The following is a 144,179-nucleotide window of genomic DNA, read 5'->3' on the forward strand; positions in this document are numbered from 1 at the left end:
CTATTAGCCTTGTCTTCCTTTGCAAAATGGAAACAATATTAGAATCTATCTGAGAATTATTTAGGTATTAAATGAGATAATTCATGTAAAATATGTAGTACAACACCTAGAACATGGTCTCTATGGGTCTATCTTTGCTAGACTATGAGCTACTTCATTTTTGTATCCCCAGTACCTAGCACAAAGCCTGAACACAGGAGGTATTTAATATATGTTTGTTGGAAGAAAAGAAGGAAGCAAACAAGCTACCTTTCATCTATATTAACAAAGAAAACAGAAAATGTTAAACTGTATTTATGAAGAAGGCTCATTAACTGTCCTTTCACACTTTAGTTAACACTCTTGGATCTTCAGCTATAAAAATGTCTGCTCCGCTCCTCCCCCAGAAAAGCTTACAAGAAATAACATGTAAAAATTACACAGCCTTAAGTCCTCTAGGCACTTCTTAGCTATAGAAACTGAACCAACACTGCCCCCCAAAAAGTGAAGAAAATTATCTCCTATATTAAGAATGCATAAAAACTATGAAATGAAAGAAATTTGGTAAAATGGAGGTCAGATAGCACATTCAATAGCATTTCTAGAGTCCTCCATTTTCTGCATATAGTGTCAATATTTTTGTTTTCAGGAAAATTCACTTGCCCAATTATCAATTCGTTTCTCTTCTCATTAATTGTTAATAAAAATGATACTGTTGTCGTCTTATACTTAAAATTCAAAACCAAAATTTTAAAGACAAACACTGTGTTTCACTGTAATGAACTATAGCAGCCCGTTTCTTTCTGTCTAAAAATGAGCATTGGCAGTAGGTAGCAAAATTTATGGGTTCTAGTTCAGGAGCAGATATTGGCAAGTCAATCCACCCAACTTTATAATTTTACCACTTCAATGGTACTGCTGATTAGTTCTTATATGCTTTGAAAATTTTAAGAATTCTTTAATTTTTCTGCAATTCAAGTTTCTCATTTGCAAAAAGAGGGTAAAAATACCTATGTGAAGGCATGAAGATTAAATGTGAATGTTAAATGAGTAATGTATATAAAACATCTAACATAGTGCTTTTCATGTAATAGGTACCCAATAAATGTTATTTTCTTTCTCATCAGGATTTTGTTTATGACACCATGTTTTAGTCAGATTAACATGTTTACATATGGGTCTACCTCACTATACTGAAAACTCATCCAAGGCAGGAATTCTGTCATACTCATCTGGATTCCTAACAACCAGCAAACTGCTTGACCCAAAACACGTGTTTATACATAGTTATGGAAGGCAGGAAGAAAGAATGGCAGAGAAAAAAGAAAAAAGAAAGGAAGGAGAAAGGGAAAGACAAAGGGAACTAAATAATAGGTACAGTTGAGTATCATAGAACAAAAATCTTATAATTATTCAATATACTGCATTTTAAATATTTGTTTTACACATTAATTCTAATAATTCTAGGATGTTACTAACATTATAAAATATAGTTGAGTACTCCTTCATACTTTTGAAATGTAAACAAAAGCAACCCTGATACACTGTATGTCTCCTTTTGTTTTATGTCAATATTCATAAACAAGCATTACTGAATGAAAATTGCTTGTCAAAAGTGTAACTGATGTGAGATGGGGCTATGATTTTGATGGCATGTGTTATTTATGCCAGCAAAATGAGAGGAGTATCACCATGTTTTAGGGCTCTTATGTGGCACTTGGAAAACTCTGTAGTCTGCAATCTACTCATTCTGTGACCTAGTCAAGGTGACTTATCACAGGGAAAAAGCATGTTTCATGCTTTTGTAATGACATGCTTGACACATAATACAAAATGACATATCTATAGAGTATAAAGTTGGAGTGCATACCAATCAGACATGTTATACTCGTTGGTTACATAATTCACTGTTTGAAAATTCCTTATCTGATATCAAGAAAAGAACAAGAAGCTGCTACAAATATAGGATTCTTTTTTCCAGTCTTCTCAAATAGACTTCCAGTACCCCTCTAGCACATGCTATGGCCCTAACTTCCTTTTATCTTAGGCTTTTTGTTGCTGTTACTATTCTTTTCTCTTAGTTGACAGTTGATGAATACTGTTTTTTTAACTTTTTAAAACATTTAATCATAAAAATGTAAACAACATAAAATCATAACAAGTAAGAAATTAATCTTTGACATATCCTTATCTACTTTTCTTGATCTCCATCCGCTTTCTTCCATGAGTATGTATCCTTCCAAACCTTTCTTATATATTAAATGTATAGATATATGTATAGATACATATATTTTCTAGATAAATGGGATCCAGCTATGTATATTTTATTAAGCAACATGCTTTTATTTTTTTTTACTTAATATGTCTTGGAGATATTTTTATGTTTGTACATATAAATTGATCTTATTCTTTCTAATGGTTGCCTAGTATTCCATACTATGGTTCTAACATAATTGATTTATCCATTCCTCTTTTAATCAGAATAAGTTTGTTTTCCTTTTCATACAGCAATGGACATTCATGTCTATTCACCTTTCCACAGGATAGAATCCTAGAAGTGGGATTCCTGTGTTAACGGGCACACAATTTTTTGAGGGCCACAGTCTATTGCAATATTTAGTAATCATTGCTATTTGGTTATCCTTCCCCATTTTACACAAGATTGGCTTCTACTCTGGCTTAACTGATTCTTTGAATACATTGAGATGTCAGCATAAAGAAGCTTTAACTTCTTTTTTAATATTTTATTTATGAGTTTTAGAGAAAGAAACTTGATTTGTTGTTCCCCTTATTTGTGCATTCATTTGTTGATTCTCATATATGCCCTGACTGGGAATCAAACCCAGAATCCTGGCGTATCCTGGTGATGCTCTAACCAACTGAGCTACCTGGCCAGGGCTATAGAAGCTTTAGGTTCTTAAACAGAAAGGGGAAATGGAAGATTGTGCTACTTATGTTAATGTAATCAGAAAATTTTAATGATGTTGTAACATTTTATTTTCACCGTAAGATTCATTTTAAAGTTGAGTTCAGTTTAAGTTTTATATTTCTTTTATCTTGTACCACGTCCAAGGGACGTTTAACTACTGGTATTTAAATGGGTAATCACTTAAAAATTATTCTACAGCCCTGCCCAGTGTGGCTCAGTAGATAGATCGTCGGCCGCACACTGAAGGGCCTCAGGTTCCATTCCTGGTCAAGGGCACGTACCTGGGTTGCAGGTTCCATCCTAGGCCCTCATCAAGGCGTGTACAGGAGGCAACCACTCAATGTGTCTTTCTCTCAAATATGTTTCTCTCTTTGTGTATCTCCCTCCTTCCTTTCCACTCTCTAAAAATCAATGAAAAAAAAATATCCTCGGGTGAAGATTAACAAAAATAAACATAAAATAAAAATAAATTATCCTACAGAATGAATTTTAAGGGGGCTAGCAAATATGGAATGAAGTGCTTCTCAGTATATTAGACAATTGCAATCCAGTTCTATTGAAGCCCTACAAAATGATTACTGATAAATTGAATGTATGTTCTTTGGGTTTTGGGGGTGGGGAGCTGGGGGAGACAAATGCTTTCATTATTTCCTTTGTATCACAGAAAGGGAAACATCTAAGAATCCTGAATTTTTAAGTGTTAAAAATGAGAGATGTAAGGTACAACTATATGGGTCATGCTTTGAGCTATCTTTTCTAAAAAGATCATAAAGATTTCTAAGAATGAGATATATCACAGCCTCTCAAATGGGAAGTTATAAATACTGTTCAAGGTGGATTGAGGAACTAGGGCCATACAGTTTTGGGAGACTATCAGATGATGGTTTTTATGGGTTGTTTGGCCATGCCTCCTGGACTCCCTCCTGTATTCTCTCCAGTACTCTCCCCTCCTATCCAGACTGCTATGGTCACAAAGAAAGTTAATCTTCTTATCACTTTATTGCTAAACTTGTGCCATAGCTTCACACAAAAATAAAAAAAAAAAAATTTTAAAGTAGAAAAGAGTCCTTGGAGATCATCGACTCCTTTCTCTTGCCCTGAAGCAATGAAACTGTGAGCTGCATTCTAGTGTAATCACAGGTCATCTATCTTTCCAAATGGCTTCTACCAAGTTTCTGTCATCTCTTTATTTTTTTAATTAAAAAAAAAAGGTTATGACTAAGGAAAACACAATAATCAAAGCAAACTCCTCCCTCTCCCTGCACATGTGCCCATTCCTTGGCCCTTCCCTACTCTCTTCACTATTGGAGCTCCTTCTCCTTTTCCAGACTCTGGTTGGTCATCAACTCCTCGGTGATGGAAACCTTTCTTGGTACACCCTCACTTCCCATGGAGAGCGTTCCAGCATGCTTACCTATAACTTGATATTGTTCTCCTGTCTCTCCCATTAAACTGTGAAGATAGGGAATCTGCCTTTATCTTCATATCTCCAGCACCAAGTGCAACATCTAGTACTCAGTCTTTGTATAGGAGAGATAACTGCTTACTTTAAAAGGTGACTACTGTATGATTTGGTGGTTGTTAAGATGCCAGAAGGCATCATGACACCAAAAGACATTATGTCCACCCATCATTTCGTAATTCACTTGATTCTTAGCACATGGAAGTGATTAAAGAAGTGTGTTGTAGAGACCTTGGGTCAATTGGATTGGACCAAACTGATTTATAAAAATGTGGATTTCTCAAGGGCATTTGTACCAAGAAACATTCCCAAATTTGTGTGGGGTTGTGTTTAGGTTTAATTGTCTTCTTCTTCTTTTTTAGATGAGGGCAAGAATGATAAGACCTTTACTGAAACAAAATATGCTATGAAAACTACTTAATAGTCGCATTTGGGAAACGTTTAAATGTGCGTGCTTTTGTAAAAGTGATTAAACTAAAACAGAATTAGCAAAATTTAGGATTCAAGATTAGCATAGAAATTAATTTCTAAACAAGCAGGTTGTCTTGTTTCATTTAATTGCTCCCTGTGTGATTATGTAAAGCTGAAATTAATTTCTGAACTTTTTTAAAAGCATTAAAACTATGGTAGTGTTTCTCAAGTTTTGGTTTTTTTTTTAAATGTTTTCTTTTTTATCCTCACCTGAGGTTATTTTTTCCATTGATTTCTAGAGAGAGTAGAAGGAGGGAGGAGGAGGGTAGAGAGAGAAACATCGACGAGAGAGAGACACATCAATTGGTTGCCCCACGTGCCCCAACTGGGAATCAAACCCGTGACCCTTTGGTCTATAGGCCAATGCTCTAACTACTAAGCAAACCAACCAAGGCTCAAGTTTTTATTTTTGTCTGTGTCTAGATTCCCATGCAGTGCCCAGTCAAGAGCCTATTTATGCCCTTGTACATTTCTGACTAGTTGCTTCTGACCCTACTTATGTCCTGCAGCACTTTCCAGATTGTATCTGAACCACTCCTTAATCAGAATTTTTAAAAAAGATCTTTACCCCACTGAGAAATCCTGGGAAAGCTTCATGAGGAGACTGCTCAGCAGCTCTGCATTTGCTAGTGCTTAATCAGGGTGCAAAGCTTGCTCCAGCTTGCAGTCAGTTTCCATGAATGCAACTATATGCACACAGAAGAGTGACTATGAAGGAGGGCAACTCCTTCTAGGGGCCTGCAATGTGGCTCATCATCCTAATTCATTCAGGACTAAGAAGTATAAAAAGAAGGAAAAGTTGAATTGAGAAAAGTCTCAATGCCATAATCCCTGGCTCTATAAAAGTTTTTGGGTTTAATATCTTTGTGATTTGGGCTCTAATTTTTCCTTTTCATTGCCAGCTAAATCCATGCACTTTTATCATGCTTACCTTGACATGACTCCTTAGATTTTTACTCAATATAATTTTTATACCTAGGTGAAATGTAAACATAGTAAGCCCTTGTTAAACTAGTACGGTTTATTCTGGATGACAATTCTATTGCTCCAAATTAACAGCTACTCTTCTTCTAAGTACCTTAAATGCTTAATAGCTCTTAAAACATTGGCTATCCCAAGTTTCTTGGAATACAACTCTATTTCTAGACTCCTAGTATTTTAAAACAAAAAAAATGTTTTCCTGTGATTAGGCTTTAAAATAATGGTACTGTTAATGAAAGTTATTCCTATGGCTACTTAAAATACCCACTGAGAGTTCAAAATGATCAAAAAAAAAAGAAGAGCTGTGTGCATGGTGTTTAAGTATTATATAAATGTATTTGTGTAAAAAGTCATATTAGCTTTGTATATAAACTCACTTTTTAAAAATGGTCAAAATATGCCTGGCCAGCATGGCTCAGTGGTTGAGGCTTACCCTAGGAACCAGGAAGTCATGGTTCAATTCCTGGTTGGGCACATGCCCAGGTTGCAGGTTCGATCCCCAGTGTGGGGGGTGCAGGAGATAGCTGATTAATTATTCTCTCTCATCACTGATGTTTCTATCTCTCTATCCCTCTTCCTTCCTCTCTGAAATCAATAAAAAAATATTTTAAAAAAATTAAAATGTAGCCCTGGCTGGTGTGGCTCAGTTGATTGGGCAGAGTCCTGTGCACCAAAAAGGTTGTTGGTTCAATTCCTGGTCAGGGTACATGCCTGGGTTGGGCTTGATCTCTGGTAGGAGGCATGCAGGATGCAGCCAATCTCATTCTCACATTGATGTTTCTCTCTATATATTAATTAATTAATTAGTTAATTAATTAAATGCAACTTGATATTTTTAATTAAAAAGTTTTGGGGGTTAATAATAATTTATTGAAACTTACTAAGAACAGCACTTCTTAGAATTCCACTAACTCAATCACTCTCAAAATTTTCCTGCATGTGCTATTTACATAAGCAATAATAATATTAATATTAAATATTTTAAGGTATAGTTCAACTTCAGCATTTAAAAATACACACAAACTCTGATACAGCAGCATTATAATCTTTTAATCAATTGCAATCAAAATACTGAGTTAATAGTCACCAGTAATTAGGACAGTGATAATTTTATGGAAGAAAATCACCTACAGTGATTATTTCAATAACTTACTCATTACTATGAAGAGAGCATAAACAAATTCTTTTAGCATTCTTTGCAGAAATTATCTCATAATGACAGCTTCATTTTAAACTATTTAACTGACTTACTTTATGATTCCTTGAACAGACTTCACTGTTTCAATCTATAATATAAGGACAAGTAGGTTAAAACCTAATTTTTAAGATCTAAATGAAATATTAAATATAAAATAGTATTTAAAATAAGCATGCTGGATATTTATATTGGATTAACTAAACATAAATGTATAGAAATATTGATAAATTTTTATAAGAACAACTTCCCTACCATGAAAAACATATTAATATTGCCACATATTGACATTTACAACCACATGTGACATTTAAATCCAATTTTGTATGGTTGCTAAATAAAGGACCTGTTACAATCAAAGAAGTTTCAGAGCTCAAAGGATTCTTAAAGAGCACCTAGTCCAACTACCTTATTTCATAGATGAGAAAATTAAGATTCATAAAAGAGAAGACATTTGTTCATGTGTTCAAACAGCTACTGCAGACCCAGATCTCCTCAACTCAGTTTGGTCATTACTTCCCTTAGAGGGCTGACTTTTGTTGGGACCTTTAAATATGCATGCCAAATGTTGTCTGGAAATTTAACATATAGTGTCTCACAGGTACAATTTTCAAATGTACAGAAATGCTACAGGAATTAACAAAATGCACACATTTTAAAATGATAAGAACATTTATGTAGTTTTTGTTGTTGTCATTTTGTATTTTTCTCATCAATAGACTCACAAAATACTATCACATGGAAACGACTGAAATTTTTTGAAGTGAATATGAAAACTTTGGGAACCATGACACAATATTCCTTCTTCTAACTATTAATTAAAATTTGAAATGACTTAAAATGCCAAAAATATTAAAGGGATAATGATTTCTTTACTAGTTACTTTATTATTATTATTAATTGTAGTAGTAGTAGTAGTAGTAGTAGTAGTAGTAGTAATAGTAGTAGTAGTAGCAGCTGTTGGAATAGAGGACCAGGACTCCTGATGCAAAGATGAGTGGGCTCCGACAAGTATTCCAATGAGAAAACAAGACGATAATAACTCTGGTATTGGTATGTACCCCGTGCCACTGGAGCATTATTTACTCTGTGCTCTCAGTCCAAGTGAAAGGTAATCTTCTTGTTTTATAGGAGTATTGAGACACACAGAACATCTTATTTTAATGGCATTTTTTACTTGACAAGAGTAGTATCATAGGAATATGATACTAGTCCGTTATCTCGACTTTCCTAGTGGCACTCCTGACTCTGGTTTTTAAATCTCTCTAGAGAAGCTGCAAAACCTTATAGTATCTAATTTTTTAAAATCAGCACTGTCAGGTATTCCTTCTTTTTTAACCTTATGGTAGTATCAGCTCATTTCCTTTTGTTCATTTGTCACTGTATCCTTTATATGCATAAAAATAGTTTTTCTTTTCTTAAGTAAAAGAATCCAAGTTACCTCTGCTCTCATGGAGCATATTCCCCACAAGTTAGTGCACTCAGAAGTATCTGTATTAAATTGTGGTCCATGAGTAGACCATGCGCAGCACATCACTGGAACAAAACACTCTGCCATGAGTCTGCACAAAGGAAGGGTTCAAGAAAACATTCCACGGCTTTCCCTGATGAAATGAGGACCTGGAACACAACCCTTATTACAATTCAACAAACCAACTGCTCATTCACAGAATGTTCTCAAAGACTTCTCCGCTATTATATTCTGTGGATCCCGTGCTCGCCTTGATGTACACGCCTCATCCCCATTAACTTTAATGAGTTTTACCCACACATCCAAAGAGGCTGACCCACGAATGTGGGGAGCTTCCATATGCTGTCTTTCTCAGGAAACAAGATGCCACAGGCGTAATCTCACATCGGGAATATAGCCAAGGTCTTCCTTAACACCTTCTTTCCATAGCAGAATCTGTTCGTTTCTCTTTGCACTTGCAGTGCTTCAAATCCAAATAAACTTTTCATTTGAAAGAAAAACTAAGGTCTTTAGGCTAAAAGTTCAGCAACCCAGAAAAACTTAGTTTTTGTTTAAGCAATTGAGAAATATTGCAGTGCTTCAAATCCAAATAAACTTTTCATTTGAAAGAAAAACTAAGGTCTTTAGGCTAAAAGTTCAGCAACCCAGAAAAACTTAGTTTTTGTTTAAGCAATTGAGAAATAACACACATGGCTAAAGAATTGTAACTATTACTTATATTGTACTAATACATGCACCAAATATTTATATATATGTATTTTAATTCTCACCCAAGGATATGTTTTTATTCATTTGAGAGAGAGAGAGAGAGAGAGAAAGAGAGAGAGAGGAAGAGAGAGAGAGAGAGAAGCATCGATTGGTTGCTCCTAAATGCGCCTCCTGTATGCACCCCGAACTGGGATCAAACCTGCAACCTAGGTATGCGCTCTGACTGGGAATGAACCCACAACCTTTTTGGTATAAGGGAGGACGCTCCAATCAACCCAGCTGGGGCCCAAATATTGATATTTTTAATTATTAGATTTTTCTAAATTTGTTCATAAGTGTTTGTTTTGCATTATCTATATTATGATTATTACCTTTCCATACTATTATTACTGTTCCTGCTGCTACTAATAATCCACCAATAGGACTTACTGAGTAAGAATTCTGTGTTTGCTTGTCTAAAGCACTTCCCTTTATCACTTTTCTTGGAATGTCCTGCTAAAAGTTTAGTTACATTGGAGGAAATAGAAACAGTATATGAAAAAGGGATGGCTTTTATGAAATGGAATTTGTGGAATGCCCTTATTTTGGATGAGTTGCAGACTTCCAAATTCCTCAGAAACCCAAATGAAAACAGTTATGTGCCAGTTAAAACAAGACTTCACTCAGTCTTGGAATGGCCTCTATGTCATTTGGTGGTATGGCACTAACCTAAAGATTGCAAAAAAACAAAGCCACAATACTACAAATTTGACAAGACAGGAGAAAAATGAGTTGATTCAAAGTGCCTTCAATATTCAGAATATGAATCTGAAAATACCCTAATCACAAAATTAATTTGAACAAGTTAGTTGGTTAGTTTGATTAAGAAAAAATTATTGTCCATTTAAGTTTGTCATTTCAGAAGATTTTATCTATCTATCTATTTGGTTTAACATGTTTAAAATGAGAAATTGTAAATGATGAAGCTCTTATAGAATAATAGAAATTGAAAGACTTACTTTTTCTTTATTAAAAGATGTAATCTATGGGCCTACTTCTCAATTAAGATTCAATCCTAGGACATGAAAATGAGATAACTTCAGGCATGATCCATGTCTTTCATATTTATATTTCTGATTTGAGCACAGCCTTTGGCAAATAGAGGGTACAAATGGATAATTGTTTAATGAGAGAGTATATCAAAATGGTATGTATTCCAAAGAGATGATCTACCTAAGTTTCAAAGCTCTTATTCATTGTATTCTGTCAGTCAGTGTAATTTTAAGGAATGCTGTGAATGAGAAGGTATGACTACTATGAGCAGCATTGAGAAATATCCTTTTTTAAATTGTAAGAAAGTATATATGAGAAAGTTGAATATGTAAGAAAGTATGTATGATAAATATTTTTCAGAAATTTTTTTAAAAAGAAAGAAAATTACCCAGGATAGTCACTGTTAATATTTTTACATATTTCCTTCCAGGCTATTTAAATATTCATATTTTTTTATATTTGAATAAATTTGGGGTCACATATATCAAACTCCAAATATTTTTCATATATAAAATAATCCATAGTAAACTAAAAATATTATTCTATACCCAGCTTACACTTACTATATATCACTTTAAAACAGTAAGTGCTCTCAACAAAATTAATCTAGAACCTAAAACTGAATAAGATTTGCATCAAGGTAATAGGACTCAAGAGACTTCCTAGGTCTCCAGGTTGTCAACATTTCTAAAGTGTTTCCACTTTGTATGAAGACTTTACCATTTTCAAATGAGGACATTCATCAAAACAATGTCACAGAGTGTTTGTTCTTTATGTCTTAGGGAGTTTGATAGGGAAGCATTCCCTCTAAGCGTCCAGTATACATAGTGGCATCTGATCTGGAAAATACCTTTGCAAATACCTATTGTGATGATTTAGCTAAAAATACTTATCTGAATGGTGGGTTGTGGCAGCTGATTACAGCAAGTTAATTGATGAGATGATTGGGGAAGGGGAAGAGTTTTACCCTCAGGTAAATTTAAAAAATTGTTAGCAGCCAGTCCTAATACAAAGCAAACATACAGAACACTGTCAAAGCCAGATCTCTTTTATTAGAATTAGGATGACACTTGGAATGCATACCACAGTAACATGAACCCACAGGCTACACTGCGGATGTACATAGAGAAAATCAGAACTGAGTATCCAAACTGCAATAGCCTCTTTTCTTTCTAATCCCTAAATCAGTGTGGCACATGATTTCTTTGGGGCCAAGTAATTGGCTAGCACTGCAAAATATTAAAAGGCATGGCAGTGTTTCCGGGTAGAAAATGAAAAGATCACTTTGAAGTGCTCTAAAATTATACTTTCTTCACTTAAAAGAGTTAACTCACTCTCAAAAATATGAATTAAATGAAAACTAATCAGGCACCAAGAAGGTTAGTTGTAGCCTGGTCGGTGTGGCTCAGTGGTTGAGCATCGACCTATGAACCAGGAGGTCACAGGAACATGCCCGGGTTGGGGGCTTGATCCCCAGGCAATCAATGATTCTCTCTCACGATTGATCTTTTTATTTCGCACTCCTTCTCCCTTCCTCTTTTAAATCAATAAAAATATATTTAAAAAAAACAAACAAACACCCCAAAGATTAGTTGTAGTTACTTTTGATTGAAATGCCTCAAAAGTCCTGCTCAAGGCTCATGGTATTGAGATAGAGATCCCAATTGCCCTGGATCAGGGAGCACATCGCTCACTATTTAATAATCCTTCACCCAGATGTTCTGATAGAATGAGTGTACTATTTCTAACAACAAAAAATCAAATAGAAAACTGGCATGAAGCTATTCTGTTTGAAAAAGAAGGAATTGGGAAAGAAAAGTCTACATAATGAGTTTGTGTTGCCAATTAAGTAAACTGCCTCTAAGAATGCCCTAGAAGAGAACGTGTTTCACTTCAGACCCACTAGAATGGCTATAAGAAAAAAAGGCAGACAATAACAAGTATTGGCTAGGTTGTGGAGAAACTAGAATCCTCGTACATTGCTGATGGGAATGTAACATGGCACAACCACCTTGGAAAATGTTTGTCATTTCTTATAACGTTAAACATAAATTTACTATATGATCCATCAATTTTACCTAAAGGCGTCTATCCAAAAGAAATGGAGACATATTCATGCAAACTTTTATATGTTTACAGCACCATTATCCATAATAGCCCAAAAGTGGAAAAAAAATCTAAATGTCAACTAACTGGTGAATAGATAAAATGTGGTTTATCCATACAATAAAATACTACTCAGTAATGAAAAGGAAAAAAATTATTAATGCATGCTAAAATGTGGGTGAACCTCAAAAATTTTATGATGAGAAAAAGAAGCCAGATGCACAGACCACCTATTGTATGATTCTATTTATATTAATGTTCAGAATAGGCAAATCCTTAGAGATAGAAAGATAGTCTGAGGCTGAAGATGGAAACAGGACTGACTAAATGGGTACAAGGCAGATAAAGACATGGGTGAGAGACCATGAGCAGCCTGAATGGACCACTAAATAGGATTGTGGGAACCCAGGATTGGTTACTTGGATGCTCTGGATTGTATCGTTGGGGATGGGGGTGGGGAAGGAGGAGTGATGAGTAAATTGTGGAAGTATAAAGAACTGGGATGGGGCAGGCTTATTCTAAAAAATCTGGAAGTCCAAACCTAATGAAATAGATTTTAGGGATGGGTTGTGGAGAAATACAAATTAACTTGGTTTCATCCGGATAAAGTGTTTTTTCTCCACCCTTGCTTGGGGAGTGGGGGGAGGATGAAGTAAGGGCCCCAAACAAAATCAACAGGGCAGAGAGTAACAGCTTTGTCCTGGGTGTGATGGTATGTATGCGTGGGTGTTAAATTGTGAACCAGGAAAAAGTGAAGCCTGGTCTATGGGCTAACTGTGCAAAATAATTTCAAACCAAATCATGTCAGAGTAGCAAAGGATTCATTTTTGTGCATGTGGAAATGTCAGCTCAGAGAGATCCAAAGGTTTCTGAAGCTCATACAATCAGCAGAACCTGAGACACAAATTCAGGTCTCTGGAGTCCCAGTTTGGTGGTCTTTCTACCTCAGACTAATTTGTGCCCCAGCATTCCTTTGCACTGTAGTAAGAACATTTTTATCTTTTCTTTAAACTGGTAATTGATTGTACTGTGCCGAGGAGGATATAGTGGAGGAGGAGCACTACAAGACAAATGCCCCAACATAGAAAAGCAACCTTTAGTTCCCTGGGGTGATGGAAGACATTTAATCATAAACCTTATGGTACAAGAGGAAATACCAGACCATGTGGAAACATCAGCTCAGGTTTATCAGTATTAAAGAAACTATTGTCTATACTGGAACACTTTTTAAAAGAATCTTTGTGTAGAAAAGGTTTAAAAATTGAATCTGTGCCATGAGACCATCAGGAATATAGGCAATACTATAGGTAAAATTTTATCATTTAAAATAGTCATTAAATATAATAAAATGTTCTTTGCTTGCTTTGTTTTGGTCTGTAAGAACTTAAAAAAAAAATCAAAGACAATACAAGGTAGCAGTAATATGTTTGCCTAGACCACTTCATTCCATTACATCAGAGGTTGCTGCAGACAGAACCAAGGTGGCCTGTAAAAGGCCCAAGATATAATTAAGAGAAAAAGAAAAGAACAAGAAAAATTAAAAAGTAAAAAGAAAGGAAGAAGGAAGAAACATTTAAAGTAGGAGTAAGAGGGCAAAAAAGAGAGAAGAAAAGGAAAAAAGAAAAGATAAAATAAAGGGATATATGTAGCAGACAGTTCAATTGCTTCAAGACAGTTTGCCTCATCCTGCTTTATACAACTCCCTCAATTTTCAACACCCTTATAATCCAAATTTTATTGCACAATAAGTATATTCACTGCAAAAAATTAGAAAATAAAAAAAGCAAAAAGAAGAAAATAAACATTAGCTATAATCCCACCATCTAGATTAAATCTTTGTAAACATGTAGGCCATTAATATTATCATCTTGATTTTAAAATATTTTATTTTTAAAAAATATATCTTTATTGATTTCTGAGGAGAAGAGGGAGAGAGAGAAACATCAGTGATGAGAAAGAATCATTGATTGACTGCCTCTTGCACACCCGACACCGGGGATTGAGCCTGCAACCCGGATATATGCCCTGACTAGGAATCGAACTGTGACCTCCTGGTTCATAGGTTGATGCTCAACCACGGAGCCAGCCGGGCTAAAATATTTTATTTTCACAAAAATAAAATCATATACCTTTTATTGCTTTGTAGCCTGATTTTTTTTTTAAATATATTTTATTGATTTTTTACAGAGAGGAAGGGAGAAGGATAGAGAGCTAGAAACATCGATGAGAGAGAAACATCGACCAGCTGCCTCCTGCACACCCCCCACTGGGGACGTGCCCGCAACCAATGTACATGCCCTCGACTGGAATCGAACCTGGGACCTTTCAGTCCGCAGACCGATGCTCTATCCACTGAGCCAAACCGGTTTCGGCTGATTTTTTTTTTTTCACATAAAATATTATGAGCATTTTTCTACCTCAATAAATGTATACTTTTAAAATATTTTAAATATTGTTTTCATCCAATTTTATAAGAATTTTATTTATAGGACACATGTAGCTCTTTATGATTTTCTGCTATTTTACTTATACTCTGTTATCATACTTGTAAAATCTCAGAATTCTTAATGTAAATATTTTTTGGGGGGGGAGGAAACAATAAAAAACAGTTATTCAATGTATATTCCTATGGGAACCAAAGCTAGAAATAAAAAAGTATATGTTATAGCTTGAAGAGAGATGAGAAGCCTATTTGGGAAAAGATGAGTATTATTATTTCTCACTATGTAGTAGATGTGTTGAAAGAAGCTATGCATCCATCAGAAAAATGACATTGTTATTTGAAAGCTTTTTGAAGACAATGCAGAAGCATGATGTGGCAATTCAAACATTTACCACCTACTGCAGCTTATAGTAATAGTGAAAAATGACAAAGCATTCATTGTGAAGTGATTAGACACCTTACTATTGATTTCAGAAATTCTTATGCTGCACCCGTTCTTTAAAATGTTCCCTGATGTTTTGGATCCACAGCTATTTGTTGCTAGTGATTCACATTTACCTACTAAAGAGATGTTATGTAGAAAAGTGTGGGTTGTACTTGGGGAAGAACATCTAACTCAACTTTCACAGGCTAATTCAGCATTTTTTTAAAAAAATATGTTTTTATTGATTTTTAGAAAGAGAGGAAGGGAGAGGGAGAGAGAGAAACATCTATGCAAGAGAGAAACATTGATTGACTGCCTCCTGCACGGACTCGGACTGAGGATCAAACCCACAACTGGGTATGTGCCCTGACTAGGAATCGAATTGGCGACCTTTTGGTGACTGGGATGATGCTCAACCAACTGAGCCACACCAACCAAGGCTCAGCAATTTCTTTAAATGATTTGTATTTGCCAAAGTGAGTATCTCAGCGGGTACTTCAAAATATAATCTAAAACCTTCTGTTATCAATAAGTCCACCGAAATCCATAAAACTTAGTGTTTCATATTAGTTTATTATCAAACATTTATTGAGCTTTCTACTAATAATATTCTAGTTATTGTATAGGGCCAAACATTAATTTGTGATCCCTATCTAGAGGGGCTCACAATCCAAATTTGACCTGAAGAGAGGAGGACTACGAGATATTCACAAAAATTATGTTCTGTGGTCAAGTAGTCAAACAATACACGTAACTGCTTTCCATTGTAATGATTTACAAACGACAATGGTAACAATCTCAGAGAATTCAGTTAGCAACCTTTGCCATTATTTTTTAGCTTTATGGGGTTAACCTTATTGGGGTTGATTAAATTCAAGCTGCGATCTTTCATAAAAACTCAATGGAGGGTCCAGATGGCCCAACAATACCTCCTTTTGTGAAAGGAAATAACTTGAAGATTTTTGTCTAATTAAACTATTTGAGCTGGTGGGACCTGAGTGAATTGTTATTCCTTTAAAAGGACCGTGCATTACAAATAATCTTTATAAAATACTAATCATTCAAAAATAGAGTTCTGCTTTCACTGTTTCAGTTAAGCCCTAGAACCAGAGGGGCATGAGCATGACATTTTGAGGTTAGACTCTGATACCATCTTTGGGATTTAAGTCTGGAAATACAGCTCTGGAAAATCAACAGAACAAGGCCCTGTGGAACAAAATGCCAGGAAGGCCAATGCATTACTTTCCTACTGTTCCAGTCCCGTGCTCACAATTACCTAACGCTTGTCAAAATATTTTCTACACTAACAGCCAACACACAATTATGCTGAAAATATCATTGGTCGCCATAAAATAAATTTGGAGAAAATCTTTCAGCACCTTAACCCAGCAAATGGCTACTATGGTTATTAGTGTATCATTATTTGCATACTAGTGAGAATGACATATCTTACCCTGCCTGCTCTCATCCTGATAGTCCTAACTGTAAGAGATAAGGAGAAAGACAGAAGTCTAGGCAGGTGAAGTGGGGTGGGGTGGGGTGGGGTAGAAATTAGTTGTGAAAGTCAATGAGAAATTAGACAATCTTTCAGTGCTTTGGTTATTGTCTTCATTATTTTCTAACTTTGTGTATTTTGTCTGTAATCAAGGTGATATTCTGAAGTAGTTTGTTCCCACAAAGTATGTTTTGTATCAGACAGACAAAACGTAGTGGTCAATTTTGTCATGAATGGAAAGTCTCTTTCTTTGGCTTTTTATATGTTCTTGGTTGAGGCTATAAAACTCAAAGTAGTTAGGATCAGAAATTTCCAGCAGGGGGTGTAGTTGCTTCTGTAGGGTAAATTCTTTTGAGGCTAAATCATGTCAAACATCTGCATCTTGTGTTAACACTGATGGTTCAAAGCTGGAATTTTGATAACATTGTTTTATGGCTTTCATCTCTTTGATCCTAAAAAGGCCATGCATATTAATACTTTATTAGAATGTGTTAAAGAACTAGAAATGTGTGAATATTTAAATTAAAAGTTTAAAATTTCTGACTAAAATCTTATTCTACTATTTTTTTCAAAGTAAATGGAGAACAAAGTCTCAAGTGATTTTACTCATCCACTATAGTAGAACAAAAGGACTGTGCATTACAAGTAATCTTTATAAAATACTAATTATTCAAAAATAGAGTTCTGCTTAATTTTTTTTTTAGATAAGATGAATAGTTTATCTAAGAGGGCTGGTAATATTTACTCTCTCTCTCTCTCTCTCTCTCTCTCTCTCTCGTGTGTGTGTGTGTGTGTGTGTGTGTGTGTATAGACTAAATTATTTATTGTCTCAAAATTTCTCCTTTTGGATGGGAGGGTGTTTACAGCTATTTCTTTGAAGGCATGGATTCTGTCAATTTTAAAAGATGCCACCTTATCCTTTCATTTTTGTCTTATTTTCTGCTCTTTATTTTCGTTTATTTGTAGACTAGAGGCCCGATGCACGAAATTCATGCAAGAGTGGGCCTTCACAGCCCCGGCTTTGTCCGGAAGGTCGGAAGGTCGTCCGGACAGTCATTCCTCTGTTCGGCTGTTTGGTCGATTTGCATATTGTGCTTTTATTATTATATATATCTGACCATTTTCAACCACAGAACTTTGGCCCCCAATTTCCATTCTCAGATTTTTATTTGTATTGAAAACTGTATGCTTCATTGTTTTGAGAAGACCAAGTCTCATAAAAACAATAAAAATGTGTTAGCTTATTTGTACTGGTAAGCAGGTAGGTTTAGACTAACAGTATTAATAAGGAACAAAGTCCTAAAGTTTCAGGTTCCTTGAATCAAAATGAATGATGTAGGCTGACTAAAAATAATGAGTTATGGAAATTATTGCTCAAAAACTATGGCCTTTTTTTTTTTTTTTACAGTTTCTAGTGTCTTAATGAAGAGAAAATGATTTCAAGTCTTTTTTACCTTTACTTATACTGATTCTTAGTATCATGTTTGTTTTAGAGGAAATATTAACATATAAAGAAGGTGTAATTTTCACCTTCTTTATATGTTAATGTTTCCTTTAAAAAGCCCTGACTTATTTGACTTTGCTTTAGGTTGATACATGTCCATGGTTATAAAATTTCTGATTTAGGAAATAATTTTTAAAATATTGTAGGGTAGATAGGCTCGAGTACGTAACATATCAAAATCAAAGTTATGACTTTGAATTGGCTTCTTGTATTTTCAAGGACTTTTAGTACAAAGGTCAAGAAATGCACTTAAATGCATGAACTTTCCAATCTATACAAGCAGTATGAGAATTAGTACCGCTCTTTGAAGTTTCCACTCTCTCTCCCCAATTTCCTCCTCTCTTCTTTTTCTCCTTTCCTCCCCTCTACCTTTACTTTCATTGCAAGTTTTCTTTAGCATCCTCTTCCCCGCCTATGGCTTGTAACTGAAAGTAGTACCTGCAGACCTTACTTCACCTATTAGGTACCATTCAGATGCAAGGCAGTGGCTGGAGTAAGGAATTTTAGGCACGCCTTTCTAAGATTAGAGAGTAAGAGATGTAGAGAAATTAAACACCTCTCCCCTGCTTTTGTCTATTACGTTTACCTTTCGAGAAATATGGAGAGAAGAGCAGGGTGGGGAACAAACGAACAGAACTTCTGGAATTTTGTGACAGATTTACTAGCAAATACTTTCTAACAGATTTTAACCAAAGGCAGTTTTGTTTTCCTTTACTCCGAGACGGTAAATGTACGTGGTTGGCAGCAGCTGCATCTTTATTAACACTAAAAAGAAATGTTGGCTAACTTCAGTACCTTATGTAACAGAAGAAATAAAGAATAACCTGCATTTAAAGGACTTTTAAAATGTTTACTGATGAACTGTTTCCAAGTGTAGGAAAGAAATCTTTCCTCACAGAGAAATTCTAGTCCAAATTACTTTTAGACGTACTAACGAATTGGGGTAGATTTGTGTTTTTGCTTATTCTTTTGTCTGCTGGCAAATCAAATATTTTTTAAGACCTCTAAATAAAACAGATTCTGATGACCTTGGGAAAAACCACAAGACCTCCGTTTCAATGGTAAAAGGAAAGGCATTTTTCTGCTGTCCTTCCTTTCTCCACCACTCAATGCCAATACACCAGATGAGAAATACACCGAAAGCCCAGGGTACCCCCAAACTTGTGAAGTCTGAAAAAAAAACAAAAACTGAATATATTTCAGGCAGTATAACAAAACCCAGGCTGGGCTGGTGGTGGTGTGAACACGGGTCTTTCGGGTTACCCCAACACCCACCCCAGCTTGGCACTGCGCTCCATTTCCAGACTAAGCCGAGGGCCCGACGCCTCCCGGCGCCCGGCCGACGGAAACGGGATCCTTCGGGCTCCCGGGCAGTTTGCCTCCCGGGTGAGGACGCCGCCGGGTGCCAGGCGGGCGAGGTCTGCGGCGGGCGGACGATCCCGGGCAGAAAGCCGGCTGCCGGTCCCGGAGCGCGCTTGCGAGCCCGCCCCTGGGAATGAGCTCGGGCGCCGATTTTCCTCCCCCGAGTTCTGCATCGCTCAGGGGGCCGTAGGGGGGTTCATCCAGCATCGCTCAGCGCCCGGGCGAGGTTTCGCCACGGCTCCCACCCCGTCGGGCTCCTTTGCAGGGTCGCGGCTCGCTCGGTTTCGGCCAGAAACCGGAACGGAGGGAAAGGGGAGAAAGCAGGGAAGGTTCGGAGACACCCGCGCTCCGGGGCTGCGCCGTCCGCAGCGTTCAAAGCGGCGGGAGGATGGGACCAGAGGAGGAGCCGAGGACGGAGAGAGGGGAAAGCGAAGGAAAAAGGCTCACGCCAGTGGGGAAAAGGGAAAAGGTGAGAAGGAATGGAGTAGGAGAGGGAACCAATGGATGGGAGAGACGGAGGAAGGAGGGGGAGGGGCGGAAGCCAATGAGGGAGCCGGGACGCGAGCGAGGACGCGGCCCCGCGCCCGCTCCCCCCCGCCCCCCTCCACCTCCGGCTCCAGAGCTCGCGCCTTTCCCGGCTCCCGGGAGACGAGGGGAGGGGCGGGGCCCGGCCCAGCGTGAGGCCGGGGAGGCGTTGCGAGGTGAGGGCGGCGGGGGTGGGGGGTTTGGGGGGGGTGGGCGGGGGGGGAGGGCAGCGCGGGTGCGCGCGCGCGCGCCCCCCCGTCGAGGCCGCGCCGCCGCTCCGCCCCCGCCGGGTGTGTGGCTGCGCGCGCGCGCGCGTGCGTTCCGGCGGTGCGCGCCGGGGAGATGCTGAGGTAAAGTTCGGGAGAGAGGGAGAGAGATCCGTCAGCGTGAGGGAGCCCGAGTGGCCGCCATTACTGAACCCCGCGCGGCGGCCGGCGCCGGGGAAGGGGGGAGGGACGGGGCTGCCGCTGGTGGCGGGGAGGGAGGGCGGGTGGGTTAGGCGGCCGCGGGAGCCGTAAGGGCTCCAGGTTTCGGGGCGTGTGTGCTGGGGAGCGCCGGGGAGGTGGCCGGAGGGACGCGGCGCTCGGTGAGCGCGCCGGGGAAGAGAGGCGAGCCGAGAGTGGAGGAGGAGGAGGAGGCGGCGGCGGCGGAGCGCTGCTCCCCAGGAATGTCGCTGCCGCCGCCACCGCCGGGGCCGCTGCGGTTGAGGAGACGGAGGAGACCGACGGTGTTAGGTAGGACCTTGCGACCCCCCACCCCGCCCCCGCTCCTCTGGGCCTGCCCGCTCGCCCCCTCCCCGCCCGGGACCCTGCCGCCGCCGGCTGCCCCGCTCCGCCGCCGCCGCCGCCGGTTGTAACCAGTTCAAGGGGCTGGGGCCCCGCCGCCGCGGAGGGAACCTGGCGCCGCGCTCCGTCCTCGCAGGCGGGGCGGGAGGGGTACGGTCGGCGTGAAGGGCAGCGAGGCCGGGGGAAGCAGGGGCGCCTTCCCCACAGGTGACGGGCCGGGGTCGGCGGAGGCCTGGTGGCGGCCCGGACCGCGCCGTCCCCGCCGGCCGGCCGGCCGGCCGCTCTCTCTTCGCGGTCGTCTTCACTTGCCCTGGCCCCGGAGGGAACGTGGGGGAAAGGAAGGTTGCGGTGGCTGCGGGCTGGGTTGCCGCTAACGAGTTGCACCTGGAAGGAGGAGAGGGCGGTGGACGCCTATTCGCGGAAACACGATCTTGGTTGCAAACTTAAAAGCGCCTTTCGGGAGACTCGGCCCTTTCACTTTTCCCCCGTCCTCCCCACTCCGGTCCTGGGGGGTTCTCCTCTCCCATTGCCCCGCTGCTGTTAAAACTCGGGGTGCGGTCTGAGAAGTTGCCCCGCGCAACCAAAACACCGGATCCCGTCGGTAGACTCGGCCGGCTTGAGGCTCCGATAGTGAGTTTCCGCTGGAAGAAGAATCTTTAGAAATCTCCCCGTTCCCACTAAAGAAAAGTCTCGGGGTGGGGGCGGGGAACCGCGCGGGAGCGCGCGCGCACTTCTCCACCGAGAAACACCCCCCCTCCCTCCCTCCCTCCCGCACACCCCCCCTCGGCGATCACAGAAATGCGAGTGAGGTGGAGGCTCTGGGAAGCTTGAGCTGTAAGGTGCTCGGGAGTAAAGGCACACTGTCAGGACGGTTAGTAAAAATTCGAGAGAAAGTTGTGGGGGAGACGGTCGTAGTTGTAACCCTGCGACCGATCCAGTGTTGGGCCCGTGCTTAATATATGGGGGTTTAAATGTTTTAAAACCAGACCAAAGCAGGCAGGCAGCTGGTGTATACGCGCGTTTTAAGTTTAAATTCCCGTCGATGATTTGCTTTGCCCTTTGTGATCGGTAGGGATCGTGTCACTTAAAGAATGCCCAGCTGTAAAACAGTGAAATACTTGGCTGTGTTGACTGATCTTTGCTTATGCTGCTTTCTACAGGTGTTGGGGGCGGGGGGGGGGGGGGGTGCCTGCTCCACTTAAATCCAAAGCCAACATTCATTTGGACAGAATGAATGTTAGAGGGTGTTTATTGGCGTTGAGGATCTCATTCACTACAGGGAACATTTCTCTAAATATCCATTTAAAAAATGGTTCTTGTAACAAAAATTTCATCTAGATGCAACTATTCGGAAAAACATTTGGTTAAGTAAGGTATTGGTAAAATGTGTTTGGAAATGTTTTACTGTCAATTCCAGTGTATTTGACTTTAATATGATAAAACTGCTCTACTTTTAATGTACATACTGGCCATATAGGTAATCTACTAGACAGTTTCCAGATTAAGGTTTTTGCTTCCATTTTAAATCGCTTTCTCATTTACAGGTTTTTTTTTCCCTCTACCTATTCTTTGTAATTGACCCACGTTTCTTGTATCTATAGTAGATCAAATGAAGAGAGGAGTAAGTGTAGATGGCCAAAAACTTACATAGGCCTTGGAGTATGCATAACTAAACATACACGATTGGAAAGCTGGTTATGCCTATGAATGTAACTCAAGAAATAGCACTATTGATCTGATTGACTTAAGGCAGAAATTAGAATGACACAGATGACACTAGGTAATCAATTTGTCATGTGTAAGCTACATTTTTTAACCCACATCAGCAGGTCTTATTTTGTCATCCTTTGTACATTATAAGAGCTTTGTCACAGAATTATCATTCTTTTATCAGATTTTTAGCACCCCTTCTCCCATTTAAATTATTCTAGAAATTTAAAAAATGTATTGCAAAACTACTATCTTAATTCTGTACTTATCCTAAATGTTTTGCCCAGCCCCCCACCTTACCCCATTTCTGTTTGAAAGGCAGATTTAGTACCCTTACTCTTTTGGAGAAAATAAATTATTTTGACTTGCAAGTTAAGAGTTTTTAAGGAATAAAATATTGTTTTTTGCATTCCTTTTTTGGAATTGAAGTTGTGGTACAGGTGACAATAATAGTTTTGTAAATCACTTTTTTTAATTGAAGAAAAAATTATGTCTCATGAAGACTATACTATATTTACTCTTTCAACATTAGCAGGACTTAAGGTAAAGTGTTCCCTTAATATTCACTTCTTAAATATGAAATGGCATGATAGAGGTTTTCTTGGTAGCTACAGAATTAAGTTTTAATTGTCACGATTTCAGTTTTCATAGATATTATTTTAAGTCATCTATTTGGGCTGTAATATCCATGATTTTTTTCTTTATACATCAAGAAGTTATGCAGATACTGTAATTGACTGAAGAAGCATTTTATAGTGTTCTATTTCATTAATGTCTTATGTTCCTAAAAGATGCTTGTGAAATACATTTAAAGTACACCAGGGGGATTTAGTTTTAAAAGAACTGGGCAGCAACTTTGATAAAGTGATCCATCATTTGGCGATCTGGGTAATCAAACTATTTAAGTGAAGGTTGTTGTATGTAATTTTATCAAGCCAGGAAAAGCCATATTCGAAATTAAGGAAAATAGTTATAATGGTAATAATTTTAAAATTTTGTTTGTTGATGTTAATACTCACCCGAGAATATTTTTCCCTTGATTTTTAGATAGTGGAAGGAGAGAGGAGAGGAGAGAGAAACATTGATGTGAGAGAGACATCTTCACATTGCTTGGTTGCCTCCTGCATGTACCCCGACTTACCCTTGACGGGGAATCTAACCTAAGACTTTTAGGTCGAGGGTCGACACTCTTAACCACTGAGTCAAACCACCTAGGGCTATAATGGTAAGAATTTTAAATTCAACTTTAATTGGTGTTCTGACTGTTCATTGGACCTCTTAGGGATTTTTCCTGAGTGTCTTGAGACTTTCTCTAACAACCCACCCTCCCAGACAAAGGCAGCTTCTATTTTTGTCTGTTAAATATATGTAATTAAATGTAAGATCGCCTTTGAAAAATGAAATCAACTTCATTAAAAAAGTTGAAAGCCTCTGATTGGTTATTCATTAATTCAGACTACCTTTATTTAGCACTTACTGTGTGCCTGGCCTTTATAAATTAGAGATGGCTAGCTCAGACTTTAGTTGAAGAGGTAGTTAACTATAATTATAGGAGTAAATAGTTACAAGTACTAAGAGATGCAGAAGAAGAGGATGGAATTTGGATGTTTTAACTACAGAAGTTGAATGTAAGAGAGATAATCAACAAGGTTGGCCTTCTTTCGTTGTATTTTGGAAGTTGACTGTCCACAATACCTACAGTCAAAATAGGTTGTTAATGTTTTGCTCCTTAAATATCACTGATATTTGTCACTTGGTTAGATACTTAAGCTTTTCATTATGAAGAATTAGCGGTAGAAAGTGAATTTTCATATTTCTAGCTTCATATTAGATTTAGCCTCGTTTATGATAATCGCTGACTAATATTTTAGTAAGAAGCTGGGCACTGTAAGTGACACAAGGAAATATTAACTATCGCTACCTTAAAAGAGCTTATAGCTTTGTTGGGGAGTTAGACAATTTAGGAATAGTTAGATGCCAGTTCAAGGCAGAGTAAAAAACCATATATAAGGCAGTACATACTGATTTAAAAATCGGCGTTAAGGAATTTAGATAAAGGAGATAGATAACATTTGGAAGTTCCGTAGGATTGGGATAAGTGAGAGAAAAAAGACATGTAAGTAGATTAGAGACACTGGACCAAAACACAGGAAAGTACAGGGTAGATTGGCAGGTGAGGAGAAAATATAAGGTTAAAATGTAAGAGCATCAATTTGTGCCTTTATGAGTCAAATTGAGAGATTTGGGGGAAAGTATTAACACAAGGTTAATAGAAGGCATGATTGAGAAGTAAATAATGCTTGCATTACTATATTCACTTTGCTATATTTGGCATTGTTAAATAGCCTAGGAAAAACTACCTTGGCTTATATAGTGTAGTTTTATTGTTTTCCTGTTGATCCAAAATTTTATGTTTCTTTTTATACTTACCTTTTCAGAGCCAAGATAATACCTTTTGTTTACTTATTTATTTTTTATTTTGGTTGACTAGAGACTAGTGGAAAATTAACATTCCAATGATCTGGGGAATTCAAAGGTCCAAATGTCTGTTCTTTATTAACTAAGAATATAACCCTTTGGATGTTTCTTTTGAGAATTAAATCAAATGGTCTCTTAAATAATTTTCTAGAGTTAAGAGCTTCATTTCATTTCTGTATTTTCATTTGTCTTCAGACATACTGTTACCTGAAAGTCAAGTGATACCATCATTTATTGCTAAAACCAATGAGTTTTTCATAAAGAAACACTGACTTATTTGTCTTTATTTCTTAACATCTAGCAGCTAATCACCAAACTCTCTTTGTCTCGGTTTGCTCGTTTCAGTTCTGTGATAGTTCAGGAGCTTTAAAGTCTCCAGTATTGGTCCATCTCTTGTGTTTTGTGCCCCACCAAATCTAATTTTGCGTTCCACTTCCAGACTATAAAATGTCTTCTTATTGCTTATTACAAGGTCTAATTCCTTTTTGCTTTAAAGACCCTTTATAGTTAGATCTTCAGAAATAAAAAAAAAAAGCCTCTTATTTTTCAAAATGGCAACTGTGCTCTACCACTCTACCCTAATCACACACCTGGAATTACTTCTGTTTTAAATCCAAATTTTAAAGTATTGTGAATGGCTTTTTTTGCACTATGACTCCAGAGTAAAATAGTTGTAACACACTGTATGGAACACAAAACCTAAAATATTTGCTGTCTGGTCTTATATAAAAAAAGTTTTCAAAGCCCTGAGCTATTCCAATTTGTGCTAATCTTTCATTTATTTGAATTCCCATTGCATTTATCATTTCCATGGTATAGCACATTGCCTTTGTTTCCACAGCTATGGTACCATAAAGCTGCTTAAAATTAGTGTGGAAAGTGCTTTTGAGCCTTAAAAAAAAAAAAATCCACATTTCCTTGTTAGTCTATACCCCTTCCTGAGATTCTTACTTGACCTCTTAATGTTTCCATCATTAAGAAAATTGTTAAACCTTACCTAATGTAGTTTGTATAATGAAAATAATGGTTTCCCTCCTCTACAGCATTGCAGTACTGAATATCAGATTACATCCTTTCCCCTGTGTCTCAGTCCTCCAAAGTGAGGAGAAAGGACTGAGACCCTGGAAGGGAGGTGAGCATGTTCATAGCACTGGTTTAGTGGGCTTCTCTATACATACCTTTGTACTCTCAAAACCTCTGACACGAAGCTAAGCAGATAGTAGCTAAGCCCAGTAAATACCTAATGAGTTGTTTACATAGGTTGATAAAAATGAAATGACCTTTGGTTCTCCTGTTTTCACCACAGAATACGGAAATGGTCTAGGAAGAGTTTAGAATTAACATTTACATCTCGGTGACGTGACATGTTAGAAGAAAGTATTGATTAAATAATAGGGAAGGCAGTTAATGTGTTTGGGAATGGTTTAGGTCATTGGTTTTCACATAATTTTGTTAAGGGAAACTTTGCATGTAATAAATACTTGAAATGTTAAAAGATAAAAATGGGTAAAAGCAGAATTACCTTTGGTGAGTAGGGCTTGGGGAGCTTCCAGGGGACTGCCTATTTGGACCCTCATATTTGGAAATACTTCTATTGAGCTTCAGGGCTTACTGTTTATAAACCCATAATTTGTGTTAATGAGCAGCCTATAGTTCTTGGAAAAAAAACCTATACTTTTTATAAGAATATTCTGCTGTGGTAGATTTTATAGGCCCATAGCAGTATGTGATTTTTTTTTTTTTAAATTGTGACTATAAATGTGCCTGGTGGTTTAGGATCTAAGGCTGAAGATTGATTCATTTAATCATCAAGTATTTGAGCACCTGCTGTGTGTCAGGCACTGTTCTGGGTGTTAGGAATAAGGTTAGAAAACACAACAGAGAATCTTCCTCTTACAGTTTAATCCTAAATCCTACCAAGATATGCTTCCAGGTTATTTAGTTACTACATAAATTGGTGAAATTTTTAATAGATTTTCTTTTCAATTCATCTGATTGTAATCTTGTCTAAAGACTAATTCATAGGAATGGTGATTTTTTAAAGGGTTCCTTTCAACCTTAAGATTGTGTGCTTATATATAGGATTATATTATAGAATAGGATTGACTCTCCTACAGGTATTACATTGTTTAATTACTTAGCTATCCTATATAATAAAAGCCTAATATGCAAATTGACCAAACATTGGAACAGCCAGTCGCTGTGATGTGCACTGATCACCAGGGGCAGATGCTCAATGCAGGAGCTGCTCCCTGGTGGTCAGTGTGCTCCCACAGGGGGAGCGCCACTGAGCCAGAAGCCAGGCTCACGGCTGGCAAGCGCAGCAGCGGTGGTGGGAGCCTCTCCTGCCTCCGCTGCAGGCAGGCGGTAAGGAGTGAGGGGTCCCAGACTGTGAGAGCCCCGGACTGCTAACTGCCGGCTTAGGCCCAATCTCTGGGGGGATCAGGCCTAAGCCAGCAGGCGGACATCCCCCAAGGGGTCCTGGATTATGAGAGGATGCAGGCCAGGCTGAGGGACCCCATAGTGTATGAATTTCATGCACCGGGCCTCTAGTCTTATATATGTTAAAATGTTTTTTTTTTCATTTTGTTTTCTAATTTTTCACAACACTAATTTGTCAATGAACATTAAGAAAAATAACAGTATAATGGTATAATACCGTGTTCATCTTTCAGTACCAGTTGACGTTTTTATTCTTAAACTATTCTAGATAAGTTTACCTGAGATTGTGGGATATATGGGTTTGGGTCTTTCTTCTCTTTTGAATATCTGTTTATATAAGGGATATTTTATATATTTGACTTAAAGAAGATGGAGTGTGTAATTAAAATTTTCTTTCTGTGTAATTAGGTCGTGAAAATGTAATTTCCTATAATAAATATTTGTGATTTTAAAAATGTTTGTGTCAAAAATAAAAATTAGATGGTTGTTCTGGCTGAATATATTGTTATAGATCATAGTCTTCATTCTAGTGGTCTAATTTTTTACTACATTTTTGGGACCTTAAAATATGTGTATATCCCTTCCACAAATACCTTTAGAAAACCTTTTAGATTGATAAATTACAGCACTTCTTTTTATTTTAACCCTTTGCACTCGCTTGCATTTTTCTCGATTTCTTTATTCTACTCGGGATTTAATTTTTTAAATACCCCAGATTTTACAAAGCACGGCAGTAGAATAAAAAACTGGAGTTTCTTTTCATACAAACTTACTTCTTTGGATTTTTTTATATTTCAAATTATTGACACATTCAATACAATTCGACATACGAGCTGCTACCGATGCTAACGGTGTCGAGTCATACTCGACATCCGAGTGCAAAAGGTTAATATTTATTAGGACTCATACATTTATTGAGTAGTTGCTATGTGAGAGACACTGTTCTAGGCTCTTGGGATATATTGATGAAATAAAGTGGGATGGGGAAAGAGATAAAGTTAATGAGAAGTAATAAAGAGATAAGTTGTATAGTATGTTAGGAGATAAGGAGTTAAGCAAGGGGGATTTTGGTGGAGGGTTTTGGGAAAAGTAAGTGCAACAACACGAACATGCTTAACATGTCAAAGAACAGTTCAGTATTCCTTATTGTGACTGGAGCAGAATGAGAGTGGGGCAAATAGAATGAGAGTAGGTCAGTGAGAAAGAGGGTTGGAGAAGGCAGATATAGTTGAAAGGACTTGTTTTTCACTTTTAGGAGCCACTGGAGAGTTTGAGCAGAAGAATGGGAAGCTCTGACTTATGGCTGCTCTGATAATGAATAAACTAGGGAAGGGGGTGGGCAGAAACCAGGTAAATTAGTTTAGAAGCCTTGGAATAATCTAGGACCAGAGATGATGGTCATTGTATAGCAGTAAAGGTAATGAGAAGTGATAGATTCTGGCTATATTTTGGAGAGCCAGTAGGAATTTCTTGGTACTATGTTAACTTCAACATTTAAAATATTTTTGAAATTACACTTTTTATTAATGAATGCAACAGTTTTGTGGAAAGGTACAAACAAAATTTTAGTTTAAACCAAAATTACTAAGAATATTTTTTCAGTTTCTTCAATTCCTGTAGAACCTTTTTTTTTTTTTTGTAGAAAGCCACTTCATGTTATTAAAACTCCATTAAAAGGGGCATGTTATGTTTGAATGGCTTAGTAAAAATATCTTAGAAAACTAAGTTGTAGAGATAGCTTCATTTCAGCAGACAATTGTAGGACAGTTTTACTTAAATTTTTTATTGTCTTAATTTCTGTAAGGATAGTTAAACTTTTCCTTGAAATAAGTTTATCTAAAGGCAAAATGAGAAACTGCATTGCAAAATATTAAAAGCTAGTAACAGTGTTTTACTAATGCTTAAAGATTGGTCATCAAGAGACTGCTACTTTTGTCTCAGTTTCTTCATGAGTAAAAATAAGCAATGATGCTAGAAGTTATAAGACAATGAGAACAAGTTATATTAAAGTTACATTAAATGTAGAAAGAAATGAATATATTGACATAAATATTACCATTAGATATATTTAAAAGGAATTTTCAAAATAAACATCCAGCATGTAGACATTGGCCATTAGTTTATTAGTGGAGAGCACAAAAAAACAATGGATTCTTTCTTTCTTAAGCACAGAAGAAAAACTACCTTGGCTAGGCAGTGGAGAGCAATTTTGACTTGGATGTTGAAAGCCAGGGGATAATTCATGTATTTATAATTCAGGTGTTTGAAATTAAATGCCTTCATAACCTATTAGAGCCAACCTCATGAAAGCTTGCTTTCTCTCATGAGGTGGTAATAACATACTCACCTAAACAAATGGCAAAATATTCTTGAGGGCAGGGTGATGGCAATTTTTTTTCTGGTTGAGGGTTTTTCAAACATTTTTAAAATCTGAAAACACTTTTAAACTAAAGCTTCTGAGTTAAGTAAACCTGTAAATCAGATTTTAAAAAAGCACTACTCTGTTGAGAGATTTGAAAAGATAGCAACTTTATTTGCCCAATATTATTCTTTCCTACCTCTAGGTGAAAGAATTTTTCTACCACAGTTCGAAAATCACTATATGGTGATTCATGACATAAGCTTTGAAGCTGACTTAACAGCAGGTAGCCTGCCCAATAGCATTGTTAGAAAGAAGGACATAGATGTTACTTACCGTATGTAATTGGTAGTTTGTTGTAAATTTGCTGTGAAAACCATAAATGTCACACAAACCTAACATTTCTAATTTAAACTTCAATATTCATGATTCAAAAACTACTGCTGTCAAATTAATTGGAGTATGTTAAAGCTTCAGTATTAAAATTTATCCTCAATATATAGAGTTTTATTTCTCTATTATATAAAAAACCTTCCAGTTTTCAGTAACCAATGACAGGGTGATGACTTCATGACTCCACTTACCTTCATTTAATTTTAAGGCCCTTTTGTTTCTGAGTTTTTTAAAATACATTTTGTGATAGTGTTTTGTTTCTGCTCTCATACTCTATAACTTAAGATACTAAAGTATCTCAGTATTTTGAGGATTATTTTATAGGAGAGCAGAAATGAAGTTTAATGTGTTTGGATAAGCATGAGAAATATTAATAAAGGTATGACTGGCAAGGATTTGATTTATAGTTGAAAAACTACAATACTCGGGTCCATATGACATTGCATTGTTAACTTCTCTGTTAATAACTATCTCTTAAACTGTGGAAGGCAGGGGACTGTCTTTGAATTGCTCTTCGTTTTCAGAATAGATACTTGTTTAATAAAGGACTTATGTATTCTAGTGTTTGTACTGTTTAACATAAAAATTCAAAGTAATCACTAGATGTTTTCTTTTGATGTACATTTTTAAAGTATGTTGTCTGCATTTTTTTGTTATTCTAACAAGGAAAAACACACCTCATATTCTACGTTTTTATTTCCCCCCCCTTGATTGTTAGCTATAGAATCATTGTGTTGTTATCACAAACTAATTTTCCTTTTTATCATAGATTAAGATTTTTAAACAATTTTAACTAAAACCAAAAAACAAGTTAATGGGATTGGATAGCTCTGTCCTAATCTCTTTTACTTTCAATTATTGTGTAATCTGCTGCCAGATAAATATTTCTAAGTCACAAGTCTGATCACATCATTTTTATAAACCTTTAACAGCCTCCCAGGTTCTAAGAATCAAATAAGGAAACCAAACTAATATTTATTAAGCACCATTTGTTTGCTAAGCACTTAATATTTGAGAAAATTTTTTTTCTTAAATTTATATAGATAATGTGGCCCCATTTTATAGATGGGGGAACTATGTCTCAAGAGGGTTAGGGCTTTACTGTTATAAACTAGGAGATAATAGTCCTACTAGAAATCAGTTCTACTTGATGTTTTCTACTTCTTGCTCCTTCAACATAGTCATATTTTATTTATTACAAAAGTGAACCTAATAAACATTTTGTTTGAATATCACATGGCTGATGCTTTTAAAATTAATATTTAGTTGAAGCTAATAGGATAAACTTTTAAACACAAGAATAAGACTGAAATTTTATTTTTAAATATTTTGCCTGAAATGTTAGTAAAAAATTTAAGTTATAAGGACAGTTTCTCTTTACCATTAGTTGATAGTATAGCAAATATTCAGTATAATCTGAATAGATATTTACTTGAAATTGAGGTCAGTGGAGAAGCCAGCTGTTGGGAACCAGGTGGTAGCTTTTTCCTTAATTTTTTTCTTCATCTTCTTTATATTTGGTTTAGCAGGGTTATTCTGTATGTTGGTGGGCATAACTGAATATTTTCCCTATCTTGTAAAATTTTGATGTGGTAGAAATGATATATTGCTTTTATTTTTAAATATATTTCTACCGATTTCAGAGAGGAAAAGAGAGGGAGAGAGAGAAGAGAGGGAGGGAGGGGGAGAGAGAGAGACACACATCAATGATGAGAGAGTTTCATTGATTGGCTGCCTCCTGCATGCCCCACTCTGGGGATCGAGCCCACAACCTGGGCATGTTCCCTGACTGGGAATCAGACTGTGACCTCCTGGTTCATAGGTCGATGCTCAACCACTGAGCCACGCCTGGCCTGTATTGCTTTTGATTCAACCTCAAAAGAATTTGAAGAATCTCCAAATAAAATTTTATAAGAGACTGATTCATTGCTTCCACATAAGTAACCTAAGTTAAATTACATGGAATTTTTTAAAGTTATTTAATGTTGCTGGTATATAAGATACTTTTTATATTTTTATTGATTTCAGAGAGGAAGGGAGAGGAAGAAAGAGATAGAAACATCAATGATGAGAATCATTGATCAGCTGCCTCCTGCACACCTCCTACTGGGGATCCAGCTGGCAACCTGGGCATATGCCCTTGACTGGAATCTAACCCGGGACCCTTCAGTCCACTGGCCAACGCTCTATCCACTGAGCCAAACTGGCTAGGGCTATAAGATATTTCTAAAAGATTGTCCTGAATATATAATAAAATTCTTTAGCTTGGTGCTGCTCAAAATGTGGTGCACTTTGTAACTACTCTGCGAGGAAATATATGCAGAAACCAAGAACATTTAGAAACAATTTGACAATTTTATGTCTCTTGAATCTAATAAGAAATTGGGGCTTAGATTTTTAAATTTTTTTATTTATTTTACAGAAGTGGGCTTGTAGATAAATAAAAATTAGTTCTTCACCTTAATTTGAGAAACGTATCTAGTTAAATAATGTCATTATTTGCACTAACGGTCCATTTATTTCTATTTCACCTTGTAAGTATTTGAATATCTTAACCCTTTGCACTTGCTTGCTTTTTTCTCAATTCCTTTATTCTACTCGGGATTTAATTTTTTAAATACCCCAGATTTTACAAAGCGCAGCAGTAGAATAAAAAACTGGTTTCTTTTCATACAAACTTATTTATTTGGATTTTTTTATATTTCAAATTATTGATACATTCAAAGAGTATAAAAAGAGCTGCTTACCGATGCTAACGGTGTCGAGTCACACTCGACATCCGAGTGCAAAAGCTTAATTGTCTTTGGGCATAATATTTTATAGATTTCACAGTGTGCTAAAACTTCTTAAATTTTTTTCATTCTAAAATCTTACTAATAAATTCATATGAAATTTCATTTTAAGGAACAAGATTAGAAAGCAGGTTGTTTTTAAAGGTTGTGAGGGAGTTTTTAAAGCAGCTAGTATAATTTAGTTATCACCAAATATAGCCTCCAGTCATAGAAGGTAGGAAAATTGAGGGGAAGGGAAAGGACTAGTTGTTTCCTTAAACTCATAGAAAAGAGTAGAGACAGAATGCTCATTTGGTTAATAAGGGCTTATTTTAAAACTTGTGAGATATTAAATCTTGTATTAGTTTAAATTTTAGTTGTTAAAATTGCCTTAAATTTTGAAGTCATTTCACATTTATAACAATAAATCATAGACATTTTTATGGTGATATTTTAAAATACATGTAACATTGTTAACATGCGTGGTGCTTTGTTATGAATATCTTTAATATGTATATAATTTAATGTATGTGATTCACGATTAAGATTTGTTCTTTTTCTCCTCTCTCTAGGCAGATGATCTATTTGAAGATCTTGAAGACCTTTGCACAAAAATGAGGGAAATACAAAGAACCAAATATAGTTCTGAAATTCAGGATCTATATTTTGAGATGATTTTTTATTTTCAGAATGAGAAGTATATCTGGTTATCTTCATGAATGTAGAGACATGAGAAGAAAGTTATGATGGCAAAAAACAAAGAGCCGCGCCCCCCATCCTATACTATCAGTGTAGTTGGACTCTCTGGGACTGAAAAAGACAAAGGTAACTGTGGAGTTGGAAAGTCTTGTTTGTGCAATAGATTTGTACGCTCAAAAGCAGATGAATATTATCCAGAGCATACTTCTGTGCTCAGCACCATTGACTTTGGAGGACGAGTAGTAAACAATGATCACTTTTTGTACTGGGGTGACATAACACTAAATGGTGAAGATGGAGTAGAATGCAAAATTCATGTCATTGAACAAACAGAATTCATTGATGACCAGACTTTCTTGCCTCATCGGAGTACAAATTTACAACCGTATATAAAACGTGCAGCTGCTTCTAAATTGCAGTCAGCCGAAAAACTAATGTACATTTGCACTGATCAACTAGGCTTGGAGCAAGACTTTGAACAGAAGCAAATGCCTGAAGGGAAGCTCAATGTAGATGGATTTTTATTGTGCATTGACGTAAGTCAAGGATGCAATAGGAAGTTTGATGATCAACTTAAATTTGTGAATAACCTTTTTGTCCAACTATCAAAATCAAAAAAGCCTGTAATAATAGCAGCAACTAAATGTGATGAATGCGTGGATCACTATCTTAGAGAAGTTCAGGCATTTGCTTCAAACAAAAAGAACCTTCTTGTAGTGGAAACATCAGCACGATTGAATGTCAACATTGAAACATGTTTCACTGCACTGGTACAAATGTTGGATAAAACTCGTGGCAAACCTAAAATTATTCCTTATCTGGATGCTTTTAAAACACAGAGACAACTTGTTGTCACAGCAACAGATAAGTTTGAAAAACTTGTGCAGACTGTGAGAGATTATCATGCAACTTGGAAAACTGTTAGTAATAAATTAAAAAATCATCCTGATTATGAAGAATATATCAATTTAGAGGGAACAAAAAAGGCCCGAAATACTTTCTCAAAACATATAGAACAACTTAAACAAGAACATATAAGAAAAAGGAGAGAAGAATATATAAATACCTTACCAAGAGCTTTTAACACTCTTTTGCCAAATCTAGAAGAGATTGAACATTTGAATTGGTCAGAAGCTTTGAAATTAATGGAGAAGAGAGCAGATTTTCAGTTATGTTTTGTGGTGCTAGAAAAAACACCTTGGGATGAAACTGACCATATAGACAAAATTAATGATAGGCGAATCCCATTTGACCTCCTGAGCACTTTAGAAGCTGAAAAAGTCTATCAGAACCATGTACAACATCTAATATCAGAGAAAAGGAGGGTAGAAATGAAGGAAAAATTCAAAAAGACTTTGGAAAAAATTCAGTTCATTTCACCTGGACAGCCATGGGAGGAAGTCATGTGCTTTGTTATGGAGGATGAAGCCTTCAAGTATATTACAGAGGCTGACAGCAAAGAGGTGTATAGTAGGCATCAGCGAGAAATAGTTGAAAAAGCCAAAGAAGAGTTTCAGGAAATGCTTTTTGAGCATTCAGAACTTTTTTATGATTTAGATCTTAATGCAACACCTAGTTCAGATAAAATGAGTGAAATTCATACAGTTTTGAGTGAAGAACCTAGATATAAAGCTTTACAGAAACTTGCACCTGATAGGGAGTCTCTTCTACTTAAGCATATAGGGTTTGTTTATCATCCCACTAAAGAAACATGTCTTAGTGGCCAAAATTGTATGGACATTAAAGTAGAGCAGTTACTTGCCAGTAGTCTTTTGCAGTTAGATCATGGTCGCTTAAGATTGTATCATGATAGTACCAATATAGATAAAGTTAACCTTTTTATTTTAGGGAAGGATGGCCTTGCCCAAGAACTAGCAAATGAGATAAGGACACAATCCACTGATGATGAGTATGCCTTAGATGGAAAAATTTATGAACTTGATCTTCGACCAGTTGATGCCAATTCGCCTTACTTTTTAAGTCAGTTATGGACTGCCGCCTTTAAACCACATGGGTGCTTCTGTGTATTTAATTCCATCGAGTCATTGAATTTTATTGGGGAATTTATTGGAAAAATAAGAACTGAAGCTTCTCAGATCAGAAAAGATAAATATATGGCTAATCTTCCATTTACGTTAATTCTGGCTAATCAGAGAGATTCTATTAGTAAGAATCTACCAATTCTCAGGCATCAAGGGCAACAGTTGGCAAACAAGTTACAATGTCCTTTTGTAGATGTACCTGCTGGTACATATCCTCGGAAGTTTAATGAAACCCAAATAAAGCAAGCTCTAAGAGGAGTATTAGAATCAGTTAAACACAATTTAGATGTGGTGAGCCCAGTTCCCACCAATAAGGATGTATCAGAAGCTGACTTGAGAATTGTTATGTGTGCCATGTGTGGTGATCCATTTAGTGTGGATCTTATTCTTTCACCCTTCCTTGATTCTCATTCATGCAGCGCTGCTCAAGCTGGACAGAATAATTCCCTAATGCTTGACAAAATCATTGGTGAAAAAAGGAGGCGAATACAGATCACAATATTATCATATCATTCCTCAATTGGAGTAAGGAAAGATGAACTTGTTCATGGATATATATTAGTTTATTCTGCCAAACGGAAAGCATCAATGGGAATGCTCCGAGCATTTCTATCAGAAGTTCAGGATACCATTCCTGTACAACTGGTGGCAGTTACTGACAGCCAAGCAGATTTTTTTGAAAATGAGGCCATCAAAGAGTTAATGACTGAAGGAGAACACATTGCAACTGAGATCACTGCTAAATTTACAGCATTGTATTCTTTATCTCAGTATCATCGGCAAACCGAGGTCTTTACTCTGTTTTTCAGTGATGTCCTAGAGAAAAAAAATATGATAGAAAATTCCTATTTATCTGATAATACAAGGGAATCAACCCATCAAAGTGAGGATGTTTTTCTACCATCTCCCAGAGATTGTTTTCCCTATAACAACTATCCTGATTCAGATGATGATACAGAAGCACCGCCTCCTTATAGTCCAATTGGGGATGATGTACAGTTGCTTCCAACACCTAGTGACCGTTCCAGATACAGATTAGATTTGGAAGGAAATGAATATCCTATTCATAGCACCCCCAACTGTCATGACCATGAACGCAACCATAAAGTGCCTCCACCTATTAAACCTAAACCAGTTGTACCTAAGACTAATGTGAAGAAACTGGATCCAAACCTCTTAAAAACAATAGAAGCTGGTATTGGCAAAAATCCAAGAAAACAGACTTCCCGGGTGCCTTTGGCACATCCTGAAGATATGGATCCTTCAGATAACTATGCGGAACCCATTGATACAATTTTCAAACAGAAGGGCTGTTCTGATGAGATATATGTTGTCCCAGATGATAGCCAGAATCGCATTATTAAAATTCGAAATTCATTTGTAAATAACACCCAAGGAGATGAAGAAAATGGATTTTCTGATAGAACCTCAAAAAGTCATGGGGAACGGAGGCCTTCAAAATACAAATATAAATCTAAAACTCTGTTTAGTAAAGCCAAGTCATACTATCGACGAACACATTCAGATGCAAGTGATGACGAGGCTTTCACTACTTCTAAAACAAAAAGAAAAGGAAGACATCGTGGAAGTGAAGAAGATCCACTTCTTTCTCCTGTTGAAACTTGGAAAGGTGGTATTGATAATCCTGCAATCACTTCAGACCAGGAATTAGATGATAAGAAAATGAAGAAGAAAATCCACAAAGTAAAAGAAGATAAAAAGGTAAATTTAATTTATGACCACTAATGTTTATAAAGATTCTTGTTTTTACCTTTAACACAATTTTTTTTTCTTCAATTTAATGGATTTGACATCAGTGAGAAAGTAAGCTGCCTTATGTTGTTCAATACATAAAATTATCAGCTCTTTAAAATTTTCAGAATATTTTGTGAGGGCAATTTTTTTTTTACTGATTATATTGAATTTCACTTATTTGTGCTTTATTGTCTTTGAGTAATTTTATTTCATATTCAGCATGGAAATTCTGGGTGAATATATTCTCTGTAAAAACCCAGATATAAAGTGACTTTGTTTTTTGTTTTTTCTGTATTGTAAGCATCCATTTGTCTGTTTTTCCCTTCTGAACTATCAGTTTTGCAATATTAATTTGATATACCTATCTTACTCAAGCATATTAACAGTACAATAAAACTAATAATTTGTAGTCTTTTAAATTTATTAACTTTTTAGGCAACTTTTTTGTGGATAGTGGTATACAGCCTACAGACTTGCAGAAAGGTTTCTTAAATTTGAATTGTATAATTCTGTTCAAATAGCAAGTTTTAGTCTGTTATATTTTAAATAGTTACTAATTTATTTGATGGTATTAAGTTTGTTAGAAACCTAAATATGTATGCTATTAAAGTTGTATTTAATAATTTTTATTTTTATTAGATCTTTCTCACAGTAGTATTTAAGCACCGTTATTTCTAATGCTATCTGACATGAGTGTACATAAATTTTTATCCAAGGTTTTTATGGTTTTCAGATAGTATTCAATAGATTTTTATACTACATATTGGTAATTTCTTCATCCAGTAAATCCATAGTCTTAATATTTAATTTACAGCAGCCAACTACTATTTATTAAACCCAATTAAAGATACAGGTATTTTGAGTAACCTTATCCTAGATAGATTACCTACATATAGTAATTGCTTCCCTATAGTTGGTAGCCTCCATTTTATTTTCTAAGTTTAAGCTGCAATATTTTAAAATTTATCATTGTTTTTCAGATTAGACATGTAAACGGTAAGGCTCATTTAGATCTATAACACAAACTCAACTCACAACACTCTACTAACTAAATATCTCTGGCATCTTTTCACAGTCACCCTATTATCACTAGTCCTCACTACATATTTTATCACTGCCAAAAGACTTCAGTATTTTTCTTTTAATTTGCTTATATTATTATAACTACTGAATACTTATTAACAAAAATAAGCATACACAATCTTTCCATTTCAAATTGTTTATATTTTTGTGTTATTTTTCCTTTTTTTAAAAATCCTCACCTCAGGATATTTTTTCCATTGAATTTTTTGAGAGAGAATGGAGTGGAGTGGGGGAGAGAGAGAAAGAGAGAAACATTACTGTGAGAGAGGCACATTGATTGTTTGCCTCCCTCACTCACTCTGTCTGAGGCCAGGGATCGAACCCTCGACCCTTCATTCTGCAGCCTGACACTCTAACCACCAAGCAAAACCAGCCAGGGCTATTTTATTATTTTTGATCACAAGTCTGCTTAATTGTTTTAATAACTATTTATTTAAATATTTTCATATTCTTTTTTATTCATTCCACACTTTATTTTTACTTAAAAAATTTAATGTTGACATTATTGCAAGTGTCCCCCTTTTTCCCTGGAATCCTTTGCCCACCTCCATCCACCCCTATCTCCCCCTTCCTTGACCTTCACCAAACTATTGTTTGTGCCCATAGGATATGCATATATGTTCTTTAGCTAATCCCTTCACCTTTATCCAGTTACCCCCACTTCTCACCCCTTAGGTACTGGCCAGTCTGTTCCATGTATCCATTGCTTCCAGTTCCATTTTGTTTATTAGTTTCTTTTGTTTATTAGATTCCACATATGAGAATATATGCTATTTGTCTTTCTCTAACTGGCTTATTTTGCTTAGCATAATACTCTCCAGATCCATCCATGCTGTTGCAAAGGGTAAAAGTTCCTCTTTTTTTACAGTGGCATAATATTCCATTGTGAAAATGTACCATAGCTTTTTTATCCACTTACCTGCTGATGGGCACTTGGGCTGTTTCCAGATCTTGGATATTTATAAACTAGCGGCCCAGTGCACAGATTTGTGCACCGGTTGGTGTCCCTCGGCCTGGCCTGCGCCCTCTCACTGTCCGGGACCCCTCGGGAGATGTCAGAGAGCCTGTTTAGGCCTGATCCCTGCAGGCCAGCCCGAGGGACCCCACCAGTGCACGAATCTGTGCACTAGGCCTCGAGTATGCATATAAGATTTTTTGTTAATCTCTTCCCATCCTCCCCCTTGCCCCCTTCCCTCTGAGATCAGTCTGTTTCATGTTTCCATGCCTGTGGTTTCTGCTCCTGAGTTGAGCATCTGCCCCCTTGTGGTCAGTGCACATCATAGCTACCAGATGGTCAGCCAGTCGTCCAGTCGCTTAGGCTTTTATATATATAGATAATGCTGCTGTGAATAAAGGGGTACATATATTGTTTCTGATTGGTGTTTCGAGATTCTTAGGATATATTCCCAGAAATGGGATCGTTGGGTTAAAGGCAGTTCCATTTTAAATTTTTTGAGGAAACGCCATACTGTTTTTCACAGTGGCTGTATCAGTCTGCATTCCCACCAATAATGCTCAAGGGTTCTCTTTTCTCCACATCTTCCCCAGCACTTGTTTGTTGTTTTATTGTTAGTATTCATTCTGACAGGTGTGAGGTGATACATCATTGTAGTTTTTATTTGCATCTCTCTAATGATTAGTGATCTTGAACATTTTTTCAGATGTCTATTGGCCATCCATGTGTCATCTTCTTTGGAGAAGTGTCTACTAGGTACCGGTTAATAATGCAGATTTTAATCAAAGAAAACACGATAATTTCAAGAGAAACATCAAAAGTGCTTTATTCAAAGTAATGTCCATCGCTAGCTACACATTTCCCCATCTTTCAGGTAATTTGTGGATACCATCCCAATAGAACTTTTCAGAGACCCAATTTTCCACTTCTTCGTATGTTTTGAAGTGCTGCTCAGAAAGTGCATGTGCCATCAATCAGAACAAGTGGTAATCTGAAGGAGTAAGGTCTGGTGAATACAGCGGGTGGGTTAATACTTCCCAGGCAAGATCTTTTAACGTGTCTTTAACTGGTTTTGAAGTGTGTGATAGTGCATCATCATGAAACAAGATTACTTTGCCATGTCTTCTAGAACATTCTGGTCATTTTACAATCAAAGCCTGGTTCAAATTGATTATTTGTTGTCGGTAGTGATCAGTATTAATTGTTTCACCTGGTTTTAGAAGCTCATAATATACCACACCTTCCTGATCCCACCAAACGCAGAGCATAGTCTTCTTTGGCCTTGCAGTCGATGTTGACCTGGATCAACCCATGATTTTGTGCATTTGGGATTCTCAGAATAAATCAACTTTTCATCACCAACAGTTCGATGCAAAAAAGACTTTCGTGCCATTGAAGCAACATTTTACTGATGACTTTTTGGTTTTCCATTTGTCTTTCATTCAGTTGATGTGGCACCCATTTTCCTTCCTTTAAAAATCTTTCCCATTGCTTATAAACGATCAGATATTGTTTGCTGAGCAATGTTTAATCTCTCTGCAAGTTGTTTTTGAGTTTGACACGCATCTTCATCCAATAATGCTTGTAATTGTTGGTCTTCAAACTTTTTCAGTTGACCTGGACATTCTTTGTCTTTCACATCGAAATTATCACTTTTAAAGCGTTTAAACCAGCGTTCACAAGTATCTTGAGATGGAGCATGTTCTCCATAAGCTTCCCAAAGTATTCAGCAGCACTTTTCTTCAAAATAAAATAATGAATTATAAGTTTCCACAAATGCTTTTTTTGGCACGAAATTCGACATTTTTAAGCGTAAAAATATCTATGATGTTAACTTCAGCAAATTGACATAGGAAGTTTTGAAGCTTGTCAATACAACAAAATTGCATACATGTCAAATCGCATATATATCAACATATGTGTAACTCCCATCTATAGAAAAAAATCCGCATTATTAACTGGTACACCTAGTATTCAGGTCCTTTGCCCATTTTTTAATTGGATTGTTTGTCTTCCTGGTGTTCATTTGTATAAGTTCTTTTTCATGACTTAAATTTAAGTCTTTTATCCTTTTTTAGTTAAGTCTTGTGTATGGTGTAAGTTGGTAGTCTAGTTTCACTTATTTTTGCATGTGCCTGTCCAATTTTCCCAATACCATTTATTGAAGAGACTATCTTTACTCCATTGTATGCTCTTGCCTCCTTTATCAAATATTAATTGACCATAGAGGCATGGATTAATTTCTGGGATCTCTGTTGTGTTCCATTTGTCTATATGTCTGTTCTTATGCTAGTAGCAGGCTGTTTTAAAATGGGTTTGTAGTATAGTTTGATATCCTGTATTGATACCTTCAACTTGTTTTTCTTTCTCCAAGATTGCTGAAGCTATTCGGGGTAATTTTTTGGTTCCATGTAAATTTTTGGAATATTTTTTCTAGTTCTGTGAAATATCCCATTGGTGTTTTAACCTTTTGCACTCGGATGTTGAGTGTGACTCAACACAGTTAGCATCGGTAGCAGCTCTTTTTATACTCTTTGAATATATCAATAATTTGAAATATTAAAAAATCCAAATAAATAAGTTTGTATGAAAAGAAACTCCAGTTTTTTATTCTACTGCCGCGCTTTGTAAAATCTGGGGTATTTAAAAAATTAAATCCCGAGTAGAATAAAGGAATCGAGAAAAAAGCAAGCGAGTGCAAAGGTTAATAGGAATTGCTTTGAATCTACAGATTGCTTTAGGTAGTATGGACATTTTAGTGACATTAATTCTTCCAGTCCATGAACAATGGTATGTGCTTCCATTTATTTGTATCTTCCTTAATTTCTTTCTTTAATGTCATATAGTTCTCCAAGTTACAGGTTTTATCTCCTTTGTTAAATTTGTTCCTAGGTACCTTATTTGTTGTTGTTGTTGCAATAGTAAGTGGGGTTGTTTCTTTAGTTTCTGTTTCTGATAGTTCATTATTGGTTTGTAAAAATGCCATCGAATTCTGGATGTTAATTTCATATCCTGCAACTTTGCTGAATTCATTTATTAGATCTACTAGTCTTTCGGTGATCTTGAGGGTTTTCTGTATACAATATGACATCATCTGCAAACAATGACAGTTATACTTTCTCCTTCCTAATTAGATGCTTTTTATTTCTTCTTGTCTGATTGCTATGGCTACAACTTCCAGTACTATGTGGAATAAAAGTGGTGAAAGCGGACATCCCTGTCTTGTTCCTGATCTTAAGGAAAACACTTTTAGTTTTTGCCCATTGAGTATGATGTTGGCTGTAGGTTTTTCACATATGGCCTTTGTTATGTTGAGGTATGATCCCTCTATTCCCACTTTGCTGAGAGTTCTTTATCATAAATGGGTGTTGGATTTTATTGAATGCTTTTTCTGCATCAGTTGATATCATGTGATTTTTATCTTTCATTTTGTTTATGTGATATGTCACATTTTTTGATTTGTGAATATTGTACCATTCTTGCATCCCTGGAATAAATCCCACTTGATCATAGTGTATGATTTTAAAAAATTTATTGCTTGATCCAATTTGCTAATATTCTATTGAGAATTTTAGCATCCAGGTTCATTAGGGATATTGGCCTATAATTTTTTCCTTCTTGTGTCTTTATCTGATTTTGTTAGTATTAGGATAATGTTGGCCTCATAATAAGAGCTTGGAAGTCTTCCCTCCTATTGAATTTATATTTTGAGGAGGATGGGTGTTAGTTCTTCTTTGAATGTTTAGTAAAATTTGCCTGTGAAGCCATCTGGTCTAGGACTTTTGTTTGCTGGAAGTATTTTTTATTACTTCTTCAATGTTATTAGTTGTTATTGATCTATTCAGGTATCCTGCTTCTTCCTGATTCCATTTTGGAAGATTGTCTTTTTCTAGGAAATTTTCCGTTTTGCCCAGGTTGTCTACTTTGTTGGCATATAGTGGTTTCTAATATTTTCTTACAATCATTGGTATTTCTGTGATGTCTGTTGTTATCACTCTTATTTCATTTCTCATTACATTTATTTGGGTCTGCTCTTTCTTTCTTGATGTGTCTGGTTAAAGGTTCATCAGTCATGTTTTTCCTTTCAAAGAAGAACCAACTTTTGGTTTCATTGACCTTTTGTATTTGTTTTTTTGTTATTGTTTTTTGTTTTTATTTTTGCTCTAATCTTTATTATTTCCTTCCTTTTACTTTGGCCTTTTCCTGCTGTTCTGTTTCCAATTCTTTTAGGTGTAGGGTTAGATTATTTACTAGAGATCTTTTTTGCTTTTTGAGGTAGGCCTGTAATGCTATGAACTTACCTCTCAGGACTGTTTTGGCTTTGTCCCATAGATTTTGGGTGGTTGTGTGTTCATTTTTTGTTTGTTTTCAGGTAATTTTTTTATTTCTTCCTTGATCTAATTGGTAATTCATTCCTTGTTTAATAACATGCTATTTAGCCTCCATGTATTTGAATATTTTTGAGTTTTTATCATGGTTGGTTTCTGATTTCATGCTGTTATGGTCAGAGAAGATGTTTGATATTATTTTAATCTTAAATTTATTGAGACTTTTTGTGTGTCCTAACATGTGATCTGTTTTTGAGAATGTTCCATGTGCATTTGAGGAGAATGCATATTCTGCTTCTTTGGGATGAAATGTTCTATAAATATCAATCTAATCCATCTGACCCATTGTATTTTTTAAGATCGCTGTTTCCTTGTTGATATTTTGTCTGGAAGGTTTATCCATTAATGACATTGGGGTATTAAAGTCCCCTACTATGATGTTTTGCTGTTGATCTCTCCCTTAAAGTCCACCAAACTTTTTTTTAATACCATATATTAGGTGCTCCTGTATTGGATGCATATATAGGGTGTCCCAATAAATGTATACACACACTTTGAATACTTATAAAGGCAGTGTTTATTAAAAGACATTTCATTTTCAAAATTGAGCTGTTAAATTATATATACATTTTTGGTAATACCTTGTATGTTTATGTCTATTATCCTCTTGTTCGATGGATCCCTTTATTATTATGTAGTAATCTTCTTTGTCTCTTGATATGGCCTATTTTGTCAGATACAAGTATTGCTACTCAAGCTTTTTTTACCTGTAATATTTTTTCCATCCCTTCACTTTCAGCCGGGGTGTATCTTTCTTCTGAGATGGGTCTCTTGTAGACAGCATGTATTGGGTCGTGTTTTCTTATCCATTCGGCTACTCTGTGTCTTTTGATTGGAACATTTAATCCATTTACATCTAAGGTTATTATTGATAGGTACTTATTGTGATTTTTAAAATGCTATGTTCCTCTCTTTAATTCTTTTTCTTAAAGCAGTCCTTGTAGCATTTCATGCAATGCTGGTTTGGTGATAATGGAACTCCTTTAGTCTTCTTTTGTCTGGGAGGCTCTTTACTTCACATTCAATTTTAAATGATTAGCCTTGCTGGATAGAGCAGTCAGTCTTGGTTGCAGATTCTTGCTTTTCATTACTTTGAATACTTCAGGCCAATGCCTCTGGCCTGAGTGTTTCTTTTGAGATCAGCTGAGAGCCTTATGGGAACTCACTGGCAAGTATCTGGCTGTTTGTCTCCTTCTGCCTTTAAGATTCTCTTATTTTTAATCTTGGCCTTTTTAATTATAATGTGTCTTGGTGTGAGTCTCTTTGTGTTTATCTTGTTTGAGACTCTCTGTGCTTCCTGGATTTGTATAACATTTCCTTTACCATACTAGACAAGTTTTATATACATATATATATATACATATATATACACACACACACACACACACACACACACACACACACACACTAGAGGCCCAGTGCATGAAATTCGTACACGGGTGGGGGCGGTATCCCTCAGCCCAGCCTGCACCCTCTCCAATCTGGGACCCCTTGAGGGATGTCTGACTGCCCGTTTAGGCCCGATCCCGGTTGGGCCTAAACGGGCAGTCGGACATCCCTCTCACAATCCAGGACTGCTGGCTCCCAACTGCTCGCCTGCCTGCCTTCCTGATTGCCCCTAACCGCTTCTGCCTGCCAGCCTGATCACCCCCTAACCACTCCCCTGCCAGCCTTTTTGCCCCTAACTGCCCTCCCCTGCAGGCCTGGGTCCCCCCTAACTGTCCTTCCCTGCAGGCCCGGTCGCCCCCAACTTCCCTCCCCTCCTGGCTTGGTCACCCCTAACTGCCCTCCCCTGCAGGCTTGATCGCCTCCAACTGCCCTCCCTTGCAGGCCTGGTCCCTCCCAACTGCCCTTACCTGCTGGCCATCTTGTGTCCACATGGGGGCAATCATCTTTGACTACATGGGGGCAGCCATCTTGTGTGTTGGAGTGACAGTCAATTTGCATATTTTATTAGATAGGATAGAGGCCTGGTGCATGGGTGGGGGCCAGCTGGTTTGCCCTGAATGGTGTCCCGGATCAGGGTGGGGGTTTCCTTGGGGCGTGGGGTGACCTGGGCGAGGAGCCTGTGGTGGTTTGCAGGCTGGCCACACCCCCCAGTGACCCAAGTGGAGGCCCTAGTATCTGGGATAATTGAAACTTTGTAGCCTTGAGTGGAGCCAAGCCTCCTGCTCGCTCCGTGGCCACAGCCATTTTTGTTGGGATTTATTTATTTTCTGTAATTGAAACTTTGTAGCCTGGAGTGGAGGCCTGGGCCGGCAAGGGCAGGCGAAAAGCTTGGCTTCCTCCAAGCCTCCCTCCTGCTCTCCGTGGCTGCAGCCATCTTGGTTGGGTTTATTTGCATATTCACTCCTGATTGGCTGCTGGGTGTGGCTTCTGGGTGTAGCGTAGGTACAGTCAATTTGCATATTACTCCTTCATTAGATAGTATGCTGAATGAATAGAATGTTTATGTGGTGAGAGGGAACTCGATATGTGTTCTTTAAAGGAGGTCACTGCAGCTGGTCATTGATCTAAGGCAGTGTTGGCATTCTTTCTGTAAAGAGCCAGATAATAAATATTTTAGGCTTTGAGGGTAATACAGCCTTTGTTATAACTAGTAAAATCTGCTGTTGCAGTATAAATGTGCCATAGAAAATATGTAAATGGATGAATTATGGCTATTTTCAAATACAGGCAGCAGGCTGGATTGAGCCCCCAGGCCATAGTTTTGCTGACCCATGATCTGTGGGAGAGAATAGTACAAGGAAAGATTTGAGAGTGTGGACTAGACTGGAACCTTTTAAGCAATGTTAGGAATTTTTGTTATTTAGCCTAATTGTAATTTGAAATTAGACAGTGAGTGGATTTGAGATCACATGGTTTTAGTGTGGAGAATGGGTTGAGTAACATTGAATACCAGTTGGCATATTATAATACTCTAAATGAACCATGATGAAAACTTTGAGTAGTTGGAGTGGGGAGGGAGAATGGTGGCAATGAATAGAATGGATTTGAGATACTTAAAATCTGTAAGATTTGGTGCTGTTTTGTATAGGTGGGGGAAGGGTGATGGAAATATAGCTCATTGATTTCTAGCTTGTGCAGCTTCATCAGTTGATGGTGCTGCTCTTCATGTAGAACATTGGAAATTTACCTGGTTTGGAGTTGGGGTGTGAAAATTGTAATTTTGGTTTTAGAGTTCAAATAGAGATGTCAATTGGGCAATTATGAGTTCTCAGAGGAGGTCTGAGTTAGAGATACATATTTAGTGGACAGTGAAGTAGTGGTGGCAATAGGTAAAATGACCCTAAGGAGTGAATACAAAGCAGTGCCTATCAGAGCCTTGAGGAACTGCCAATGTTGAATGGCCAGATAGAAGAGATGATTCTTAAGAAAGGTAGATAGAGAATAACTAAGAATAAACCAGTTACCCTTTCTTAGCTGGTTCCTTCGCCTGTAAAATAGGAATAACAGATGGTCCCAGACTTATAATGGTTCAACTTGTGATTTTTTTTACTTTATGAAGCCGTACACATTCAGTGGAAACCATACTTTGAATTTTGATCATTTCCCAAGCTAGCAATAAGCGGTACAGTATTGTATTCTCTTACGATGTTGGGCAGGGGCAGCGAGCCGCTATTCCTATTCAGGCATGCCATCATAAGGGTAAACAATTGATACTCTGCAGTGTACTATACTGCCAGCATTTTGTAGATACTGTGTTCTGAGCATGTTTAAGGTATGCTAGGCTAAACTTTTATGTTCAGTAGATTAGGTATATTAAATACATTTTTGACTTGCATGATATTTTCAACTCATGATAGGCTTATTTGGATATACCTCATAAGTTGAGGAGCATCTGTGTAATACTTTTCTTGGAATTATGCTAGAAATTGGAACTATGTGTTTCAAGTGCCTGGCATACAGCAGTGCTTAATAAATACTATTATGGTGTGCATCGGGCCTGAAATATTCCAGTATACTCTGTCTGTATTTCAGAACATCCCTTTATCCCATTTGCTGGATTAGTTTCCAGACTTGTTTTTAAATTGAATAATCCTATGTATGATTTCTGATCCTGAGTTTATGTACTTGTTAGCTTCTTAGCTTTTTTTTTTTCCTCCTCTAAGAAAAAATTTCACTATGTTTACCTTCATTCTTAGATTCTAAAATGGGAGCCATAGTCTAGGAATCTTTTCTCAGATGTTGGAAATCATAACTTTTGGGCATTAGTGACATCTAAGGAAGGCTCAGAGATCTATTTCTTTTAAACTGAGCTTAGTTGTCAGCTTTATGCTTGATTGTCTTTGATGCTATACCCCCAAATGAGTTTAGTTTTAGTTATGGGAAGAAACCCTCTTAAGACATTTAAAAAATATATTTGTATTAATATCAGAGAGGAAGAGAGAGGGAGAGAGAGATGGAAACATTCGTGATGAGAGAGAATCATTGATGGGCTGCCTCCTGCACACCCTCTAACAAGGATTGAGCCCACAACCTGGGCATGTGCCCTGACTAGTAATCAAACCCACAACCTTTCGTTCAGTGCTTCGGATGATGCTCAACTGAGCCACACCTGCTAGAGCTTACTGCTCCCTTTTCGCTATACCCCACTATCAGATAGTCAGTGTCTTAGATTCTGCTGCTTTAGCCATAGTAATAGGGTTTGGAGAATGTTTGGTGAAGAACACCAAAATAGGTATGTTTTCTTTAAAAAACTGGATACATATCAACATGTGTGAAGCCGCGACCGGCACGGCTAGGGTTCGAGGTCTGGAGAGGGGGCTGATGCACAACTGGATATACTAGACAAGAAATATAAATTTAGAAGGCATGTGGGGAGCCAGGCAGAGACCTTATTCTCTAGCTGAGAGGTTCCCGAATGCCCTGACCCATTAGCTTTTTATTTACTAGAATACACATTTGCCCTTGAGCAAAACAAACTGACATATAGATGGTAAGGTTTGGTAAACAATAAAGGATTATCAGGTTAGGGGATTGCCTTCAACCATTCAGCCAGCAGCAGGGTAATACAATGCTGATTTTCAGCCCTGCTGAATATCAAAGTCCAATAGCCTTCTAAGGCCTTCTCGCATTTATGTGTCAACTACGGCTGGTCTGTAAGTCACAGTAATTAAAACATGCAGTGTCTGACTATTTAATGTTAGTAAATAGTGAATTGATACCGTGCTATTAATATGGTAGTTCATTTAGAATGTAGTAAAATCTTAGGTTTAGAATTATTTGACTAATAAAACCTCAGTCTTTGTTAAGTAAAATGCCTTTTTAAAATACTGTTAACCCAACAGTGGTGGCCAGAATTTTCTCTTGAACCATAAATTGTTAATTTAGATATGAAAATCATAAAATATAGGAAAACATGTTGGTATTGGTATTGAGCTTTTGTTTGTATCAAAATGCATAAGTTATAGAGTATAAGTACTTTTCATTTTTAATGTATATCACTTAACCTCTTGGCAGATAATTGATTGTTCACATCTGAGAGAAACTAGGTTCTTGAAAGAATTTCAACTAAGACTAAATAAAAATTGTCTGCTAAATGGCTTACTGTAGAAATAGTAATACTTATAGATCCAATACAGATAAGGTAGGCTTGCACTTGTTTAATAAGCAAGGTCGTTTTACAAAATCTTGAGCTTCTTGAAAGTTTCAGATTTTCTTATTTTACTTATTTTTGGGGAATACATTGGTTAGATTTTTTTGGCAGTTGATATAGGGTCTCCATTATAATCGATTGTTACCTGCAGGCATTTCCTTCAGGGGTTGGGGGGAGTGGGGGTTACTTTTGTAAAGGAAGTATGTTCAGAGGAATGAGAAAGCTGCTTTCCCAGACCCCTCAACTAGCATCTTTTGTCTTGAGTTGGGTCCTGTATCCATCCATTCCTAACTAGTAAATTCTGACCAGAGGAATAGAATTACGCTATTGAGTGTAGGCCCAAGCCTTTATTCCTAGGGCTCTGGGTGAACTTGGCTTTCCCCCAAATTGGGATTAATTTTGTAAAGGATGAAAATCGCAATGTCTGCTATAGGCAAGGTATATATTTTGTTCATAATTGATCTCTATAGCCTAGCACAGTATATTGTATTGTGATCAGTTGAAGTCAGTGTGAGTATATGGCTTTGTGTTTGTAGTTGTAATAAAGAGTTGTTTATGTGTTTGTTTAAGTAATTAGAATTTATTTTGATTCAAGGAAACTCAATTCATCAAACATCTTACTGAATGCCCACTATACCGAATGACTGTCTGAAGCTAAGGTTACAGGGATAACTTAGTTATTTATGCATTCTGCTCTCAAGAAATTCAGTCTAGTAAAATTGATTTTATTGAAAATTAAACATTTTTTTATATTTTTATTAAAGTTAGCTAAACTTCTGGTTCTTTCACATCTCTCATCTCATTTGGAAAACATTTAGTGAGGTGTTTTTTTAAAGTAATCATTTCCATTGCTTTCTTACTGGCTAATTGGCTAAACTGGTCTACCTCTGATTGAATAGTTCTGTGTTGTCTCCAAAATTTCTCATCAACTTAAAGTTGATTTCTTCAGTAACATTTCTAGTGCTGGATACATCAATTTATGGTATTATATAAGTATGGATATATAATGTATTTCTGCCCATATTTTGCTATTTGCTATATCTTCTGTGCTGTCCGTTTGACCATGATTTATTACTTTTCAAATTCAGATTGAAATGTAAGTAGTGGTCAGTTTTTAAGTACATTTCTGATTCATGTGTTCCGTTGAGACTTAATGTAAATGATTGTGTCAGCAGTATGCTTGTTTTTACTAATTTAAAGCAAATATAAATTTCTTAAGTGTGACTTCCTATTCAAACTTAATTTTTTTCTTAGCTTTCATAGCATTGAATGTTTGGCAAAACTGGCGTGGTGCAAATTATTGAAATTACTCTTATTTCTGCAGTATATTAATTATAATTCTTAGAATATTTTCATATATCAAGGAGGTGTATACTCCTATAATATAGAGCAGCAATTTTCAACTGGTGTGCCACAAGAATTTTTAAAACATGCAGTGCCTGACTGTTTAGTTAGGGGCACTGACCTCTTGCCTTAGATCAAGCATGTCAAACTTGCGGCCCATGGGCTGCATGTAGCCCACAACGAATATTTTTGTGGCCCAGGCAATATAACGGTATGTAAAAAAACGTTTTAATAAAAATTCCGTAACTTAATTTTTACAATATTCTGGTAGACATAATTATTAATAACGAACTACAATGTTCACTAATGAATGATTACTATAATCGTATTGCATTCATTTCCCTTGTGCGCCTTAAACGCAGGCGCACCATTTCTCTCCACTAATACTAGCAGCGAATGTTTTAGCAGCGATTGCCACGTCATTAGTCTTGGACTGACTTGTTTGGTGTGCACAACAGGAAATATTTCATTTTTGGAGAACAAGAAAAATAGGTTTATTTGCGTTACGCTTATTAATTTGTGCAGTTATTCAGTGTCTAGTAAGTTAATGTTCCAGAAAAAAGATTAATTTTTGTTAAAATGTTCTATTACTTTATATTAACGATTACTCATTTATTTCAGCCCTTTGTATTCAGCATGTCTCTATCGAAATAAACCTACATTTCTATGAAAATTGAAGCTTTTGCGGCCCACATAAACTTAAACCTTGTCTATTTGGCCTGTGTTAGTTAGCCTTTGAGTTTGACATGCTTGCCTTAGATTGTCAAAATAAGTGACAACAGCCAACAAACAATAGCTATTTGATGTGAATAAATCAAAATTAATGGCTTTTTTTGTCAGATCAGCAAAGAATACATTTTTTGGTGTGCTGCAGCATTTTAGTAATTACAATTTTATATCAGTGGACAATTGTTATTATTGCAAGACTTATAGAAAAGTGTATAGGGTTGTCAATTTTATGTGCTACTATATTTGGTATACTACATATTTTCCCACTCAATCCAAGAAGATTTATTTTTATAATTTTATAATAATTAAAATTAGTTTTATAATTAGCTTTATGATTTCTAGCTCTGTAATGTTTTCTTTTCATTTCAACTAATATTATGAAAGAGTACTCAAGTAAATAGGGCTTAATTTATGACTATATAAAGAGAAACTCCAGTAGAAGTACTGCTTTTTAAAGCAATAATTTTTAATATTTACAATTCTTTTGTTTTTAAATAAATTTTTATTGATTTCAGATAGGAAGGGAGACAGAGAGAAACATCAGTGATGAGAGAGAATCATTGATTGGCTTGCCTCCTGCACGCCCCCTAGTGGGGGTCGAGCCCACAACCTGGGCATGAGCCCTTGATCAGAATCGAACCCGTGACCCTTCAGTCTGCAGGCCAACGCTCTATCCACTGAGCCAAACCAGAGAGGGCATACTTCCAATTCTTAGAGCAAAACAAAAGGGTATGACCAAAGTGATCTTGTGATTTTATCTAACTTTGTTCAAATAGAAAGTATACTTTGCATACTTTGTATAGAGTGTTTGTTTTGATTTTTTTTGAAATTGTTCTTAGCCTTTAAAAATCTCAGCATAGGTTTGGGTATTTTCCCTGGAAAAATGCACGTGCACAAAATTTTATTGGTATTTTAAGGATTTCATATATTTGCTTAATCTGTGGATTCCAACATAAGAAGAAACTCTGTTGATGTTAGGGAGAAGGAAGACACACTGAAATTTTCCCTTTATTCTTCACTGATGCTCTGATTGGCAGCCATTAGAGTAACAGAAAGTACCTAAAAGATAAGATGGGTAGCAAAGGGAGAAGAATGAAATGCTGGGTATAATATAAAACTTACTTTAATTTGAATACACTTTTAAAATATATATTTAGGAAAGTTGGGAAGAATTCCACCCATTATTCACTTGAATAGCTAGGTGTTTTGCTAGGCCCCTTTTCAGGTGATTCCAGGTGCATTTTTTGTTTGTTTGTTTGTTTGGAGAGTTGTTAATGGCAGTAATAAAATACCTACCAGTTAGATGATATATGTTGAAATGCTTAATAGGAATATGCTGTCTTAGAGATGAACTAATGCTAAAACTAGTTTGTGTGTTAGTGTATAGAAGAATCCAGACCACATTTATTTACCCACAGTTATTTTCTCTTCACTTTTTTCACCTAATGTTAGCTTAAAGCAAGCATGTCAAACTCAAAGGCAAACACAGGCCAAATAAGTTTTAAGTTTATGGGGGCCGCAATAAAACAAAAGCTTCAATTTTCATAGAAACGTAGGTTTATTTTGATAGAGACATGCTGAATACAAAGGGCTGAAATAAATGAGTAATCGTTAACATAAAACAGAACGGTTTAATAAAAATTAGTATTTTTTCTTGAACATTAACTTACCAGACACTGAATAACTACCCAAATTAATAAGCGTAACGCAAATAAACCTATTTTTCTTGTTCTACGAAAGTGAAATATTTCCTGTTGCGCACACCAAACAAGTCAGACGTGGCAATCAGCTGCTAAAATATTCGCTGCTAGCATTAGTGGAGAGAAATGGTGCACCTGTGCGTAAGGCATGTAAGGAAAATGAATGCAACACGGTTATAGTAATCAGTCATTAGTGTATGTTGTAGTTCGTTATTAATAATAGCTATGATGCGCACTGACCACCAGGGGGGCAGACGCTCAACGCACTAGTGGAAACCACAGGCATGGAATCATGGAACAGACTGATGAATCTCAGGGGGGAGGGGGAAGGGCAGGAAGAAATTAACCAAAGATTTTATATGCATACTAATGGCCCCGTGCACAGTGGTGTCCCTCGGCCTGGCCTGCGGGGATCGGGCCGAAACCAGACTGGTGCACGGAAACCGGCTCTCCAACATCCCCTGAGGGGTTCCAGATTGCGAGAGGGCACAGGCCAGGCTAAGGGACGCCACCGGTGCCGTGCACTGGTCTTCTAGTTATGTATAACAGGATATTGTAAAAACTTAGTTACGAAATTTTTATTAACATGTTTCTTACGTACTGTTATATTGGCTGGGCTGCAAGTTTGACATGCTTGGCTTAAAGGGTGTGAAAGACACTTCACAACATCCCTGATTTTCAAAGTGTGTTTGGATTTTTATCTAGCACCTATAGCTTTTATAGACTTTTTAAAAAGGGGTTAACTAGCCTGGCCTATTTGTTCAGTGTTTAGAGCATTGTCCTGCGGACCAAAGGGTCCCAGGTTCAATTCCCAGACGGGTATGTACCTTGGTTGCAAGTTCCCCAGCCCCAGTAAGGGTAGGAAGCCACCAATCAATGTGTCTCTCTCACATATATGTTTCTCTCTCTCTCTCTCTCCCCCCTCCTCCCTCTCTTTCACCCTCTCTAGAAATCAATGGAAAAAATATCCTTGGGTGAGGATGAAAAAGGTGGGGGGAGTTTAAGTAAACCTTTATGGAGCTCTGGTTCCCACTAAAGACCTCTTTCTTATACTAATGTGTTGTGCTGTGGTGTAATACTTATTCCTCCCCACCTAAAGTAATTGCTTTATTGTAGTTTTATCGTTTTATACTTTAACTAGAGGCCCGGTGCACGAATTCATGCACGGGTGGGGTCCCATGGGGTGGCCTGCGGGGATCGGGCCCCAGCTCGCGCCCCCATCCTCACAGCCCCGCAGCCCCACCTGGCACCCCGCCTTGGCCTGGCACTGCCCCTTCACCTGCTCCACCGTCCCACCTGCGGGGAGATCAATCGGGGCTGGGCCCCCTGCCCGGCTCCCTCAGTATCAGTACTTGGGAGCCAGGTGGCGGCCCCACGCCCTGCCGCCACTGGTTGCTGTCTGCGGGATGATTGGTCAGGGCTGGGCCCCCCGCCACCCCCCAGCCCCCTGCTGCTGCCATTGGTCACCATATGCAATTGGGCCCCCTCTCGCACCCATCTTGGCCTGGCGCCACCCACTCACCTGCTCCACTATTCCTGCCGTGATCCTGCTCTCGTCAGGGCCCATCAGGGCCTGCAGCATCTCCACTGCTGCCAGCACTGCATCGCCAGCACCCACCATGTTCCACGCCACCCCCTGGTGGTCAGTGCATGTCATAGCAAGCTGTCGAACTCCCAGTCGAACGGCTGCCCAAAGGGAAAGTTTGCACATTAGGCTTTTATTATACAGGATGTTTTGTTTTTCTTACTACATTGTAAGCTTTTGGGGGGCAGTTATGATTATCATTTATTTTTGTGTACCCTACAGTAGCATTTCTCAATCTTGAGTTCTGTATTGAACTATTTTTAACCCTTTGCACTCACTTGCTTTTTTCTCGATTCCTTTATTCTAATGCTAACCATGTCGAGTCACACTCGACATCTGAGTGCAAAATTAAAGTTAAAATTTTGAGTTTTCCAAAATATGTCTGTGGCCATCTTCCAAACTTGAGTTCTTGGTCAACCTTGTTTTTATTAGCCTAGCAGAGTGGTGTTCAACTAGGTCAAATTTGCCCTCCAGGGATCATCTGGCAATGTCTGGAGACATTTTTGGCTGTTATAACTGAAATGGGGAATTGCTACTAGTATCTATTGGGTAAAGGCAAGCAATGCTGCTAAATCTCCTACAATAAGTGTTGCTCCACAACAAAAGATTATACAATCCAAAGTGTCAATAATACTATATATAAGAATGTGGTCTTTAAGGAAATTACTGTGAGAATCTAGAAGTAATTCATATAAATCATGTTTATACCTGCTCATTAGGAAAGGCAGGTTTTTCCTCATAGGTGGTAGATTTTACTTCCCAAAATATATTTTGAAGAAGGAGCTACTGTGGGCCAAAGCTACATGCTATTGCTATTTGTCCCACTTAGCTAATCTTTATTCTGCTGTAAAATATGTTTTCATTTCATTGTCACAGTTTTACTTGAGATTGCCATAACTTATTAGATTATTGCAGTGACCTTTCTAAAAAAATCATTTAAATTTGAGATAATTGCAGGTTAACATGCCATTGTAAGATAATACAGAGATCCCTTTGCCCAGTTTCCCACAAAAATAACATCTAAAAGTATAGAGTAATATTGCAACAAGGGTGTTGATATTAATGTGATCCACAGATGTTATTTAGATTTCCCCAGTTTTACTTATATTCATTTGGGTGTTTGTATTTCGTTCTGTGCAATTTTTCACATGTAGATTTGTGTATCTGTCACTAACATATCTTTCCTGTTGTCCTTTTATAACCATACCTTCTCTTCTCATTCCCTTCCATACATAACCCATCCCTAGCAACCCAACCACTGATTAGTTTTCCTTTTTATCATTTTATAATGTTGCCAGTTCCAGGATGTTATATAAATGGGATCATGGAGCATATAGCTTTCTGGGATTGATTTTTTTTTTTTAATTCAGGATAATTCCTTTGAGATTCAGACAAGTTGTTGCATAAATCAGTAGTTTGTCTTTTTATTGCTGAGTAATATTCCATGTATGAATATAGCACAGCTTTATAACCTGTTATAGGACATCTGTATTATTTCTAGTTTTGGGCTATTATGAATAAATTTGCTATGAACAATCAAGTACAGATTTTTATATAAATATAAATTTTCATTTCTCTGGGATAAATCCCCAAGAATGCAGTTTCTGGGTCATATGGTAATTTTATATTTATTTTTATAAGAAACTTTTCTAGAGTGGGTGTACTATTTTAAATTCCCACCAGCAATGTATAATGGGTACTGTTTCTCCATATTCTCACCAGCATTGTTGGTGCAGTAACTTTTTTTAATTAAATTTTTAAAATAATTTTTAAGGAGAGGGAGAGACACATGATGTGAGAGAGAACCGGCTGCCTCCTGCACACCCCCTACCGGGGATCGACCCCACAACACAGGCATGAGCTCTGACCAGGGATCAAACCAGCAACCTTTCAGTGCACAGGATGACACCCAACCTACAAAGCCACACTGAATGTTGCTTCTGTGTGATACTGTTAATAAACATGCCTAATCTCTCTCCCTGCAAAATATGTGTATGTAGCCTCTCTATAAAATTCAGATTAATAAGGCACAAACCATTTGCAGTGTGGCCCTTGCCTACCTTCATTATTAATTCCTATACATACTTTTTAGTTCCAGGTGTGTTGAAATAGTAGCTATCTCTTGTAATGATTAGACTATACATATAACATTACCAAATACCTAATACACAGGGTGGGGCAAAAGGAGGTTTACAGTTGTTTATATGGAATACAATAATTAATAAATAATACCAGAATAAATTCTGTGTTTTGAGTATTCACAACTGTGAACCTACTTTTACTCCACCGTGTATACTAAGCAATAAATAAATGGCAGATTCTAGTAATTTCTGAGAGCTTATGTTGGCATATGGTATGTTTAGAAGAGTGAATGAACTATAGATAGACTAGATTCTTTCTAAATCCTGAAATGTTCCCAACCTCATCTCTTCCTTTATAAGCTCTATCTTTTGAAGTCTGGGTTTAAGCCTATGTCTAATTATTTTGACACATAATAATATACTGTTTCGTATGTGTTACTAATTAAATGACATAGTGAGATGTTTTTTCTTCATAATAGATTTGAGGCTCGGTGCATGGATTTGTGCACGTGGGGGTGTGTGGCCTGTGGGGATTAGCCCGCTGTGGGAGCACCACTCATCCCTGAGTGGCTGTGGACCCCCCCCTCCCCAAGCAACTACTGAATGAGGAAATTAGTCTGAGCTGATATTTCGGGGTAATGTCTTGGGTAAAAGCGTGTTCTGTGTCCTGGAGGAACCTGGCAGAGAGCTTTGCACCCCAAAGCCACTCAGTGAATGTCCTTTATGTGTGATGTCAGGTCGGTGACACCATCAGGGATGTTCAGGGCATCTGTGCTCCAGGATCCTCAGCCATCAGGACAGCCTCCCTGGGGAGTCCACAGTCACATCCCCTCTTGCCATCCACCTATGCCAGCTCCCCGCGCTCTTTCTAGAACACACCTTAGAGGGCCTGCATCAGCTGGTGGGGTCAGGCAGAGTCTGGATTGTCTCAGGTATTTGATAGGTGCAGAGACTCAGCCTCACCCTGGGCCTGCTAATGGCTGCTCCCACTGCGGGAGCAGCCGCTTATCCCGGTCAGCGAATGGCACTCCTACTGTGGGAGCGCACTGACCACCAAGAGGCAGCGCCTGCATTGAGCATCTGCCCCCTGGTGGTCTGCGTATCATAGCAACAGGTCGACCGGTTGTTCTGGTCGTTCCACCATTCAGTCGCTGGACTTTTATATATATAGATCATCTGTTTGGTGAAGGCATTTAACTTTACTTCCATTCATTCATTTTTTTTTTAATCCTCACCCGAGGATATACATATTATTTTAAGTTTTTTATTTTTTAATGTATTAAATAAGTTTCCTTTTTCCCCCATTGACCTCTCCCCAGCTGCCCCAACCCCCAGCACATGCCCTGACCCCTCCTCTCCCCCACCCCCCATCTGTGTCCATTGGTTATGCTCATATGCATGCATACAAGTCCTTTGGTTGATCTTTTATCCCCTCACCCTCTCCTCCGCCTTCCCTCATAGATTGGACAGTCTAATCAATGCTTCTGTGACTCTGATTCTGTTTTTGTTCATCAGTCTATGTTGTTCATTATATTCCACAAATGAGTGAAATCACGTGATGTTTATCTTTCTCTGACTGACTTATTTCGCTTAGCATAATGCTCTCCACGTGCATCCATGCTGTTGCGAATGGTAGGAGTTCCTTTTTACAGCAGCGTAGTATTCCATTGTGTAGATATACCACAGTTTTCTAATCCACTCATCTGCTGATGGGCACTTAGGATGTTTCAAAATCTTAGCTATTGTAAATTGTGCTGCTATGAACATAAGGGGTGCATATATCCTTTCTGATTGGTGTTTCTGATTTCTTGGGATATATTCCTAGAAGTGGGATTACTGGGTCAGATGGGAGCAGCTAGTAGTTTGCAAGCTAGAAAGTACCTTACTGCTCCTGAGAGAGGACTCAGTCAACGTATTCCTATCTCAGCTTTGAAATTATAGTCTGTTCATTTCCACTACCTTCCATATTGTACTGTTTTGGTGGTGGTGGTAGTGGAAGGGTCATTTAAGGAGTAAGGGTCCACATACTACTTGATTTGGTGGGTTCTAGAGCCAGAGCAAACATGCCAATACTTTGATGACAACATTCCAGGCATGTAATTATATTGCATGTAATCTATATCACTAGAGAGTGATAGTATATGAGGATTTAGAAGTTGGATTTTATGAGCTCTGGAGGTTTGCTAGGTGAAGCAACCTGAAATTGAAAGTAAGAAAGGACTTAGTTAATTTTTCAAGATATCCAGAGACTTAGAAGAATACAATGGGGGATCCATCCAAAGGAGAGATTATTCCAGAAAGAATTGGAAAGTAAGATGAGAATTGTTGCTTTAGGTATTGAAAGCTTTACCTGTGCTCCCTTCCCCACCCACCCACACTTTTCTGATTAGAAATTATATTTTTTTATCCTGTTTGTAAATCAGTAATGATCTTTTTGACAAATATGAACAGGTTGGTTATTTATACCAGGGAAAAAAATTAGTAGATAAAATTAGACTAAAAAGGAATAATGGCAGTCAGTAAAGGTGCTCTAATATGTATAAGTTACTGAAAACTTCCTCTTCTTTCTATATTTTCGATATTCTCAATTGGGAGTGCATAATAGAATCATCTGTGGAAATGGTTACTATACCCTGCTTTAAAAAGACTGACTCAATTTCCTCAGTGGTTGAATTCCAGACAATACTTCCTTAAGTTTTTGAGATGTTCTCTCCCTGGGTTAAAATCTACTTTCTCCCAGTGCTAGATTGAAATTGGCTCAGTTGGTTGAACGTCATCCTATGCACAAAGGTTGCTTGGGACACGTGCCCAGGTGGGTGGACTCAATCCCCAGTAGGGAGTGCGCAGGAGGCAGCTGATCAGTGTTTTTCTCCCTCTTCTTTCCTCTCTAAAATCAGTCAAAACATATTTTTTAAATATAAAGAAATAGCCCTGCTGGAGTGGGTTAGTGGTTGAGCATTGACCTATGAACCAGGAGGTTGTGGTTCGATTTTTGGTTGTGGCAAATGGGAAAAGAAGGGACAAATGATGGGGCTAAAAGTTTATGGTGTTACATAGGTTGACTGTATAATTGGTAATTAAAGTTATGTTCTTACAAATACAGCCATACCCCAAAACCTCACATGACATGTAAAGACCAAATAAAATTAACAGACCACTTCTCAACTGAATTAAGGATTGCTTACTCCTAGTTTCTCCTTTGTGTTGCCATTGAAAAATGATTTTTCCTAATCTCCCTACCTATCCAGTTTTCCATTATTTTCCAAAGGAAACTTTTTTGTTCTACTCATCTATTTTTTCTGTTTACTTTTATCACACCATTGCTTAAGTTGCTGCTTTTATCAGAATTTTAAAGTACCATTTTGATGGGCATGGTTGGATGTGGCTTTTACTTATTCATTATTTTTCACTGCTTTTATTTTTTTATTGTTGTTGTTAATCCTCACCTGAGGATATTTCCATTGATTGTTAGAAAGAGTGGAAGGGACAGGGAGAAACACAGAGAGAGAAATATGGATGTGAGAGAGATACATCAATTGGTTGCCTCCCGCACATGCCTCGACCAGCCTGCAACCAAGCTATGTGCCCTTGACTTGAATCGAACCCGGGACCCTTCTGTTCGAGGGCTGAAGCTCTATCCACTAAGCCAAACTGGCTAGAGCTGGATGTGGCTTTTAAATACTTCTTTTGATACAAAATGTATATTTACATTGCTTAATACTAATGTTATTCTAAAGGAAATTTTAATAGTTTTAACTTGAATATGTTTTCTTACAGCAGAAGAAGAAAACTAAGAACTTCAATCCACCAACACGTAGAAATTGGGAAAGTAATTACTTTGGGATGCCCCTCCAGGATCTGGTTACAGCTGAGAAGCCCATACCACTATTTGTTGAAAAATGTGTGGAATTCATTGAAGATACAGGTAGGATATAAATATCATTGCAAGAGGTTTGATTTAAATTTTCACTTTTGCTGCACCAACAGTTTTTTAAAATGCTCATGATTCATTAAAGCTAAGTTTTGAAAGAGGTGTATAGTTCTCATTATTAGGATCATCTTGAATATTAACTCTAGATATAACCATCTGATATCTGAAAGAAGTTTTGTTATTGGCCAGTATGTTTTTGTTAAACTTCCCTTTAGTAAGTGGCTAAGTCGAATGCTAAAATGTTAATAAACTCACCTTATTCTGGAATTTAGAATAACTTGATTGTTAAATCATGTTATTTATTCATAGGTAGTTATGATTTAAATCTATAATTTCAAAGTTTTTAATATTTCATAGTAACACTTGATTTTTATTACTTATTTTACTCATGAATTTTTCTGTTAAAAAATAACAGTAATTATGAATGTCTGATCAGTGTTCTGCTCTCACATTGATATTTCTCTCTCTCTCCTCCCCTTTCCCTTCTCTCTTTAAAAATCAATTTTAAAAATCCTAAACAAAAAAAAACAACAAAACTGAATACCCATATTCTATCTAAAAAAATCAAGCTCACTGGCCAGTGTGGCCAGTATTGTCTGTACACAGAAAAGTGGTGGGTTCAGTTCCTGGTCAGGGCACATAACCCAGGTTGCGGGCTTGATACGCAGTTTCAAGTTTTTTGTTCAATGTTTTTCTCTCACATCGATGTTCATTTTGCTCTTCCTCTCTCTCTAAAACATATGAAAACATATTCTTGAGTGAGGATAAAAAAAAATAGAGTCTTGGTCAAGTCATATATCCTTACTGATTTTCTTGTTGACTTTTTTAATTACTTAAAGAGTACTACTGAAATCTGAAGTCATGATTATAAATTTGTTCCTCCTTTAAATTCTGTTAAATTTTGCTTCATGTGTTTTGAAATTCTTTTAGTTGCATATACATTTATGATTATGTCTTTATGAACTGGCCTATTATTATGAAGCATTCTCTTTATGCTTTGTAATATTCTTTGTTCTGGAGTCTGCTTTGTCTAATATTAATATAGTCAGTGGTATTTTTTTTTAGTAGTATTTATTGGTATATCTTTTCTATCCTTTTACTTTCAACCTTTATATTTAATGTAGTTTCTTGTAAACAATATTTCATTGGGTCTGACAATCCACTTGTTTTTATTGGAGTGTTTATTATGTCATTGATTAGTTTTTAATGTAGTTATCAGTATAATTGATTTTAAGTCTCTCTTTTTTTTTCTATTTGTCCCATGTGTTCATTCCCTTTTTCTTCTTTTGGATTAATTGAATATTTTTAGTTCTGTTTTAACTCCAATATCAGATTATTATTATCTATCTCAGATTTTTAGTGCTACTCTTAAGTTTGAACTATACATCTTCAATCACAGTTCATCTTCAAATAATATTACATCACCATAATGTGTAGTTTAAGAACATTGTAATGGTATATTTAACCCTCCTATCTCTCATTTTATTGTTATACATTTTAATTCTACAACGTTTTAAACATCACAGTACATGCATGCTTATAATTTTTGCTTTAAATAGGTAATTATCCTCATTTTTGAAAGATAGTTTCTTAGGTTATAAGTCTTTGTAACAACTTTATTGAATATAATTCACATACTCTACAATTCATCTGTTTAGGAGAGTTGGGGAACGTCCGGCCCTAGGGCCATATAAGGTCCGAGAAATCCTTTGGTCTGGCCCTGCCAAGGCATTAGGGGTGGGTTAATTAAATGTTTGACTAAAGATAGCAGGCTAATTTTTAAGTTGATAATTTTTGTATGGACTACGAATGATGTTATAAAAACCCAAATGGCCCTTGGCAGAAAAACGGTTCCCCAACCCTGACTTAAAGTGTACAGTCCAGTCGTGTATTCACAGTTATGTAGCCATCAGCACAATCAATTTTAGAGCATTTTCATCATCCCCAAAAGAAACCCCATACCCATTAAGTAATCGCTCCCTATTCCTCACACCCACCCTTAACTTTCTGACTCTATAGATTTACTTGTTCTGCTTTCTTTCAGTTAACATGTTTTCAAAGTTCATCCATATTATAGCATCTATGGATTTCATTCATTTTTATTGCTAAAACTTTTTTTCGTTAATGAACATTTGGGGTTGTTTCCACTTTCTGGCTATTGATAATAGTGCTGCTGTGAATAGTCCTATATAAGTTTTTGTATGGATATGTTTTTCACTTCTCGAGTAAATTGCTAGATCATATGGTAACTCTATATTTAACCTTTTGAGGAAACTATACCAGTCTGTCTTCCAAAGTGGCTGCATTATTTTACATTCCCGCCAACAATATTTAAGATGTTCAATTTCTTCATATATTTTCTAAAACTTATTTGCCGCTTTTTTGATTATAGCCATTCTGAGCAGGTGTAAAGTGGTATCGCATATAATTTTGATTTGCATTTCCCTGGTGACAAATGATATTGAGCATATTTTCAGGTGCTTATTAGCTATTGTATATTTTCTTTGGAGAAATACCTATTCAGATCCTTTACCTATTTTTAAATTGAGCTGTTTATCTTCCTGCTTAGTTTACAAACTTTTTCTCATCTGTGGGTTGTCTTTCAAAATTCCTTGATGGTATCGTTTCAAGCACAAAAGTTGTAAATTTTGACATTCAGTTAATTTTTTAAAAATTTTGACATTGTGCATGGTAACATATTTAAGAAGGTTTGCCTAATCTAAGATCACAAAGAGTTATTCCTATACTAGAGGCCCGGTGCACGGATTCGTGCATCAGTGGGGTCCCTCGGCCTGGCCTGTGGGGATCAGCTCTTCAACATCCCCTGAGGGGTCCCGGATTGAGAGAGGCTGCAGGCCAAGCCGAGGGACCCCACTAGTGCACGATAGGGGCCGGGGAGGGATCTCGGGAGGGCTCTAGGACATGTCAGGCCTGTCTCGCCCAGTCCCGATCTGCCGGACCCCAGCAGCAAGCTAACCTACTGGCTGGAGCATCTGCCCCTGGTGGTCAGTGCACATCATAGCAACTGGTCGAACTGTCGGACACTTAGCATATTAGGTTTTTATTATTAGGATTATATAGGGTATTCTTCTAAGAGTTTTATGTTGTTAGCTTTTACAATGAGATCTATTTATCCATTTTGAGTTATTTTTTTATAGGTGGTGCAAGGAAGGTTTTCAGCTTGATTTCTTTTGCATGTAGGTATCCATTGTCCAAGTACCTTTTTTTTTTTTTTAATTGCCTTGACATACTTTTTGAAAATCGGTTGACCATGATCATGAATGTGTCTGGACTTATATTTCATTGATCTATATGCCTATCCATTTATGCTGGTAGCACTCTGTAGCATTACTGTAGCTTTGTAGTAAGTTTTGAAATGAAGTATTGAGTCCTCCAACTTTATTCTTCTGGGAATATAGTTCTATGCTGATGAATTTTAAAAATGTGTGTGTGTGTTTTTCCATTCAGCTTTGTAAAGACTCTTGTCTTCTGCATGATATCTAACAACTAGTCTGCTTGTTATTCTTATTTGTGATCCTGTATGTGATATGTTCTCCTTTCTCCCTCAATTCCCAGCTACTTTTTATATTATTCTCTCTGGTTTTTAGCAATTTTAGTTAAAAAGTAACAATGCGTGCTATTTAAAAACATAAAAGAACTTCTGCTTGAGGTTTCTGGAGTTTCTTAGCTCTCTTTGGAAAATTTGGATTCATTCACTGTTCTATTTCCCATACCTCTGCTTCTGGACTTCAATTACATGTGTGTAGACATCTTGAAATTGTCCCACAGCTCACTGAGGCTGTGTTCATTGTGTTTATTTTTTTCTATTTCTTTGTTTTTAATCCTCACCCAAGGTTATGTTTGCTGATTTGTGAGAGAGAGGCAGACAGAGACAGAGATTGAGATCCATTGGCTCCTGTATGCATCCCAACCAGGAATCAAACCTGCAACCTTTTTGGTGTACAGGACAATGCTCCAACGACTGAGCCACCTAGCCAGGGCTCATTGTTCATTTTGATTAAGCTATATATCTATTACTATATGTTCTAGTTCACTGATTTCTTTTTTTTTTTTTTTTTTTTGGTATGTTCAAATTTAGATGTTACATTTAAGTTTATTTTTTATGTGTTTCATTTTCCTACCCATTGTATTGATATTTTCCTTTACATCTTTGAGTATACTAAAACAATTTATAATAGCTGTTTTAAGATCCTGTGTTACTAATTCTGTCATATTTCATTTCTGGGTCTGTTTCTGTTTCTGTTGATTTCTCCTGATTATACTTGGTTTATATTTTTTGCTGCTTTGGTATCAGATATTTTGAATTTTACATTATTGGGTGGTTAATTTCCTGGTGTTCTTTTAAAAGTATTGTGTTTGTTTTGTCATGTGTTAAATATTATGTGAAGCAGTTTGATCCTTTCTAGGCTTGCTTGTTTTTCAGGAGGTGGATCCAGAGCAACTTTTAGTCAAATATTTATTTAGACCTAGAATATGGCATGAAGACTTGACTCAATGTGCTCTGCCTATTAAAAAGATCTCTTGAGAATAGAACTTGAACTATTCTCAGTCCTTGGCCTAAAGAAGTTTTCTTTCATACATGTGCAGTATTCAGCCAAATGCTCTGGGGACTTTTCTGAACATCTCTGAGGCTCTTTCTCCATATATCTCTTACTCTTTTTTAGTACTGTACCCTTCAAATTCTAGTCTTATTATTTCTGAACTCCTGTTTTACATCTTCTCAACTCTGATTGACTATTCTACCTTTGGGGCAATTCTACCTCTCTGCACTACTATCTAAAAATTGTCTCCAGGCATTAATTTGGGGCATTCAGACAGTTTAACTTATTTAATTCTTTCTCCTCGCTGATCACAATTTTGAGCTGCCTGTTGTCTGAAAGCTGTTTCATATAATTTTCTAGGTTTTAGTTTTTTTCTATAGTAGGACAATTGCCATAGCAGTTAATCCTTAATGATAGAGTCAGATCTATAGCAGTTTTTATAATAGATATTATATAATAAGTTGTGCTCAGTTATTCCTGTTGGGAAATGACCCTGGACATATTATTATAAATTCAAAGTAGGCAAAAAGGGGTAGTGCGGAGGAGAGAGACTGAAAAGCATGAGAACAAAAGGCTTCTCTCAAGAGTTAGGATGATAAACTTGATAGATAGGGGTTAAAAGAGGACTCAGAAATGCCTCTCAGATTGCTATATTAGGGTGACTGTAGGTATTGTATCATTGATGAAAATAGAAATTATAGTATGAAAAGTAGATGTGCCATTTTGATGATGGATTTCTGTTAATGTACATGTTAAATCTTAAGATGCCTGTGGGGTAGCCTATAAAGCCCAAGAATAGTTTGAATAGTTATAGCTATGGATCTTCGAAAAATGGTTTGGTCTTAAGATGAGATTTTGGTCATTGCCATTGTATAGATATTAATGTAAGTTATGTGTTGATGAAGTTGAATGAGAAGAAAATACTGAGTGAGAAGAAAAGTTCCCAATGCAAATAGGCTGTACAAAAGAATGGAGCCCTAAAACACCAAGGAGAAAATAATCCTATATAATAAAAGCCTAATATGCTAAGTGTCTGGTCAACCAGTTGGCCGTTCAACCAAAGTGTAATCCTAATATATAAAAAGCCAGGGGCCGTCACAACCGAAACAACTGGATGGACGACAGAACACAGGCTGCGTGGGGCAACCAGGCCAGTGTAGGGGGCAGTTGGGGGTGACCAGGCCGGCAGTGGGGGGGGGGCAGTAATGGGTGACCAGGTTGGCTGGGGGGGACAGTTGGGGGTGACCAGACCGGCAGTGGGGGGGCTTTTGGGGGTGACCAGGCTGGCAGGTGGGGAAGTTAAGGGCAATCAGGCTGGCACGCAGAGGAGGTTAGGGGTGATCAGGCTGGCAGGGGAGGGCAGTTAGGGGCGATCAGGCAGTCAAGCAGGCGAGCAGTTAGGAGCCAGCAGTCCCAGATTGTGAGAGGGATGTCTGACTGCCGGGGATCGGGCCTAAACCGGCAGTCGGACATACCCTGAGTGGTCCCGGATTGGAGAGGGTGCAGGCTGGGCTGAGGGGACACTCCCTCCCCCCCGCGTCCCTCCTTGGCCCCAATCGTGCACCAGTGGGGTCTCTCGGCCTGGCCCCTCTCTCAATCTGGGACCCCTCGGGGAATGTCGGAGAGCCAGTTTCGACCTGATCCCGCAGGCCAAGTCGAGGGACCCCACTGGTGCACGAATTTGTGCACTGGGCCTCTAGTTTTTAATAAGAAAGAAGCATGTTATCAGCATTGAATATATACAAGTCAGGTGACTTAAAATGATACTTTTTTTTACATTTTTATTGAGGCGAAATCATCTATCTTCTATATATATAAAAAGCCAGCAACTGGAACACCATAATGACCAGAATGACCGGTTGCTATTATGCCCACTGCGGCCAGAGAACCAGCCCGATCTGGGGGTAGGGCTGGCCAACCTCCCATGGCCCCTCCCCCACCTGGCCCTGCCCTGATCGGCCTCGCCCACCCTGATCGAGGGCGGGGCACCCGGCCAACCCCCCCAGCCCCTTGCCCCGGCCAGCCTGCCAACCTCCCTGGCCCTTCCCCGCCAGCTCTGCCCCTAATTGGGCCCCCCACACACACACTCAGATCAGGGGCAGGGCTGGCCGGCCAACCACCCATGTCCCCTCCCCCAGACCGCTGGCCCCCGATCGAACCCCCACCCCATTCAGGGGCAGGGCCAGCTGGCCCACAGCCCCTCCCCACCCCAATCGGGGGTGGGGCCCGCCAGCCACGCCCGCGGCCCCTCCCCCTAGCCGACCTTCTGCTGTCTCCTCCTCCTGACAGGCCCAGCCCCGATCCACCCTGAGAGGGGCCAGGCCGGCTGGACTCCACCCATGCACGAGTTCATGCACTGGGCCTCTAGTATGACATAAAAGTAACAATTTTAAAGTATACAACAATTAACTGGTGTGTAGTGCATGTACAGTATTGTGCAACTGCCACCTCATCTAGTTCCAGAGATTTTCATCACCCCAAATAAAACTCTATACCCATTGTGCAGCTAGCTACTCTTTCCTAGTCCCCTCTTGCCCCAGCCTCTTGTACCCATCAACCTGCTTTCTGTTTCTATGGTTTTACTTATTCTAGATATTTCATATAAATGGAATCATATCATATGTGACCTCTTGTCTGGCCTCTGTCACTTCACGTAATGTTTTTGAGGTTCATTTATCTTGTAGCATGTGTCATTGTATGGACATATACCATGTTTTATTTATTCATTCATCAGTTGGTAGACACTTGGTTTGTTTCCACCTTTTGGCTATTGTGAACAATGCTGCTATGAACATTCATGTACAAATATTTGAGTACCTGTTTTCTTTTTTTTTCTTTATTGATTAAGGTATTACATATGTGTTCTTATTCCTCCATTGTTCCCCCACCCCCGCTCATGCCCTCACCCTCCTTAGTGTCTGTCCATTGGTTATGCTTATATGCATGCATACAAGTCCTTTGGTTGACCTCTTCCCCCTTGCCTCCCCTGCTTTCCCTCTGAGGTTTGACGGTCTGATCAATGCTTCTCTGTCTCTGGATCTGTTTTTGTTCATCAGTTTACCTGGAGAGCATTATGCTAAGCAAAATAAGTCAGTTTGAGTACCTGTTTTTAATTCTTTTGGGTACATAACCTAGGAGTGAATGGTGTGGGTCACATAGTAACTCTGTGTTTAACTTGTTGAGGCACTGTCAAATTGTTTTCTACAGTGGATGCACCATTTTACATTTTCATCAGCAATGTACAAGAATTCATATTTGTCCACATTCTTGCCAACATTTGTTATATTCTGTGTGAGTGTGTGTGTGTGTTTTAATTTTAGCAATTCTATCTCTTTTGATAGAGATTATTGGTAATATTGCCATTTTAACAGTATTAAGCCTTCCATTTCATGACCACTGGAGGCCTTTCCATTTATTTAGGTATACTTTAGTTTTTCTCATTACTGTTTTATAGTTCTCAGTGTACAAGTCTTGCATTTCCTTGGTTAAGTTTATCCCTAGGTATTTAGTATTCTTTTGAATTATGTTGTAAACAGAAATTTTTTCCTTTTTTTTTTTTTAGGTTTTTTTATTATTAATTAAATTTATTGGGGCAACATTGGTTAATATGGCCATATAGGTTTCAGGTGTGGGTTTCCATGTCAGAAGATCTGTATATTGCACTGTGTGCCCGCCACCCAAAGTCATATCTTCTCCTGTTACCATATAAAAATTTTTTCTTAATTTCATTTTTGAAATTTTTGTTGCTGGTGTATAGAACTAATTTTTATGTTAAGATCTTTTAGTCTGCAACCTGGTTAAAAAAATTTTATAGCTCTATTTTGTGTGTGTGTATTCTTTGGGATTTAAGGTCATGTCCTCTATGAAGAGAGAGAGTATAGTATTACTTCTTCCTTTTATTTTTTTTTCTTGCCTAATTGCTCTGACTCACACTTTTGCAATTTTTACTGCAGCAATAGCTGTAGTAAAAGCAGGCATCCTTAGCTTATTCTTTATTTTAGAGGAAAGCTTTGATTCTTTCACCATATGATGTTACCTATGAATTTTTCATAAATACTCTTTAGTATGTTGAAAAAGTTCCCTTCTGTATTAGTTTCCTGGGGCTGCCATAACAAAGTCCTACAAACTGAGAAACTTAAAACAACCAAAATTTATTCACTCACAGTCGGAGGCTAGAAGTGTGAAATCAAGGAGCCAGCTCAGTCACACTTTCTTAGAGACTGGGCAGAATCCTTCCTTGCCTCTTCCTTGCTTCTGGCAGCTGTGATACTCCAATCTCTACCTCTTAGGCTCTCCCTGTGTGTCTCTGTCTTATACCAGTCATTGAGTTAAGAACTCATCTTATTCTAGTATGACCTCATGTTAGCTTAACTAATTATATCGCAGTGGCCGTTTCCAAAATAAGTCAACTTGTAGTTTGTTGAGTATTTTTTATTATGAAAGGGTGTTGAATTCTGTTAAATGATTTTTCTGTGTCAACTGAAATGATCATGTGATTTTTTTTTCTTTCATTATTTTTTCTTATGTTGAACCACCCTTGCATTCCTGGGATAAATATCACTTAATCATGGAGTGTAATCCTGTTAATATGCTATTGGATTCAGTTTGTTAGTATTTTGTTGAAGATTTTTGCATCTGTATTCATATGAAATATTGTTCTATAATTTTCTTTTGGTGTCTTTCTTTTGGGCCATAGTATCAGGGTAGTACCTCATAGAAAGAGTTTGGAAGAGTTTCTTCCTTTAGAGTAGTATTTTAATGAGAGTTTTCTCTGGTTCTAAACGTGTGCTAACTTCAGAATCTATTGAGGTATTCCTATGTTAGAGACTTCCTAAATTTTTTTCTTCGTTTTATAGTTTTTCAATTTTGGGCTTTTTATCACTGTATCTGCTGCTGATAATATTATTTTACTTTTCCAACTTGTAACTTCTAATCTGCTGCAAGTCAGAAAAACTTGGCAGAATTAGCTTAAATTGTGCATTTGATTAGATTAAATGGAATCTGGAAAAACAGGAAGTGGTGCTACTATAAATGAAATAATATTTTAGTGCAAGGGCTTTATGACATCTTTTTGGCTATTTTTTGACCTTTTTGTTTCCCTTCCTCCCCCCGACCCCCCTCAGTTATGTTAGATAAAGTGATCAGATGACCAAGTTCCAGATACATGAGGAATTTCTTCACCTCTATTTGCCAAAATTTATATTTGCATGTAAATATAGTTAATCTGGAATGCCCACACTGTTGCAAATGAATTATAAAGAAATAGAGACAGTCTCTAAAGCTTTCAGGTTATATTTCTTATAAAACTGAGTTAGGGCAAATGCCAATGAGGTTCTTTAAATATAGGTCTAAAAATTGTGTGTTGCTCCAACACACCAATGATGATGAAATAATTGAGGTGAGGTTGATGAATGAATCTTGGTGTTATCACTAAAGTAAATATATGTTTTTAAAGAAATAAAGCCTGTTAATCTAAACTTTATCACTTCCACTTGATGTTTTGAAGAATTGGCTATATTCTCTCATTTTTATGTTCACTCCTTTGCATACCTCTTCAACCCGTACCATGCTTTTCACTTGGCAAAACTTCAACTTTGGTTAAACTAACTCCCTGCGTACTCTGTGGTTGGACCAAAAAATGGATCATGGTTGTAGAAAAACATAAACTGTGTATTTCACTTTAAATATATGACCACAAATCTGAAATAATCATTCCATAATTCCCTAGTCAATTTATTCTCTTGCTTTTATAAAGGATTATTTCTTTTTTTTAATAACCATTTTTTTCCTTAAATTTTGAAAAGTTTTGAACTTCAGAAATGTTGCAAGAACAATATGATTAAGCATCCATGTATATCTTTCACCTAGATTCACTAGTTATTTTTACTTGTTGCCACATTCAACTTTTTTTTCTTTTTGGGAGTAAATTATAGATAACATGACACTTCTAAATCTTTTAGCTTATATTACCCAAGAACAAGGACATTTTCTCCACATCACAATGTAAATATCACCTTCAGGAAATTTAACTTTGATAAAATTACACTACCTAATATTCTGTGTATATTCAAATTCCCTTCCTTGACCCAATAATCTCCTCTTAAAACTTTCATTCTTTCAGTTTAGGATCCAGTCAAGGATCATTAATTACATTACTTGTTGTGTCTCTGGTTTTCTTAAATTTAGAATAGTTTCCTAACTTTTTGTTTGTGTTTTCATGATATACCTTTTAAAGATTTTAAGCCCCTTTTTGCCCCCTGAACATTTCTAAATTTATTGTCTAATTCCTAGTCAGACACTAGTTAAAACATTTTTCTCTGGAATTCTACATAGGACTAATGTATCCTTCTTATTGCATCACAGGTTGTATTAGGAGACAAATGATGTCATTTCCTAAAGGACTTTTTATGTTGCTTTTGGAATTCTGGGCTGATAATAACCTTAACAATGTCATTCAGATATGTGGTAAAAGTTGATATCATTGACATCTGAATGTAATGATTCAAGTGTGACCTGTTTATTTTTGATCGAACAATGAGGAATTATATATTAGCCCTTAAAGCATTGTTTAGATAGTGCCTATGTCTGGCAGGAATTCCATAAGGTTTTCTGGTATATTAATATTACCTTTTATAGTTTCTAGTAGCTTTTTTTTAATATATTTTAATGATTTTTTTACAGAGAGGAAGAGAGAGTGATAGAGAGTTAGAAACATCAGTGGGAGAGAAATATCAATCAGCTGCCTCCTGCACACCTCCTACAGGGGATGTGCCCGCAACCAAGGTACATGCCCTTGACCGGAATCGAACCTGGGACCTTTCAGTCCACAGGCTGACGCTCTCACTGAGCCAAACCGGTTAGGGCTCTAGTAGCTTTTTGAAGTGTGTTTTGTTAGCAAGAACATTGCCTTCTTTTTCAATATTTGTTGTTATTGATAGTATTACAGATATATCTCCCATTTTACTACCCATTACCTCCCTCTTACTAGTCCCTATACTCCCCCCCACCCCACCCCCCAGGTCAAAACATTGCCTTCTTGAAGTTGCTGGTCATTGGGTTTTAGCTAAAGCTTTAAAAAATATATATATTTTTTTACACCACAGCCTTTAGATCATAATCTCCATAAGAGCAGATACCCCTTGCTTCTAAAACAGTCTATTACTAAATTCTTACTTAATATATTTTTTTAAAAGGTGCTTCAATTTTTTTTTGAGAACCATGAGTCTTTGTTCTTGTGATATTAGTTATACATTAATAATATTTAAGTCTTTATATTCCAAACTAGAATTAACATTTGTGGGGGTTTTTCCTACAAATACAAAGAATGCGTGATCATTGATTGCTAAAGATGAGAGAGAATAAGCAGCATTTATGCTACAGTAAGATTTTTCAAATTTTATCTTTATATACCAACTGAATAATTTGGATTATGCTGAGCCACTAAGTTGTAATATAAGTATATGGATTTTGTATTATGATAATAATGGATGATGAAAGTGATGTACAACATGCAAGATTCTCTATTGTTCTGACAAGGAAACAAAAACTATTCTTAAGTAAAATCTGTCTTAAATGCTTTGTTTAAGTTAAATTGAAACCTGCTATACTGTAATTTTTGTGGTTGGCAACCAGATGATCACCCCAAGGTCATGAGGTCATGAAAATTTTACTCCTGTGTTTCCTTCTAAGACCGTGGTTGGCAAACTGCGGCTCGTGAGCCACATGCGGCTCTTTGGCCCCTTGAGTGTGGCTCTTCCACAAAATACCACGTGCGGGCGCGCACGTACTGTGCGATTGAAACTTCATGGTCCATGCGCAGAAGTCGGTTTTCGGCTCTCAAAAGAAATTTCAATCGTTGTACTGTTGATTAATGAGTTTGCCGGCCACTGTTCTAAGAGTTAGATCAACAATTTAGGGATAGTTATACTTCATTCCTTTTACATTTTGGATTCCTTTTTTTTTTTTTTTTTGCTTAATTATTCTAGCTAGAACTTCAGTATAGTGTTTAGAAATGACAAAAGCAAGTATTCTTTTTTTGTGGTTCTGTTCTTCTACTTTATATTTTATTTCATTTTAATTTTTCCCTTTGTTCTGCTAGCTTTGAGTTTAGTTTGCTCTTTTTTTTTCTATTTCCTTGAAGTTAACCTAACCTTCAAGTTGAAATTTGTTTCTTCTATTTTAATGTATATACATTTACAGCTACAGATTTTCTTATCACTGTTTTTGCTGCATTCCTTAGATTTTTGTATGTTATATCTTCTTTTTTTTATCAAAGTAATTTCTAATTTTATTTGTAGATTCTTCTTTGATGATCTATGGGCTGTTTTAAGAATATGTTGTTTAACCATAGCCGGTTTGTGCGGACCAAAGGTTCAAATCCATCGAGGGCATTTATCTTGGTTGCAGGCTCCTCCCTTGCCCAGGCCTTGGTTGGGGCTCCTGCAGCAGGCAACCAATCGATGTGTTTCTCTCATATTGATGTTTCTCTTTGTCTTTCCCTGTCTCTTCCACTCTCCCTAAAAATCAATGGAAAAAATGTCCTGAGGTGAGGATTGACAGAAAAAAAAAAGAAGAATATGTTTAATTTCAACATATTTGTGAATTTTCTTTTTGTTACCTACTTCTAGTTTCATTTTTTATTTTTATTTTTTGTGGTCAAAACATATTGATATCGTTTCAAAACCTTTAAATTTATTATTGTTTTGTGACCTAACATCTAGTCTGTCCTGGAGAATATTCCACGTATATTTGAGAGGTATGTATAGTGTGTTGTTCCTGAGTGGGAGTGCAATGTTTATTTGGTTTAGTTAGTTTACTATATTATTAAGTTTTCTATTTTCTTGGTGATCTGTTTAATTGTTCTATCCATTATTGAAAGTATAGTATTAGAGTCTCTAACTTTTATAGTTGAACTATTTCTCCCTTCAATTTTGTCCATTTTGCTTCATATATTTTGGGACTCACCCTATTTATCAATGTTTAATGTCCTTGGGTGTCTCTTATAACAATTCTTGTCATAGTTTATCTTTTCTGAAATTAGGGTAGCCACCCAGTTATTTGGTTATTATTTGCATTGAATGTATTTTCCCATTCTTTTACATTCAACATATTTGTTTCATTGGTTTATAGTGAGAGTCTTGTGGAGTTCATATACTTAGGTTATTTTGTTGTGTAATCCATTTTAAAAGTAATTTCTGAGAACTTAATTCTACCATTTTCCTATTTTATGTGTTAAACCTTTTGTTTCTCAATTCCTGTATTACTGCTTTCTTTCCTGATTTTATTTTTCTAATGTGCCCTTCTGATCCCCTTCTTGTTTCTTTTCTATATATTTAAAAATTGTTTTCATAGTCATTATCCTGGGGATTACTATTAACATCTTAATTTTATAGCAATCAGATTTTAATTAAAAACAACTTTGTTTCAATAGTATATAAACTCTGCTTCTTTACAACTGTCTCCTCCTTTGTATTGCTATTGTCACAAATTACATTTTTATACATATATACCTATAACATACATGTATAATTATTATTTTATGCATTTCTTTTAAGTCACATAGGAACAACAGGAGATTTACAAATAAAAAATACAGTACTTATATACTTACCTATGTAACATCTTTTATCTTTGTTATTTAGCTTTTGTATGGCTTCAGGTTACTGGAGGACCCCCATTAGCATGCCTTGTAGTGCATGTCCACTAGTGATGAACTCCCTCAACTTTTATTTATTTAAGAATATCTTTAACTTTTCCTTCATTTTTGAATGATAGTTTTGCCAGATACATAACTCATGGTTGATAGTTCTCCCCCTCCCCCCCTCTCTCTTTCTGAAGAGAATTTTTATTGTGGATTCCTAGGATGTAATGACTCACTTCTCTCTCCCTCCCCCGATTCTTCTCCCTCCCTCCTTCTTCCTCCCTCCCTCCTTCTTCCTCCCTTCCTCCTTCTCCCTCTCTCTCTCTTTTCATGTAGCTCTCTTTTGAGTTCATCCTGCTTGCAGTTTCAACTTCTTAGATGTGTAGATTTGTGGATTTTTTTTCAATATTTAGGTTGTTTTTCAGCCATTATTTCTTCACATATATTCCTTTTTATCTGGGAAAGCCTTTGTATGTATATGTTTGTATTCTTGATGGTGTCCCAGAAATCTCTTCGGCGCTATTCATTTTTCTTCATTATTTTCTGGTTTTGCTCACTGACTGGATAAGCTCAGTTAAACAATCTTTAAGTTCACTGATTTTTTTCTTTTTTTTAATATATATTTTTATTGATTTCAGAGAGGAAGGGAGAGGGAGAGAGAAATACAAACATCAACGATGAGAGAGAATCATTGATCGACTGCCTCCTTCACATTCCCCACTGGGGATAGATAGAGCCTGCAACCCAGGCATGTGCCCTTGACCAGAATCAAACCTGGAACCCTTCAGTCCACAGGCTGACGCTCTATCCACTGAGCCAAACCAGCTAGGGCTGATTGTTTCTTCAGCCTGCAAATCTGCTGTTAAACCTCTCTAGTGAATTTTTTATTTTAGTTATTATACTTTTCAGTTCTATAATTTCTCTTTAATTCTTTTTATACTTTCTGTGTACTTATTGATAATTGTTATTTAAGTCATCCTTCTTGTCCATGTTTTTCTTTAATTCCTGTGCATTTTAGAAACTGTTGATTTAAAGTCTTTAGTAAGTACAATAACTGTTTCCTCATGGACAGTTTGTATTATTGATTTCTTTTTGTCCTGGAATGTACCATCCTGTTTTGTTTCTTTGCATGCCTTTTAAGTTTTTGTTGAAAATAACCGTTTTTAGTTCTAGCCGGTTTAGCCCATTGGATAGAGCATCAGCTCACAGACTGAAGGGTCCCGGGTTCGTCCCGGTCAAAGGCACATACCTTGGTTGCAGGCTTGATCCTTAGCCCCTGGTGGGGCGCATGCAGGAGGCAACCAGTCGATGTGTCTCTCTTACATCGATGTTTCTTTCTCTGTGTCTCTCCCCCTCCCTTCTACTCTCTCTAAAAAATCAATGGAAAAATATTATATTCTTGGGTGAGGATAAATAATTAAATAAAAATAAGTGTAAGAAAAAAAAGAAAATAACAGGTCTTACGTATTATAATATAGCATATCTGAAAATCAGATTGTTCCCCATCACCAGGGTTTGCTGTTGCTATTTATTTGCTATGTTTGCTTGTTCTATGACTTTTCTAAATGATATATATTTTTAAGTATATTTTTATTTATTTCAGAGAGGAATGGAGAGGGATAGATAGAAATATCATTGATGACAGAGAATCATTGATCAGCTGCCTCTTGCATGCCCCCTACTGGGGATTGAGCCCGCAAACAGGGCATGTGCCTTTGACCAGAATCAAATCTGGGACCCTTCAGTCTGCAAGCCCACGCTGTATCCGCTGAGGCAAACCAGCTAGGGCTCTAAAACTATATTTTTAAAGTCTATATTCTTACGTTGTGTCCACTGAAGTCTGTATTCTGGAGCTTAATAGTTAGCTAGTGTTTTGACACTTCCCTTAAAATGCCCGAACCATGGAAAGAAATTATTTCTAAGTCTTTGCAGATTGGCTCTGTGGCACTCTTTCAGCCCTTAAACCAAACCATTTATAACTGCCTGAACCTTCACACTCAGCTTGGACAGAGCCTATGGCCAGCTAGAGGTGAAAGTTTAGAATCTTGCCAGCCATTTTCTGAATATGCATCCAGCCCTGGGCATGCGTGTGGGTTTCTCAACTCCCCAGTATATGCAGGAGTTTATAAAAGCCCTATTCCCCTACTATCTGTTTTTCCCATCATCATCCCTCCTAGGCTTTTCAGTTTATTGCTGGTCCTAACTTTTGCTCCTTTCCCCACATTGCTATAGCCAATATTTATGCCTTTGAATGCTTGAGAGAAGCTACTCCAACCCTGGGAACACTTCAGGTTGAGTAAAATATAGGCAAGCTCTTATGCTGTTCCTTCAAGGAGCTGCCAAACAGGTTGAAATCCACAACCACAATTCTTTTTTTCTTTTAATATGTTTTTCTTGATCTTAGAGAGAGAGGAAGGGAGAGGAATATAGAGGTAGGCACATCAACAAGAGAGAAACATCAATCAGCTGCCACCTACACGGCCTCTATTGAGGATTGAGCCTGCAACTCAGGCATGTGCCCTGATGGAAATTGAAGCAGTGACCTCTTGGTTCATGGGTCGACAGTCAACCTCTGAGCCACACTAGACAGGCCGAAACAACAATTCTTTGACAATAAGATCTGTATTGCTCCCTCTGACACTTGCAGCCTGCCTCCAGAGTTGCTAGTCTGGGGTGTGGTGGGACGGTAGGTGGGCAATTTAAGGCTTCTTCACCAAACCTTGTTCTGATTGTTGTGACGTTTTTGGTTGTTTTTTTTTACTAGATTCTAGGGTTCTGCAAAAGTTGATTCTGACACTTTTTGGCAGCTAATTTGTGGCTTTTATGAAGGAACCAAACTGTGAAATTGCCATTTCCATTTCTTTTGCTGATGCCATTCCCCATGGACATATTTAATTTATGGACTATCTATATACCTTACTTCTTCACCCTTTTTAATTTATTTATGACATAATTATTTCAACCTGAAGGTATAGAGAAACAAAGGTGAAACCCTTGTATTGTATATGTTAGCAACTCAAAAGAACTCGGTACCATTTTAGAACGTTAGCTATCAAGAATTCTGTGTGGTGCAATGGTTGGTTACCTACTAAAAGAAAAAAGATGGTGCTACTTGGTTAAAAGTTATTTTAAATTTCTAAATTTTTATATTTAATTCTGGATAGATTTCTAATGCCTTTGTTATTTGTAGGCCCTGAATAGAACCTTTGGGATTTAAATGATTGAAGTCTAAATAAAAGTTGGATAATTTACATTTAGATAATTGAGTTCATGTTTTTGTTAATTTTTTTCACATCATTCAATTATTAGTGAATAGAAGGCAAGATTTTTGGCATAGATGGTTAAGGACCTTATAATTTTCACTTAGCAAATAATACTAAAAGCTTATCACTATGTCAGGATTTCTCAGCCTCAGTACTATTGACATTTTGGGCTATTTAATTTTATTAGCAGGGCAGTCCATGATCTAATCTAGGTGCATTGCATTTAGTGATCATGTGTTTTTCAACACCTTTAATTTGGAAGAGTTTTTCAACTTCTTTTGTCTTGACTTTGAGACTGTTATCATACTTTTAGCTATAAGTTTTAGCCTCCATTGATGATTTTTTTAAAATCTCTACTATTTTCCCTGTGTTTATTGATTGGCATTTTACTGTATGGATGAACTTTTCTTTCTACCTCAATTTGAGTTTGTCCCATATTTCCTCATTAGATTGGAATTACACATTTTTGTTACAAATACTGCCAGTGATAGTCTATCCTTAGAAGTGCATCATATTTGCTTAGATAGGATGTCAGTTTGTCTCGATATAGGTGATATTAATTTTTATCATTTGGTCATGTCTGCCATATTTCTTCATTGGAGTTAAACTATGGATTTAATAATTTACTGTTTATTTATATGGTATGGTCTCACGTATTCTTATTATACTCGGTGGGTTATAATCCATGCATGTCCTTTTAAGATCTGGCCCCATAATTCTTTAAGTACTTCTTTACTATCTGTCACAAGATGTACCAGGCTTGGCTTATACTTTCCTGATCCAGCCTTGAAATCAGCCTTTTCTTCAAAGAGCTCTGACTTGGGATATTATGTTATGAGTATTTGGATCATATTTAAATATTCTATTTTAGCTGGCTTCTTCTGGCCCTGCACCGTCAGGGGAGAAAGGCTGCTTTGCTACTGCAAGGTTGGGGGTATTGAGTCTCCACTAACCTCTGCTGACACTACATGGTGGGGAGGAGAGAAGGTCCCCCTTACCTTGAAGGAGGGTGGAAATTTAGGCTATCTTCTCAGCCCCTTCTGACACTCCAAGGATGTTAAGGGGCACTTAGTTACTGTTGGGTAGAGGTGGAATTCTAGTTTCTTTACTTGGTCACCAGTGATATATGTGAGTAGTGGTGGGATCAGGGCATTTGACTGGAGTTAGGGTGATTATAATAAAAAAAATGTTTGCTTTGATTGCTATGCTGTGCCTTTTCTAATTCATTCACTAGAAAGAGCAGGCTTGCCAAAACCGGTTTGGCTCAGTAGATAGAGCGTCGGTCTGCGGACTGAAAGGTCCCAGGTTCGATTCCGGTCAAGGGCATGTACATTGGTTGCGGGCACATCCCCAGTGGGGGGTGTGCAGGAGGCAGCTAGTCAATGTTTCTCTCTCTTCGATGTTTCTAGCTCTCTATCCCTCTCCCTTTCTCTCTGTAAAAAAACCAATAAAATATATTTAAAAAAAAAAAAAAAGAGCAGGCTTTTGTTGCTGTTGGCTTTCTGTGTGTTGCCTTGTTTTTATTTTTTGCCTGTGCTCATTGGTGTTTCTGGGTTGCAGGTTCCTCTTTTGCCAGGTCCAGGATATATAAGAGGCAAAAAGAAAACCCAGGGAACTCATTGTCATGTTGTTCCTCAAGATCCAGGGTCACTAGCCAGTACACCTTCATTTCTCCACCATTCAGAGGCTTTTGATGTTTGTTTTTTATATATTGGATTCAGGGGTTGTGTTTAGTGGAAGGAATAGGGAGAAATGTGTCTTTTCATTTGTGTGAAACTGAATATCCTAAATGGTTTAAAATAAAAAGTCTACCGACAGTCCTTGGGTTACATCAGACTCGACATATGTCATTACGTCGCCATCTCCCATTTATTTATATTTTTAAAAAGTACCATCATTTTGACGTATGTACATATGTGCTTTATGTTTTTTTATTATTTATTCACAAGTAAAGGTCAGGAATTGTTATCTTTCTTCTAAATATTTTTTACTATTTCACTTCATTATTGCTGTGTATGTGCTCCATGTGAGTGACATAGGTGCTAATGTAGGTGGGTTCTGACTTACGGTGAAAATCACATTACGTCACGCCTTAGGAATGGATCTCCAACGTAACCCGAGGACCTACTGTATTAACAACTTATTTTAAGTGAAATACTCAAAAAATACTTACTCTTTAAAATATTTTACCACCATATTTTTGTAAGTAGCTAAGATGTACATAAGGGTTATGTATATCTCTTTATTTTTTTAGGGTTATGTACTGAAGGACTCTACCGTGTTAGTGGGAACAAAACTGACCAAGACAATATTCAAAAGCAGTTTGATCAAGGTAAGGTGATAATTATATAAAATAAAATTGTTTCATTTTTCTTATTAAAATTTCATGGTGGGAAGATTGATTTTCATATGAAAACCTTCTAAGGATATAGATGTTGAAGGCAGAGAGCTTTGAAGTGGAATTAGAAATATCTATATATATAAAAGGCTAATATGCTAAGTGTCCGTCTGGGTAATGACATCACATAGCAACGCCTGGCTTCCTCTCCCTAGCGACTAGCCTCCTTGCAGTTTCTTCAGCCCAGGAGCACGACTTGCTTGATAGCCAGGTGGAAACATTTTACACTTTAACCAAATGTCTGTGAAGTGTTTTCCCATGCCTCATCTCATTTGATCCTCACAGAAGTCCTGGAGTAGTTAGATAGGAGACTCGGTGGAATCCTATTTTCTTTCATTAGCTGGAAAACAGAGATTTAGAAAGCTTAGAAACTTGACACGACTGAGGAGAAATGAGAAATGGTGGACCTTGAAAATGACTTCAGGCCCGACCAGCGTGGCTCATTGGTTATATGTCAATCTATGAACCAGGAGGTCAGGGCACATGCCTGGATTGGGGGCTTGATAGGTGATTCTCTCTCATAATTGATGTTTCTCTCTCTCTCTCTCTCTCTCTCTCTCTCTTCTCTCTCTCTTCCTCTTCCTCTCTCTCCCTTCCTCTCTAAAATCAATAAAAATATATTTTTTTTAAAAAGAAAATGACTTCAGGTTTTCTCACTGTGCAGAATATAGTCAAACACTGCTACCGTTAAATATTTTACCCTTTGTTCTCCCTGTGTGATATATAATAATAATCTTCTTCATATTGATATTTACTGCTATGTTGCGCATGCGTGATACATATAAAGCTCTCTCTAGCACCAATGGCATGTGTGTATGTTTCCATCTGTCATTGTCGATTGTGAATTTGGTTGGCACTTCTATTATAGAGAAAGGGCGAATAGCGACATTAAAATATTTATTCTAATTAATTTCCTTTCAGTGTGCATGAATTTGTGCACCAGGCCACTCGTTTAATAGAAGATACCACAGTCAAGAAACAGGAGAGCTATAACTCTATTACCAGAATTGGAAAAATAGTAAATTGATTTATGACACATTGGCTTCTTTGTATATTACAGATAGTACTTATTTAAAAATGTGATCTAAAAAAATTTTCCATGATATCGGGCCAACTAATTATCCTAATATATAAAAACCCTGGCTAGTAATGACCGAGGCTCGACCAACGGGAAGTCAGCCCCGCAGTCAGCACTGGGTTGCCATGGTGACCTTCACAGCCGCTGCCACATGCTGTGGGCTCGACTGGTCGCCTCCCCCCAGCCCATAGGGGACTGGCGAGCTGCAGCAGGCGGCAAGCAGTGAGCGGCTCTGAGCAGCTCGCGTTGGGCCAGCCCCTGCCCTCCCCCCACCAGCGGTACAGTGGAGCCCCTGCCAGGTAGAGGCAGGAGAGGCGTGTCCTGCACCAGCCAGGTTGGTTCTCAGACCCCCGCGCCAGCATCGAGGCCTTGGGTGCCAGAGCTTTGTTATGCGCCACAACTCTGCAGCCCCAACACTGCCCAGGCAGAAATTTTGCGCACCTCGCCTATCCGGCCCAGAGCCAGTTTCTCGGTCTACTCTTGCCACCTGCTGCCCACCCACCTCTCAGACACGTGAGCCAGGGACTCGCTGCGGAGTGGGCCCAGACGCTCCTTCTCGTTCCCAAGGGTCTGGCCTCAGGGGTGCCAGAGCCCGTGACCTGGCTTGGGAGGGTGGGTCCGGGCTAGGGATCCACAGCCCCTCCTCCGCAACGTCCCACCCAGCAGTGGGGGGGGGGGGGGGGGGGGGGGCGGGAAGCCTCCCTCCTTTCCAGGCCCCGTCCCACTGAAACCCTTGGAACAAATGCCCGCCCGCCCAGCTGGCACCGGCGCCTCAGGCTCCCCACCCTCACGAGTCTGCACCCAGCCTCGCCAGTGGCTGCCGCTCCCCTCAAGCATCAGCCCGCTGGCACGGGAGGAGAGAAGAGGAGGAGGGAAGCTGTTGGGTTCAGCCGGCCTGCCTGAAAGCTCTGCCCATGTGCCTCCCTGCTTCACCTCTGCTGAGGGGACCCCGCCCCCACACGCTTTCGTCAGGGTCGCCGCCATCTTGGGAAGGTCAATGCCCAGCTGACTGCCAAGGCCTCAGGCAGTAGACACCCTATGGTCGGTTGCCATGACAAAGGTCATGGAGGGTCAAAGCACCACCTCTGGTTGAAGCAGGTGCTGTGGGAGCAAAGGGACCAAAAAAACTGGTTATGTCCAACAGCCATCTAACTCCACACGTGATGTGCGAATTAGTTATTGTTAGAACCAAATTTAGTACTGGTGTGCCCCATTTTAAGCAGACCCCCCAAATAGACTTACTATGTTGATAATTCACTTTACTACAGAAAGAATGCGCAAAGATTCTTGAAATAAGCACAATATTTTGCACCTTGTAGTATGAAACGTTTAAACATCATTAAAAATAATCTCTGAGTAAAGGGAGTTGATATACCCAATTCAAAATGTCATTCAGAAATGCATCTTCTATGTAAAATCAAAGTATGGGATCTAGGGCTTGGAAAAAGCAACTTTACTCGGCTCTACCTGCTCATCCCCTCAGCCTTATGCTTTGCACAAAGTCTCAATAAAGAGATGGAACAGAAGGAAAAGTAATGCCTCATGGCACTGAAATTGATCTGTTTCTTCAAATATTTGTAAAAGTTGTATTAACTTTGTGCCTTTATTATAGAAACACAATACAGCTCTGTCCCTATCTTCAAAGGGCTTAAAGTCTCTCTGAGTTCCCGGTAAGGTAAACCCGTAAATAGCCAAAGAAGGAGCGGGTTCCAGTACAATTCTTATTATAAAATTACTGAGTAAAAAACTGTCCTCACTCTCCCTCTAGAACAAGAATTAAAAGGAGCAAATAAATATAATGAAGGAATCCGAACTCCTTTGGGGACCCCAACCCTCAGGGACTAACACAGGTTTTGTGAGGCCTAAAGTTTACTGAACCTGAAGGACTTATTTTAGGGCAGGGGGGAGGGGAGAATTTTTTTAATAAGGTTCAAAAATGACTTTATTTAGAAAATAAGTTACAAATAACTGTAGGCTTGGGGAACCTGTCCCTTTCTCTTTTAAATCATTTCAAGCAAAATGCTGCTAGTTGCAACTTGCTTGTTCTCTCCCCCAGAACAAATCCTGCCCTCACAGCGGCTCTGAGGCTTCCTTAGCTTTACCATAAAAATAATAAACAAACAAACAAACATTTCAACAACACTCCTTTCTGGACAAAATTCCTTTTAAATTTTTTAATTTTATCAAAGTAGTAAATACATAGTTCGTAATGTATCTTTTTTTTTTTTCCCCTAATAGGTGTGTAGTGTAGTGGTATATCATTGTTTTTATTCTATTGTTGATACTATTATAGATGTTTCCCATTTCCCCCTCTTTACCCTCCTCCACTCAAACCCCATCTCTGGCCATCACCACACTTTTGTCTATGTCCATCCCCCTCCCCTCTGACCTTGGTCAGTCCCTCCCATCCTATATAATAAAAGGCTAATATTCAAATAGACCAAACAGTGGAACAACCAGTTGCTATGATGCTCAATGCAGGAGCTGCCCCCTGGTGGTCAGTGCACTCGCACAAGGGGGAGTGCTGCTCAGCCAGAAGCCCTGAGCTGGGCTCATGGCTGGCAAGTGCAGCAGCGGTGGAGGGAGCCTCTCCCCGCCTCCGTAGCAGAGCTAAGGATGTCTGATTGCTGGCTTAGGCTCGCTCCCCCAAGGATATCCTCTGAGGGCTCCCAGACTATGAGAGGGCACAGGCCAGGCTGAGGGACCCCGGCCATATGCACATTGAGGGTGACCAGGCTGGCAGGGGAGCAGTTAGGGGCATTAGGCAGGCAGGCAGGTGAGTGGTTAGGAGCCAGTGGTCCTGGATTGGGAGAGGGATGTCCGACTGTCGGCGGGATCGGGCCTAAACCGGCAGTTGGACATCCCCCGAGGGGTCCCGGATTGGAGAGGGTGCAGGCTGGGCTGAGGGACCCTTCCCCCACCCCCCTTGGGCATGAATTTTGTGCACCGGACCTCTAGTCTTACTAATAAAAGCCTAGGTGGTCCTCACACCATCAAGCCTGATGCCCTCACGCCGTCACAAGATGGCTGCACGCAAAGCGGGTGCACGCAGGTGGGCGGGGCGGGGCTTAACTCTGCGTGCGCTGCACGGAGCCTGCCTGGGAGTCCCGCCTCCTCCCAGCTCCGCATGCAGCCAGGCCTGGGAGTCCGAAGCTATGGCCTACCTCTTTGGGGCAATCCATCGAGGAGCCCCGGATGGGTGGGCAGGGCCTACTTCTTTGGGTTGATGGATCACTAGGCTCCCGCGCTGTGACAGGGCACAAGCCAGGCTGGGAGACACCCTCTACCCCCCCAGTGCACGAATTTTGTGGACCAGGCCACTAGTTAGTAATAAAAACGGAGCTGAATTCTCTACTGATATTAAAGTAAATTCCATATGAGATCAAAGGTTTAAATGTAAAAAAAAAAAGAAAAGAAAACTATACTAGGAAGAAAAATGAGTAAAAGTTTCGTGCTATATTTTTAAAAGTTATAGTTTTTGAGTAGAGAAAGGACTAAACTTGATATCAAACCTGGAAAGTATGAGCAAGATGATAAACTGGACTACCTAAAAATGTAAAAATTCTGTATGAGATAGTGGATTAAACATAAAATCGAAGACAAACTATAAACTTGGGGAAGGTATGGAATATCTGTGTTAGATTAAGGAATTCATATCCTTAGTCAACATATATATGAAAATGTGCTGCTTCTATTAGTTACATAAAAATTAAAACAACAAGACTGTATTTGTTTGTCTTATTGTCAAAGTGAAAAAGGTTGTTGGTAGAATGTAGACAAGCCAGTACTTTGAATACTGTTGGTTGTAGGTGCCTTTTGAATATCTATTAAAATTCAGGTATCTTTGCTAGAGAAACTCAGCTCTTAAATACTTGTTACAGTAATCTTTGTGTAGGCATAGCAAGCTCTACTTAACAAGGGCATACATTGCAGCCTTTTTTGTAATTTTTTTTTTAAAGGAAGGGGAGCCTTGGCTGGTATGGTTCAGTTGGTTCGGCGTCCTGTGCATCGAAAGTTTGCCAGTTCAATTTCCGGTCAGGATACATTGCCTGGGTTGTGGGCTGGATATCTGGTTGGGCGGGGGTATGGGAGGCAGCTAATGATTTGCTCTCATATCAATGTTTCTTTCTCTCCCTTCCTTTCTCTCTAAAAGTCAATTTAAAAAATATTTTTAAAAAATTTTGTGCCTGTTTAACTGTACATGCACCCATTGATATAAGAATGTCAACTGAAAAAAAAAAAAATGCCACCTAAATTTTAAAAAAATAAAATAAAATGAAAGGGAACTTCCCATGTGTTTATAAGTAAAATACTAGATAGCCATATAAAATCATTTATATTTATGTGTGTTGAAATGGTAAAATGCCAGTTCTTGAGTGGTATGTGTTTGCCTTGTTTTGAAAGAGTATTGTGGATAGTATGTTATTTCATTGTTAAAAAATATTTTGTTAGAAAATCTGTGTAACCTTTATAATATTGGTACAGTTTTGCTTCCGATAATAAAGGAAGAGAGTAGTCAATACCAGGGCCTCTTGAATTAGACTTCCTGGTTTTGTTTTCTGGTTCTTCCACTTAACTGTCTTAGTGCCCTAGGGAAGTTAATCTTTCTATGTCACAGCTTTTTCATATCTAGTATGGGAGTGATAAGAATAATTATGAGGAATAATGAGATGGTGCATATGAAGAGTTTGTTGTGTCAGGCACCATATTAAATGTTTGCTGGGTAGCTGTTATTGCAAGGAATGTAACCTTAAGGAAATAATCTTTAGTACATACATATGTATATCATAGCATCTTTGTTTTTAAATGAAATAAATTGAAATGTTCAGTGATAGAATATTATGTAAGTTATTAAAACTGGGGAATATTGTGTAGCCATTAAAATTATTTATGTAGGGCAAAATATTAATGATTGGTGATTCTTCATTAAGGATATGTGTGAGTTCTTAGTACTATCTTGCAAATTATCTGCAAGTTTGAAATGACAATTAAATGTTACCTAGATCCCAAAACAGTTTTGGAAAGTTGCTTGTGAAATTTTAATAACTTTGGACAGTGCATTAAAGATGAAATCAGTTAGGAAATATGATTTGTTTTTGTCTTGCTTTTGAATTTTCAGTGATCAGAAAGGGGCTGAAAAGAAACATTAAAATATAAAATATAAACAGTGATTGTCTCTGGGCGATGGAATAATTTTTTTCCTTCTTGTGGTCTATATTTGTACATTTTCTATCATAAGTATTCATTATATCTCAATACCCTTATGATACATTTAGTATGTTCCATTCTTGTGTTGTGGTGTGTGTGTGTTTTTTAATATATTTTTATTGACTTCAGAGAGGAAGGGAGAGGGAGGGAAAGATAGAAACATCAATGATCAGAGAGAATCATTGGTCAGCGGCCTCCTACACACCCCCACTGGGGATCGAGCCCGCAACCCGGGCATGTGCCCCTGACCAGAATCTAACCCAGGACCCTTCAGTCTGTAGGCCGACACTCTATCCACCGAGCCAAACCAGCTAGGGCCAATCTTGTGTTTTTTTAGTCAGAATTTCACTGTGTTTAAATGTAAAATCCTATCTAATAAAAGAGTAATATGGTAATTGACCGTCACTCTGTGACGCCCACAGCCAACCAGGAGGGAATATGCAAATTAGTGGGACAAAGATGTTGGTGGCCACTAAGCCAGCCAGAGCGGGCGGGAGGCTTCGCTCCAGTGATGGAGGAAGCCAAGCTTCCCGCCCGCCTGGGCCGGCTACCGAAGGAGGGGCCTGTGGGCGGTGGCCACGGAGCAGGCCAGAGTGAGTGGGAGGCTTGGGTTGCCCCTGGCTTGGCTTCCTCCGTCACCGGGGGTGACCCAAGCTTCCCTCCCACCCTGGCCAGCTGCTGAAGGAGGGGCCTGTGGGTGGTGGCCACAGAGCCAACCTGAGTGCGTGGAAGGCTTGGGTCACCTGGGCCAGCTGCCAAGGGAGCTCAGCCCCTCACCCAGCCTGGCCAGGCACCCCAGCGGGGACACCCACCCTAAAGGGGGTGTGACCAGCCTGAAAACAGCCCTCAGCCCCTTTCCCAGGCTGGCCATGCCCCCATTGGGTGAGGGTCCCTGATAGAGGGTGTGGCCAGCCTGCAAACAGCCATCAGCCCCTAACCCAGGCTGGCCATGCCCCCCCCCCCCCACCGGGGACCCTCACCCCATGGGGGCATGGTTGGCCTGCAAACTGCCCCAGCCCCTTGCCCAGGCCGGCACTATCCCCAGTGGGGACCCCCACCCCGATGAGGACATGGCCAGCTTACAAACAACCACAGGCCCCTTGCCCAGGCCGGCCCGCCCCCTAGGAAACCTCCACCCTGATCCGGGACACCCTTTAGGGCAAACCAGCCGGCCCCCACCCGTGCACCAGGCTCTATCTATGCTAATAAAAGAGTAATATGCTAATTAGACTGGGAGACCTTCCAGGAGACCTTCCGGATGTTCTTCTGGACAAAGCCATGGTGGTGGGGCCAAGGTAGAGGCATTTAGGGGCCAAGAAGGGAGGGCAGTTGTGGGTGATCAGGCCATTGAGAGGGAGCCATTGGAGGTGATCAGGCTGGCGGGGCGGGGACAGTTGGGGGTGAGCAGGCTGGCAGGGGGGGCCAGTTGGGGGCAAGCAGGCTGTCAGTGGAGGTCAGTTGGGGGTGGTCAGGCCGGCGGGGGGGGGGTGTAGTTGGGGGCAAGGAGGCCAGCAGGGAGGGCAGGTGGGAGCGAGCAGGCCGGCGGGGCGGGGGGGGGGGGGCAGTTGGGGGCGAGCAGGCCAGCAGGCAGAGTGGTTAGGGGCAATCAGGCAGGCAGGCAGGTGAATGGTTAGGAGCCAGCAGTCCCGGGTTGCGAAAGGGATGTCTGACCGCCAGTTTAGGCCCGATTGGGCGTAAACCTGCAGTCGGACACCCCCCAAGGGGTCCCAGATTGGAGAGGCTGCAGGCCGGGCTGAAGGACACCCCCCCTCCATGCACGGATTTCATGCACCAGGCCTCTAGTTTTATATAAAAACTAGAGGCCTGGTGCACAAATTAGTGCACGGGTGGGGTCCGAGGGGCTGCCCCCTCCCCCCATCAGGCTGGTTGGCCGGCCACAGTGCACATCATAGCTACCGGTCGCTTGGCTTTTATATACATACTAGTGGCCCAGTGCATGGAATTCGTTCATGGGGTGGCATCCCTCAGACCGGCCTGCACCCTCTCCAATCTGGGATCCCTCGGGAGATGTCCATCTGATTTACAGGATCAGGCCTAAACCAGCAGTCAGACATTCCTCTAGCAATCCGGGACCGCTGGCTCCTGCCTGCCTTCTTGATCACCCCTAACCACTCTGCCTACCGGCCTGCTCGCCCCCAACTGCCCTTCCCTGCCAGCCTGCTCATTTTCAACTTCCCTCCACTGCTGGTCTGCTCGCCCCCAACTGTCCCTCCACCCCCACCTGGCCTGATCGCCACTAACTGCCTCGGCCTCGCCACCATGGCTTTGTCCGGAAGGAAGTCCGGAAGTCTCCCAGTCTAATTAGTATATTACCCTTTTGTTGGTACAGACTAGGGGCCCAGTGCACGAATTTGTTCACCTTGACAGGAACTGTGGGCCACGAGGCTGCAGTAGGCACCGGGGTGGGTCTCAGCCCATCCTCCATACCCCCACCCAGCCCCTCCCACCGCACCCCTTGGTCCCCTGTCTGTCGGCAGCCCCACTCCCGCTGCCGCTGCTCCCATGCACTGAGAGCGATTGGGGCTGGCACCAACAGTGGGTGCAAGCGGAGCTGGCGCCATCAGTGGGTGCAAGCGGAGCTGGCTCCATCAGTGGGTGCAAGCAGCAGCTGCTGCCCCAACCACCCCTCAGGAGCGATTGGGACCGGCGCCGGGCACCAGCAGCAGGTGCAAGCAGTGGCTCTGGCGCCAGCTGCGGGTGTGAGCGCCGGGCTGGACCGCAGTGCACGGGAGCAAAGAATTTTCAGTAACCACTGGAGGCTCTCCCCGAAGACAGCGACTGGCGAGATATCCCACCTTGGTCTGGCGTCCCTACTCATCTGTTTCACCATCCTGCTGCGGCCAACGCCCACCATGTTCCGCGCATGCCCCCTGGTGTTGAGCGCATGTCATAGCAACCAGTTGTTCCACCGTTCAGTCTATTTGCATATTAGCCTTTTATTATATAGGATAGGTTTTTAAGTATAATTTAGAAGGTGTAAATTTGAATTTGTATTTATAATTTCTATGTTTTGTTTTTCTGTTTCTTTATGGCCTCTTTTAAATAGCTTTATATAAACAAAATATTTTAAACATAGGTATTAGTAAAAGCTAATGTTCTTTAGTATACTAATAAATCAAGCTTCTTGCTTGCTTCTCTGATTCCTTATCCTTATAGTTTATCTATGTTAACACAATGGAGGAGAGATGAATCAGCCTGTAAAGAAAGGTGGCTGATGAGAAGACTTAAGTACTTCTATAATAACTTAAATTTATTATATAAATTGTAAATTAATATTTTAATTTTTGTCTTCTAGATCATAATATCAGTCTGGTATCAATGGAAGTAACAGTAAATGCTGTAGCTGGAGCTCTTAAAGCTTTCTTTGCAGATCTGCCAGATCCTTTAATTCCATATTCTCTTCATCCAGAGTTACTGGAAGCAGCAAGTAAGTATAAGCCTCCCCTCCCTCCCTCCCTCCCTCCCTTCCTCCCTTTCTTCCTTCCTTCCTTCCTCCCTCCCTTCCTTCCCTTTCTTCCTTCCCTTCTTTTCTTCCTTCCCTTTCTTCCTTGAGAGGGATGATGGGTGTTTGTATATTGATTGCTATGTGTTAAAATCAGCCATGCACTGGAATGTGTAGCTAATAAAGGTATTTTTCTTATAACATCAAGTTATATAGATAAAACATCCAGATCCTTGGAGTTGGTCCCCAGAAATACTTAGTTTTTGTTAGTCTTCCAGTTGAGTAGATACCCCTAGAAGTTGAAGATCATTGTACTAGAAGGTTGAGAGTTATGTTTTTAATTCAAACTCAAAGGCATTGTAGGAAAATTAAATAAACTTTTCAATTGAATGTTATGTATAATGTACTTCAGTAAAACATTAACTGGTATACATGTATATTTAAATTTTTTTTAAGTCAAATTAACTTTGGCCTCATGTCTAAAGTCATTTAAAAGAAGGCAGGAAGAAAGAATACTTATTCAGTACTTATTCCTGCTTTGGCATCATTCATCCCGCTATTTCTATTAAACAAATACTCATTTGTTACCTGAAAAAATGACATAGAAGGTCTATTAAGGCATTGAGTAACTTAGTGCTTACTCCACAATTTATCCTAAAAAAATGAGTGTTTTTTAAGTATTTCTCTTTATTTCCTTTTGTTTACAAGTGTTAAGGCTCTTTAAAGTTAAACTACTTTCTTACAATTTTGATTATGTTAAAGTTCTCAATTAAAAAAACTTTTCATTAAAAACCACAATAAAAAACACAGTATATGGTATAGTTGCCTTACACAGACTTTCATATGTAAATTGGAAAATGGTTCACTTGATAGCTTATATTTTCTTAATAAACAGCAGCCTCAGAATTTTCCTACTTAGGAAATTTTTAACTACTGATTTAGAAGTAATCTGTGGCAAATCACATTTGTTAGTACTTGGTTATACTACCTATTGTGAGTTGGTATGCAGATACTTTTTGGAAGAGCAGTAAAGTACTCTCTTATCTCTTACTTACTGCAGAACCACATTTCTATTATCCTGTTTCATAATTTGCATAAATTTAGAGAGTAGCTGAGCTAAATGTTTGTACTGCTTGTGAAGAAAGATTTTCAGTAAGCAAAGTGGATTATAAATAAGTATAGGGTGATGCTTTTAAATCAGGTATTGGCAAACTATGACCTACAGGCCAAATTCAGCTTGCCATCAAATTTTTATATGTGTTTGCAAGCTGAGAATGATTAAACAAAATGAAAAGAAAAAGGAATTTGGTGACACTTAAGAGCCTAACAGTTTCATAAGTAATTAATTGATTCTAAATTAATATAAATTGCTGTACTCTTTCCCATTTTACCATCTTGAGTCAACTTTGCTCTATAGTGATTAGTTTTACTTGCAAAAAGGCTATTGCAATAGATGATAATGTGTTTTTAGCAGTTTCTTTAGAACATTTTCTTTGTTTTTGTTTAGCTATCCTAATATGATTCAAACACATTCCTGATTGTTTCTTTACAATAAGGATAGTAAGAAGCCTTATAAAATATTTTTAAATGTATGAGTTTCACACAAATTCCTTACTGCTTTAACTTTACAGAAATCCCAGATAAAACAGAACGTCTTCATGCATTGAAAGAAATTGTTAAGAAGTTTCATCCTGTAAACTATGATGTATTCAGATATGTAATAACACATCTAAACAGGTATTTTTATTTTTTTGTTCTTTTGCAAATAAAATCCAGAACAAATTTCAAACGTAACTTTATAAGTTGGTAATTTTAAAGTAGAAAAAGAGACACCAACTTATTTAAGCATACAGTTCAATTTTAGTTTCTAAATTATTTTTTCTGGATTATTAAAATAGATTTTTCATCAACTTGTTTAAAGAAAGGTGTATGACTCTTAATACATGTAATGATTATTTAAGTAGAAAGTGTGGTAAGTACATGTGTGTGTTTTTTTAATATATTTTATTGATCTTTTACAGAGAGGAAAGAGGAGGGATAGAGAGTTAGAAACATCAGATGAGAGAGAAACATCAATCAGTTGCCTCCTGCACACCCCCTACTGGGGATGTGCCCGCAACCAAGAGTACATGTTCTTTATTGTCACTTTTATTCTTTAATAGTTCTCTTTTGCAGAATCTTAGAATTTTAAGTATACACTTAGATAATTAATCAAATCAACCTATTTGAAGTTGGAAAAATTGAGGTTTAAAAAGGAAATATCACATCCTATATAATAAAAACCTACGTGGCGTCACGCGATACAACATTGTCATAAGATGGCCGCCACAACGTCATCACAAGATTGCTGCCACAAGATGGCTCCCCTCACATCGTCACAAGATGGCAGGGGAGGGCAGTTAGGGGTGACCAGGCCTGCAGGGGAGGGCAGTTGGTGGCAATCTGGCCAGCAGGGGAGGGCAGTTGGTGGTGATTGGGCCAGCAGGGGAGAGCATTTGGGGGCAATCGGGCCAGCAGGGGAGTGATCAGGCAGGCAGGCAGACAAGCAGTTAGGAGCCAGCAGTCCTGGATTGTGAGAGGGATGTCCGACTGCCGGTTTAGGGATTGGGCCTAAACCAGCAATTGGACATCTCCAAGGGGTCCCAGATTGGAGAGGGTGCAGGAGGGTCACACACACATACACACACACACACACACACACACACACACACCGCGCCTCCCCACGTCCCCCCTCCCCCGTGCACGAATTTTGTGCACCGGGCCTCTAGTAATAAATAAATATACAATGGATGATTGACAAATTACAAAAATTAATCCATGGGGTTATTTGGTTATATTCTCTCACCCTCAATATTAGTGAGTTATTACTTGAAATCAGTTGTTTTCCCCTAATTACTTTTCTTTTTGGTTCCTCATTTGGGAACTCATCTTACCTAATAATAGACAAATCAGGAGTGATATGCAAATTAGCCCAACAAAGATGGCAGTTAATTTGCATATTCAGCCGCCGAGTGACAGGGCAGGGGCTTGTGTTCTGCCCCACCCCCGGTTTCTCAGGGTCTCTAACAGTGTGAGGAGGGGCCGGAGCGGAAAGGGGCGGCTTCCAGGCCTGAGCGGAAAGGGGCTGGGCCAGAGTGGAAAGGCTGTGCCAGCAGCCAGGGAAAGGAAAGCCCATTCTAGCACGAATCTTCGTGCATCGGGCTTCTAGTTTCTTTATAATTGAATTCTCTCCCTGCCAATTAACATCCTATACCCGTGGTTGGCAAACTGCGGCTCGCGAGCCACAGGCGGCTTTGACCCCTTGAGTATGGCTCTTCCACAAAATACCACAGCCTGGGCGAGTCTATTTTGAAGAAGTGGCATTAGAAGAAGTTTAAGTTTAAAAAAATTGGCTCTCAAAAGAAATTTCAGTTGTTGTACTGTTGATATTTGGCTCTGTTGACTAATGAGTTTGCCGACCACTGTCCTGTACTAAAGAAAAAGTCCAAACTGTTTAACATTAAGTTGGTCTGGTTCTAACTTCATCAGTTAGATTTCCTTTTCCCCCCAAGCACACGCCAAGTAAATGCCACTGTTTTAAACCAAAAGGTATCGATTTTTGGCTGTCCTTATAACATCTTAACATAACTTCAGTCTTTCTCAAAACACAGTCCTCAAAGCAGCAGCAGCACCTGGGAACTTGTTAGGAATACAAATGATCAGGCCCCATCTGGTGCATAGCCTTCACTTTCTGTGTCAACAAGCCCTCCAGGAGGTACCCATACACACTGAAGTTAAGAAAACCACAGGTTTTTTGTGTTTTTTTTTAATATATTTTATTGATTTTCTTTACAGAGAGGAAGGGGGAGGGATAGAGAGTTAGAAACATCGATGAGAGGGAAACATAGATCAGCTGCCTCCTGCAACACTCCCTACTGGGGATGTGCCCGCAACCAAGGTACATGCCCTTGACCGGAAATCAAACCTGGGACCTTTCAGTCCGCAGTGCAACGCTCTATCCACTGAGCCAAACCTGTTAGGGCAAAAACCACAGTTTTTACTAAATTACTCTTCCTACCATTATAAGACTCATCACCCTAGACTCAACTCAAACATTACCTTTTCAAGGAAGCCTTCCCTGGCCACCCTCATCTCTGACTAATTTGATACCTTTTCTTTCTACTTTAAAAAAAATGTTTTTATTAATTTTTGAGAAACAGGAAGAGAGAGAAACATGGATCATCACCTACCTCCTGCATGCCCCCAACTGGGGATTGAGCTCCAACTTAGGCATGTGCCCTGACCTGGAATCGAACTGATGACCATTTGATGCATGGGACAATACTCAACCAACTAAGCCACACTGGCGAGAGCTCATTGTACTTTTTGATTCAACAGTTATACCTGATGCCTGTATTCTTACGTTTTTCAACATTATAGGTATTTTCAGAATCTACAATTGCCTGCTGCATAAAAACACCTGACTTGGGCCACTACATTTATTCTGAATATTGTAATTCAGTATCTTAACAAAGAGCAATAACTTTTACCACAGCACACATGTTTTTCGGACACATATTTACCTTAGATGAGCAACTCCTATGTTGGGGGTTTCCTTTGGTTTTAACTTTTTTTGTCGTGTAAATTTAAGTATAACATTTTCCTACTACCTTGCATACTGGATTGTTTCTTTATGTGTAAAATGAGAGGGTTGGATAAATACCCAAGATTCCTTCTCAGTTTAATAATTTTGAGTTATAATTCAGGATTTGCCTCATATTTCTTATTTGTTATAGATGATGGTAGAAATGCTTGTGCACATATTTAAAGGACTGAATGCAAATTAGTTAATAATGTTTATACTTTTATATTTATACTAGAGGCCCAGTGCACGAATTTGTGCATGGTTGGGGTCCCTCGGCCTGGCTGGCGATCAGGGCCGTCTCGCCTAGTCTTGATCGGGGCCAATGGGGGCCGGCCGACCGGGGAGCGACCACGGGAGGGCTCTAGGGCGTGTCCAGCCCTCTTGCCCAGTCCTGATTGGCTAGGACCCCAGCAGCAAGCTAACCTATGAGTCAGAGCATCTCTGGTGGTCAGTGCACGTCATAGCAACTGATTGAGCGGTCGGCCGAACAGTTGGCCATTTAGCATATTACGCTTTTATTATATAGGATATGTTCATAGTCTTAATTTTAAGGTAGAATATGTTTCTGTGAACAGTACTAGCTTTAAAATTAAGTTTGTAGCAATGTACAAGATATTTAATGATTGAAAATATTGGGGTTTTTTAAATACTAGAAACTACTTTTTTTTAGAAGTTGAAAGTCTAGGTTGGAAGATATGATAAAGTAATTTTTCCAAATTCAAAGTTTTATTTTTCAAGGTTCAAAGAGATGGCATATTACGGTTTGTCCTCTCATCTCACAATAGTGAATTTGGACATGCATTTTCTGTTTCTATTGCTAGAAACTCATTGAAATTTGTCACCTGTCCTTACGCTAAGAGAAAGTTTTTTCACATAAATAAGGTGGCTTCTGTAAGTAAATTATAAAACCCTAAGCTACAACATTTTTAAAAGGCTATCTTTGATTCCTTTAAGGAATGGATTTTACTACTTTTTTCTCCTGTTATAAGAATGTAGTTGAACATAGAATGCACAAAAAATTATTTTAAATTTAAAGTTAAGAGTTAAAACTAAATATCTGAGATCAGTTCTAGCTCCAGGATATTTTTAATTGTCGGGAATTTTAATTGGTTTTCTAATTGTTTTTTCCTATTATAATTTCAGGGTTAGTCAGCAAAATAAAATCAACCTAATGACAGCAGACAACTTATCCATCTGTTTTTGGCCAACCTTGATGAGACCTGATTTTGAAAAAAGAGAATTTCTGTCTACCACTAAGATCCATCAGTCTGTTGTAGAAACATTCATTCAACAGTGTCAGTTTTTCTTTTACAATGGAGAAATTGTAGAAATTGTGAATACTGTTGCTCCTCCACCACCTTCAAATCCAGGACAGTTGGTTGAACCAATGGTACCGCTTCAGTTACCACCACCACTGCAACCTCAGCTAATACAACCACAGTTACAGACTGATCCTCTTGGTATTATATGAATGGGAAGTGATTGCAGACAGCCTGAAATGGACAGAAAGCAAACCTAGACATGCATGTTTCAGGGTTCAGTAGTATACTTCATGTTTCTTACAGATTCAAAATGATGAGACTTTTTCTCTTTGAACTATATGGTATTCTTTATTCATTTACATTACAAATTTAAGACCATGTGCTAAGCATGACTGGAGAGGTTTAATTTTTATAAACAAAAATAGCTATAAAATACAAAAACTGCTGTTGCATGCAACCTCATTGCAATCAGTGTATCATTCCTGTGGCATTTTCTGTCACATTATATTGTGAATAAAATTTTTCTATAGAAATTAAATGATTTAAAAGCTCACATATATGAAACATTTAATGCTTTTCAGCCTACTTTATGGCTGGTTTTGTTATTTGATGTGCTAATTTGGGCAACCTAATTTACTTTACATTTTAACAGTGTAGATGATTAAAAGCCCAGTTAAGTATTTTATAATTTCAGGCTACTTATGCCATGTTTGGGATGTTGTTTGAAAGAAAGAAGAATACACTTAACATTTTTCTGCACCTTCATCTTTACTGCTAAGTAAACCTGTGGATGATATGATGAGGGGTAAATGAGCATATTTCTTGTACACACATACCAAGGACACACTTGTGGCTAAAGTGAGTTGATAATGTTGTGCAAAGGATAGTTGTCACCAACTCATTTCTTTATGGTACATATAAAATAAACATCTTGTATACTGTTAATTCTATAAACAGATGCATGTTTAAAAGATCTATGATGGTCTTGTAATCTTAATCTAATATATTTTAGATATTTTAATTTTTTCCCTCTTGGGAAATACATTTAGTATAGTGTAGAAAATACTTCATGACATTTTCATATAAGGTTATATAACTTTTCATACATAAACATGAAATTCGTTGTAGAAAATTCTTTAAACCAAACATTTTAATCTAGGACTTCAATTTAATCTGTTTCTTGAATCTATTTTTATGTGGCCCTTAAAAACATCCAAAAATCCATTGCTAATATAGCAATAAAAATACTTTGGGTACTGACAGCCTCTTTGGAGTGTGTATATGTATAATTGCAACCTTGTATTCATATTATTTTCTGTGGTTTGTTGTACTAAAACCTAAAGTGTCTTTTGCACCATTTTTTAACCATTTTTTTCCTTTAATGTTGGTACCAGATTTGCTATAAGTGACTGCTGCTTCTGGGGTTATTTTGTTAGTGAAGATACACCAGAACACTAATTACGGATAAAATTTTCAGAATAGGTGGCATAGGTAAATTTTATTAGACTTTGTTCATTATCATACCATGCCATTTTTTTTTTTTTTCTGGAAAGGAAGAAAGCGTTTGTTTTTCATTGTTTTGTGTAGTAAAGAGAAAATTCTTTGGTCCATGTTGTAATCTTTGTTCATACTACAATTTTAAGGTTGTCTTATGTGTATTATAGTAAACAGACGATTTTGAGATTCCAGGCTCCTAAGAGTTTGATTTGCTCCATTTTTTCCTAAAATAAATGTTGTCTTTCCCAACTGTTATGTCCTAGGTATGTACTTCTAATTTCAACTTCAGAATCAAGATGTCGACATGAACCAGGCTGCTGTTGAAGTACATGTATATTATAAATTATCTTATTTGTGTTATACGCTTACATGTTATTATCTTTTCTAAGAAAACAAAATCCCTATTATTCCTATTGCAAAGCACACAGGAATTAAGAAAGTACAGTAATTTTTAAAAAGAAAAATCCGGTAAATGTAGTATTCTTAACTTGTTATATATTACTTATACCTGTTGTCTATAAATAGCTTTAATTTATAGCCGTCAGTTTAACATTGGCATGTTTGGCAAAGAAAAGTAAACTTTAAGAGTTTTATAAACTGTTTCTAGGTTGCTAAAAAATTTATTTTTCTACTATATATGGTATAGACAAAGCTCAAAACTATGTACAGGAAAAAAGCCTGACCATTTCTTTGGAAGTAGGCTGAAAAGAGAATTTTCAGAACTGTTTGTGTCTTCAGTTCACTTTCTCATAACTTGGCTATTGTAATATGTGAATCCCAGTTTATTTAAGCTATTCTCTTTTATACTGTGTTAATTTAACTTTCATGTTCATTTAGAATCATCTTTGTTATTAAAACTAGCATTTATCATTTTCTACATTAACTACCTTATACCTTCCCTAAAACTTATCTCCACTTTTCTATGCATACTCTAATTGATTTGAAAATCTTCAGAGTGAGTCGTTTCAAAGTCAACATTTGGTTCAACTAACCAGAAGATTACAGTTAATTGAAAATTAAAGTACAGTTTAAACCTCAGTCTGTTACACTGAATTGATTGTATGTGTTTTACCAAGGGTTTAGAAAATATGTTTTTAAATATTAGAAAAATAATTCTAAGAACAGAATAATATAATTAAACTTTTTTCTGGTAAGTTACTGGAAGGTTTCATCATTTAGGAACATATATATGAGACTTCTTAAAGGATGGAAAGACTATTAGTCTCATAATTATGGGTAAACATTAAGGCATTATATTTTACAATTTTAAATAAAATTCCATCTACACCCATGTTGCCATTGTTTCATTTAAGCTTGTAATTATTACAGTATTGTACTTAATAGTATCTATATTAGTAATAAGAAGAAGTATAGTGGTACTCTTTCAAATTTTCAGATTTATTGGAAGTCAAATGCTGTTCAACAATTAGAATATATAATTAAATTTAGAACAAAATTTCAGGCACAAAAATACTTCTATTTGAAATGGAATTTGCTAGTAGTGCTTCTCCCTCCCCCTCCCAACATTTGCAATGTAAAAACTGTAGGTAATAGCAGTCTAACCTGAATAGCAGCTTTTATTTTCCATACTGTTGGTAAATAATGTAGACATTTTATTTGAGGTACTGGAATTTAATTTCTAATATCTCTTAGATATAAATGAAAGGGAAAAATTAGAATAAGAACTTAGGCCTTAGCTTTACATGGTGATTTTTAGTTTTTTTTATACAGTAATAATTGTGATGCTTTTTGTCAATATAAATATATATGTATATAGTTTTTAAAAGTCAAAAGTGCTTTGTTTTTTGTTTATAATTAATATCATTTTGTGCTTTACCCACAGGATGCTTTAGTATCAGTGAAGCTTCTGTATAAAGAATGCTATGAATAAAATATTAAGAAGCTGTGTGATTTTAAGTTCTAGTTGCTTCTGATTTTACCAGTTCATTGGTAAAAATCAACTAATTTTTTTGTGCATAAAATAGGAAAAAATAAATTGATGTCAATATGATGCAAGTTTTATTAGGGAAGTGTAGTACTAAGCTTTTACTGTACCATGAGAGGAGTTTAAAAATTCATTCTGGATATATACATACAGATGAAAATTTATTTTTAAAGTGTTCAGGTAAACAAAATTACACAGATTTGTAAGACTCAGAATAAAATTACTTTCACAGTCTTTTTTTGTATTCTTAAGGATCATATAAAGTAATCCCTTCATGATTTATGAATATTAAGCTAAATTTCATGAGTGTATGTTAGATTCTATGGATCTAGTGAGGTCTCTCTGACTTGAATCTTTGTGTGTGCTTGACTTGAATTTTAACCAAATACCTTAATTCTTAGGCTGAACAATTTTTGATTTGCTTCAATACTTATGGGACATGTTTAATTTTTTATTGTATTTGAACTGAAGTTCTCAGTAGCCTTTTCAATTTACCAATCTCAGAAAATAAAATTTTCTAAGATTTAATAAGGGAAGAAACTACTCTTCAAAATTAATTTCTTATGGTAAGTAACATCTGTGAGTAGTTGTGAAGACAGTAAGCATTATTATTAGCTCATACCCAATATTCAGTTATTGGATAATGATATTGGATATGAGATATTAATATGATCTTATAATGTGATAATGGGTTATTAATTTTGATCCAAGTACCATGATTCAGTTATTACCACGTTTAATATAAAATTATAAGCCTTGGAATTACTGCAGTGCTGGCAGTTCTGGTGTTTGTCCTTGTTACCATAGTAAGGAATACTAAGTCTTGCAGTATATGAACTTGGAGTAGTTGTTAAGGAATTTGTATTTAGAAACAACTTATTTTATTCCCACAGTGGAAATTTTCTATCAGTTTTATTTGTCTCAAGTGGTAAAAATTATTATGAACAAATTAATAATGGCTCTCCTGTTCTAATAGTTTGCCTAATTTTTAGTTAAGAATTTCTTAGTATTATAACCTATTTTTTTAAATTTCTATTTTGCGTTGTCCTTCTCCCCCCTCCCCCACCCCCGAGAAAAAGGAAGAGGGAGAAAGAGATAGAAACATCAATGATGAGAGAGAATCATTGATCAGCTGTCTCCACCCTGGGGATTGAGCCTGCAACCCTGGCATATGCCCCTTGACTGGGTTCGAACCTGTGACCCTTCAGTCTGCAGGCCGACGCTCTTATCCACTGAACCAAACCTGCTAGAGCTGTCCTTTTTTTTTTTTTTTTTTTTAAGATGTTTATTAAAGCTGGGGAAGTGAAACAAAGGGCTGGGAACATGAGTCTAGACTGGGCTGTTTGGGCTCACTAAGAAGTCAGAGTACAAGGGTCCTAGGTGACAGACAGGTTCGGGGAGTTTGCCTGGGATGAACTGCCAATGCCCATAGCTGCCCTGGTTGCAAGCCTTGTGGGGTCTTAGAGTTTAGGAGATGCCTGCCTTTGAGGAAAGTGAGGAAAGATGGGGGGGAGGAGGGTGGCGTGGGCATGCTCCTGGGAGGGAGAGTATATCTGCATTAATTCTTATTCCAATATAAGTGATGTAGGTTTAGCAATTAACCTATTTAATCACCACTTTACTAATTATTCAAATTCGTTTTAATTTTTTATTTGTGTTCACCACATCATTTTCTTGTGACCTTGAAATGAATATTTTGTCCTAATTCTTTAGTATTTTTAGGTACTTGCCAGTTTTTGAAATATCTTACCAGTTTTAGACTTGGAGCTCTTAGTTTCTCTTTTCTTTGTATTTCATTTTATTCAAATAAATGTCTTTGTAGGTGTTCAGTGAAGCCAATGTATATTTAACACCCTAAAATAAGTAAAATTTGAAGCAATGCACACTATCCTTACTGTTACTATTTTTGTGGGACTTGGTTTATTTTAAATGTGTCAAAGATTTTTTGTTGTTTTTTTTTTTAATCTAGCTGTCCGAGGGAATGTAGTATTTAGATATCCCCTAGATTTACTTCTTGGATATTTCATTTTCAGATTTTTCATCTTTGTTGGCACTTGGTATATAAAGAGAAAACATTACCAGCAATTCACTTTTCAAACAAAAACTAAAATCAATCCAATTCTTTAATTACAAAATAGTTGACTGATCCCTGACTTAGGGTGTTAGTAAAATTAAATCTTACAAGTTTTATCCGTTTGGAATAATTTGATAGATTAAGTCAAAATAAGATATGTGTTGTTCTCTATTTTTACCACTTTTATCCCCAAAGGTAATGAGTAAATGCATAGAGCTATGTAGAATAGTTGATAAGTTTTAAAAAAATTAACAAAACATTGCATTTGGAAGATAGGACTGGGATATAATTGTATATATCAGAATGGAATTGCTTTCCATCTTAATTTGTATTCTTAAGGATCATTTAAAGTAATATTTTTTTGAGGGCCTTGTTTATATCTCCACATACTACATAGAGGTTAATCATGATCACTATAGGTAATAGATCAATAAATTGTGACAGGTTAATGAAGTGATTAATGTTTCTAAACTATTCCAAAAATACCAAAATCATGTCCATAATGGATCTAGAAGAATGTAACCGATCATTATGTAATGGATGGTCTCTTCAAAGTGTAGGTTTCTGCTTTTGAAATCTTTTGGGCTATTTTGAGACTACATTTAAGTGCTATATGAGGCAAATCTTAACAGATTCAGATTTACTAGTAAGTTTAAACAAGTTCCTTCAGCTAAAAATAACCTTAGAGAAGTTTTAATGTGCAGGCTTTTGAGTTTTTCTGTTTATAGCAGTGGTTTCCAAACATCAGAACCACTTGTGGGAAATTTTTAAGGATCAAGCTATCCAGAAGGCACCCAACTACAATATATAAATCTCTGAGTTGCAAGGATAAGATATTTATTTCCAATTATATGCTTATAAATTGTGTCTGGGAAAGACAGAAGAGTGAGAGAAATAGCTTGTATGGTAAGGTTTAATTACATAGAAAACCTTGGCATTCAATTTTAAACTCATATATCAATATATAGACTTGATAGTTACTAAGCAATTTTATAATAAACTAGAGGGCCCGGTGCACGAATTCGTGCACCAGTGTGGTCCCTCAGCCTGGCCTGCGGGATCGGGCCAAAACTGGCTCTCTGACATCCCCTGAGGGGTCCGGATTGCAAGAGGGTGCAGGCCAGGCCAAGGGACCCCACCGGTGCACTATCAGGGTGGGGGAGGGACAGCGGGAGGGCAGCAGGGCGTGTCCAGCCCCTATCAGGCCTGATCAGCCGGACCCCAGTAGCACGCTAACCCACTGGTCAGTGTCTGCCCCCTGGTGGTCAGTGCACATCATGGCAAGCAGTTGAGTGGCCTTAGCATATTACGCTTTGATTGGTTGAACAGCCGACTGGACTACCAGACACTTAGCATATTAGGCTTTTATTATATAGGACTAGAGGCCTGGTGCATGAAATTCATGCACCGGGGGGGGGGGGGGGGGCTTCCCTCAGCCTGGCCTGCACCCTCTCCAATCCGGGACTGCTGGCTCCTAACTGCTCACCTGCCTGCCTGCCTAATTGCCCCTAACTGCCTCTGCCTGATCACCCCTAACCCCTCTGCCTGCCAGCCTGATTGCCCCTAACCACCCTCTCCTGCCAGCCTGATCACCCCTAACTGCCCTCTCCTGCCAGCCTGATCACCCCTAACCGCCTCTGCCTCAGTCCCTGCCACTGTGGCTTTGTCTGGAAGAAGGACTGGACAACCGGAAGATGTCCGGTCAACCCAGTGCAATATATTACCCTTTTATTAGTATAGATTGTAGTGTAATCAAAACTAAGGTTTTTTTTTTTTTTTTTTTCATAGCAGAGAACTAGGGCATATTGGTAAAGAAGTTTGTGTGTGTGTTTTTAAGTCCTCACCCAAGGATATTTTCCATTTATTTTAGAGAGAGGGAAAGACAGAAACATTAATGTGAGAGGAACACATTGATTGGTTGCCGGGGAGTTGCCTGCAACCAAGGTAAGTGCCCATGGCCAGAATCGAACCCAGGGCCCTTTGTTCCGCAGGCTGACACAATTCACTGAGCCAAACTGGCTAAGGCAGTAAGGAAATTTTTAATGTTATTTTCTAGGAAGCTTAACTGTTTAAAATTCTCTCTCCCCCTTTCTGATTTAAGGGTTCTACCAAAGAAGTAGAAAGAAGGGAGGGGGAAGCCGTAATAAAAGAAATAGAGCAAGGAATTGGAGGAGGAGAGTAATTTGAATTGCAAAATGTTTTAGCATCCTATCTAATAATAGACAAATATGCAAATTGACCATACCTCCGACACGCCCACAAGCCATGCCCACCATCCAATCAGAGCGAGTATGCAAATTAACCCAACCAAGATGGCTACAGCCACAGAGAGCAAGGTTTCCTAGGTAACAGAGGAAGCCAAGCTTTCCGCCTGCCCTTGCCAGGCCTAAGCCTCCACTCAAGCTACAAAGTTTCAATTATAGAAGGTAAATTCAAACAAATGGCGGCAGAACGGAGCTTGAGAGAGAAGGCCAGGGTTGCCGCCGGCAACAGGAGAAGCAAAGCTTTCTGCACACCCTGGCTGGGCCCACCCGCTTAAGGCAACAAAGTTTCAATTATAACCCCAACACAAATGGCTGCCAGCCGGCCTCGGAGGGAGCCCCAGGCTTGGCTCTGCTCCAGGCTACAAAGTTTCAATTGTAGAAGATAAATAAACCCCAGATACCAGGGCCTCCGCTTGCGTTGCCAGGGGGCGTGGCCGGCCTGCAAACCACCACAGGCCCCTCGCTCAGGCCGCCCCATACCCCAAGGGAGCCCCCCACGTGATCCGGGACACCCTTCAGGGCAAACCAGCTGGCCCCCACCCCTGTACCAGGCCTCTATCCTATCTAATAAAAGAGTAATATGCAGATTGATCATCACTGCAACACACAATATAGCTGCCCCCATGTGGTCAAAGATCCTGCCCCCATGTGGACACAAGATGGCCAGCAGGAGAGGGCAGTTGCGAGGCACCCGGCCTGCAAGGGACGGCAGTTGAGAGGGACCAAGTCTGCAAGGGAGGGCAGTTGGAGGTGATCAACCCTGCAGGAGAGGGCAGTTAGGGGTGACCAGGCTGGCAGAGGAGGGAAGTTGGGGGCAAACAGGCTGGCAGGCAGAAGCGGTTAGGGACAATCAGGAAGGCAGGCAGGCAAGCAGTTGGGAGCCAGCAGTCCTGGATTGTGAGAGGGATGTCCCATATTGGAGAGGGTACAGGCTGGGCTGAGGGACAACTCCCCTCCGTGCACGAATTTCGTGCACTGGGCCTCTAGTTCTAATATAATTGTGCATCCTGAATTTTCCAAAGTTAACATTTTCATTTTTTTCTGCACTTTAATATTTGCCTTAAAAACATTATAGAGGTTCAGTTTTCCTATGAAATGTAGGTCACACCATATAACAACATAGAAAAGCAGTATAACTTTCAAAAGCCGTATTTTTAAAGGCATCAATGTGATGTGGAAATAAAACCTAAAATAGACTCAGTCTCACAGAGGGAAGAACTATTCATAGGTTCATGGAAGATCAGAAACCTTTTTCTCCCTCCAATTTCCTTTGCAGAATCTCAGCTCAATCTGGGGATCTGGATTTGGTCCAGGCAGAGAACCATGTTAAGGGAAAGAAATCAACCTTTGTTTTTAATGATTAGGGTCAGAGTGACACATTTGGAGTTTTGAAAGTCTGAAAGAATAACCAGTCTCAGTCAAAGTGTTTGTCAAATATTGAAGCTTAGTGAAGCTAAGAAACTAAGCTGAACATTTCTGAGAGGCAGAGCTGAATCCCTTGTAGTCTTTCATACCTGTGGAGACAAGCCCAGGTTAACTGGAAATTTTCTAGGTCCATACCCTAGGAACGGGGGATGAATTGGGCTAAATCTTACCAAAATCTTAACAGATTGCACCAGAAAACAAGATTAGTAAACTGGAGACAATATTATCAATAGGTAATAATGAAAGAGGATAGGTTCAAAATGTCTTTTAACATGTATTGGAGTCGGAGAAGAGAGAGAATGGGGCAGGAACAATGAGATTATGGCTAACAACTTTCCAAAATTGAAAGAAACTACACCTAGGTACCCATGACAAAAATGCTGAAAAAGGAGAAAAGACACAATGCCTTCAGTTGAGCACCAATAAGACTGAATTGATACCTTAAGAGAAATGATCAAGGACAGAAGACAATGATGGAGTGACATCTTTAAAGTTCTGAGGGAGCAGTGGGGGGAGATATCAATGAAAGGTCTTGGTGGAATAAAGATGGTCCAGACAAAAGGTACTTCAACATAGGAGACTTTCAGTAACTACACACTAAGGAAAGCAGAAGAGGTCCTCAATTTACTGTTGTCATTGAGAGTTTCAATAGTTTCATTCTTGAGGGAGTCTGAGCATTAAATCGTTTTAGTTCCCTCTAAAACCCACAAGGTTCGGAGTTTTAGGTATCAGGTAAAAACACCAAATAGACCCTTTGACATCCTTGAGACTAGCCTGCCTCTTCCAGCAGCTCCGAAATTTCAAGACAGCCCAACCCCCTATAGGCTACTATGGAAAGTAGAGTTGAGAACATAATGGCTAAGGTAGATAAAGTAGGAAAGACATTGCTTACAGTATTCAAGTCCCTTTGAAGAATTCATATGCAAGAGACACAATGTGTAGTGAATGTGAACAGGCCTTCATTCAGAAAGACACATTTGAATATCAGAAAATTCATACTGGAGAGAATGTAGTAACTGGAAAATTCATTCAAGTAACACCTCAGTGAATATCTCCAAGCATTCAGGAGAGAAATCTTATACATGCATTAAATGTGGGGAGGCATTCACCAAAAGATCCTATCTCTGTACACTGTAGTGCTCACACTGGAGAGGGGCCTGTAAGATGCATTGAATTTGAGAAGGCCTTCACCTGTAAGTCAGTTTTGATTGAAGTCCAGAAGATTCACACTGGCGAGAAGTCATTTGAATGCAGTGCTCATGGAGAAACCTTCACTCACAAGTCACCACTCAGTGTACCCCAGAATTTCATACTGGAGTGGCCATCAACCCCAAGCCAGACGTGCTTACTGAGTGGTAGCCAGCCTCCCAGATGGCCCCAATGTATTGGCTCCTGGTAGTCACACTTTTGCATGGTCTCCTACTTCCTTTTCACCAAGATTGATCTTGTGTGACGAATAGCAAATTGCAGAAGTGATGGTATGTTAGGTCCAAGACCAGATTATAAAAGACTGGTTTTCCTTCTTGGGCATCCACTATATCTATGATCTCTCTCTGAGGGAAGGAAATTGTCATATTGTTAGTGGACCTACGGAAAGTCTCACATGGTGAAGAACTGAAGTCTGTGTAGCAACTAGAGTAACTAAGGCCTACCAATAATTTGAATGAGCATGGAAGCTGACTCTCCTTCCCCAAATGATGGGTTGAATGATACAACACCAGAAGACCTGAGCAGACCTACCTACCTAGCTAAGGCATTCCAAGATTACTTTCCCTCAGAAATATGATGAGTGTTGTTTTGAACTGCTGAGTTTGGGGGTATTTTGTGCAGCAATAGATAATTTGTACAATTGTACATTAAAGTACATATTGGGGAGGTAGCTACTTTGTGAATGTGAAGATTATACATTTCCTTCACTTCCAAATCACAACTCCCAAGTGTATCAGAAAATTCACAGTGAAACTGAAACCATACTTATGTACGAGTGGGAAAACAATTAAGTGCTAGATTAAATCTCCATATACTAGTACACTAGTATATCAGAAAACTCTAGTGAAAAAAGAAGATAACCCAATCAAAAAATGGGCAACTGATCTAAATAGACACTTTTCGAAAGAAGACAGAAGGAAGGCCAAGAGACATATGAAAACCTGCTCTAAATCACTAATCATTAGAGAGATGCAAATCAAAACAACAATGCGGTACCATCTCACACCTGTCAGAATGGCCATTATCAACAAGTCAACAAATGACAAGTGCTGGCGAGGATGTGGAGAAAAAGGAACCCTCGTGCACTGCTGGTGGGAATGCAGACTGGTGCAGCCACTGTGGAGAACAGTATGGAGTTTCCTTAAAAAACTAAAAATAGAACTCCCATTTGACCCAGTGATCCCACTTCTAGGAATATATCCCAAGAAACTGGAAACATCAATCAGAAAGGATATATGCACCCCTATGTTCATAGCAGCACAATTCACCATAGCTAAGATTTGGAAACAGCCTAAGTGCCCATCAGCAGATGAGTGGATTAGAAAACTGTGGTACATCTACACAATGGAATACTACGCTGCGGTAAAAAAGAAGAAGCTCTTACCATTCGCAACAATATGGATGGAGATGGAGAACCTTATGCTTAGTGAAATAAGCCAGGCAGAGAAAGATAAATATCACATGATCTCACTCATTTGTGGAATATAATGAACAACATAAACTGATGGGGAAAAAAATAGATCCAGAAACAGAGAAACATCAATCAGAACGTCAAACCTCAGGGAAGAAATTGTGAGGTAACCAGAAACCCAAGAATGCCTGAGAACGCCTTTCTAGCCACGCTAGCAATCATCAGATGTACCGTAATTTTACCTGGGACAAGAGGGTAAGTATTTTGGTCTTATGCTCCTGACCCTTCATGGGTAAGACCCCTTACGTGGGCTGATCCCCTGACTAATGTAGTTACCAATAATAGCAAACACCTTGGTCATCCAGGAGGTCTATGGGTGGGGCAAGAAAGTATAAATACAAAGGGGTCTCCACCCAGCTTCCCTTTTGTATGACACAAAATCAAAACAATGCCCCTTTGTGTGTACAATTAAAGAGAGGTTTCTGGCTTGTGTGGACACCAAAGAAAGGGTGTCACTACTATCACTACTTGCCCCCGGTAGAGGTGCAGAAAATGTAACTAAGACCTTGTCTATATAAAAAGAAATGAACAGCCAGTTTGAAAGGGAATTGCCATGGACTAGAACAAAGAATATCCTTACATGATATTATTCTACACTGTCATTAAAATTTTTCCCAGATTTGGATCACCCCCAGTACTTATAATAGTTCCTTGCACCCTTGGGGATAAAAAAAAAAAAAATCATGTTTGGTGCTTGGAGACAAACTTAACTCATCTCTTGATACTTTAGAATTACAACAGCATAATATACAATTATCCCAAGCAAACTTACAAACTAATTCTTTGAATGTCTGGCAGCAATTTAAAAAGGACATGTAAGGTTTAATCATTTTCATTGTGTAGAGGGCCTCCTGGGAAAGCACCTGAGCATTCTATATTGGTCCCTCTTACCCTTTAGGCCAAGAGAGACCCTCTTCTCACAACTCAATTGCTCACAGCTGTTGCATGAGCTCTCTGTTCATGTCGAGGTTGAAGTCTCATGATGACTGGTGCCATGGATCTGTCTCTCACCCAGTGGGGCGAACTGAGCTCTCCCTCGAGAAGAAACCCAGGTTCCACAAGATATGTGATCAGTGCTGGGGCCCCGCCAGCAGGCGAGGGGATCCCAAGGCAGGTGCTGGGCATGGAGGCCACGGGGGCATAGGCTACCAAGGAGACAAAACTGAACCTCACGTCACCCTGCTTGGCCCCGGAGGATGGCTGGTTATCCAGAGACGGGTAAGATTCCTCAAGGAAGGCACAACCTAAGACAGGCACAGTCGCAGAGGGGCCATCAGGAGAGAATTTGGGGATCAACAGAGGTGGGGCACAGACCCTCACCCCCGCAACATTGCAGGGGCCTGAACCCTAACCCCTACTGAGGGAGGTCTCCTGCCCCCATGGCTGCTTCGTGCTTCCCATGCCCAGCTCAGATCAGGACCCAGGTGACCGACAGAGACTTGGCCAACAGCAGCTGCCCTCTCACTCCAACAAGAATTGTTTGAGTTGTCTTGTACCCATGGTATGGGGAAGTGGGTTTACGATATCTAAATCCAGCCTACCACCAGGAATGCTCAGGACCTACTCAAAAAGGCAAATAATCCCTTCCACTAATATTTACAGGGTAAAATAAGATTGTTGTTAGAGTAATAAATTTGACAGTAAAATAGTAGTCAAGTTTTCAGGCAAATTTAAATTGGCTAGTTGAAACAAGCGAATACTCTAGAAAAATTAATTGTACTGGACAAAAAGGTATTCCTAAAGTGTTAACTAAAATTTTTATTGGTACTTCATCTCATGATAAAATTGTGCACCATGTAATGAACCTAAAACAGTAATATTATAGTGCAAAAAATTAAAATTTAAAAGCCATCAAGACTACATTATAAAATTTTCAAAAGCCTCCTAACATTTAAATCAAAAAAGGAGGGTATAGTAGAAGAATATCATGTAAGGAAAAATATCCTGTAAGTAAATTACATCTAGAAAACTAATACTTTAGAAAATTAATTGTAAGGCTAAAAGCAAGACACCCATGAAAAACATACAAGGTGTCAAAACAAGCCAGAGGAAAATCATTTGGGCAAAAAATGAAATAGGATCCCAAGTCAAATTTATAGAAAAGATTCCTTTATTAACTTTTGGTCGAGAATATGTTTGTATATTTTCAGAAAACAACTCCGAGACCATGTGGATTCCAGTAACAGAGAGGAATCGACAGGACTACTCCAGCCATGAAGACAGAAGAGAAGCAGTCCAGAGATGGAAGACGCTGATGTGGCCTTCCCATACTAGCAGGTAGCAGCTGTGCATCACTGCAGGTTGCCCAGGACCAAACTAGAGAGAGTCGGACCTGCATTACCACCATCTGTCCACCATCCAGAACTGTAATGTCAGTGCTGACATGTACACATAAGGAACTGTTGGACATTGTAATTGGGTCTCAAAAGAACTGTTGGCCCAGAAAGAAACTCACTACAGACTGATTCATTTGCCTGTCAGCATAACCATTATTGCTTGTCTCATTTTCAGTTCTTATAAGTGTATTTCTAATAGCACATGATCTCACTCATCTATGGGAAATAATGAACAACATAGACTGATGAACAAGAACAGACCCAGAAACAAGGAGGCATGGATCAGACTATCGGGCCTCCGAGGGAGGGTAGGGAAGGGTAGGGGTAAAGGGGAGAGATCAACCAAAGGACTTGTGTGCAAGCATATGAGCCTAACCAGCGGTTAAGGACAACAGGGGGGTGGGGGACATGTGTGGGGAGGGGTGTGGGATGGGAATGGGGGGATGAGGACAAATATGTGACACCTTAATCAATAAAGAAATTAAAAAATATATAAAAATTAAAATTAAAAAGAAAACTCTAGTGAAAAACTATTTGTACTAAATAAGAGTGAGTCTTCATGGATAAATCTGTTTTAAATATATATCAGAGAACCTATACTGGAGAGAAACCTTACGAATGTACTGACTGTGATAATTACTTTAGGAAATACCACAGCAGCAGCAGCAGTTTTAAAAAGGAGAAAAGCTCTGTGTATGTATGTGTAGGAAAGCCCTTGGAATATGACCAGAGTAGTCATACTTGAGTCACCATTAATACACTGACTCTGGGAAAGGCCTTTGAATCAGCTCCCAGTATATATCAGAGAATTCATGAAGAAAATCTGTTTCTTCAAAGTGAGACAGCTTCTCACAGAATCATGAAATTGCACATTACAGACTTTATATAGCTCTGAAAATATATGAATATACATAAATAAAACACTATCAGAACCCTCATTCCTTCTGTACCTTCAATAGTCTATAAGCTCAGAGCTGAAACTTAAAAAAAAAGTTTAAAAAATGTTTCTAAGAATTTAAAAGTAGTTTCAGATAATCTTTTCTTGTTGCAAATTTCAGCAATATTAGATTATATGTTTATTGCTGATTTCAATTACACTGTTACTCTAACACCATGTTGAAATAAATAATACCGCTTTACAGAGTCATCAGGTATTCAAGGATTGTTCACTGGCAGAGTGTTAAGTATGAGGCCTGATTTTACTAAACTACCGATTTTATACTCTTGGTTCCCATTTATTGGGTGCTGTGTCCTGATTTCAAAAATGTTAACTTTGAAAAAATTTATGTTCAAGTACTTATGTAAACAAAGGTTCAGTTTTTTTCAGAACGTACTTATATGAATTGGTAGTCTCTGCTTTAGTCAAAACACAGAAGCAGATTAACTATAGAACTGAACTTGAGGGGCTACATCTTTCAAGTATCAAGCACAACAAAGGACCTGGCTGGTGGGCATGGCTCAGTGGTTGAGTGTTGACCTATGAAGCAGGTCATGGTTAGATTCATGGGTTGCAGGCTTGATCCCTAGTAGGGGGCAGAGGCAGCCGATCAATGATTCTGACCATCAATGATATTTCTCTTTCTCCCTTCCTCTCTCAAATCAATTGAAGAAAAAAACAAAAACAAAATAACCAACAATGGTGATTTAGTTTTAGCCAAACACATCATCAACTGCAATAAATTATGTGATGTTAATTTGAATTGTATTGATAATATAGTTCGTTTGCAACACAAATCAATAGAACACAAAGCCAGTGTAGATAGCTCAATTTGTTTTTAGTTTATAACAGCTATAAGAATAAGTTTATACATAGTTTTATATTTATACATATTTAAGTAACAATATAATAAAAGCAATTTTAGGAATCCTGGAGGTTGAGAGAATTTATTGTTTTAAAAGGGGTCACAAATAAATTACCTGTGAGAAATTCTGCTGTACATATCTGATAATTTAGAGGCATTATAAAGATCCCACACCTCCGCCTCCCGCCAAGGATTTGATCTGTTCTTTTTTTTATTTTTATTTTTCCTGTATGTGGCAAACATTTCCCGGTTTTCAGAATATAAAGAGTTTAAACGTGGTCATTCAGGAGTGCAGCTTCACCTAAGGAGTAGAGGAATCAAGATCCTGACCCTGGAGCTCTGACATCCTTCCAACTATATAGACTCCTCTAACCTTGTACCCTTTTATAAACTGTTTGGTTGTAACGTTTCTAAAGGAAACATGAAAGGTCGTTTTATATATATTTCTTCAAGTCATAAAATTGAACATCAATTTTAACTACTTCTTAAAAGCTTTGAAGTCAGTAATGGCTTATTAGAAAACAGGCCATTAGAAGAAATATATCAAAGCAGACTATTTGTAATTCGACAATTTACTCAATAGGTGTAACATTTCTGCATGATTGTTTATTTTGGGTGGGGGAGAATACAGTGTTTTTAGTACTTTTCAAAGTTTCGAAAGAGAATTAAAACCATAAACACAGGTTTAGCAATAAGCCCCGTAGGTTTTCTGTTCCTTTTCTATTTTTGTCTCTGCAATAGCAAAACTCATATGGTTTCACACTATCTTCTTTTTGTACACCATAAAATTGCGTACTAATTAAAAAACTCAAAATTGTCTTTCGCAGGCTTTTATTTCAAAATATTGTGTCAGTTTTGGAGAGAAGTAGGACGACCAAATGAAGGAGGAAAAAAGCAAAACTCCAATTATTCTATAAATATACTGTATTCCTTATTAAGGGTGCCACCATAACTCAGGCCAATCTATGCTTTCCACGTTCCTTCCAATATATGGAGTGGTGCACCCGCCTCAGTACCACCTCTGACCCTCATTTCTTTCACCTTTGGGCCTCATCTCGCAACGGGCAAGGCTGTTACTGGAGCAATATGGTTTTTTGCAATAAAATCAGAATCTTGAACACTCACTGCGGTATTGCCTTCAAGTTGGTCTGTTCTGCATGTGTGTGTCTAATAGGGCTAGGCGCAGAGTGCGGGGAAGAATACGGAACTACAAGAATGACTCCCCAGTTCAGCCCTAATAGTGTAATCCCTCCATTCCACCTCTCAGGCCAAAATCGTGGGCTTCCGTGTGTTCTTTAGGGTTCCAGCCGGTGGGAACCTGGCCCCTAGGTCTCCCCGGAGAAACACACCTGGGAGGGGCGTGGCCATCCTTCCGGGTCCGAGAGCCTGTGCGGAGGTTTGCTGAGCCCGGGGAACCCAGCGTGTGCTGCTGACCGCCCGGAACCGAGAGGGCGAGGAGCTGGGAGGGATTTCACGGAGGGCTGGACGCCGGCTCATTTCATCCATGCCTTTTGCAACTGGCACAAGGTCCCTGTGTCACGGGAGCCATCGTACCTTCCATATGCTACTGAGAGGACCCGTGCTCGACCCCGATCCCTAGCTGCCCAGCAGGCAGGCCGCCTGCTGCAGGCTGGACGCTGGGGCCGCCTCGATCACGCCCACCCGGGTGCCTCCTCCCCGCGGACCTCGGGAGCACTGCGCGCTGAGGCGTCGGCCGCGCTCAACGTGGTCGGCCTGCTCCGCGGACCCAGCGCCGGGGTCTGACGACTCACAGCCCCGCCTCGCGCTCATTACCCAAGGTGCCCCGGGAGCTCATTTGCATGTCCCGCGCGACAGGTAAACCCCGCAGCTCACTCGCAGCCTAACTACCATAGCAACCAACATGCGAGCCTCGTCAGGGGATCCCGTGCCATCAGATTCCCCTAACCGTCCCGAGGTCACCGCGAACGGACGCGACTCAGTCACCGTAAGAAAGAAAGGAGCGATCTCGTGGCCCTTAAATACCGAGCGGGCGGAGGTTGTAGCGTGCTCGCTTCGGCAGCACATATACTAAAATTGGAACGATACAGAGAAGATTAGCATGGCCCCTGCGCAAGGATGACACGCAAATTCGTGAAGCGTTCCATATTTTGCACCCCGCTCCCGTGGGCGGGGGAAACATCTGACCCAAAGCGCAATCATTGGGTGGCACTCCGCGGAATTGTGACGTTTGCGCTGGAAAGACATCCGTGTAAGGCACTCTGACATGAAAGCAACGCGGAGGTATTTACAGCGGGCTATTCGCGTTTCCTTCACAAACCTCAGACTTTATGAAGTCCATTTATTTACGGTTTGTCTCCCTCAACAACACAAACTCCAGAGGCCCAGGTAGGTTGCTAGTTGTCCTCTAGAATGTAGGAAATCACCTAAGTTGTTCGGTGAATTCTTACCAAATCATTTCTGATTTATTGTTACTAAATTTATTGCTAAAATAATGAGTTCTTACTAAAAAAGAAGTAAGCAACATTAGTGCTCATTTGTTGTGTCTAGTTTGTGACATTGTTCAGCCGCTTTAGACCTGAATCATACTGTCTCAGACTGCGAGCTGTACCGAGGCTGAGCCTGTTGTCAAGGGGCGGTGACAGCGGAGGAGAGCAATGTGGGCCGGTGCCCGTGGACCCTAGAGTTTCAGGACCAGCTGGAAACTGGCCGGAAGCAGCAAGTCCATTTGGATCTGCTTTCGCAAGTATTTCTGAGACCGGTTTTGTGGGCCTGTTTTCACTGGCCTTTAAGGAGCTCTCAGAAATGCCGGTTTGCCTAAAACGGACGGATTCTGTGATGGGAAATTTGATCAGAAAGTTCACTGCCCAAACACTCAGAAGCAAGTACCAGGATCGTTTGGTAATAAAAATGTAACGTGGTGGCCATGAAGAAGGCAGAAGCTAGCAACCTACCTGGGCCTCTGGAGTTTGTGTTGTTGAGGGAGACAAACCGTAAATAAATGGACTTCATAAAGTCTGAGGTTTGTGAAGGAAACGCGAATAGCCCGCTGTAAATACCTCCGCGTTGCTTTCATGTCAGAGTGCCTTACACGGATGTCTTTCCAGCGCAAACGTCACAATTCCGCGGAGTGCCGCACAATGATTGTGCTTTGGGTCAGATGTTTCCCCAGCCCACGGGAGCGGGGTGCAAAATATGGAACGCTTCACGAATTTGCGTGTCATCCTTGCGCAGGGGCCATGCTAATCTTCTCTGTATCGTTCCAATTTTAGTATATGTGCTGCCGAAGCGAGCACGCTACAACCTCCGGCCGCTCGGTATTTAAGGGCCACGAGATCGCTCCTTTCTAAGTTAGGGTGACTGAGTCGCGTCCGTTCGAGGTGACCTCGGGACGGGTTAGGGGAATTTGATGGCACGGGATCTCCTGACGTGACTCGCATGTTGGTTGCTATGGTAGTTAGGCTGCGAGTGAGCTGCGGGGTTTACCTGTCGCGCGGGACATGCAAATGAGCTCCCGGGGCACCTTGGGTAATGAGCGCGAGGCGGGGCTGTGAGTCGTCAGGCCCCGGCGCTGGGTCCGCGGAGCAGGCGGGCGGCGGCGAGCTCTGCGCGCGGCGCCTTCGAGGGCCGAGCGAGCGGGAGAGGCTCGGTCCTTGGGGCGTCCGCGGTGCGGGGAGGGCTGGGCCAGGACAACGCCATCCTTTCAAAGCAAGTTGTTCCCCACTTACATACCCTCTGATGAGTGTCTTTAAAAAAGAAGCAATTACTCAGCCATTATCACACCTTGAAAAGTTAAGGTAATTCCTCAATATCACCTCATAGTCACTGTACGTTCAGATGTCTGTGTTTCAAAGATGCCTGTTGTTGTTGGTTTGCCGAGGAGCCAAGCGAAGGACCCCGTGGTGTTCGGTTACGTCGTCGTTTAGGTCTCTCTTCCTCTCTCACGTCACCCCTCCCCACGTCTCCTGCGGCCGTCGCGGGGGACCTGGGTGTTTGCCCCGTGGAGCGCCACAACTCCTGCATCTGGCCCGTTCCTTACTGGTAATGCCGTGTCACTTCCCCGTCTTCCGTGTCCTCGGGAAGTCACAGGTCCAAAGGCCCCGTCGGAGCCTGGGGTGAGGTTGGGAGCCCGCGGGCCATTGCTGGGCGCGCGCTGCAGGTTGCATCCCAGCGTGACGCCGGGGGGTGTGGGGGGTGTGTGTCCTGCTGAACCGGTGGGCTGGGGGTGGGGGGGTCACCCGGGGGTCACCCGCTGGACCCCTCCTGGACCCCTCCGTTATAGAGCTTCTCATAAGTGTTTCCTTCATGAGCTTAGAATACACTGATGGACGGCGCAGGTAGAACTGGTTGACTTGGAGCCCTTTGGCGCGTGTGCTTGAACGATGCTGAGTAAAGGCACCTGGTGTGCAAGGTCTGTGCCCGAAGGAAGAAAACCCAGAAAATAAAACCGGGAAAAGGAATGAGGGAAGAGTGCTGATGGGGTGTGAGTCTCTGGATCACAGTTTGGTTACAGGAGCTAACCTCTGTCTCCTTCCTGCTAAGAGGTTCTTCTGGAGCCACTGCGTGTTGGCCCCGGGTGCCAGCTCTCCACCCACCCCTCTCACGGGGGCTCTCCTTCAGCTGCATTTATTTGTCTGGAATCAAATTGGGTAAGAAAATAGCTCCACCTGCCCTCAACTCCGAATATAGGCTGCTATTTCTTTTCTGGATATTTTCTGAATGTTGTCTTGACAGGCTATATACACGGAGTGGCCAGATTATTATGATCTCTGAACGCATAATAATCTGGCCACTCAGTGTATATCCTATATAATAAAAGGCTAATATGCAAATTGTCCCCTCGACCAGGAGTTCGACCAATAGGCAGGCCGGCCGGCCAACTGCCCATGCCCCCTCCCCCTGGCTATTATGCGTTCAGAAATCACAATAATCTGGCCACTCAGTGTACATTTATTGAAAGCCCCATCTAGGCCAATGTGCTAGAGGCATTAAAATTTAACATCTTGGGTTTCCTTATTCTGTTCTCTCCTTGCCATTGCACAGTTGTCTTCCTCCCCACCTCCCTCACTTGTGTTGCCTGCCCTACAGGGTTATCCTCCTGTTTCTTCTTCCCCCAATCTGCACACCCCGCCCCGTGTACGTTGCATACCTCACGAAGTGAACACATTTATCCAGCTCACTTTATGGCTTTGTCACTGAGCTCATGTCTTCACACCACAGACTGGCATCATTAAAACACTATTGACTTCTGCTGAACTAAACAATATTTAGGATTACATATTTGCACTTTGACAAAAACAATTCTTGGTCTTATCACTGCTTAATTATATGTAAATCTCCAGTCATTTTTTAGAGGGAGAGAGTGTATGAATTCATTTGGAAGTCATATGCAAAAGTTATGTTAGTTGGCTTTTCAGTTAATCTTTTGTATTTTAAGTTAAGATTGGACTCAAATGAGAAGAGTTTTAATAGGCATTGTTAACAATTGACTTTAGGCGAGATTGATTGAAAGGGTTTTTCTTACCTTATCTGATTTTTTTTTTATATCTGATTTTTTAACAAAAAGAACATTTTTATATTCTGGAACATTTGGACTCTATTACCAAGAAATGTTGTCAGAATAATTCCAACTATTTACATTACCAGTGGAATAATATGATTTTCTGTTTTTTCTTAGTAGGATATAAAACTGTGGTGCATCTTACAATCAATGACATTTTAGATCCAAGGAGATTGTAGTATCTCATTTTTCAGAGACGGGAACTGAGGTGAAGTGTGAGTAATTTTCCAGGGCAGTGCTGGCACTGATCCTACCATCTTTGGGGACTAAATGCATTGCTCGTTACACTGCACCTTGTAGTATTTTTAGGTCATACTATTTGCAATATATTCCAAGGAAAAGAACGAAGACGTCAAGCCTGCCATTTTACAACATTTCTGAGTTCTGCTCATTTGACTGCAGCAACAGAATAGCACGCATTGATAAGTGGAAAGTCTACCTTATTCTTTTTTTTTTTTTTTAATTCGCTTAAAGGGAACATTCAGTGATATGACTCAAGTGAAACAGGCAAAAACCACAAGTCATTTCCTCTTCAGGAATTTTGCTCTAATTAAAAAGAAGAAACAACCCAAATTTTCACATCCTCTTGAACAGGGAACAGATGCGTCACTTAGAACCACAGCATCAATGACCCAACTTTACCTGGTATGAAATTGGTGAACTCCAGCTGGGGAACAGCGGTTACAACGGGGCTTCAGGTTGTAATCTCCTGGAAAGCTTTTAACAAGACCAGTGTCCAGGCCCACCCTGAACGTTCTGGCGTAATTGTTTTTCCGTCTTTCTCTACTGTGAGCTCAGGCTTCACAAATCTGCTTCAGGCTTGTCAACAGCGTTCCTTCTTCCCTCTGGGCCCCTGTTTTTTCCACGGGACACACTGTCCATTAGATGAAGCTTATCTAAATTCCCCACGAGGCCCCTTCCTTTGCTATTCCCTTCCTTTTGTAGCCATAACCCCTTTCCTCAGGTTGCACCCGTTGACTCCCCAGGACTTCTAAATGTCCCACATAGGAAGCACTCCAAGGATCTTACAAAACTCACCAGTGCTGGGTTTTATTTATGCAAGGCTCTGCTAGGTAACCTTATAAACTAAAATATGCTAGAGCACTGTTTTCTGAATTTGCCTAGTTGATGTCCCTCTATCACTGTGGAAGAAGTTAGTTTTGCTTCCATTTGCACATTCATTTCAACATTCCTTTACTTCATAGAAGTTTGTGATTTTCGATTTCTCCTTGGCGCTGATTACATCTACCTTGCCCCTTCACTGATTAAAACAGTCAGTAATATCTTTAATACATGCTTGTTTTTTTATCTGTATGAGAGAGACATGCTTTTTGATTTTGTATTTGTCTTTTACTAGTTTGGGAGTTCACCTAACAAAACCAGGTATGCTTTTTACCAGAGAGGTGCAGCTCATTGGCTGCTTCAAGCCCAGACACATCTGTTTTTGGCTCAAAATGACAATAGAGCTTTGCTGGTTATCCGCTTTACTAATTTTAATATGGTTCCCTATTAATTTTGTGGTTTGTCTTTGTTTTGTTTACAGCAATAGTCATTGCCCACTGTTGGTAGCAGTAATTGGGTATATGGTATTAAGGTGTGACCATTTGATGAGCTCTGTGAATGGATTAATGATTTGTAGAGAGCTAGTCTTTCATAAGAGACAACAGAGAAACTAATTTGTTTGTCTTGCTTGTTTGCCTATTCATCTATTTGGGTTCAAATCAATTAAGAATGGCATGTACCACTAAGAAGGAGAACAGCTCTTGGATATGATAATGTAAAAAACCATTGAAATCTGTAAAGAATTTTGTGAGTTTATTTGAGCCAAACTGTCGACATATGCTGGGAAGCAGAACCTCAGTGAATTGAGATAATGCTCCAGAGAATGGAGGGTTACAGCTGATTTTATACATTGCAATCAAAGGAAAGGGGCGTAGGTGGGTTACATGAAATTCATTGGTGACAGATTAAGGAGGTGGGATAAAGCCAAGTGGGGGGGGGCGGGGAGGGAACCTCTGGGATAGGGTAAAAAGTGAAATGATGGACATAGGCTTCTTTTACATAGATGGATACAGGATAGTTTTACATAATTAACAGTTGACAATTAATTTGATAACAATGAGGGAATGTCCTAGTGCCATTTGTTGTGCCCTGAGGGGTCGGGGAAAAAAGGGAAGTTACAAATTACCCAGATGTTTCACTGATATGTTATCTTAGAGGCAAAAAGACAATGGGCTCAGTAAAGATCTAAGTTGATCTTTGTCAGGGAAAATACTGGCCTAGGACATAACTACCCACCATAACCTGTTTGTAGTTAAATATTTAATTTTCAGACCATCTTTTGTGGTTATTTTAGGTCTTTGAGTTTGTACACCTGCCATACAGGCCTTCCCTGAACTAGTCAGGTTAGCATATGGCCCCTTTTATCTACAGATATCTGAACCAGTAAATTTTTTGTACTTCTCTGTTTGACTCATGACTGGAATTTTAGAATTGAAGCTATAAACTCCATGTCTATATGATGTAATTCAGAAAGTCTTTACCTCTCATTTTATGAATGTGTAATGTTTTCCTAAATCCAGATGGCATTAAGAAATTAGATTGTAAAATCTACTAAATTAAAGGAGCCCTGTTCTATTTGGCTTATGAGATATATAAGTGCTTATCCTATACTAGAGGCCCGGTGCATGAAATTTGTGCACAGGGTGAGGGGGTCCTCTTAGCCCAGCTTGCACACTCTCCAATCTGGAACCCCTTGGGGGATGTCTGACTGCTGACCGTCAGTCGGACTTCCCTCTCACAATCCAGGACCACTGGCTCCTAACTGCTCACCTGCCTGCCTGATCGCCCCTAACCACCTCTGCCTGCCAGCCTGATCACCCCTAACTGCCCCCCGCCCCCGCTGGCCTGGTCACCCCAACTCCCCCCCCCTGCCGTTCTGGTTGCCTCTAACTGCCCCCCCGCCGGCCTGGTCGCCCCTTAGTGCCCCCCCTATCGGCCTGGTTGTCCCCAACTGCCCCCCTCTGCTGGCCTGGTTGCCCCCAACTGCTCCCCCTGCTGGCCTGGTTGCCCCTCACTGCCCTCCTCTACTGGTCTGGTCGCCCATCACTGCTCCCCCTGCCAGCCTGGTCGCCCCCAACTGCCCTCCCTGCCGGCCTGGTCACCCCTCACTGCCCCCTTCTGCTGGCCTGGTCGCCCCTCACTGTCCCCCCTGCCAGCCTGGTCACCCACGCAAGCTTGCTGTTCGGTTGTTACTGTGAGGGCATTGTGACCAATTTGCGTATTACCCTTTTATTAGTATAGATAATAAAAGCCTAATATGCAAATTGTTTGACTCGAGTTCAACCTGGGAGTTTGACCGCTCGCTATGATGTGCTCTGACCACTAGGGGGCGGCGCAGAACATGGCAGGAGTTGGCGATGCCGTGCTGGCAGCAGGCAGCAGTGGAGGCACTGCTGGCCCTGATGGGCCCCGACAAGAGTGGGACTGTGGTGGGATGGTAGAGCAGATGAGTGGGTGGTGCCAGGCCAAGATGGGTGTGAGTGGGGGCCCGATTGCTCTGCCAATCACTCTGCAGACAGTGACCAGCGGCGGCGGCGGGGGGCGGGGCTGCCGCCAGCTCTCAGGCACTGAGGGATCTGGGCAGGGGGCCCGGCCTCAATCTATCACCCCACAGACGGTGAGCAGTGGCTGGCAGGTCCTGATCACCCAATCGGGGCCGGGCCCCAGGCTGGGACAGGGAACTGGGGGTGGGGGGCTGCGACCTCTTGCCGGCTACCTGGGGGCAGGGGTGACGGGGATGGAGGTGTGCTGAGAATGCAGGGTGTCTGCCGAGCTCGCTCTCACCCCCTGCTACCCTCCCCTGGGACGCCAGGGCTCATGCACTGGGGAAGCCTCCATGCTCAGGTTCTGGGCACCTGCGAGGAGCCCGCCCTGCAGCCGCAGGGGCCGGTTGGGCTCCCCGTGGGTTCGTGCAGGAGCCAGTCTGCGAGGCTGGCCAGGAGAGAGCATGCTGCCTGCCCAGCTTCCATGTGGTGCCGCTGGGCGGCCCAGAGGCCCACGCTGTGCCCTGGCTTGTGGCGTCCAGCCACGCTCACTGCATCTCTGTGTGGGGACTCAGGCACCATGACTCAGGTGGACGGGGGTGTGCAGGGGCCTGGGGCCCAGGTGCTGCCCAGGCCCAGAGGTCAGCTGGGACCTGCTCTTCCATGCCAGATGCTTGCACTTTGATTGCTGGCCAGGCCTAGGGACTGCATCTGTGCACAAATTTCATGCATCGGGCCTCTAGCATAAATATAATATTTCTATAATCCTCAGAAAATGAAGAATTGGAACTTCGAAGATATAAAATGTGCTAGATTTAAAAAGTATTTAAAAAGAACCCAGCCCAGAAACATTTTAAGAATTTAAGTTCACATAATTTAGACAAATCTTTGGCAAACCAAAGATTTGGTTTAATGAAAACAGCTCTGAATTCTCTGAATTACCAGTGTTATATAGAAAACAAGTGTACATTTTTACTATAGTTGTGTATGTTTTTCTAAACTTATACAGGTTTACTGATCAAATAAGCTAGCATCACTTCTACTTAATGATTGCTTATGACATATTTACGTTTGTCTTTAACCAAATTGCATCCTTATTCTGATGAACTTTATTTCCTTAGTAATTATGTTCTGTAGTATGTCAGCTTACTTAAAATCTTGGATTTGTCTTAAACTAGGTTAAGTAATGGAAAAAAATCATTGGATACCTAGATCATTTTAAGTAAGATCTAATACTAAAGTACTAATTATTAAGTACAAAGTTGACTTTGTATACCTTTGCTTCTTCTGTATACTGTAGAAAGACTATATCTTTAGGTCTTGTTAATGAGCATGTACATTTTCACCATTTTGAGAAGTTGTATATGGGATATTAGCAACTGTAGAAAGTTGTGTTATATGAATTTCTGAGTTCTTACTTATCTATCCCTGCCCCTGTTTTCTCTGAAAAATAAAAGTTACTTTGGTTAAAAGTTATAATTATTATAAATGATTGAGACTACATTGAGAAGCATTAGTTTTAGAGAAATGTAACTGTGTATATACTTCTATTTTTTTTTTCAGGTAAAAGATTAGTTTTGTCCTAAAGCAGCAACATGAAGTTTTTCATAATAATACCTTATTTTTCTTTTAATCTTTCTTGTATCTGTAATTAGTTCTCCTCTTTCATTCCTGATGTTGGTAATTTGTGTTTCTTCTCTTATTTTCTTGAACTCTCTGACTAGAATTTGATCAATTTTATTCTATTTTGCAAAAAAAAAACAGTTTTGGTTTTCTTTTTTTTTCTATTGTTTGTTTATTCCTATGTCATTGGTTTGTTATTTCCTTCCTTCTATTTAGTTTAATTTGTTCTTCTTTCTCTAGTATCTTGTAGTGAAAATCTAGATAATTAATTTTAGAGCTTTTTTTCCTTCTTATCAATTTTAATGAGTTTTAATAATAGTAATACTGAGAACATTATATTTTAATTTAGTAATTTTTCATTGTCCAGAAGTATTAATATATTTTAGCCAGAGGGAAGATAATTCAGGTTTTAAAAACACTCTGTTTATAATATTTTTCTCACAATTTTATCCTATTGGCATGAAAAATTATTCTATATTAAAGGGGAAAACAAGAGGTTAAAAATCTAATTAAAACAACTTTTTATTCCTTATGCCCAGATCAGTTTTTTAAAATTTATTTTAATTTATTTTCTTGTATATTTATTTGTTTTTACTACTCATATCAAATCCATAAAGCTTTACTCTTTTTCTGAGTTCTTGCTGGTGATTCCATTTAGTGAATTAGACTTATTGAGCATCATGCCTATATGCTCCATTTAACATCAAATTCAACTTCCTCTGACTTTTTGTTTAACCCCAGATGACATCAAAATGATAAAATAATTTAACTAATGTGTATATTAAAAATTAATTCTGTTTACCATGTTAATGAAGAGCTAATGAAGAGGACTTGATGAGTTCTCTACAGTGTCAAGCATTTGATTAAGAAGACCAGTTGGTATACAGTCTGATTAGAGGATTTTAAGATAAATATAATCTACACAGTGCCTATCACAATGCCTGGACATCTCCCATTAAACATGTCTTATTTATTTCCATTTAGAAATATTAAGAATAGTTAGATTTATTATATACTGGTTAATATACCCACTACATTCCTGCAAATTAGTCAAGAGAGTCAAGTAATAGGACACCCGAGTAAGCTCAGTTCAGAGTCAGGGACACCTCACAAAAGGCAGCAGACTACTTAAGCAGCTGTATCTATGGAGGCTATGAAGATTACTAGCTCCCACCTGATACTTTGTACAAGGCACTGTGATTCATATTCCAGCTTCCTTTTCTGGATTTTGGCATGCGACCCTACTTTCTGGAGAGAGATAGAGATAGAGGGGGGCGGGGAGCAATTTGTGATGGAACGAACCTGGAAAAATCTTATTTCACAAATATTTCGTGTGGGACCTATGTATGTGAAATTGGGTGGATGTGTGTGGATGAGTTTAAATGCAAAAAAATTAAACAAAATACCAGAAGTACAAAGGTACAAAGGTGGACTTTTGTTAGCACAGCTCAGGAACTAAATCACTCCTTTTTTTCTTTTTTAATCCTTACCCGAGGATATTTTTTCCATTGATTTTTTTAGAGAGAATGGAAGAGAGGGAGGGGAGCAGAAGAGAGAGAAAAAGAGAGAGATTGGTTGCCTCCCACTCCTGCCCAAACTGGGGCTGGGATCAAACCTGCAACTGAGGTACATGCCCTTGCAGGAATCAAACCCATGATCTTTCTGTCTGCAGGCTGACACTCTAACCACAGAGCCAAACCAGCCAGGGCACAAAACAAATCACTCTTAAAGTCTGTCTTAAGAAAATAATTTAAACTGGCTAGTGTAGAAGATTTTGCTTGGCTCTTTGCACTATTGACAAAAAACAAAACTACTGTGTTTATTTCCTACTCTTCTGTCACATCAGATTGGTGTACATACAGTTAGTTATACAGTTATACAATGTTTTCTCCTTACAAACCTGAAGGAACAATGTTCATGCTAACTATACTGTAGTCGATTTCTAATTTCATTCCACTGTGGTCTGAGAAGATGCTTGATATGATTTCAATCTCCTTGAACTCGTAGAGACTTGTTTTGTGTTCTAACATGTGGTCTATCTTTGTGAATGATCCATGTGCACTTAAGTAGAATGTATATTCTGCTGCGTTGGGCTGAAATCTATAATAATAAAAGTGTAATATGCAAATCGACCGAACAGCCGAACAGTGGGATGAAGCTGGGGCTGCAGCCGCCGCGGCTGCGGGAGAGCCATGGCTGCAAAGGCCTACTCTTGCACGAATTTTGTGCATCAGGCCTCTAGTCTACCTAATAAAAGAGTAACATGCTAATTGACTGTACCTTCACGATGCCCACCAGCCAATCAGGAATGACTATGCAAATTAACCCAACAAAGATGGTGGGTTAATTTGCATCTGTGGGCGCCGAGCAGGCATTCCGCACCACCCCTGGCCACTCCAGACTTCTGAGCAGCGTAGGAAGGCGGAAAGGCAGCGGCTTCAGGCCGGAGTGGAAAGGCGGCTCTGGCCAGAGAGAAGGAGGTGCCGGCAACCAGGGAAAGGAAGGCCCATTCTGGCACAAATCTTGTGCATTGGGCTTCTAGTGTTCTATAAATGTCAATTAAATCCATCTGATCTAGTGTGTCCTTTAGAGTCTGTTTCCTTGTTAAGTTTTTGTCTGGAAGATCTCTATCCAGTGAAGTCAGAGGGGTGTTAAAGTCCCCTACCATGACTGTATTGTTGTTGATCTCTCTGTTAAAGTCCTCTAGAAGTTTTTTTTATATATTTAGGTGCTTCTTTATTGGGTGCATATATGTTTACTAGGGTTATATCCTCTTGTTGGATCGATTCCTTTAGTATTATGTAGTGACCTTTGTTGTCTTTTGTGATGGCCTTTATTTTAAAGTCTATTTTGTCAGATATGAATGTTGCTACTCCAGCTTTTTTTTCTTTTCCATTTGAATGCAAAAAATTTTTTCCAATCCTTCACTCTCATCCTGTGTGTGTCTTTTGTTTTGAGGTGGGTCTCTTGTAGACAGCATATAGTTGGGTCATGTTTTTGTATCCATTCAGCTACCCTACACCTTTTTATTGGAGCATTTGATCCATTTACATTTAGGGTTATTATTGATAGGTACTTATCTATTGCCATTTTAATTCTGTATGCCTAGGTTTCTCTCTGTTTCTTCTTCTCATTACACCAATCCCTTTAGCATTTTTTGTAATGCTGGCTTGGTGGTGATGTACTCCTTTAGCCTTTTTTTTTTTTTTGTCTGGGAAGCTCTTTATTTGACCATCTATTTTGAATGATAGCCTTGCTGGATATAGTAATCTTGGTCTCAGATCCTTGCTTTCTACTACCTTGAATACGTCATGGCCTGTAGAGTTTCTGATGAGAAATCAGGTGTCAGCCTTATGGGAACTCCTTTATAGGTAATAGTTTTCTTTTCTCTTGCTGCCTTTAAGATTCTCTCTTTGTCTTTAATTTTTGGCATTTTAATTCTGATGTGTTTGGGTGTGGGTCTGTTTGGGTTCTTCTTGTTGGGGTTCTCTGTGCCTCCTGAACATGTGTGACTTTTTCCTTTACCAGGTTAGGGAAGTTTTCTACCATTATTTCTTCAAACACCTTCTCTATGCCTTTCTCCTTTTCTGCCTCTTCTGGCACACCTGCTATTCTAATATTGTTACATTTCGCATTGTCCCACAGCTCCCTTAAACTGTCCTCCTGTTTTTTTAATTGTTTTTTTCTTTTTGGTTCTCTGATTGAGTGATATTTTCAACTCTGCCTTCTAATTCACTGATTTGATCCTCTTTCCTAATCTGCTATGTATTCCTTTCTATGTTTTCTTTATTTGTGTTATGTCATTATTTATCTCAGACTGTTCTTTTTTCATAGTTACTATATCTTTTTTCATGATGTTGTGCATTTTTACCATCATTATTCTGAACTCTGATTCAGATAAATTTCTTATTTCTGCTTCTGGAGAATTCTTTAGTTATTTCATTTGGGGGTTGTTTCTTTGTCTTCTCATTTTGGCTTTCTGTTTGGGTTTGTGACTATGTTTTAGGTAGATCCTCTACACCTCTCAATCTCTAGTGCAGGACAGTGATAAAGACTGTTTCTGACTAATTAGATCAGGCATAGACTCAAAGCCTCCAGAGATTGCCTCTGCCTACAGACTGATAGGATTCTGACTTTAATTGCCCTCCAGGCAATCATCCTCAGGTGTGGTGAGAGATTTTTCAGTAGGGTGGGGCAGTTGCTTCTGTGTGGGGGCTAATTGTTATTTTTAATCTCTTAAGTGGCCCAAGGCAAGGTGTTTTCCAATAGGTTGTGTCAACTGCCTTTCCCCCAGTCTCTATGTGGTCTCCACTTTCAGTCCTCCGGTATCAGGGTTCTCTCCTGTGAGTTTTCCGTTGATCTTTCAGAGCTTTCTTTTTTTTCTAATAGGAGTATATAAAGTCATAAATTTGCCTATAGGTAATTTTAGCTTCTTTAGCTATACCCCACAAATTTTAATGTCCTATATTTATATTTAGTTAAAAATATTTACTTTCCCATTTACTCTTCTTTTTCTTTGTCACATGGATTATTTAGATGCTTATACTATTTAGTTTCCAAATATTTGGGGGAATTTTCTAGGTATCTTTATTCTTTCTAATTTAATTCCCTTATGGTATGATTTCAATTATTTTATTTTAAAATTTATTTTTATTTTATCTTTATTGTTGAAAGTATTACAGATGTCCCACTTCCCCTGCCACTCACTGACCCCCCTTCACCTTGCACCCACCCCTGATTTCAGTTATTTTAAATTTATTGAGACTTGTTTTATAGCTAGATGTGGTGTGGCTAGTGAATGTTTCATGTGTACAGAAAAAGAATGTGCATTTGTTGGCTAAAATGTTCTATAAGTGTTAATTGGTCAAGTTAGTTGATAATGCTGTTCAAATAATGTATATTCTTGTTGAATTTTTGTACTTCTTTAATCCATTTGTGAGAGATGATTGTTGAAATCTCTACCTATAATTAGGGAGTTCTATTTGGACTCTCAGTTCCAAGTTTACGCTTTATGTAATTGATGCTGTTGTTAGATACATACACATTTAGGATTGTTATGAATCGATCCCATTATCATTATGAAATGTTTTTCAACTATCACAACTACTAAATTAACCAAATGGATTTTGGATGATTTATAAAATAATTTAAAATAGAAACACACCTTCTGTTTTGCTAAAGCCACATCCTTTATCTTGCTTCACTTTTTTTCCTATGGCAACTATCTCCACCACATAATTTGTTTGTTTGTTTGAATAAAACTTACACAGAGTAAGACTTCATCTGTTTTTTCACTGCTATATCCCAACTACCTGTCACAAAGTCTGACCTCAATAAATACTTCCTGAATGAACTAATGTATAAGAATGCTGCAAGAATTGTAAGAACATAATATTTCCATTACTTTACCCCATTTATACAGTGGAAAGATCCTCTGCTTACACTGGCGTTATTCTAGAAATAACTTCTACATCTCAATGTGCTTTCATGTAGCCCTTTAGCACAACTAGTGCTACAGTGTTGCCCTGGCTTCTCAGGTTCTCAAGAAGATATAAGTAAGATAATTAAATTATTTATTGATTGATTTTAGAGAGGAAGGGGGTGGGGAGAGAGAGAGAGAATTCTTTGTTTTAACTTGCTCTTTGTATTTCAGCCACTTCTATTCTAGCTAGGATTTAGTACTGAATCATTCCAGAATCAGAATAGTGAGTTTGAGTGACAGTCACTAACACCCCGGCCCCTCACCCGTGGCCCCTATTATTTGAATTCCACTCCTTCAGGAAACCTTTCAGGCCCTCCTATAAAATGGACTCTTTGGGCCAGCCTCACTGCTTCTAGGAATTCCTGGATTGTAAGGTAAGTAGGAGTTAGGTTCTTATACCAAGACTCATGCCCAGCTTCATAAAGTGTTTATATGTAATGTCTCCTTATCCACACTGCAGTTTCACTTCCTCCACCAACTCTGTTCATTCACATAGCTGAAGGTTTTTGTTTTCCCAGGAAATTTAACTTCAAGTTCACCAGAAAAATGGAGGCTACCCTTATTGAAGTATTTTATAATGTATACTACAAGTAAAACATTTATCAACCAAATCTTCCTCTCAGATTTATTTCTGAAGGGAGAACTTTTTTAAAAACTTAATTATGTGTTTTGGGTGTCCTGGATAGATCCCTAGGTCTTATGGTCAGAATTCAAATCCCAGCTCCATCTCTTGGACAACCCCCACTCTCTTGTGAAATAGGGATAATATTAATAACTAGGGTCCTGGTGCACAAAAGTCGTGCACTGGTGGGGGGGGGGGGGGTGTCTCTCAGCCTGGCCTGTGCACTCTCACAGTCCGGGAACCCCGCGATCGATCGCCCCAAAGAGGTAGGCCCTGACCACCCAGCCGGGGCTCCATGATTGATTGCCCTGCAGAGCGAGGCCCTGCCCACCCACCACAGCATCACTGGCCTGGATCACCCTCTTTGGGGTGATTGATTGCAGAGCCCTCCCATCGATCGCCCCACAGAGGGTGGCCTGGGCCTCCCTCTTTGGGGCAATTGCAGAGCCCCCCCAAACCATCACCCTGCCAGCTGGTGGCCTGGGCCTCCCTCTGTGGGGCAATCGTGGGGCAATGGTGGGGCCCCCTGACCAATTAATTGCATTGCACCCTCCTTGGCTGGCCTTGCGCCAGTGCGTGGTCATCCAGACGGTTGTTCTGCTGTTTGGCCGTTTGGTTGATTTGCATATTATGCTTTTATTATTATAGATGTCTGCCCTGCTCGCTTTTGAGGGTTGACAGAAGGATCTGTGAGAAATGCTCGGGAAAGTACCTTATGCATTGCAGAGCTCTGCAGGTGTGTAGATAGCTGTTGCCATGAGACACTTTTTTAGCTTTAAGTTTTGCCTTGGTTGAATATTTTTACTCATTAATTCGAGAAGAGCATTTGGGTTTTTGCATCAAAGGCCTTCACTACATCCTGAAGAGCATCTGCCTACTACTCTTAGATTGGGAAGAATACAACTCAGTATCCATTGGCTGTTGCCTTGGAAACTAGGAGCATTTAAAAACACTGGAAAGGAAACAGTGTAACTGGGAGGAAAAGCACACCTAGGGCCAATCACTTTCCCCTGTCCTTCCCCGCTTCCCCTGAGGCTTAAAATATTAGGCACCTACCTGTTTAAATATTTCCTAATCATCTTTTTCCCCCTGGAACCCCAATGATATGTACGTTAGGGTCATCCTTATTAAATACACTAGAGGCCCAGTGCATGATTGAATCATGCACGTGTAGGGTCCCCTACACGCTTTCGCTTTCGATCAGGGGGAGCTGGGTGCCTGTCTGCTGGTGCACCAGGCACCAGAGGCTTCTGAAAGGCCTGGTGCCTGAGCGGACAGGCACCCAGCTCCCACGCTTTCCTTTCGATCACTGGTGCACCAGGCCTTTCAGAAGCCTCTGGCGTGGCGGAGGCTTCTGAAAGGCCTGCTGCCTGAGTGGACAGGCACCCAGCTCCCACGCTTTTGATGGTCCGCGCAGCGGGATGTCAGCTCGCTGCCCCAGAGGCCCCTTCTGTGCCGCAGCACAGCCATGGCGCAGATGCTGAGCTCGAGCCGCTGCTGGCGATGCAGCTCAGCGTCCCGCCGACCCAATCAGCTACCCCGGCCACCCCGAGTCCCGCCCCCCCGCGCCTCCTGGCCAATCATGGACATAGTGAAGGTACAATCAATTTGCATATTTATCTATTATTAGGTAGGATGACAAAAAGGAGAGAGATAAGATCTGTTGTCACTTTGGGGAAGTTAAGACAAGTCATACTACTTGCATCTACTTTGTACCCACTATTGGCCTATTGGTTTTGTCTAGGATGCTTCAGCAGCCATTAAGAGTCCCAATGTAATTATCCAGGACTTCAGAGGGGAAACAAAGAAAAGAAAAATCCAAGCACCCGGTAGTATTTTCACCAGAAACTTCCTCATCCTTGTGATAATATATACTTCTGGTTCATGCTAAGCTCACAAACTACTTTTTTTCTGTATCCTACATTGACTCCTCTTTGTCTATGATCCATAACTGTTGAACGCCCCCCTCCATCCCCCGCCACCCTCTTGCCTGTCCCCCCATACCCTCTCACTTGCCCCACTCCCACCCCCACCCCACAAGCCTTAGTGCTTGGATCCTGCTTTCCTCTTCAGTATCTTTGGGTAAATTCTACCACTTGGGGTTTGTTCTTTGAGTACGCACATCTTATCTCTTTGGTTCAGTGGAGGACACACTTCAGTGTGCTCAGTACTTACCTCCTCCGAACTCATTTAATCCAGATTCCCCAGATTGTGATTTTGTGAGTCAGTGGTTTTGGAGAGGGAATTTTGATACATTGACTACATTATTATTAATCCTTTTCTACAGGCAAGGGCTAGAGAGGAAACCAAGTGGATGGATGGACTGATTGGATGAGGACTTAACATTCTTCTGTTTTATCAGAGTTAAAATATAAGGTGGTTTTCTTATATTACATTGACATTCTTTTATTCAGTGAACTTTGACCTTGAACTTTTAGAGGGAGTACCTTTTAATGTTTATTGGTAAAATTTTTCTAAAGACGGACAGCCAAATTTTAAAGTCAATATAAAAAAACTAGAGGCCTGGTGCATGAAATTAGTGCATGGGGGGGGGGTGGTCCCTCAGCCCAGCCTGCACCCTCTCCAATCTGGGACCCCTTGGGGGATGTCTGACTAAGCCAGCAGTTGGACATCCCTCTCACAGTCTGGGACTGCTGGCTCCTAACCACTCGCCTGTCTGCCAGCCTGATCGCCCCCTAACCACTCCCCTACCAGCCTGATAGATGCCTAACTGCTCCCCTGCCAGCCTAATCGCCTCCAACTGCCCTCCTCTGCTGGCCATCTTGTGGCTGCCATCTCGCGTGACGCCCACCTAGGATTTTATTAGTATAGATATTTCCTGTCCATGCCACTGTTTCTCAGTAGTTAGAATGTCAGCCTGTGCACTGAAGGGTCATGAGTTCAATTCCTGGTCAAGGGCACATACCTGGGCTGTAGGTTCGATTCCTGGCCACAGTTGGGGTGCATTCGGGAGGCAACTGATCAATCTCTCTCTCCCCTCCCTCCCTCCCACTTTCTCTAAAAAATCAATGGAAAAAATTTCCTCTGGTGAGGATTAGCAACAACAACAAAAAAATATCTCCTGTCCTGAGCAGTTGTATACTTAGTTAGACTGAATCTACTAAGACAAAGCTCAGACATGTTTTGAAAATTAAGAAACTATTATCCAGAAATTCAGGAAAGAGAGCTGGCAACAATCATAGCAGTTCTTTTGTTCTTATTCTCGTTCTTTGATGTCTCTGGTAGCTAAGGAGAAGTTCATGTTGGAAATGGCTTAAGTACTTGATAAGTTAACGTGTTTCTTTTCAGAGCACTTATCATCGAGGATGACCACTGTCCACCACTTTGAGAAAGACAATTCTCAGCCTCTTTTCACCACAGCATAACCCCTCTAAGGGATACCCCTCTTTCTGACAATAACAGAGGTGTACTAAATCGGTTCTCAAAGGATTTCTCCCTTTTCTCCTCTTTGGGTAAGATGGGCAGTGTATGTGTTATTTGAAAAAGTTCCCGAGGTGGTTCTGAAATGCCCACCTATTTTCCACTGTGAGTCATAGCTTTCATATCTCCTAATTTGCTCCTTTTAAAATAGAACTAAAATTTATTGCCTTGATTTATCAGGTTCTAAAATATTTGTGATAAAATGTACCTTTGTATTTTTAGTTCTGCAAAAGTTTTCATTGTAATTCTATTACTTGCTTTATATAATTCGATGCTTACAAATTCAAGATTGTTATATCTTCTTGGGATGTTTCTATCTATATATAGTGTAATTAACTGCATTAACTTTTATATTATCTGATATTATTCTTGCTAAGTATGCTTTCTTTTTGTCAATATTTTCTAGCCATATCTTTATTTTCAAACCTTTGGAGTCATTTAAAAAAATTCTTTTCTTGTAAATAACAGTTTGCATTTCTTAAAAATGTTGACCAACTCTCTTATCCCACTTTTTAATAAGTGGGTTTAATCCAGAGGTCAGCAACCTTTTCCTATAAAAGGCAAGATAACTAATTTAATATTTTTAGCTCTGTGGGCCACATAGTCTCTCATGTAATTACTCATAAGTAATCACTGACAATACATAAATGAATGTGCATGGCCAGATTTGGCCTGCCAGGTATAGTTTGTCAACTACTGGGCTTAATGCATTTACATTTTGGGGATTGATAATATATCTGAACTTATTTCTACTATCTTATTTTGTGTTTTCTGTTTTCCATCTGTATTACTTAGGGCAGTGCTAGCTGAGGTTGCAGATGGACCCAGAAACTTCAGTGACTTAACACAATTGAAGTATATATTTTGTTGGGTAAAATCCAATCAATGGTACAGAGGGGATAGTCTGCCCCACACAGTCATTCAGGAATCTGGGCTCCTTCCATTTTGTGGCTCTGTTACTCCCAACATGTGGGTTCCAACATCACCATAGAAAGGGAAACGAAGAGTAGAAAAGGCACACCTGCTTCTTAACCACATCAGTCTGAAAGCCATTTATATCACTACTGCTCACATTTTGTTCATGAGAACTAGTCACATGATCTTACCTAGAAGCAAAATGGGCCTGGGAAATGTAGTTCATGGTATGATAGCCACTTCCCCGCAACAATTCCTCACTATGTTAGAGGAACATAAATCTTGGGTAGACATCTGGACACTTCTGACACAGCCACCCTCCTCTTTTTTTTTTTTTACTTTTTCTTTTTTTCCCCCTTTTCTGTCTTCTTTGGGATTGAAAAATATTTTTCTATTCTCCTTTATTCACCTTGTTGGCTTGGGATACATATGATGCATTTTTCTTATTTTAGTGGTTATCCTTATAGTTTTGAAACATAGGCCATCTTGTTCCAGTAACCTCTATTTTGTAAAAACTGCTGTTTGAAATTTTAACTCAGCTATTCTTGGCTTCTATAAACATGCTTGCTTAAATAATAGGGAAAATAAGACTACTCCCATTTTAGAGAGGCCATAAACCATGCCCCAGACAGAGTTATCAATGCTGGCGCCAGGCCAGGCCTTGAGATATGGTCTCACGGCCCCATCCCAGCACATGGGTTTTTTGCAAAGCTTGTGAAAGGTCTGGAAGTATAATCCCATATTTGGGAGACAAAGGACTGAGAAAATATAAAAAATGAAAGCTTCCTCTATGTTTTTGCTCAGATTCTGAAAACAATATACCTCTGAGCCCACTGGCGTAACAAAGACTCCTAATTACTAATTAATTTGGCTTATTAAGGCGTATTATGTTCAACTCGCTGATTTACAATATAACAGTTTTAACATATATACTTAATTTAAAATTTTTTCTATAAAGCTTATGTTTATTCAGTATCTCTTCTCTTCTGGATAAGAGAAGAATCTCCTCGTTCTTCCCCTCCCCTTATACCATCATCCCACACATCTTTCTTCTTGTTGTCCAAGATTTTATTTCAACTTTTAAAATAACACAAAAATAGTTATTATTTTTATGGTTAAGGATTAAATATACCATGATTAATTTTTACCAGCTTGTATTTTTATTGAAATGTATTTTTATATTGCTCAAGTACATTCTTTAGTTTTTTGTTTGTTTTCAGTGAGAGTCTATGGGTAGTAAGCTCCCTTAGTCTATTATATCAGAACTAGAGGCCTGGTGCACGAAATTTGTGCACTGGGGGGAGGGGGTGTCCCTCAGCCCAGCCTGCACCCTCTTCAATCTGGTACCCCTTGGGGGATGTCCGACTGCCAGTCAGACATCCCTCTCACAATCCAGGACTGCTGGCTCCCAACTGCTCGCCTGCCTGCCTGCTTGATTGCCCCTAACCATTTCTGCCTGCTAGCCTGATCACCCCCTAACTACTCCCCTGCCAGCCCAATCGCCCCCAACTCCCACCCCTGCAGGCCTGGTCACCCCCAACTGCCCTCCCCTGTCGGCCCAGTCATCCCTCCCTAACTGCCCTCCCTTGCTGGCCTGGTTGCCCCTAACTGCCCTCCCCTGCAGGCTTGGTCCCCTCCAACTGCCCTTTCTCCCCTGCAGGCCCAGTTGCCCCCAACTGCCCTCTCCTGCTGGCCTGATCGCCCACAACTGCCCTCTCCTGCTGGCCATCTTGTGACCACATGGGGGCGGCCATCTTGTGCGAGGGTATGATGGTCAATTTGCATATTACCTCTTTATTATATAGGACTAGAGGCCGGGTGCACAAAATTCATGCATGGGTGGGGTCCCTTGGGGTGGCCTGCGGAGATTGGGCCCTAGCTCGCATCCCCAGCCCTGCAGCCTTGCAGCCCGCAGCCCCACCTGGCACCCTGCCTTGGCCTGGTGCTGTCTGCTCAACCTGTCCCCTGCCACCACCCCTGGTTGCTGTCTGCAGGGTGACTGGTGGGGCAATCGGGGCCCCTGCTTGCACCCACCTTGGCTTGGTGCCAATGGCTCACTGGCCCGCCCCCTGCGGCTGCTGCTGGTCACCGTCTGTGGGGCATCCAGCAGGGTGATCGGGTCCCTGCTTGCACCCTCCTTGGCCTGGCACTGCCTGCTTACCTGCTCCACCATCCCACCGTGGTCCCACTCTTGTCAGGGCCCATTGGGGCCCCCAGTGCCTCCACTGCCACCTGCTGCTAGCACCGCGTTGCTGATGCCCGCCATTTTCCATGTCGCCCCATGGTGGTCAGCGCATGTCATAGCGAGAGGTTGAATTCCTGGTCGGTTGAACTCCCACCCGAGGAGACAATTTGCATATTAGGCTTTTATTATATAGGATAGCTAGGTATAGAATTAACTTATAGAATTTTCTCTCAGTATGTGGAAGATATTACTCCATTTTCTTTTGACATTGATTGTTGCTAATGATACATCTCTTGTCAGTCTACTTGTCATTCCTTTACAGGAGTATGTCTTTTTCACTCTAGAAACTTTTATAGTGTTCCATAGTTTGCCCACACACTATGTAGATTTGTTTTTATTGATTCACTTACCCTCAGAGTGCATTTTCAAACTTTGGACTCTTACATTTCTTCAATTCTCAAAAATTATTAGCCACTAACCCTTTGAATATTGCTTCTTTTCCATTAACTCTTTGCTCTTGTGGAATTGATTAGATATGCCTGTGTTGTTTCAGTTTTTCTTAAAAAATATTTTTATTGATTTCAGAGAGGGAGAGGGCGAGAGAGATAGAAACATCAGCAATGAGAGAGAATCATTAATTGGCTGTCTCCTGCATGATCGGGGATCGAGCCTGCAACCTGGGCATATGCTCTGACCAGGAATCTAACTGTGACTGCCTAGTTCATAGGTCAACTCTCAACCACTGAGCCACCGTAGCTGGACAGTTGTTTCAGTTTTTAAATGACTCTTATTTCTCCCTTTATCTCTGTGAGGATCCTGAAAATACATAAACACTTTTTGGATTATTCTGTTATTCATTGCATTTGCAATGTTGCCTCACTTTTTTTAGTTATCTGTCTTTATTGAGAGATTCTCACTTTCTCTTTTCACTCATCCTCTTTTGATGGTTGTCTCTACTCCGAGCCCCCTGGCACCCTGTTTGGATCTAGGTATTACATGGTTGGTGGGAGAGTCCTATCCTGGGTGCTATGGAATAGGTCACAGGCCTGGGCTCTGCGCTCATTCATGGGCAGCCTTGCTCAGGTCCTTGTTCAGGTCAGCTTGACTTCAGACTGCCAGTGTCCTTCTCTCTCCCTAGATTTGCAGCCTCCCAGGAGGCTCAACCTCAGGCAGCAGCTGCAGTAGTTGCCCCCTCTTGGGTAGGGTGGGCAGGGGACACTGGTCCAGCCCTGACTTCTCACAGTGAGCCTGGCTCAGGGCACCTGCCATGTGTGGAGCATCTCTAGTCACCATGAATCCCTAAGAGCTGAAATCAATTGGGTACAGGGAGGTCATTATTTTGCTTTAGAGCCCACCTTTAAATATCTCCTTTTTATATTTCATCTATTACTTTATGTTTAGAATAGTGGTTAGAGGGGTGTGGTCCCATCCCTCTTTTATTAGGAACCAATCCCCCTATTCCTTTTGATTCCTTCATTGGTGACCATACTGCTCAGCCAGTTTTTCACACTTCCAATCACTGTTGGGTCCCCAGATGCACTCAGAGCAAGAGAGCATGAATTGTTCTTGATATTTGTCCTCAGAGGCAGATAGTGGTGTGAGCCTTATGACAGGAGTGGGTTGGATTTCAGTAGGCTGTGTCAAGTGAGGTTAGGACATGGCTGGCTTGAGTGTGAGTCCTGACATCATGTTCCCTCTATCTTTGTCCTCAGCTAGTCTGGCACAGACTGATGCCCCGGCACACAGTGGAGTGTGAGAATCCTGCTGTCACTCTTCCTTGAGCCTAATTATTTCCAGCTTCCGGACTGTGGAAGAGGGCAGCTCTGTGTGGCTGTGGGTTGTGCACTGTTCCTGAGTACAGGAAGCAGTGGAGACTGAAATCATGCCAGTGTTCCACCCACACTGTGCACCCACACGGCTGTGTGAGGGCCCAGAGTGAGGCCCTTCTACACACAAAGATGTGAGTTAGACTGTGGTGGCCAGACAAGGATGCCTCTTTCTAGGTGTCTCATCACCTATAAACCCCTCTTTTCTTTTTTTTTTAAACATAAAACTTTTATTTTTTTTAGTTCATTTTTATAGAGAGAGAGAGAGGGGGGGGGGAGAGGAGGGGAGGGGAGGGGAGGGGAGGGAGGGAGAAGAGAGAAACATTGATTGGTTGCCTCCTGCATGAACCCCAAGCAGGGGTCGAACCCACAATCTGTATATGTGCCCTGGCTGGAAATTGAACCCACCATCTTTTGGTGTACCAGATGATGCTCCAACCAACTGAGCTACACCAGTCAGTGCTAAGCCCCCTTTTAGTCACCGTTATAGACAGAGTGCTGCCGAACTCCATAATGGGAATGCTTTCCTGCTGGGGTGTGGTGAAGGGAGGGTCAGGGCCTGCTGCCAGGTGGTTGTGCCACCTGACTAGCTGCTGGAAGAAGCTTGGGAGACCGGGCTTCCTTCCTTATTTCAGTGTAGAGTTGGCAGACATTGTTCCAACTTACCCTTTTATCTGGGTTAGACCTAACACATTTCCTGCAACTAGTGAGACCCTCAAACTGCCGAGTAGCCAGAGCAGTTTTGGGTCTTTATTCCTTCAGAGACCAACTTTTTGTGTACAGTGCCACTGACACCTTGGGCCTGGATTGATTCCTGCCCTCATCTCCCAGCGGTGTAGCAATATCTGGCCATAAAACCATTAAAAATTGGCCACAGGGAAGCAGTTGCTGAAAATCCAGCCCTTAGTACATAGGAAAGTCATGGTAAATATCACCTTTCAGTGCTGCCAAGATACTCAATATAAAGAAATATCATAGCCTGACTTCTTCTCTAGGGACCCTTCTGTACTAGTGCCTAAGACAGCATAGAAACATGTGGTGTCCAGACCAAATGCATGCTTCCTTTGTTGTTGTTTGACTGTTTTTCAGCAGCCTTGATACTTTTTATATACCCAGAACTTGCTGGGATTCCTTCAGGGAGGTTTAGGAGATGAACAGAAAGAAAAATAGGCTCATTTGTAATAGGAAAAGCAATAATTATAAAAAGGACAGAGGATGCTAGAGAAAGAAAATCAAGGAAAAGAGACCGGGAACAAATCCAGTCTGAGGGTTTTCGTTGTGGTTGGTAGAAAACTGTCGGAAGTCTCATTCTCAAGCATGTCATGTGCCAGCCACTGTACCCGAACCCAGTTAGTAGTGACAAGGAAATGAGACTCAGGGACAATGAGGAATGTGTCACATACAGCCAGGGTATAGGAATGGGGGAGACAGTCTAACAAACCTAATATTTTGAATATGGAGACTTTTTTTTTTAATTGTCTGAAGTTTTACATATGTCTCCTTTTTCCCGATTGACATCCCCCCCCAGCCATTCCCACCCCTGAGGGCAAGCCCCCACAGCCCCAGTGTCTGTGTCCATTGGTTATGCTCATATGCATGCATACAAGTCCTTTGGTTGCTCTCTGACCCCTCTCCCCCACCTCCCCTGCCATTTGTATCTGGTATTGTGATCCCTCCAACTTTGTTCTTCTTAGAATTTGGAGGCTTTTGATGAACTCTTCTAGGAAGTATCTTTCTAGGCTAGACAGAGTTTACCAGAACAGGGGGTGGGAGGGCAGCAGTGATGCTTGGAGCAGGAACTTTCTTCCTCATGTGGGAAGCTATTTTCAGTGAGGCAGTGAACGCATTTAGAAGTCTATATATGCCTTCCATGGTTCCTCTAAAGAAAATGTCAACCCCGGGCCCTGAAACACAATAGAGCAGTGGTAGATAAAATTCCTAGAGAATTGAATGGGCATGGGATTATCAAATTACCTGTAAAACAGTATGTCAGGTGGCTGTTTCCATCCAGATCGAAGAAATCAGAAGTAGAGTTTTGAATGTCATTGGTCCCACGGGAGAGAGGTAGGTATCACCCATAAGAACTAGGGAGCAGAGAGTGTGTTCTAATGATTGCAGCCTTCAGGGAGCAGGAAGGGAGGTTTGTAGGTGGATTATAGAGTCTGTAATGGGGATGGAACTTGAGACCCACCAGAAAAACAGGTTTCCATGAATGTGGCCATTTGGGATGCTAGGAAGCCAGAGTCCAGGAGAACTTTCCCACATTGTGCTCATGGTTTATTCCATGTCTGTTTCACTTTTCTGTCTACTGCTGCACCTGTTCCTTCTCTTCTACCCCTACCATTTTACCACCTACAGTCGTCCTTTTCAACCATCATGTAGAGAACTCCTGCAATGCTCTATTATGAAAAAAAGTAAGAGTTTCTGTAACATGCTAGGCTTTGTGTACTTCACATGCATCATCTCATTTCATGGTCCCCAAATTCCAGCAAGTAGTTATGAGGGAACTTTCAGGAAATCTCCAAATGAGGTTTAAGATCCTTGGGCCTGACTATGTAACAGTGTTTTCATCTCATAGGAGCAGAGAGTACTAGTGAATTGTGATCACTGCTTTTTTTTTTTTTTTAAAGATTTGTGTTTTTTCTTTTCTTTATTGATTTTTAGAGAGAGAGGAAGAGAAAGGGAGAGAGAAACATGATGTGAGATCATGTCCATTGGCTGCCTCCTTCACCCACCCCTCCCCCTCAACCAGGTGCAACCCCGGCATGTGCCCTGACCAGGAATCAAACCAGCAACATTTTAGTGCATGGGACGATGTCCAAGCAACTAGCCATACCGGCCAGTGTGTGACCACTATTTTAAACCAGACTAACAAGGGTTGCTACAAGAAAATCCTGAAAATCTCTAATGAAGGGAAAATGAATAATACATACTTTGCTTAGGCTCTTTTTAATCCAACATATCTGGGAATCGGGTTTGAATTAGTGAGTGTCAATAGTTAGGGAATGTTGGTACCTTTCTAGGCAGGGGGGATGAAAAAACATACCTTTCCAAGGAGGAGTAGGGGTTGAAATTGTACTGTTGTAACCACTGAACATACACTGGTTCAGGGGAGACATGGAAGGCTGAGCAATTGATTTCTCAGTGGTGGACCTGAGCGGGCTAATTTGTAGCAAACTTGGTTATTCTCATTCTATTCTCCAGTAAAGACAGATGGACCTTTTGATCTGAGATGTTTTGCTCTGCTCAGAGAGCTCATAGCTAAAGCATAGCTGGACACTGTGAACAGAGACAGTTTTTCTTTAACAGAAATCACCCTGATGAAGTTATGTCATCAGAATGTCTGACTGAAGGAAAAATGGGGACAGTGAGGGAGCATAGAGACCCAGAGGCTTCTGTTAGAGTCTTTAGAAGATAACTAGTGGGATGTGGGAGTAGGAGATGGAGTGAGCATTTGGTGCCCTTCACATGGGGCTGATGGGAGAAAGAAATTCTCCCTGCCACAATGATCAAGTCATAGATTCATAGAGCTTGACTAATGGGTAGGACTTAAGCAAACATGCCGCTCATTGTGCAAATAAGAGACTGGGCCCCAAGAGATTTATACAAGGCCACACATTAAGGAACGGATAGAATGAGATTCCAATCCACGTCTTCAGACTAACTTTATTTACAACACACTACATGGAGTTTATTTTTTAAGGTTTCTAATTTAGTCCTGTACTTGATATGGCCAAATAAGTCTCTTGCTTCCTTTTATGAAGACAGAGACTACAGATTTGCTATTATTTCCTTATTAACAAAAATGCCAGAAGCTCATAAGAATTTTACATAGCAGATAATAAACTACTACTCATAGTGTGAGAGAAAGATTGAAGAATTTTCCATTAAAAATATCAATATCTCAAACACATTCGTGGATCCAATTCTTACTAACATTCCTTTCTCCTTCTCCTTCTTTTTATTTTTGTGATGGTTTGGGGCTACCTGGAGTGAATGTTAATTTATCTTGCACAAAATAGAATTTGTTCTGGCATCCTGCTGGTGAAAATGCTGAGCTAAATAAATGGAAATAGATATAAGTCCCAGGAAGAAATTGGTCTCCTTGCTTAGAAATCAAGCATATACTTCAGTCCTTTCTTTCTGGTAGGTAAGAAAAATCCACAGGGCTTAAAAATCATCTCCTTCCCCATATGTCGGACCTCACTCAAGCTCTGTTCATTTATAGCGTGATAGGGTTTTCTTGCTTCCTTTCCTTCTCTTCATTATCACTCATTCTTGGGAGGAGTCTTTAGCAAGACAGGAAAAAAAGAGGGGCTTTGTTAGCACAAGAGTACTAGTATATTGACGTTGTGCTATGAAAGGTGGTCAATATTAGCAAGAAAAAAGTGTGTTAGAAGTGGTGTCTCTCCTAGACTCTGAAGGACTTAAAATAATCAGACTCACAGGATACAGAGAAGCGGATTCACAGTCCCCTGCCCAGGGGGAGAGTCAGGACTTTGAGGGAAAGACAGGGATGGAAGAAACAACAAAGACATGTATGAAGAGATCAAAAAGGAGACCAGAGAGAAAAGGGCCTCACAAAGTTTGCCAAAAACAGGCTCTGTGAGGACTGAGGAGTTAGTGACTTGATGGAAAAAGCAAAGGGCCCCATGTATATTTGTGATCATCTCATCAGTGAGACCATGTATTTTGGTGATAGACTATATACCTAAGGAAAAATAGAATTTGCTGTCCAAACTGATACCTCTCTGTAAGTGAAAGGAGGCATTACTGAATATACTGATACAGCAGATATAAACTGGTATCATCAGGCAAATCTGGACATATGGTCACAGACTGTAGCTATACCCCTACTAGATTTCACAGACATAACTAAGAAATTCGACTTATACTCATTCAAAACATAGTTATTAAGCACCGATGTATCTGGCATTGTGCTTGGTACTAAGCATTCAAAGCTGAGCTCTTCTGTTCTGTACCAGATGAGTGTTCTTTCTATGGCTGAGGCTTTCATGGCGTAAAAGAGCAAGGCAAAACCTTCACAGGCCAGTTCAAAAATTATGCTGCTTCTTAGCAGGGCTTGTGTATATATATGGCTTCCACCTGGTCTACCTGCACAGTGGTGGCTGCACAGCCTAAAGCATGATGAATCAGAGTGGTGTGATTTTGTTCTGCCTCTGACCTGCATATGCTGATTTTAATCAAATGAACACCTAACCCTGTAGTGAATTTTATTAAGCCCTTTGCCCATCCACATTCCATCTGTTACATGTCTTATTCTCTGTCCTCCAAATAGAATAAGCTTTGCATTTCTCAGACTCTTTTTTTCTTTTTTCTTTTGTGTTTGATGTCTTTCAGAAATAGGCCTGGAGTCAAGAAGTACAGTCCAGCTGGAGTGGGTGTCACTGAGAGTTCTCAGTGTCCTGAGTTACTTTCTCTAACGCTCCACTTCTTTTATCAGCAAAGCCTTCACTTTTGATGGCTTTTAATGCAGTGTACTGGTACTGTGGGGCTCTGCAGTTGGTTTCACAGACCTTCCTGCTAGGACTGCAATTACTGGCTCCCTAGAGTGTAAAAAACCCATGGGGAACACAATTATGGTGTCTTCTTCTGGAATCAGTAGGTCTGTGTCCCAGCCCCGCTGCAGAGCCCAAATACCTTCTGGTGGATGGATCATAATTTTGCTTCAGTGGGCCTTCCTACTCCTTTTGATCCATTTGATTATTTTATTACTAGAGGCCTGGTGCACGAAATTTGTGCATGGGGCGGGGGTCGGTTCCTCAGCCCAGCCTGCACCTTCTCTAAGCTGGGCCCTCTCGGGGGCAGTTGGACATCCCTCTCGCAATCCGGGACCTCTGGCTCCTAACTGCTCGCCTGTATGCCTGTATGATCACCTCTAACCGCCTCTGCCTGCTGGCTTGATGCCTCTAACTGCTCCTCTGTCGGCCTGATTGCCCCCAACTGCCCTCCCCTGCCAGCCTGATCACCCCTAATGCCCTCCCCAGCCACCCTGATTGCCCCTAACTGCCATCCCCTGCCAGCCTGATCACTCCTAACTGCTCTACCCTGCTGGCCTGATCGCCCATAACTGCTGCTGCCCTGCTGTGTGGGTCCTGGGTGCAGGTATCCAGCTCCCTCCTCTCTCCTGTCAGAGTCTGGGGCATGCTGCAGGACCCAGAGTCAAGTCCCCGCCCACCTGCATGCGCCTTGAAATTGCTCGAGACCCAGACCCAGACGGCCCCACCCACATTGGGCGAGACCCAAACCTGGTCAGCCCCACCCCTGTCAAGCCCCGCTGGTGTGTCCCGTCCACGCCTGGCGCCAGGCAGGGGTGCAGCCTTCTGCTGATGGGTCATTAGGGCATGAGGGCGTGACAACCATTTGCATATTAGCCTTTTATTATAGATCTTACGGATCAAATCATTCATACACATCAAAACCAAGTCAACTTGACAAGAGACCTCAGGGCCTCTATCCTGGAATAGCAAAAGAGTACAGACAAATCTTCTGTTTGTTGTAGTTTCTCTCCTGACAGGTATGATAAGGCTTTACTCTGGAGGA

The 144,179-nt window shown here is 39.6% G+C and overlaps 1 protein-coding gene and 2 non-coding genes across 5 annotated transcripts; 2 read left to right on the plus strand and 1 right to left on the minus strand.

The window, feature by feature from the left end:
• The first annotated feature begins 20,595 nt into the window (after positions 1–20,595).
• On the plus strand, positions 20,596–98,097 carry ARHGAP5 (Rho GTPase activating protein 5). 3 transcript variants are annotated; one of them, XM_054716521.1, is made up of 7 exons: positions 20,596–20,821; positions 33,598–37,488; positions 60,763–60,910; positions 80,636–80,713; positions 90,382–90,513; positions 92,160–92,265; positions 96,296–98,097. In XM_054716521.1, exons 2-7 carry the CDS (start codon positions 33,769–33,771, stop codon positions 96,621–96,623), a joined length of 4,512 nt encoding a protein of 1,503 aa, XP_054572496.1. In that variant the 5' UTR covers positions 20,596–20,821; positions 33,598–33,768; the 3' UTR covers positions 96,624–98,097. The 3 variants fall into 3 exon arrangements, with proteins under 3 accessions (XP_054572496.1, XP_054572497.1, XP_054572498.1); XM_054716522.1 differs by having other exon boundaries at positions 60,766–60,910; XM_054716523.1 differs by lacking the exons at positions 20,596–20,821; positions 90,382–90,513; positions 92,160–92,265; positions 96,296–98,097 and adding an exon at positions 81,414–81,571.
• Positions 98,098–114,462: 16,365 nt separating this feature from the next.
• Positions 114,463–114,569, plus strand: LOC114228245 (U6 spliceosomal RNA). The gene has a single exon (XR_003614383.1). It is a non-coding gene; the product is annotated as a U6 spliceosomal RNA (small nuclear RNA).
• A 1,036-nt stretch (positions 114,570–115,605) lies between these two features.
• Positions 115,606–115,712, minus strand: LOC114228246 (U6 spliceosomal RNA). The gene has a single exon (XR_003614384.2). It is a non-coding gene; the product is annotated as a U6 spliceosomal RNA (small nuclear RNA).
• Positions 115,713–144,179: the final 28,467 nt, after the last annotated feature.

The sequence above is a fragment of the Eptesicus fuscus genome, chromosome 5, assembly GCF_027574615.1.
Source record: "Eptesicus fuscus isolate TK198812 chromosome 5, DD_ASM_mEF_20220401, whole genome shotgun sequence".
Classification (NCBI taxonomy): domain Eukaryota; kingdom Metazoa; phylum Chordata; class Mammalia; order Chiroptera; family Vespertilionidae; genus Eptesicus; species Eptesicus fuscus.

What these genes read in the sequence shown, in the direction of transcription:
- ARHGAP5 (XM_054716521.1), top strand. Translation starts at nt 33,769, where the DNA reads ATGATGGCAAAAAACAAAGAGCCGCGCCCCCCATCCTATACTATCAGT. An exon ending in TCAAAAGCAGTTTGATCAAG is followed by an intron (nt 80,714 to 90,381) that starts GTAAGGTGATAA and finishes TTTGTCTTCTAG; the next exon opens with ATCATAATATCAGTCTGGTA. An exon ending in GTAATAACACATCTAAACAG is followed by an intron (nt 92,266 to 96,295) that starts GTATTTTTATTT and finishes TTATAATTTCAG; the next exon opens with GGTTAGTCAGCAAAATAAAA.